The sequence below is a fragment of the Phaseolus vulgaris genome, chromosome 9 (genome assembly GCF_000499845.2).
Source record: "Phaseolus vulgaris cultivar G19833 chromosome 9, P. vulgaris v2.0, whole genome shotgun sequence".
NCBI classification, from domain to species: domain Eukaryota; kingdom Viridiplantae; phylum Streptophyta; class Magnoliopsida; order Fabales; family Fabaceae; genus Phaseolus; species Phaseolus vulgaris.
Genome location: NC_023751.2, coordinates 7,480,345 through 7,614,112, shown reverse-complemented (window position 1 = coordinate 7,614,112; position 133,768 = coordinate 7,480,345). Strand labels below are relative to the sequence as shown.

Here is a 133,768-nt window from a genome sequence, read left to right as displayed (position 1 = left end):
TTACAACAAGACTTTGCAAAAATCCAAGACCAAACATTTACCTGTACCAGTGCGAATACTTCGAGCACATCTACCACACCCCTGTCGAAGGTCACTGTGTTCCTATGTCTCCAAATTCCACTCACAACACCAACCCAAATCGTCCCCCAAACGTCATTAACCACATTAGAAGCCGAACACAACCTGAATTGTTGGAAGTTTACCAAAGGGTCCTTGTGAATAACAAACGACACTCCTAGCCACTCAAAACAAAGACACCACACCCGCCAGGTAAACTCGCAGACTGAAAACAGATGACTGGACGACTCTTCCACCTTCCCACAGAAACCACACACCAGATTCTCTACCACCACCCCTCGCCTTTCCAAATTTACCTTAATAGCAATCTTATTCTCCATCACCCTCCAAGCAGTGACCAGAGCGGAAGACAAAGCTTTGCACCTCCACAACTTACTGTAAATTGGAGAAACCTCCCAAACTCTATCCTTCCTAATCTGAAAATAGGCTGAGTTAACTGTAAAAGTATGAAACCCCCAGCCTTCCAAATCCAGCAATCTGCCTTTCCCGATTCCAACTTCGCCCCTTACAGTAACTGCTCCACCAAAGGTTTCTCTCATTCAAAAAAGGGTCTACGCCATTCAAAGTGCCACACCCAAACACCATTAATCCAATTCCCTAGTTCAACTACCTTTGCACCTTTTGCCACACTAAGAGAGAAAATTCTCGGGAAAACACTCTTCAACGCTCCACAACTCAACCAACTGTCCTCCCAAAAACTGATAGCCCTCCCCTCACCTATTGTGGTTGGAGTTATGGTTGTTCAAGGTATTTGGACATGTCATATTGTTGGAAAAGTAATGGTTAGTTGGATTTAACTAAAAATTACATAACGAAATGCAATAGAAAATGAACTTACATATTTGACATAAATGTTTGCTAAGATGTTATGTATTGGATAGTACATTAGATGTACCATTACATATATATTTTGTAGCGTTATACAAATGGTCATTTCTTTTGAATTGGTTTCCTTGAATAAGGTGATTATCTCAATTATTCTAGATGACGATCCATTTTTCATAATATTGTGGTCAATATCTATAAGTTCTTTTTGTCATTTTGCCTTTATGAAGCTTATCTAAGTTTAACGGGTTTGTAGGAATACATTAGAATTTAGAATTTGATGTTTAGGAGATAACGACTTCCCAACTTGGTCGATGACCAATGTCATACATAATTAAATTAAATGATTAGTGGTGTGATTGTGGAGTATTTCAAGATCTTCGATTACCTGTCATTGTTCCACTTTTCCACTTACAATTGTTAACATATGTTGACCCACTTTATAGTCTACAGACTTACGAAGTTCAATTTTATTCAAAGATTACTGGTTAACTTATACAAGTCTATTCTTCATTCCTAATCATCACATGTATTATAAATAATTAAGAATACCAACAATTAGGTTGAAGTAATAAAAAAAATGTTATTATTATTATCCGAATGAATGTTCCAATAAAAAATATTAGTCACGACAATGATAAATAATTCCTGAGATATTTATTTCTCCTTTCATTTCAATTAATCTTATTTCAAGATAGCATTGCTTTAAATTTTTCAAAATTACATTCAATTAACATTAATTAATTAAATTAACAATATTTAACTATTATTTTAAAAATAATTTAGATATATTTGACTATATTAATATTTTAAATTATCCAAAATACATTCAATTATAATATAAATAATAAATAATGACATTATCTAAATTTATAAAATTAAAAACACAAAAAAATAAACAATAAGGAAATTTAAAAAAAAACATACTAGGAAAGACAATTTCAATAATAATAAAAAAAAGTCGTGCTAACAAGTCCAACTTCAGTAAATAATTGTAAAACATGTTAGCAAGCACAAGTTGAAAAAAAAATTAGAACATAAAATAACAAACGTTCAATTTAAATAAAAAAACACACAAAAAAATTGAAAAAAAAATCCTTAGTAGCAGGACTTTACCAAAAAAATGAAAGAAAAAATTGGTGACTGAATTCCAAATGTTGTATGAGTTATCTTTAAAGTGAATGATTGAAGTTGCTTTAGGTATCTTTTTAGTCACTCAAAATAAAATCATAGTGAAATCTGTTGGGAAAAACGGGTAATTTTCTCACTAAAACAAAACCTTAATAGAGCTACCCGACAAATAATATTGAATAAATAAAGCGGAATAATAAAAGAGATAAAGAGGAAAAAACACACCCGAAAATTGTTAATGGAGTTCGGCCTGTTTAGCCTAATCTCCGAGCACAACAAAAACAACTCACTTTTATTATTATGAGGGAAGATATTACAATTTGGGATATATAACAGTGAAGGAGAAGAGTTTAATTTATAACCCTGAAACCTTCTTCCCAAACAATGAACTCACCGATGTGGGACTTGAGATTAAGCCAAAATCAACAAATTCATAGTGAATAAGTACTTTATGTCGTTGTCTTGTCCAATGTCTGACAAAAGGCTTCATAGTTCTCTTCCTCAGTTCTCACTTTCAGTTCAGTGAAACCAGAGGATGTCTTGTACTTGCTAAAAATAGTAACAAAAATACCGGTTATTAGTGTATGGAGAATATTTGCAACGAAGAGACTCATGCTCTGATAAAGTCAACATCGCACAACGGATCCAACACTCACACTCACTCTCTCTTCCACCGATCATGTTCTGAATCCAAGAAACTATGGCAAATCGCCGCCCCTTCGATCTTTACCCGTCTAGCCATGTTCTCCATCACCGTCGTCACCCAGTCCTTCGCCGGCCACCTTGCCGACCTCGATCTCGCCGCCATTTCCATCGCTTGCACCGTCCTCATCTCCATCACCTTCGGCTTCATGGTACTAGCCACTCCCTTTTCATTTTCACTCTTATCAACCAACATTGTCTTCATTGCGATGTTCCTTTTCTAGTTGGGTATGGCGAGTGCGCTGGAGACGCTATGCGGCCAGGCCTACGGCGCCGGAAACCACCGCATGTTGGGCGTTTATCTGCAACGCTCGTGGGTTGTTCTGTCCCTGTCCTCGATTCTGATGCTGCCGTTGTTCGTGTTCGCGACGCCGCTGCTGAAGTTGGTGGGGCAGCCCGTCGCGGTGGCGGAACAGGCGGGGCTGGTGGCGGTCTGGTTGATCCCGTTTCACCTCAGTTTCCCGTTTCAGTTCACATTGCAGCGGTTCCTGCAGTGCCAGTTAAAGACCGGTATCGTCGCTTGGGTTTCAGGGGTGGCTCTTGCGATTCATGTTTTGGTGAGTTTGGTTCTTGTTTATAGGATGAGAGTTGGGATCGTTGGCACTGCACTTTCCATTGGTTTCTCGTGGTGGCTCTCGGTTTTGGGAATGCTTGGTTATACACTCTTCGGTGGGTGCCCGTATTCGTGGACTGGTTTTTCTGCTGAAGCTTTTGTTGGTCTCTGGGAATTCTTTAAACTCTCTTTGGCTTCTGGGGTCATGCTTGCGTTAGTGTTTCTTAACTTATTTCTCTCTTTAACTTTTGGTATTAAACTCTCTGCTAAAAGTAAATAAGAAAGTGTAGCCTCAGGTCTTGTTGTGCCCAGAGAGGATCCGACTACAGCTACCTGAAAAAGAAGTCCTCTATTAACCGATTTTATGCCTATCAATAGTTTCAAACATTCCCCTGTAGGAGGTAGGAGGAAAAGAGACTTTAAATACTTCTGGAGTCTGTCAATATCTTTGGCTAGAATCGGAAGTAGATTAAATTATGTTATAAATTACAATTAACCCGTGTAAGTGTTTCAAGAACTGAGTTGAACAAGTTTACTTTCACATAAGCAAGAAATTTGATAAATTGTCTTTTATTTTCTTGTGTTAGTGTTCATTAGAAATTTGTGTGAAAAAGGACAATATCTAGGTACATTTCTGTAAATGATATTTGGTTCTGAACGTTGAGGTTGATGTGCGTATTAGTGTTGTTAATGTGACTTTGCAGGTTAGAGAATTTCTATTACCGACTGTTGCTTATAGTCTCTGGATATATGCATAACACTGAGATTGCAATTGATGCTCTTTCAGTTTGGTAATTTGTGCTTTCGTAGTTTTTTCTTTCTAGTTTAGTCCTATATTGGTTTATTGGATTTTTGCTGAATTAAAGTCAAACCTGGCATGGCAGTGTGACGATATTTGGTTGGGAATCCATGGTACCGCTTGCATTTTTGGGTGCAACCGGGTAAGTCACTGGTTGTAAGTCCTCTTTCTTACTCTCCTTAATTGAGGTATATTATTGATTTTTGGTAAGGGGAAATGTTTAACTAAATTGAAAAATTAGTTAGCTAAGGGGTAGGGTGAGGTTGAGTATTTCGTGATGTGTAGTCAAATGTAATTGATGCCCAGAAGCAGAACCCTGCAAATCCATACAAAACGATCTTCGTGTGCTTTTTTGATTGATTCTGACCAGACTATGGTCTGATAACATTTTGAACTTTGATTTGCTTTATCAGAGTGAGTTTTGTAATATGATCATTCTATAGGGTTTATACTTTGTTTTTGCACTGCCGTTGCTCTCCACTTAGTTGCTGACATGTTTCTATCAAAAGATGGAAAGTTGTTAAAAATTATTGTGGTAATTCATAGATCTTGATTTATCATTTAATTTTGGTGTGAATTTTCTAGAGTAGCATTGTTTTCTTTCCCTTAAATTTTATTAAGACCTACCATATTCTGATAATTAATTCTGCCTTCTGTAAACGTGTTATTAGGTCTCCAAATTGTTGTAATCTCCCCAAAACATTCAGTCAGTTTATCAACTCAGTATGTAATTTACTGCAGTCTTGAAACATCACTTGCATTAGTTGAACTGTAGGCGATTATAGTCATATGAACATACACATTTTTTGTTGAAAAACTGAAGCATAAGGAAAATAAGGAACCTGATACTAAAGGACGAGAGAATGACAGATTGACATTCCTGCCTCAAGTTTTGTAATTTAAGCATTAAGAAGACGAATTTAAAAGCTTCCCAAAGCTTACAACGTGTTTCTTATCTTCAACAAACAGTCCACAGGTATCTTTGGAAGTTTTCAAGATTTCCAATATTTGAATCTAAAACATACCCACTTTCCGTTAGTTTAAATGGAACTTGTTAAAAAATCTTCTGATTTTATTGGAGACATTGATCAAGTTCAAGGGAAACTGTAGAAGTATATGCTTTTATTCAGTGCATTGAAACATCAGCTTGTCTTGGACGTCTTGGTAGAGGTTGTAGTACGATGTAACAGCTAACCAGTTTCTAGAAGTCATGTTATAATCTCAAATAAGATTTCTTCAATACTATGTATAGGCAAATAACCATAAAAGAAAAAAAATCATCTGTTTATGTGAAAAAAGAACTCCCCTGGATAAAAAAACCAGCTAATTTTTCACCCCTTTAATCATGTCATTCTTCAACTCAGGGTTCGTGTAGCAAACGAGCTTGGCGCAGGCAATGCAAAAGGTGCAAAATTTGCAACTGTGGTTTCTGTGGTAAATACTGTAGTGGTGGGATTTATATTTTGGCTGGTAATCGTGTTCTTCAACAAGAATCTCGCCTTGATATTTACATCGAGCTCATCCGTTATCCAAATGGTCAATGACCTGGCAATGTTGTTAGCTTTTACTGTTCTTCTTAATTGCATTCAACCAGTTCTTTCGGGTGAGAAAGCATCCAACACACCTTGTAATATAAGCACTCAACTCAAATTTCAATTTGACATTGTCGCTTTTGCTGGTATCTGTTGGTCTTCAGGGGTGGCAGTTGGATGTGGTCGACAAGCAGTGGTGGCATATATAAACATTGGCAGTTACTACTTGGTTGGAATACCTCTGGGGGTTCTCCTTGGGTGGTTGCTTCCTTCTAATGTTGTTGTAAGTGTACCATATCCTACACTTTATCATGGGTCAATTATTGATGTAGATGAAGTAAATTAGGGTGACCTTGCGAGGGAAATATGAAGAGTTGAGAGTGAAGGCAATGTTTGGTTGTGAATATTTATTTTTGGTGTAGGCAATGTGGAGTGGAATGATGAGTGGAACAGTGGTTCAAACATTGATATTGGCTACAATTACGATGAAATATGATTGGGAAAAAGAGGTATAATGAAATGAAACGGTTTTGTTTCATTTTCATCCAACAAAATTAACTCGTCTACTTAAAAAACGAGTCTATAATATGTGCTGTAAATAGAAACTTTGAAGTAATATACACTGTTTTCGTTTCTCTGATGAAAGATTGGTTTCTTTTGTTTGCAGGTTCAGAAAGTTCAAATTCTTATTGAAGAGGAAGCAACATGCAACCAATAACAAAGGTGAAATAGGTATTTAATGACCTTAATGTCCCATTTTTTAAATTAAAAATTAAAATAAAAAATAATTGAAAATATTGTTTTTTTAAATTGTAGTTTAAACTTACAGATTACGTTTTAATTATTAATTATAATAGAATAATTTAATATGTAAATAGAGTATTTATTTTAATTTATTCTATTAGAGACATTAATTAATATACTAAAAGAAAATCATGAAATAAAAAGCATTTTTAGAACCAAAAAATAATTAGTTGCTGACTAAATTAGAAACCATTTTAGATACTAAACACATTTTGGTTTCTGAATTGGTGTCTAATTAACAATAAAGTTTTTCCTACCAATTATTTAAATTCTAAATTTAGTAGCAAAAACCTTTGTGCTAATTAGACACTAATTTAAAAACCATTTAACAATAATAGAAACTAATTTAGAAACAAAATATTTTTTAATCTTTAAAATATCTCTAATTTAGTCCTATAGCAACTAATTATTTTTTGTCTCTAAAAATTGATTTTTATTTCATGATTTTCGTGATAAATAAAAACTTATAAAATATTTATATAACTAAATATGCTTACGTGTATTTTGTTAATTTCCACTATATTTTGTTATAAAGAAACACATTCCTTGTCTCACAATTTTGGAAAATGGATGCAGATTATGAAGATGACATTCCATTCTCTATCCTAACAATGAGGCATATTATGTATTTCTATTAGTTTGTGCCTTATATGGAATTGTTTCTACACATTACCTTCATTTAAGGTGGTGTCTTATATTGGATGAATTTTAATTAGGTTTTGCCTTTTAATGTATGGATTTTTTAGGCTTATTTTGGAATCAAATTAACTACTTCCTTATACAAGTTTTTTCTTCTTCTTCCAATTACCACATTCTTAAAACAAAATAGAGAAATCACGTTTTTACAAAGTAATCATATTTTTAACCAAATAAAATAACTATTAAAAAATTGTTTTAAATTAACATCCAATAAATAAATATTAATTTAATTTCCATAGAGTCGATTAAACCGATGTTAAGTGTAAATAATATTTTAATTGATTGATTATACATTAGAAGAAAAAGTATTCTAAATCATAATTACTTATCAACATATTAGCACATGTAATTTATAATTAATATTATATCAATTTCTCTTTTTGTCACTTGTAGCCTCCCTTCGTATTAACAGACATTGTTCTATTATTGAGCATGTTTTTAGAGTAAACACTTAGAATACAAAATTGAAACTATTTTTCATTATTATAAACTTTTTAAGTTTTGTATAAACTTTTTATCCGACTTAGATATTCTATTTTCTTTGTAGTGAAATTTAGAACATATTCCTATTTAACACACGCTGACAAGTAAAATTTAGAACAATTAATATATTATTCTTTAACATATTTCATGTTATTTTTTTAACTTATTTGTTATTTTATTTCAGGGTAGTGCGATATTGACACCCAAAACCTCATTACAAAAGCAATTTTTTAATTGAAAAAGATTATTGTGAGATATTGTCACCTAATTTTTTTTCCTCCAATTCTATAACTTGTTTTATTATTTTTATATTTAATAATTTAATTTATATTTTATTTAAAACACTTGATTGGTATCAAATCAACTTTTTCCTTTCCCATTGTCATGGAATTTTTAAAAAGTTGTCGCTCACTCTCACTAGTCAAAATATAATAAATATAATGAAAATGATAGTTTTACAAGATTTAGAATTTAGAGTGGTATATAACTCTTAATGTAATGGTTTATAAATAAATATAAATAATAAAAGATAAATTTGTAACTAAATTATATGAAAAATATTAAAATAATAGTATTTAGTGTTGTAATGTGATTGTATAAAAAATGAGAGTTATCAATGTATCATTACCTAAATACAATTTTTCTTCCCTTAAGATATATTGAAATAAATCTTTTCATTTTTATTTACATTTATTATTTGAGTAATATACGTTGACAACTCAATTTTTTATATAATTATATTACAACTTTCACAATAATAAAAATTTAACATACATACAAAATTAATTTTGAATGAGTCGAAATTGAAAAACAAAAATTAACATGTAAAAGAAAAATGATAAATTAATTAAACAACTTTTTTTTCCTAGTTTAAGTCTCTCTTCTTCTTCAAGCTTTTTCTCTTCTTCCATTGACACATTAAGGTTATGATTAACTTGATGATAGATACAAAAGAATAATAGTTTTATCAAATAATATAGTTGTTTTATTGGAGTGAAGAGAGTGATTGAAAGTGACAAAAGAATAATAATTTTATCAAATAAGTTTATTTTATTTTTAAGTTATTCATATGAAATGATAAAACATTTCATTGTAGTAATAAAATGATATGTATTAAATAAGAGTAGAATCAAACACGATTATAATGAATAATTTTCTTTATATATAGGTATAAATAATAGTAGTTTATATCCTATTATATGTCTCTTTATTAAAAAATATTATTATTTAATTTCAAAATATAATTTATTTTAATTTTCATATATTATATATTATTTAAATTGCACAAATTCAGGGGATAGAGCACCCTAAACTCGTTTCGTATATGAAAAGTATTCTAGATGTGGTGTAGATAAACTAAATAATAAAAAATATAGAAAATTACACTATATAAATAATATGCTGATAAGGTGTACTTACACTTTATCACTTATATCATAATATTTTTTATATTATTAATGCTAATTCTTTATTAATGATAATAATAATTATTTTTGCTTAGTTGGTTCGGGTCGAAATGTTAACCTTATAAATATTTAAAATATATCTAATTTTGGATCTCGAGAATAAATTTAATCATATTTGTGAGTTAATAAATTTTATAAATGAAAGAATGTTTCTAACATTTTTTATTAGATCAAAATTTTATTATAGATAATTGTACCGGTCGAGTTCATAGGACACGATGAAAATTATTACACTCAAATAAAGAATTAATGATACTAATTAACAATTAAATATTAAATAATATATTCTTAATAATGATTTAAATTTTTAATCCGATCCAATAATATATGATCTATAATAATTATATAAATAGACATAGATTTCAAAAATCAGATATTAATAATATCTAGTGTCGAATATCGAATTCTTATTTAATTGTGAAAGTGAATTTTATAAATATTATTTCTAAAATTAAAATATATATATATATATATATATATATATATATATAAAGACAAGATGACTATTACTAGAAAAAAAAAATAGACGGAGCAATCGAAAAAGATAATAATTATCTTATTCCAACAAGAAAAATTATAAAATTATGGGATGCATTGAAAAAGTTTTAAGTAACATAATTTTATTAAATAAAAATATTATAATAATTGTCAATGTTCTGAGCATCCTTTAAATACAAAATGTCAGAAAGGAACTGCAGCGTGTCATCCATGGGCCATGGTACTTGGCACTCTGTGGCCTCAGGGAGTTATTATAGGTTCCACTCTTATTAAAGAAAAGACAAACTTCTAACCAAAATTGAAACCTTAAGAGATTTTATTTATTTTTTAATTTTGGAATAAATAAATAAATAATTTAATAATGTGATGTTGTGTTAAAAATTTTGGTGCAATAAATTCGCGTTCCTCACCGACGTCTTATACTTTTATTTTTACGTATATTTATTTCAGAAAAAAATAATATTGTATTTGATATCAACATACGTGGATTCCATGGATCTCTTTTTCTTGATACCATCGTAGAAATGATGCATAAAAAGAAGACGACAATGTTAAAAAGTAAGGCTTTTGTCTCCAAGAAAAATATTTTTTTACATTTCTTTGCTCCAAATTACACCTTTGAGTGATAGGAGTATTTTTATAAAATAATAAACATAAGGTAGATATAATTTGAAGTATTGAATGTTAAATTATACTACTCTTGTCTCCAGTTTGGATTGTTCATTCATGTCTATTTCTTAATTCTTAATGATTAAGAGGAAAAATAAAAGATATAAAGTAGAAGAGAAATACAAGTGTGACACTATAACTGATGACATGAAATAAAGAAAACAAAGATGTTAATTTGACACTGAAAGCAAATCACATGACAATTTATCATAATAATATTTTAAATTAAAAAATAAAATAAATATAATTAAAATATGAATTTATTCGATTCAACCGTCAATGTTTGCAGCTTCAACCTAACATCACCCTTAAGGGAGTTGCAGAGGTACATATAGAAAAGAGGGAAGAAGATGAATGTAGAATAGCGTTATTTACTTTACGTTCTACTCTGTTCCTCTGGAGGGTCATGGAGAGCTTCAAAGGAGACGACGAAAGAGCAAAAACACTTGCGGAAGCTCTTCTACAACCAGAAGATGCGGTTATTCATGCAGAACAACAACACGAACAACCGTACGAGGAACAAAGTTTTGGTAACAAACTCTGGCTCGAAACGAGGAAGCTATGGATAATTGTGGGGCCCTCCATCTTCAGCCGCCTCGCCATGTTCAACATGAACGTTGTCACCCAAGCCTTCGCCGGCCACTTGGGTGATGTCGAACTCGCCGCCATTTCTATAGCAAACACCGTCATCGTTGGCTTCAATTTCGGCCTCCTCGTAAGTCCTCCCTAACCCATTTCATTTTTTGGTAAAATCACATTCCCTTTGTTATCATCATCATCAGAATCATTAGCTTCCAAAAAAATATCAAAAAAAACGTAGATCATATTGAATATGTGAATTTAATGATGATGTTTTAATATTGTTTAAAAGTGATTTGGTAATTATACAGCTGGGGATGGCGAGTGCGTTGGAGACACTGTGCGGGCAAGCGTTTGGGGCGAAGAGATACCACATGTTGGGAATATACATGCAGAGGTCGTGGATTGTTCTGTTCCTGTGCTGTTTCCTGCTGTTGCCGTTTTATGTATTCGCAACGCCCCTTCTGAAATTTCTTGGGCAGCCGGAGGATGTGGCGGAGTGGAGCGGTGTGGTGGCGGTGTGGCTGATTCCTCTGCACTTCAGTTTTGCGTTTCAGTTCCCTCTGCAAAGGTTCCTACAGTGCCAGCTGAAGACGGCGGTTATTGCGTGGGTGTCCCTGGTGGGTTTGGTGGTGAATGTGGTGACTAGTTGGCTCTTGGTGTATGTGTGGGATTTTGGACTTTATGGCGCAGCTATTTCTTTGGACATATCATGGTGGGTTTTGGTTCTTGGCATGTATGCTTATACTGCCTATGGTGGATGCCCTTTAACTTGGACTGGTTTCTCCGTTGAAGCCTTTTCTGGACTCTGGGAATTCCTCAAACTCTCTTCTGCTTCTGGGGTCATGTTATGGTATTCCCTTCTCATCTCTTTCTTCTTCATAACTATAAATTAATACGGGTGTGTTAAATGTATGTTGTTGTTGTTGTTGACGCATGCAGCTTGGAGAATTGGTACTACAGAATACTTGTCCTTATGACTGGCCAGTTGGAGAATGCCACCATCGCCATTGATGCCTTGTCTGTATGGTAACTTCTTCAGCTCTTTCTTTCCCTTCATTTTCTTCTATTCCTTTTCCTATTTCAAATACTAAATGTATTTTGTTTTGCAGTATGACCATTAATGGGTGGGAGATGATGATTCCACTGGCTTTTTTCGCCGGCACAGGGTATCTTCTCCATTCCATTTTCCTTCTTAATTACCACAAATTTAGAATTTACGGTCCATTTTACACCTTTTTTTTAACTAGATAATCATTTTATTTTCTTGATATTCTCATACTTCACACCAACTTTCTGAAAACAAAAACGTTTTTTCCTAATATAGTACCTTAGTCTTACTTATCATTACTTCAATAAAGTAGTCTTATTTTTCCTCCGTTTGGTCCTATCATTACCTTTATCTTTACTTCAGCAAAGTAGTCTTAATTTATCTCTTTTCGGCCCTAAAGTTTGAATTATTGTTGCATGTGTAAGTATAATTACCACTCTTTTGTATCTTGTTCATCATCTTCTTGATGATTCCTTTTATTTACGGTTTAATTTTTTATGATAATAATTGAAGGATACGTATCTTTTGTGTGAACTAAATGGCAGAGTAAGGGTGGCAAACGAGCTAGGTGCAGGGAATGCAAAAGGAGCAAAGTTTGCAACGCAAGTGTCAGTAGCACAGTCAATTGTGATTGGAGTTGTTTTATGCGTGCTGATAATGATATTCCATGAGTATTTGGCATACATATTCACCACCAGCTCTTCTGTAATAGAAGCCGTTCATAACATGTCATTCCTCTTAGCCCTCACAATTCTTCTCAATAGTGTTCAGCCTATTTTGTCAGGTACTTATTTTTCTTATCATTATCTCTCACTTAATAATATACACTATCTCACTCTCCACACATATACATCTAAGTTTCACACAAAAGGTAGGGGGAACCTAAAATTCCAACGCAGCTACAGCTAACTGAAACATATTAAATATCAGAATAAAGATTCTTTGACAAACAGTAACTTACTTGCATTTCACATCCTTTTATAATAACATAATAATATTTGAAGTTAAAAATTAAAATATAAGTTTATTAAATTGTCAAACTAGTGCTTTTACTTTTCAGAGTTTCAGAGAATCACTGATCCAAATATTATATGTGCACAGAACTTACATGTGCCTGTCAACATTGAATATGACATATTTTTTCTAGTTTGAAAGATCTGCAAACATACTTTTAACAATAGTTCTACATCATCCTTCATAAAAAGGAATTTGATTAACGATTACGGTTTTTATACGCTAACGGAACATTGTAATGTTAACTGTTATTATACGTGTGAGATAAGGAGATGGTGTTTGTAATAATAATTAAATTATATGTTATTATTATTTTATTTTACATCACAAGCTCAATTATATGAAGACAGAGGAGAAAACAAGATGGGTGACAATATAGAGAAAAAAACAGGTAGCAGTAGTGACGAAAATTACGTTAAATGGCAACAAAGGCGAGGGAATCAAGTACACTAGGCAACAAGAGCAAATGAAGGAGAAAAACTATAACTTAGGGTTGAGGTCTGCACCCACTTATATATAAAGAAAGGCTCTAATCTCTAGACGATGTGGGATCGTCAAGTGGTCCGATAGTGGTGCGTGGAACTAACACAAACACTCGCTAGGATAGGTTCGAAATGGCTCTGATACCATATTACGAAGTGGACTTTAAGCCTAACTCAACCCCATAAAACCGGCTCGATAAGGTGAGGTTTGCACCCACTTATATACAATGAAAGACTCTAATCTCTAGTCGATGTGGGATCTCCAACAATAACTGAGAACACAAACCGGACATGATGTGATTTATCCTCGTTGTTTCCTATACTTGATAGTGATCACACATCCTCCTCCTCCTCCTCCTCATTTATTACATATCATTGCCACTCTTTTATCATTCTTATTCTTATGTTTTAATTAGTGAAAAGTTGTGAGTGAAGGTAAATTTAAATTGATTAGATAGTTAAATGGAAGTTGTGATGATAATATTGTAGGAGTGGCTGTTGGTTCGGGATGGCAAGCATACGTAGCATACATAAACATAGGAAGCTATTACCTCATCGGACTCCCACTCGGAATTATCATGGGATGGGTCTTCAAAACTGGTGTTGCGGTAACTGCAAAAATAATCTTCAATACTTCTTAATTAACTTCCTTTCAACCCTTAATCTGATGCTGTTCATGGCAGGGTATATGGACTGGTATGATCTTCGGTGGCACAGCACTTCAAACGTTGATACTCATCATAATAACAGCACGATGTGATTGGGAAATGGAGGTATATATATATATTTATATATATATCTCAAGTTGAAAGCTCTGCCTGGTATCATCAATGGCGTATGCATGCATGTTCTAATATTTTATTTTCATTGCATTTTGCAGGCGAACAAAGCTCGGTTTCGTGTAAGTAAGTGGACCAGATCTAACTCCAATGCCGCACTGCAAATCTCCAATTAACAATCCATTTTGTTCATTCACCAATTTCGGGTGTGAGTTTTGCCTTCAATGCACAATTATTCTTTTAACAGACACCAACTTGTTGTATTCTATGAACGTATTATTCTTAGAAAAAATTTAAAATATTATCATTTTAAGTTACTGTTTTTCAATCATATATTTAGAGTTTTATCTCATAATATAATATTGTTGGTAAGTAAGAGTTATGTTGTAGGTATGTACACTGACTTATGCAGTATAATCTATGTTCCTATATATTCAAATTGATAAATTACTGAGTTCGTATTTGATTTTTGGGAAGAATTGTTCATATTCAACTTTTGAAAAGAGTTTGAGATGGAATAAATGGCATATAAGCTGCAATAAATTGTGAAAGAAACGTATACTGAGATGTACAACATGTACAATTTAAGAGGGGAAGAATATTATGACAGGAAGTGACGGGGCTCGTGATCGATTTATCCCCTCATCATATCTTTGATTCACTGTTTCTAATATTCTTTTTGTTTTATTTGAAGGTGAAAAAAGTTCCCTTGTTATTTGGCAGTTCAAATGAAATTAGTTGAGAAAATAACTCTTTTAAATCACTCATTTAACCAAACCTTGAACCAAAAGCCACTCAAAGGTTACAGAAGTCAAATTCATTTAGCTTTTGTTAACTTACTTTTGTCTTTTATGCATGACTTGTTCTACCTATTGTCATTTTACTTCAATTTTTTTATTGTCCTTTTATTTTCTGACTGTATTTATTAGAAGACTGAATTTGGATTTTCATGACTATTTTGCTTTTTTATTTCTTTCATATTTTGTGACAAACATTATGATTTTTTATGAACAATTATCCACAGAATAGCTATATAGGCAATATCACTGTTGACAGAAAAAAGGAATATGGAAAAGTAGGTTAACCATTACCTCCATATGGGTAGGGGTAAGAAAACATTATATATACTAATATTATTTAGTTCATAGATAAAATAAAATATAAATAAATTAAAAAGTATTACATTCAATTATTTATGAATACAAATTTCCAAATCTTTAACACTTCTCCAAAAGTTTTGCTCCTAAATTTTCACTAGTATTTTTATTTTTAAATCTTTATTCCAAAATTCTCAAATCACTTCGTCCTAAATACTAAATCACTAAATCAAACTCCATTTTTTATGACCACAATAGTGTTGAATCAAACTTCAATTGATAGTGTCATTGAGTTAAAGAATGTGAGTTAGAAATTTAAAAGTTGATATTTCTCTTGTTAAATATGACCTTAAGGTGGTTATTGTTGAAACCTCATTGTCAAATATACCGAAATTCTTTCTTACTCACAACTGTTTAACTACTATTACTTTTGATTGGTATCTTAAACAAGATTTTTATTTACATTGGTTATTTATGAAATGATGGTATGAAAAAAAAAACTATTGTTGAATGTTGCCCTTGTATTTTTATAACAATATGGTACTTAGCAAGGATATGTAGAAAAGGATATTTTGCTAGTTGCATCTTGTTTGCTTTTAGAAAAATTAGATGAAAGAGTTTGTGCAAAAGTTAAAATGTTTGAGTTGATTTTAAATATATGAAATAAATTAAGTTTATTTATAAAAATATTTATCAAAATAGTTAATTTAGGAATTGTTCTAGTCATGAATTGTGTTAGGGCCAATGGAAATGATAGTTGAATTACTAAATTGAAATTATACACCATTTTCTTTTAAGTAAGTTAGATTTAGATATTTTGTATATATATAGTTAAAACAATCACAAAGAAAATCATCAAGATAATGAATTTGTATATGTGTAGGTAATATTACCAACCAATGTATCTCTCTTGGTAATTTAGCAAATTCCTTGCATGGATACTTACACATAAATTTTTGGCAATAGATAAATGATAGATACCCACATATGATTTGGTAGGTACATATATGAAGTGATGAGTATTACTCATGGATGCTAGATTGGAGGTAAAAAATAACTATGAATGATATTTTATATGTAATAGCCAATGATGCTAGATGGTATGTAAAAATTACCTGAAAGAAGTATCTCATACGCATATCCATATGTAATAACTACGAATCCTAATTCGTTACGATAAAAATTTACCTACGAAATTTTTTCCATATATAATCAATTTGTAATTTTAATTTATATATGGAACTTTAGTGTGGGTAAATGTGTTTTTTTAGTTAGATATTCATTGCTCTTTTTCATTTAAAATATTTTCAAAAAATAATTACCCAAATAAAATCCAGTACTCACATACATTATTTAATTAGAAATTATGAAGAATGATATTTTGCACTAGTGCTATTGTTTTGTTTTTGTTTATTTGTTTGATACTCGTATAGCTGATAAATGTAGCATCAACTTGGATGTTTGTTATTTCACATTATTTAAATTTAGTTTACTATTTCACTGAGTTTAAATTTTTTGGATGATAGTTGCACTCAACTTTGTATATTTCATGTAATTTCTCGAGGTATGATGTAACTATAATGTGATCTATCACATGAAAATTATTTAAAATTCTATCTTCTAGTTATTCTACATTCAACTAATTATTGTTTATTTTGATAATTATTTTTTAAATAAATATGTTGTCTCATATTTGTGCTTAATTCCCCTCTCTTTCCTACGTTTTTATGAAATGATTTCTTGTCAATTTATTTTTCATATAATTAATATTGATTATACAAGTTACCCCAAACTAATTTATTGAGATTTTGAGTATTTTCAAAGGTTTAGTTAATGAGCGTTGGTTTAAGAAAAATAAATAAAATCTTATAGAACAATTCCAAAAAATTTAGCATATTGTTCAAAAACATAAATCTCAAAGAAAATAATAAAAACAAAAAGGAACTGCATTTAGGAATTTAGAAATTCTACATAGCAATTTTGTATTGAAACATTCTTCCAGGGTGAAATTATGTTCAATTCAGGCTCCCTCAAAAAGTCTGGATGAAAAGGAATAAAACCTGCGCTGTTCTTTTCACCACCCCTTTTTTTTCTCTCTTCGCAACCAGTAACACTAATTTTTTTTATATCCTACCTTTCTGAATTTTATTGTAATTGATTTTTGTAATATAAATATATTCTAATAAATCGTCAAAACTAGATACGTAATATAATTTTTCATAACAATGAAAATTAGCCTAATTATTTTTTATATTATAAAAATCCAAAAAATAAAATTTTTGTGAAAATTAATTTCTATAAATATAAAAAATACGTTATCACTACAAGAAAACCATTAAATAGTAACTAAATTTAGAGATAAAAATAATTATTCACTATATTTACTAAATTAAATACAAATTTAGAGACTAAAAAATTATTCATATCTAAAGTGATTTCTATTATTAATAAAAATTTATAAAATGATTTCTAAATTTATATCTAAATTAGCTACCTAAGTTTTAATGACTAATATTTTAGATTTTAAATTGGTTTCTAAAATACTAATAGAGACTAATTTAGAATATAAAATAATAAGTAGTTAAAATCTTAGTAATTAATGGTTACATACCAATTTAAAAATTATTTTATAATAATTTATTAATAATAAAAATGACTTTAGATATTAATAATTTTTAAAAAATTTATAAAAGAGTCTCTAATTTAATCAAATAGTACCTAATTATTTTGGTCTTTAAAATTGATTTTTATTTAATAATTTTTTTTTTTTGTAGTGTATGAAAAGTATTTTTCGAAATATATATTAGAATATAAATATGTTACGAAAACTAGTTTTTAAATTTTGTATAAATGTTATTCCAATAAAAAAAATATACAAAAGAAATGTAATAAGTAATAAAGCAACACACTAAAGGAAAGAAAATATTTTACCATGATATTAAATTTTTAACTTGAACTTCGCATATATATATATATATGCATGTTAAAATATAATGTATACAAATTGATTAGATGAAAATAGTTGTAACAATATGTTAAATTTTTGCGAGAACTTTAAGATTATATTGGCTTGCATTTTAATTTATTTAATTGAAAAATTGTTTTTATAAAATATAGTAATTAAAATTAAGGAATTTTAAATTACATAGAAAATTTCAAAATAATCAATTTGAATATTGACTGTCTGAAAGAGAGATTTGTGAAAATGAAAGGAAAAAGAAAAGGAATATATATATATATATATATATATTAAAAATATACTTCAGAAATCATTTATTTATATTCTAAGTTAATTAAAAAAATTATGTTTCACCAAGTAGGGAAAAATATAATTAAGATTTTTTTTTCTTCGAAGAAAACTATTACAAATTTGAAATATCATATAAAAGGGATTTCAAGTTTTTTTATGAAATATATTTGATAATCATGTTAAATAAACACAAATCAGGTGTATAATAACTATTGATTTTAATAATTTAATAGCTATACATTTGTTTTACGTAGTGTACAAATTTGTTTTACATAGTGTACAAATGTCCTGTCTCACTCTTATTCTTGTTTGTTTTTTTAAGGAGTAAGATATTTTGGCACTCTTGTATCTTACGCTCATAATATATATTAATATTTATAATAAAAGTTAAAATAAAAATAAAATTTAATGAATAAAAAAAATATAATTTTTTTAAATAATTAAAATATTAATATTTATTGGAGTGTAAAATGAAATATGATATCAAGTAACATTTGTCTTTTGTTTACCTTGCGTTCCTTTCATATAGATTGTCCTTTTATCTTTATCTTTCAATTATTGAGACGAAAACTAAATACATATTTATCGGTGTCATGTTATGTTTCAATATGAACTGAAATTCCATCTTCATACTATTTAATATCATTTATAAAGTTACGCACCATAAACTTAATTTCTGGAGTTAAAAAAGTATTCATAAAGAAAAATAATATAAATTTTGTACAAATTGCTATTTTTAAAGATTGTGAATTATCACATTTATGGTATTGTTTGAATAAAATAATCTAGCAGCCACACCTAATACAGACAGATCATAGCCAGCACAAAAGGGTAGAAAAAATCAAAAGTTAACAGAATCCGTTATTATTTTTTCCACAGAAATCTCTTTTTACATGGCTATACATGAAGATCCTAATAGTTTATTCACTTTAATCATTCTAAAAAATAAGATCTTGCTTCCAAATAAAAGAAAACAAGAAATAAAAAAAGCAGCACAAAAGAATGGAAAAAGTATAGCTTCCAAATGGAAGGGCACGCTGGGTGCGGATTCCCAGAAAATAGAAGGGAAAAAAATGAAAAAAAAAAACAAAGAAGATAAAAGAATTACCCACTGAATGTAACCGTTGCCATATGTCACCTTACCGTTGCAAAATCTACCCGTGGGACCGGAGTGAGTTGAACCGGGTCAAGAAACGGGTTCGTGGAGCGAGTCAATTCGGCGGCGCCGGTGTTGACAACCACCGTGAGCCACTTCCCTTCAATCTCCCTCTTCTTGGCCATTCCCTTGACCTTAGTCTTCTGAACCAAATCCCAGAATCCATTGTTCCTTTTCCTATTCACGAACAAAAGAACCAACTTCTCCTGAGTCTCCTCCAATCTCCCTAAATACCCCACCAACTCGTTCAACTCACCCACATCAAAATCCTCCATTCTCTCCAGAAGTTCTTCCACGCGCAACAAAATCTCAACCTGCACGTTCCTATAATCATCTCCCACCAACCGCACAACCTCGTACACCAACTCGTTCTTCTGCAGGTGCAGCGAATCAGGCACGTGGCTTATTTGTTCGACGAAACCCACCAGCGCCTCCACCTTGTACAACAAATCCGCATTCGACGCGTTCGAAAGGATAATCTTTTTACTTTCTTGGGATTCGCGAGAGGCGTTAAGGTAATACCCCAAGACTCTGGAAACCGTGAGGCTCTGTTCCAGTACGCCCGCGTACCACCGCACCCACGAACTCAGTTCCACCGATTCCACGTCCGAGTCGTTGCGAAAGGTTGAGAGGTTAAGAAAGTTGTGGCCGCCGTAGGAAGGGTAACACGAGAGTTGGTCCTTCAACGTGAAGGGTCCCTTTACGACGACGTTGTGTAGCGTGAAGAGGCACTTGAGCGCCACGGCGGCGCTGCGCGTGTGGTGCAGACGGTCCATGATCGCGTCGATGCAGGCGCGCGGGTTGCGGTCGGAGCCCTGTCCCACCGCGAGTACGGCGGCGATGGTTTCCTCGGAGGGAGGCGCCGTGAGTGCGTGTGTGGTGGCGCGGAGCACGTGTACCCGGACGGAGGATGCGTGGCGCTTGGGGGATAGTACTGCGGCGATGACCGAGGCTTTGTCTTTGAGGTTTTGGGTCAAAGTTTTGAACCGCTTTTGCTGAGCCATTTGGATAATGAATGTTAGGAAACGTAGAGAAATGGGATGATTTATATCTTTGTGTTTTTGTGAGTTTGAGTAATTGAATTTGACAGAGTCAGAGACCACTCTTCACTCGCATCGCATACGGTTCAATAATTCGATTTTTTTTATTTATTTATTGTGGAAAAAGATGGTGCTGTCTTGTCTCTTTTGTAATTAGATATGATATTGTTGAGTAATGTGGGATATGGATTTCAGACCTCTTATGTCATTATTTGTTTCCCCGCTGTTTCCTTCTATTGATTACGCGGGTAAGCAACCAGTTATCTATTTCTTTCAACATCATTGTCACCTCTTCATCATTTTCTCTGTAACAGAGACTTTTATTCATTTTCTTTTTTAATTTCACCATTTGAAGGGCATGGGTTATTCTCTTTTCTGGTTTAACCTGAGGGGTGTATTCACGAACCATTTTACCCAAACAAGTTTATGATGAGCATTTCCATAATTTATTCACATATTTTTGGACAATAAAATGGTTCCAATTGATCGGGATTGAAAGGGGACCATTTTGCTCTGTGATTTCTCCTTATAAATGCACTCCAAACATGGCTGAGAGAGTAAGAAAACCGAATCACCCATTTCTACATTTACAAATTCGATTCTGAATTTAGGTGCATGTGTTAGGTGAACTCTATCTATTGCGGCTACCATGCATATTTCTTATGTTTCTCTTCCAACCAAGAAGAATGAATCTCAATTACATCATTCAAAGTAACCAGCAACAATAAGTTTCAATTTAGTTTTTTTTTTTTTATGTTTTTTTCCCGATCTTGTATATCTTTTCTATGCTTATTTCTGAGCACCTTGATTTTGTATCTAATAATCTTTTAAGTCTATATTCATTGTTAAATTTTAAGATTATTCTTATAAAATTTTATTCTCTTCTTAAATTCCATTCAATACTGATGAAACATTAATGAGATTTATCTATATTAAGGCTGATATTTTGTAAAATAAAATCTTTTAATTGGATCTTTACATGATTGAAACCTATCCTTAATAACACCACAATTTCTCTTACGTTTTTTCTTCTTGTTTTGCATATAATTTTATTTTTCTGCATGTAATATATGTTTTTTCAAATAAAATTTATATCAGTTAGCTTTTTTTTTTTTTTTACCTTTTACATAATATTGATAGTTTTCAATGCCTTATTCATCTTTTGCGCAAGCAATAAACACAAAATAAAAAATAAATAAAAAATCCATCTTCCTCATTTCTTTTCCACATTTTCAATATTCTCATTAGTTTCAAGGAAACTATACGCTAGCTTCAAACTCCTTCAATTCGATATAATTACTAAAATTGTAAGATGAGAATTTATTAACCATAATCAATAAGATAAACTTATTAGAATCCTTCTTATAATATTTCTACCACTATAAAAGAACCTTTACATTATCGTTATTTATTCAATGCCATGAAAGATTAATTGAGGGCTCTCGTTGCCAACAACACTTGCACTTTCACTATCTTTTCCACTCACGTAACTGTAATTAGCTACAAATGTGTTTTCAAAAGAAAGTTCAATGTTGATGGTACCTTTCAATGACACAACAAGACTTGCTGACAAAAAATTCATCAAATAGAGGGTTTTAATTGTTGTAAATCGATATCGCAAAAGCCTCGCAATCCTCCGAAGTCGTTCCAGAGGAAATATAAAAGGATGACATGCAAAAATCTCTATGACCAGTTCTCAACCTCCTACTTCCCTCCGATGTCTCTGGATCTTGATGTCGATCTTGATGGAGCTACCTTCATATGCACTCCTACCTTTCTCTCCGCAACAACTCATCTATGAGATGTGGTTTCACTCAACCAGTTTTGCGGTTTCCCCTCCATCTATAAGTAAGTGTTTCTGCAGTGCTCTTATAACACACATCTCTCGCCGATTTTTCACTCTTTTTCACTGTTTCATTCTTTCTCTTTTTCTAATATTTTTGGTATCTTTGACTCTTTTACTCTTAGGATTTTAAGAATTTTTGCTAGTTCTGAGATCCTTGGTATTATCCAAGAAGTTTTTGTTATGTCTTGGAGAACTTATGCAACACAATGTGGATAAGTCCTTACCAAAAATGACCATTCATGCATCAGGAAATCAACTTTTCGTGTTTTACAACCTTATTTACTACATTAATTATGCAAAAACTTCCAATCATGTTGTTAAACCCATTATCATTTGCATTAATCTTACACTAGCCTTCTCTTCAAAGTGGTCAATTCATCAAATTGCCATCAACAATGTCTTTCTCTATGGTGACTTAAAAGAAACAGTTTATATGCAACAACCACCAAGTTTTGGAACTGTTGATTCTAACATTGTGTGAAGATTACAAAAGGCTTTATACTACCTCAAACAAGCTCCATTTTTTTTGTTTCAAAAGCTAAGTACAACTTTCTCTCTTCTATTCATTTTACATTCACTTCCTTATCCATTAAATTTTGGGGTCACTCTTCTTTATTGGTTCTTTTTTATGTCAATGATATAATCATCACAAGTAGCTCATCTTTTCAGGTTCATTCTCTTATTTCCATGTTAAACAAACATTTCACTCTAAAAGATCTTTGTTACTTACATTATTTCCATGGCATAGAAGTCTTTTGGAACAAGGATGCTAGCCTTCACTTATCTCAAACAAAGTATATCAAAGATCTCTTACAAAAAGCCAGCATGCTTGGATCAAAGGCTTAATTGACTCCATTGATTTTATGCTCTCGTCTTACTTATGATGGAACAAATGTTGTTCAAGATTCTTCTGTGTGTGGTTCCATCGTTGGTTCTTTACAATCTTACTCATTTCTTGTCCCGATATTGCCTACTATGTTAACAAGATTTGCTAATATATTCATCAACCTCAAGAACATCAATAAAATTTTGTTAAAAGAATTCTCAGTTACCTTGTTGACATCATACACCATGGTTTTGACCTATTCAACCACCCTGAACTCATAGTTATTGCCTTCAGTGATGTAGATTGGGGATCTGATCCCTACGATAGAAAATCAACAACTGGTTACTGTGTAATCCTTAAAATAAATCTTTTCTCATGGACTTCGCATAAACAAAAAGTGATTTCTCATAGTAGTACATAAGTCGAGTATCATAGTATTATTGCTATTTTGACTAAAATCAAGTGGGTTACAAATCTTCTTCATGAACTTCGTGTGTCTTTTTCGTTACAAAAAAAATTATTCAGACAATCTTGGAGTTCAACCCTAGCATACACTCGAAAACAAAACACTTTGAACTTGATTTACATTTTTTTTTGTAATTATATTCAATAAAAGTAGCTACAATTCATTCATTTTCCTACCATATTTCAAGAGGTTAACATTCTCACCAAACCTCTCTTTGAAGCTTTATTTCATACTTTTAAGGATAAACTCATGGTTGTGCATAATCCAATTATATGTTTACAGGATGATGTTACATGAAGTTTATGTATTGCATGTACCATGCTTCTCTAATATGCTTTTGTTATGATTTTCCATTTTTTCTTTCTTTCTTCGTATATAATTTTTTTTTTCTCTCTCTCCATATAATATACTTTTTTTATCAAATGAAATTTATATCCCCTCTTTCTCTTTCTCTATGTGTTTTCTTATTCCACTTCTCGTACCTTTTAGAGTGTGATTTGATCAAATTTTTTACCTAAGTTTCTTTATGAAATCCATACAAATTGATAATAAGACATAAAGATTTTAGACATATATAGTGAGATCAACTAGGGTGATGACTTGAGTGGAATTTTTGAGATTCCAATTGGGGTTTTTGGAATAGTGCCTAAGCATAGTCAAAGTTTAACTTAGCCATGTGCTCAAAACTTATAATTGGACTAAGACAGTTTCTTCTTGCACCTCCATGACTTCTTCGGACACCTACATAAACTTTTAAAATACCAAAATTGTCCTTCAGTAAAAAGATAAAAATTAAAGTTGTTTCACATTTTGTCCGCGAGTGAAACGAAGGTGCATGGTGTGGTGGTGGTGCAAAGTGAAAGGGAAGGTGCTTGGTGTGGTGGTTGTGGTGCATGCTCCTTAAGGTGTTGTTTGAGCTGGTGCGGGCGACAATGCTTCTCATTCTACTAAGTCGCTAGATCACCAGATTACATAATCCGGTTCTTTACGCATAAAACAAGAGTGTTTTGGATTAGATAAACCGTAAGTATATCGGATCTGGAACGTAGCAAAATCACACTTCCGGATTGTGTAATCTGGTACTAAATGAACTATGGATTACGCAATCCAAAAGTCAAATTTGAACTTGATATATGCCTTACGTATTACAGAATCCATAACTCATGTTGAAATTTGGCTTACAGATTACACAATCCAGAAGTCATTTTGAAACTTCAAATATGACTTACGAAGTACACAATTCAAAACTCATTTCACTCTCAAAATTTGATTTATGGATTATGCAATCCGAAAGTCATTTTAGAACTTCAAATTTAACTTACGGATTACATAATCCATAATACATTTTGCTGTTAAAATGTACCGGAATACATAGTCTAATGCTTATTTTTGTGAATGAGCACAAACACACAAGCACTTTCTAATATGCACAAAATCAATAAAATTAAACTTACTAACTTGTGAATGAAAATGACATTGGCGAATGATGGAGAAGGAGAAGTTTAGAAAGGATGAGATAATGAGAGAAGAAAGGGAGACGGAGAGAAGGAGAAAGCTTGGAAGGAGGTGGGAGGGGGTGGCTACGGCGTGGAGAGTGAAAGCTGAAGAGTGAGAGAGGAACAGTGAAACACAATTGGAATTGGGTTAAAATAAATTTTTTTTACTGAAGGGTATAATAGTAAATGCGTTTTTAGTATTGGGTGGCAGAAAAAGTCATGGAGGTGCAGGAAGAAGCTATCTTGGACTAAAGAGTTTGCTTTTCGATTGGGCCGGCCTTAGGTGGCTTCACGTGCTGCGACTTTTTTTATTGTGTGTACAAATTAAATTGATTTATTAAACTTAAAATAAAAATTATTAAAAATTAAAATAATTTTAATTTTTTGAAATACGTAAATATACAATACTTAGAAATTAAATTTTAATTACTAATTATAATTAAGTAATTTATGATATAAAATTAGTATTCGAAGAAAAACATGAATTAAGTATTTAAAAATTGAGAAAGTAACGAACTAACAGTGTGCATTGTTTCTTTTTATTCTGAGAATAAGCAAACGTTAATTGAGGAAGTATAGGGAAACTCAATTTGGAAAAAAGGCATCCATATCTACTTCACTCAACCTTTGACTATATTACATTAACAGTACATTATTATTATTATTATTAATAAATATATTTAAATTTAATTCAATCTTATAAAATTAATTTATAAATAAATAAATAAAATTATACATATTTATATATTATAAAATATTTTTATTTTTAATTTATTTATTTTTAACAGATCTTCAACAATATATTTTAACACGTAATTTACTTTTCTTTTACACCTAAAATTTAGAGTATATATGAGATGAATAGATTATCGACTAGTTAATTGATTATAGGAATATTATGATATTTGGTGTATTAGATTTAGATTTTATGTTTAAGTGTGAAACACAGTTCATTTATATTGTTCGTCGTGAAATTAAAATGTATTGCGATTAGTGTTTAGATTTGCATTTAATGTGGTTTCTTATGATTAATTAATGTGATGTTTGAAAAGTTATACTAGTTGAATAATTAGAATGAGTGCTAATGGTGTTCCCAAGTGTCGTGAACGTAGAGTTCCCCAAATACAGTAATAATGACCAAAAAGAGAAAGTCAAAAAGAACATGTAGTTGTATACGTAACTTCCTTTCCTCTTTGCCTAAAAACGCACTTCACATGTTATACAAGATATGCGTGCCAGTTCCTCCAAACCTCAACAAATTCACCATCAAATTCTTTAAATCATCAAACACCAACACAACTTTTCGTTTATAAAAAGGAAATATGTAAGATCAAAATAAAGAATAAATAACTTTATAAAATCAAAATATGACAGAAATTGTTCTAGACAGGCCAATTGGAGACCTAAACCCAGAATATTCAAGATAGTAAAGAACAAGTGTGTTCTTAACCTAATTTGTGATCTGTCTATCTGTGAGGTTTTACCTATGTAGTCAGTCTTAACTTTGTGTCTGCCGTTATGATTCTCTCTTTAATGCTTGATTAATGCTAATTAATCCAAATTTCCGTCCATTTACATCGGTATTCTACCTAAATGACCAAGGGTCGGCTCAAGACCCATAACCCAACAGAAATTAAATTTAATATTTAATTATTTACCAAAATAAATATAAGAACAAGTAAAAATATAATAATTTTTAACAAATATCTTAAAAGTTAGAAAATTCGAGAGATTTCATAAAACATAAAAAAAAAGTGACAAATAATAGAATGAGTTCCACCATTTTTTTTTCTTTATTTGCTTCCTAAATCAAACATCAAATATTATTTCCCCTCTCTCCTTTGTCAAATAAGGGATTAGTAATGAAAATGCATCAACAATTTTTTAGGCTTAATTCTTAGATTCTTACGTAATTACAAATTTTATGTTATTAAATATATATATGTATATTTTCAGTTGTTTTAAATATTAAATATTTTCAAAATTTCTATTTTATATGCATAACATTATTTTTTATATAACATCTTCACTTTTTAAGTAGTTATTTTTAAACGAAATTAAGACTTTTAATGTTTTTTTTTCTTGTTTTGTATAGAAAAATCTTCAATTATTTTTCATACACTTAAGTTATTTTTATATCTCTTTATAGTTCACAATAAAAACACCCTTCTAAATAAACCATCATATATATATATATATGATCACCTAGAACCAACCTTTAAAACAAAGCCGAACAAAAGAAGAATATGAAACCAAAAATTGATGACTAAATTTGTAAATGAAGCTGGTACCAAAACATTGGAGATATAAAGGAAATCCCAATCTAAACCAATTAAGGAGACCTAATTCTCTTCTAACAAATTTAGCACCCAACACTCACCTTTTTCTTTTCTGGAAGTACAAATTCTATGCCAAATAATTGTTACCAAACCTTTTTAAGTAATATATCACTGGTCCATATAAAATTTTAAACCCATCATTCAATAACTTTTAAAACCCTAAGAGATCATTTATAAACCCAATTAAAAGAAGATGCAATAATGCCTCCAACGTCATAGTAAACCAATTGAATATGACTCATCATACTCAACATTTTTACCTTTACATTTTTGGAAGCTCGTTTTATTTTTTCCATAATAGGTCTCAAATGTTTTCTTTAGGAATACCTTTAAAAATTTGAACTCCCAAATAATTGAAAGGTAAAAGTACCTTTTATGAATTAAGACGGAAGAAGTAGGAAGATTAAGTATTAAGAGGAACTTAATAATAGGTGTTATGAGATTATTATTATTTTTAATCATGTGAAATTAAACTAACTTTCATTTTATTTCTTAATTTTTTTAAAATCAAGTTCGTACTTTTTATTTTAGTTTTTTTCTAGTATTATAATTAAAATATAATACTTTAATAAAATATATAAATACAATATTTTTTGGAAAAAAAACTAGAAAATTAAAAAATAAATCTTACATTTTAATTTTTTAATTTTTTATTATTTTGTATAACTTAGGCAACTATAAATTTTTAAAAATAATTTTAAATTTAAATTAGGTTAGTGTCATTACAAAAATATTAGATATTTATTTTTTTATAAACAAGCAACAAAAGCAACTGAAAAACTGAAGTCGTGGAAAGACTTCAATTTGGCAATAGAAAAAGTTAATTCCAATGTGAAAGTCGTATGTTATATAATATCTTCATTTAACTTTATAAACAAATAAAAGAATCATAAATCGTATTTCAATATGTCCAACTTCTTCACGATAAAATTGTTCCTCGATGAACAATTTACTTATTTCAATTTTTTTAAACTTACACATTTTCATGGTTACATAAAGCGAATTGAAACAAATATGTAAATGAAGCCACCACTTGGACCAATTAGATCATGAAATCTCATTAACCAATGTTTGAAAAAAAGAGTATGTGCTAATTTGTAGAGAGAGCAAAGGAGATCCATTTATATTGTCATAATTTAATTTTTATAATTTATATTATCTTTTTATGACATAAATTTGTCCTTAATTTGATCATTAAATTAAATGTTGTTATCGTTAAAAATTTACAAAAAAAAATCGTAATAATTCAATGTTACTTAATAACTCCGAGATATATCCACAACAAGAAAATAATTAAATAGTAATCAAAATTTAGAGATAAGAAATAATTAGTTATTATATTGATTAAACTAAATTAATTGAGATGTCAGCCTAGCTTGGATGTCAAGTTGCATAGTGATGCCATGAAAACTTTTATAAAAAAAAAGTGATTTTTATTATTAATAAAAAAATTAAAATAATTTATAAATTGGTATCTAAATTAGTTAACTAAGTTTTAACTACTAATATTTTCTAATATTTTAGATTCTAAATTATTCTTTAAAATTATTTTAGAATATAAAGTAGTAAGTAGCTAAAATTTTGATAACTAATTATTAAATATCAATTTAAAAACTATTTTATAAATTTTTATTAGTAATAGAAACTACTTTATACATCAATGATTTTTTTTAATTTATAAAATAGTCTCTAATTTAATTAAATAATAACTAATTATTTTAATATTTAAAATTAATTTTATTTAATGATTTTTTTATAGTGACAAATTCAACTTTATTAACAAGGTGAAAATAAACATCATAGTTAAACTCAATTTTAGTTATTTGAGAAAATTAATAACAATGTAATCCAAGCATTATTTTTTTTTACAAAATCAAAAGAAAACAAAAGGCAAAATTTGTGAGACAATTGCTAATTCATTGTTAATTAACATACATTATTCTTGTGTGTAATAACTTATATATGATCATAGAGATACTTTAAATTCAAATTAATGTTTTACTGTATAAATAAGAGGTGTAAGCTATGAGGTTCAGACACTTCTCTTAAATTGACGTATCCGTGTCGGACACACGTATCGGTGTCGACACTCATACGACACTCGTAGTACACTTATCGGTGAAGTTTTTAATTCAAAAAATATTTGTTGGATTTTTGAAAATTCTAGCACGGTTCTAACATAATTTTAAAAATATAAATACAATAATTTCCTAAAAACTCAAATTTATTGTATAAATTTTTATTATGATTATAAAAATAAAGAAGAAATTCGTTTGAACCAGTCATAAAAATATCTTTTTGCTCCCAAAAGAATCTGAAACATACTTTTGGACATAAATATTTATTTTCAATTTATATAATTCAAAATTATATAATATATAGATTCGTGTCCCCGTATCCTACATTTTAGAGATTATACATATCTCCGTATTTATATCCGTGTGTCCGTTTTCGTATCCGTATTTGTGCTAGAGATAAACAAGAAGGAGAATTTTCCTAAGAAAGTGAGAGATTAAAAGGAAAGGAAAAACAAAGTAGGTATTTGTAATGAGAAGATATAAAATCGAGAGTGGAAAGTCAAGTTTATTTCTTGAGTTCTTTATACTTATTTATAAAATATTACAATATTTAAACTTATTGTATAACACATTGTTATCGTCAGGTTTAATGATAGAAGTGATGACTTGATCAATTCAATGATTCTGTTAAAAGAGTGACACGTCTTTATATAATTATTTTTTCATTCTAATATAATAATATGTATATGGCTAGGTTCATTCTCACTTCTGACTTTCCTGTTAATCATTCTATAAAACATTTTTCATTAGATAGGGATGTAATTGTTAAAAATTAAGTAACGTAATTGTTAAAAATTAAGTAACGTAATTGTCGTCTTACTTTTTTAATTTAATAAACTATTGGTTAAATTAATTATAGATGTAATAATCATCCTTATAATTGTTTGCTTTGTAAAATCACCTTCAACTTATTGTTAACAATTATAAAGTGAATTTTAAGTTTAATTTTAATTTTATAAAATTGATATATATATATATATATATATATTTTAAATCTTAATTGCATTGAAGCATACAAAACATTAAAATTGAAGAGTATTTAAAGATTAGCAAAAAAGGAGAGTTATACTTATATATGATAAGTGTGTATAATTTGAAAAAGGAACTTACATGTGAAAAGCAAACAAATAGTTGACCTTTTGAATGCTCTTAATATTTTCCAATTACTGTAAATAAAGTAATTACAACATCTAGAACATAGAAAATTATATTTGTAATTACAATAAAATTTAAAAAGAAAATCATTAAATAAAAATTAATTTTTAAAGACCCGAATAATAAATTGTAATAGTAACTAAATTAGAGAGCATTTTATAAACTAAAAAAAATATTTCTAAATTAGTTTTTATTATTGTTAAATGGTTTTTAAATTGGTATCTAATTACCAACCAATGTTTTAACTACCAATTATTTAGATTCTAAATTTGATAGCAAAGACCTTAGTTTCTAATTACATACAAATTTAGAAATCATTTAACAATAATAGAAACTAATTTAAAAACAAAAAAATTATTTAGTTCCTAAAATGGTCTCTAATTTAGTCACTATAACAATTAATAATTTTTTGGTCTCTAAAATTGGTTTCTATGTCATAATTTTCTAGTAGTGATTGTATAGCTATTCAATCCAAAAATAATTAGGAAAAAACTACCATTTTCACTCACTTTTTCTTTTATTTATTTTTCATCTCACTTTTTTATCTTTAATTTTTATTGCATTAATTATCACATTTATTACTTTATCCCTTGTGTTTTCTTTCTATCTATGTACCTTTTCTTTTTCTATTTGCCTCTTCTAAACTAGAATGGTATACTTTAAAAAATAAAAGTGCACTTATAATTGTTAATCACAAAATAACATTGAATGTATATTTAACATTTTTAAAATTAAATATTATTTCAATGGTTACTTTTCATCTAAGAAGGATTTGAAACAATTGTAAAACTTATATTATTTTAATAATTAATTACCTTTATGATCCATTATAATTAGAATTAGTTTTTTTCTTCCATAAGTTTATCTAAAGATAATTCTAAGATAATTAATTTTGTTTTGATATAAAAGATCAGTTTGTAAATCAAAGAAAATTGTATGAAGCCGGTAAAGAAAAAAAACTATTATAAAATATTCACAAATTATAAATGATCAGATTCGAAAGTAACTCTTTTTAATTACAAATTTAAGTCATTATTCCAAAGCACACAGTAAATATTACACTTAGTCAAAAAAATTAATTCTTTTATAATAAAAAATAAAACGTTTTTGATAAATAAATTTATCATTATGAAAGTTAAACTATAGAAAATAATGAAAATATAAGTTTTTACAGTAAAATAATGAACTGAAAGTCTTAAAACACATAAGCAAAACTCATCAAAAATTTAGAAAAGAATCTTAGGAAAAAAAAAGTATAGAGGAATATTCAACATTAATTCTTCGGAACATTACTCCAGGCATTATATATGCGCAGAAAAGAGATACTTATACTAGAAACGACACACAGCACGAAGAACGATTTGGATCCACTTCAGTTCATATATAAAACTACAGGGCGTGCGAGATCTCATCGATAAAAACATGAGTTGATTGAAACAAATATTACAAATAAAATTTTAAAACTTGTTGGCATTAACTACAACTGCAAAAGTGAAGATGATTATAAACTGCAGAAGATCAGAACACAAAAAAAGTATGAATGTTTCAGAATTCTGTATTTGTTTCCCCACCCAGAACACAAAAAATTCCAAACTCTAAAACCATAAAAATAAAAAACTACTGTTACTTACATGCATACAAGTGTATGTGTAAAAGGAGCAATTCCATTGGCAAGCACCAATGCTGGTTGGTAAATCCGTAAATGGAAAAAGTGAAGAGTAATGATATCAACAACATCATCATCATCATCTTCGACCTTCATCCACCGAACCTTACAAACCAAACATTTAATTATGACTATCCTTTGTGGCCTCCGAGAAAAGGCGATCCGAGGAACGTTCGCCGACATCTTCCTTAATGGAGTCCTTTGAGGGAGGGCTCTGAAAAAACCAACGTCTGTCGTGTCCCCTCACGTGAGGGCTGCTGCCGGTGCTGCCCACGCCTCTGTTCACGTGAGCACTAAGACTGCTACCAACACTTCTGGTCCTGTAACCCCTCCTCCCACTATTCTCGGGCGTGAGACCCAGGTTCAAGCCGCAGCTCGTGGTGCGACTCAGCGTGGTGGAAGTCATGAGCTGGTTCCGCACTTCCTCGGGCAAACGCAGAGTGAAGCGCTCGCAATTCTCTCTCGGTTGAACCAGGGAGTGACCCGTCGAGTGAGATCGCGGAATCAAACTGGCGAGGCTGAAACCCGTTGACCTTGACCACGGTGAACGGTTGTGATTAATCAAATCATTCGGCTTCGGAGAATCCGTGGATTCGGGTTGGACCGGGGAGTTTAAAACGGGTTGAACCGGATCCGGGATTTGGATGGAAACAAAGGATGGGTCGTCGGGTTTGGGGAGAAGGTTGGCGCGACAGACGGGACAGGTGGAGTGATTGGCCAGCCACGCGTCGACGCACTCGGGGTGGAACACATGGCTGCACTTGGGTATCAAACGCAGCGTTTCCTCCTCCTCGAACTCGCTCAGGCACACGGCGCATTCTAGCGTGGCCAGTCCTATCTTCAGGCTCTTCACGGTGGAGTAGACGAAGGTGGGGAAGGTCTCGATGATTTCGCGGTCCAGACCGCGGTTCCGACGCCCGATCGAGATGGAGAGGTCGAACCTCCCTCGCATCCTTCGCTCTGCGCACTGGCGCGTGTACACGGAGAGGAACCCAAGCAAGAAGAACACCGCCACCAGGATCACCAGAACGATGGCCATGGACTTGTCGAACTTCAGCCTCGATAGCCGGTCCGGCGGCGGTGGCGTGAGCGCGTTGGGAAGCTGCGCGGCGGCCGCCGGCGGAAAGTGTGTGAGGAGAAGAAAATAAAAATAGAAAAGAAAAAGGTCATGGTGGAGAGTGGTGTGGGGTTTGAGTGGGAGAGTGGTCATGAGGTTGAATTTCAATGTTTGATTTGAAGGTGGTTTTGGTATTAATTAATAGTAGCCACCGTACATGGCCGCTGATTGCTCCTATGATCTCTTTTCTTTTCTTCTCTTTCGGGTCTCCTAATAATTAATGATTAGGTTGTCGATGTTGCAGAAAGAAGGTGCACATGGACTTTGCGCCTAAGTTTAAGTTTGGAATGAAAGTTTTCAGAACAGGATAAAAGCTTTTATTTTAAGTGGGTATTCAAAAAATGTGTTTTTCAAACATCCTTAATTATTAGTACTACTCTTTTTTTATGATAATACTTTTCTTCTTCTTAAATTAACAATGAAATCTGTTTCTGTCCTTTCCTCACCAATCCTATCCTTCCCACCAAATAAAACATCCATGGATCATTTCAGATTTAACCTTTCGAGACATCACGTTCCAACTGAAGCAAGAGCAGGCGTTTATGATGGCTTGAAAAATAAAATATTATTTACAACTTTTTGGATAAAGAAAATAAAAATAATAAATAGGTACAAGATGAGGTTAAAAAAATACTATTACATCTCACATTATTTTGACAGGTGGCCGAGTGTTTGACAGGAATCATTCTCGTCTCCTTTGACTCTCGGTCTCGAGTAAACATCAATGGATACCTGTGGAAGACACTTCGAAGCTCAAGTAAGTAAAGCGGGTGATAGATACTCAGGTAGTACAGTAATAAATGACGTACTTTTTTCCTTAAAATGTGTGTTATTTATATTATTTTAATGGACTTACCTTACTGGGCCTTATTAGTGGAGTGAATCTCACTTATGGATGTATTACCTAATTCTTAATGACGGATTAGCTTCATTGACCTTGGTTTGGATGTTAATGGATGTATGAGTCGGCCGGTCAAGACGATCGTGGCGATTTCCCTAGTCTCAGCCAAGTTTTCGTGGTCTCGACTAAGTCTCTCAGGTCTCGGTCAGACTTCCCTAATCTCGATCTTCTCGGCCAAGTTTATGTGGTTTCAACCAGATTTCCCTGATCTCGGTCAGATAGATCAGGTGTCGAACTACTTAATGAGTTTCGATTAAGAAGACCGAATACCAGTCCACAAATATTAATTTTTAAAAACTTAATGAACAAAGTTAAAACATTCCAGAGCTGGCAATGAATTTGAAGTACACAAGCAAATATCAATATTAATATTAATAAGACTTATATTATTATTATGTAAATTTTTAACTCAGTATTTCAGTATCATATATCATTAACTTGTTTCAATTCCTACATTAACTTTATATAAGAAATAATGGGTTGAAAATTGTTAGCATTGGTGATTTGGTATTTGTATCACTTAAACATATATATTAAGGTTCAATTTAACTATAAAATAGAGTTACAATTAGAGTTGTCACTCTCATACATAAATAGGTCGGTTGGAGTGAAAGAATTATAAGTTAAATAGGAAATAAAATATTAAATACGTATATATATATATATATATTGATTTTAATCCCATCTTTCTAACCGTTTATGTACTAAAAATACTTTTTATATGAAAAGTTGACTATATATTATATATTATATATACACATATACATATATATTGTGTTATATATTATATGTATGGATGTACATAAATGGAGGAGGAAGAATCTAAATAAAAGAATATAGAAAAAATATGTATGGATTTACTAGACCAATCAAATCACAATTGATAACAGGGAATTTGGACTTTTCTTCAACCATTTTTTAAACCCCTTTAACGGAATTCTCATTTCATTTCCTAACGGAGACAAAGGAAAATTGTGGGTATTTGATGTAGCAGATAATGGAAACAAAATACTCTTTATACAATGATTTACTAAGTTTTTTTAAATTCATAATGATATTAGGAGTTTATACGGTAAGGTGAATAAATTAGTTGTTAGTTTAGAGTTTGACTAATATTTCATAAATATTTCAAAGTAAGTTAATTTAGGAATTTACAATTTAGAAATTAGAATTTACTTCAGCTATTTTATAATTTATAGTTTATTAAAGTATTTTATTATTTTATATTTTAATATATTTATTTATTATTTTTAATTTTATTTTACCTATTATTATTTGTTGTGTTATTTTTTATTTTTTATACGGTTTAAACATTTCATTACTTTACATTAAAACTACATATAATAAAAATTGTAAAAATAATTCAATGTAACATTTTAAACTAAGATAAAAAAAAACTTAAAATGTTAAAAATAAATAAAAATTAATTTTAATTAATACTCATTAGATAAACTAATTTAAATAAAATGACTTTTAAAATAAAAAACATAAATAGGTACAAGATGAGGTTAAAAAAATACTAGTACATCTCACGTTATTTTTACAGTGTCACGAATTGTTCCGGTTAGGGAGATGAGACTTAGAGAATTATTGAAGTTTTCGTCTTCCTCATTCAGTCGGGCAGGTTGTTGAGTGCTTGATAGGGGTCCTCCTCGTTTTCGCGTTTCTCCTTCGACTCTCGATCTCGGGTGAACACCGAATGGGGTACCTGCGGAAGACACTCCGACGCTCAAGTCAGTAAAGCGGGTGATAGATACTCAGGTAGGTGTACAGTAATAAATGACATACCTTTTTCCTTGGGATGTGTGCTATTTATATTATTTTAATGGGCTTACCTTATTGGGTCTGATTAGTGGAGTGAATCTCACTTATGAATGTATTACATAATCCTTAATGACGGATTAACTTCACTGACCTTGGTTTGAGCGTTAATGGATGTATGGGTCGGCCGGTTAGACAAACTGTAACGATTTCCCTCGTTTCGACGAAGTTTTCGTGGTCTCGACCAAATCTTTCAGGACTCGGTCTGATTTCCATGGTCTCGGTCAGATAGACCAGGTCTCGAGCAACTAGGTGAGTCTCAATCAGGAAGATCGAGTACCAGTACACAAATATTAATTTTTAAAAACTTACTTAATGAACAAAATTAAAGCATTCGAGAGCTCCTATGAATTTGACGTACACAAGCAAATATTAATATTAATATTAGTAAGACTTATATTATTATTGTATAAATTTTTAACTCAGTATTTCAGTATCATATATCATTAACTTGTTTCAATTCCTACATTAACTTTATATAAGAAATAAAGGGTTGAAAATTGTTAGCATTGGTGATTTGGTATTTGTATCACTTAAACATATATTAAGGTTCAATTTAACTATAAAATAGAGTTACAATTAGAGTTGTCACTCTCATACATAAATAGGTCGGTTGGAGTGAAAGAATTATAAGTTAAATAGAAAATAAAATATTAAATACGTATATATATATATATATATATTGATTTTAATCCCATCTTTCTAACCGTTTATGTACTAAAAATATTTTTTATATGAAAAGTTGACTATATATTATATATACACATATACATATATATTGTGTTATATATTATATGTATGGATGTACATAAATGGAGGAGGGAAGAATCTAAATAAAAGAATAGAGAAAAAATATGTATGGATTTACTAGACGAATCAAATCACAATTGATAACAGGGAATTTGGACTTTTCTTCAACCATTTCTTAAACCTTTTAACGGAGTTCTCATTTTATTTCCTAACAAGGGAGCCAAATAACTATCAATACAATACAAGAAAATCATCAGAAAATAAAAATTAATATTTTAAAAAAAATAGTTAATTATTATTTAACTATATATAAAAGTTTTAACTACCAATTATTAAGATTCTAAATTTAATAGTCAAAACCTTCGTAGTTAATTAAATATCAATTTAAAAATAATTTAACATTAATAGAAACTAATTTAGAAACCAAAATTTTTTTAATCTATAAAATGGTCACTAATTTAGTTACTATAACAACTAATTATTTTTTTTTAAAAAATAATTTTTATTTTATAACTTTCTTTTTTTAGTAGTATTTGATGTGGTAGAGAATGGACCAAAATACTCTTTATACAATGATTTACTAAGTTTTTTAAATTCATAATGATATTAGGAGTTTATACGACAAGGTGAATAAATTAGTTGTTAGTTTAGAGTTTGACTAATATTTCATAAATATTTCAAAGTAAGTTAATTTAGGAATTTATAATTTAGAAAATAGAATTTACTTAAGCTATTTTATAATTTATAGTTTATTAAAGTATTTTATTATTTTATATTTTAATATATTTATTTATTATTTTTAATTTTATTTTACCTATTATTATTTGTTGTGTTATTTTTTATTTTTTATACGGTTTAAACATTTCATTACTTTACATTAAAACTACATATAATAAAAATTGTAAAAATAATTCAATGTATCATTTTAAACTAAGATAAAAAAAACTTAAAATGTTAAAAATAAATAAAAATTAATTTTAATTAATACGCATTAGATAAACTAATTTAAATAAAAATGACTTTTAAAATAAAAAACATATACTTTTTTAAAAATATATAAAAAGTTTTTAATTAAAATTTAATTATTTAGAAAAAATCTAAAAGTATAATAATAATATATTTTTATTTAAAACACAAAATTTATTTATATAATAAATTAGCTTATCAGTTACTAAGTAACTTATTAACTTTTTAATATATAGACTCTAAGTCATCACATTTATAACAATCTTAGTAACTTACTAAAAAACAGATACACTTAAATTTAGCACACCGTAATAAATAATTACATGCATGCTAATAAAAGACGTGGGAATAAATACTTGAATTCCTTCTAAAAAATCCTCAAAAATGGCGTTAGAGTTTCAAAGATAAATAAAGATGTCTTCTCTAAAAATTGAAATTTTGGATATTGACTGACCATAAAAAAAGAAGAAAAATTCACCTAAAAACTCACACTCAAATCAGTAATTACTAAAAATATATGATATTTATTCATATCAGAGAGTATGAAGAGTTTTGTGAGGATTTTGATGATTAGAAGGTAGATAAAGTGTATAAATAGTTGTTATTCCCTTCCATTCTTAATAGGCCAAAATTAAATAATACTCATTAAACTTGTCAATTTTAAAACTCTATACACTAAATAAATAATAGATCCTTTAAATTTAATTTACTAAAACAAGTCACTGCAAACAAAAAAAAATTATCATGTTAGTTTTTTTTTTTTATTTCCAGTGGTTTTAGCTCCCACTTATATATATGAAAGGCTCTAATCTCTAGTCGATGTGGGATCTCCAACCCAACTCAAACACTCGTTAGGATAGACTCGAAATGACTCTGATACCATATTACGAAGTGGACTTTAAGGCTAACTCAACCCCATAAAACCGGCTCAATGGGGTGAGATTTGCACCCACTTATATATTATGAAAGGCTCTAATCTCTAGTCAATGTGGGATCTCCAACAATTATCATGGTTAACGGACTATTCACTGTTTAGAGCAATACTCATAAATTGAAAATTTACAATTTAGCTGTAGTTTGATAATTTTCTTAAAGTTTCAATTATTTGAAACCCTGAAGTCCTATAGTTTAAAATTTTTGTTGATATTTTCTGTTTTTTAATTATTTTTTATATAAGTATTTTGTTTTCATTTTGTTTTGAACTATCATTGATGCATCTTTATTATTTATTTATGCACATATATCTTTTTGATTAATTATGAAAGTTTTCTTTAGAGAATTGCTTGATCTTTTGATTATTCCTCAATCTTATTGAAATAAGAGATATTATATTTTTTTATTTATTAACGCATTTCACTTTATTTGATGTTTTTTATCTTTACGATTATATATTTTATCTTAAAATATTTTATAAAGATAAAAAATACTATTAAAAAATTGATTAGAAAGTTTTATCAGAACTCATTTTAATATAGCTTGTGAAACAATTAACTTCACTCTAAAATCCTACATTCCCTCAATTCGCTTCTTGTTCACGACCCACATTTACTATGCAAAGCAAGACTAATAAACAATGGAGAAAATAATAAATTTCAGAAAAAAAGTTAGCATTTCTTAACGACCCAACAAACATTATTCAGGATCATCCATTTACTCTAAAACGCACAAAAACATTATGGGAAAAAGCATAATTTTATTTCCACTCAAATTTTTAAATACTCAAACGGAAAGCAATGTGAAAAAGGGATTCTTTTTCTTAAATGGTTTAATTTAATATAATATTTTAAAATAAAATAAAAATCTAAAATTGGACAAATTATATTTTTAAATACAATTTTAATTTTTATATTAAACTGAATATGTATTTAATATATGCCTAATTTTAATTGAGTCTAATTTCGAGTAAGTCAGGTAAGACTACGATGACTCATGCCAGACTGAGTTGGGTTGGAGCCATGTTGGCCAAGTCGAGTCATGTCATTTCCACATCGAGTTGAGTAGAGTCGATCTCACTTCTTGTAGAGTCAAGTCAAACCACATCAGCTTGGGTCGTGTGGAGTAACATTAGTCCTGGTTGAGTAAGGTCCACTTTGATCCAAGTCGATTCGAGCCCATGTCAAACCAAGTTCAAATCAGGTCTTATTAATTTTGGATAAAACATGACCTATCAGACCCACGACACATAATGTCAAGCTGAGTCAAACCCAAATTTGATTGGGTCAACCTAGTCGGGCAAGTTGGGTTGGACCCTGACCTTTCAATTATGTTGTAAATAGTAAAAATTAAGTAAAAACCAATTTATAATTAATATAAATTATTTAGGAATCAATTTTCAATTTATAATATTTTAAGCTCATTCAATCCCGAAAAGTATTTGGGAGTTAATTGAAGTCTTCTAGTGGGTCGACCTTGACCCTAACCCACTTTTTGTCAGGGATTTGATGGTTGAGGATTTTTCAACCCACTAATTTGGTGGGCAATAAAATGGTGTCTATTTTAAAAGTGGGTTGGATTAGCTCATGGGCCATGGGTCAAATTGACAACTCTACTTAAGAGTAATGAGAGTGGTTATCAAATATATAATAAGTACCATTATATTGTGTACTACAAAGGGTCTAAGATTAATAACTATATTTGAGAAACAATTTCAATATGATTAAATGCATCGTAAGTGTTATCATGCTTATAGGCATGCCACGAAAAAATTGATTGACTTTGATTTGAAAAATTAACAAATTGTTGAAAGAAAAAAATGAGGATAAATAACAAACTTAAAACTAAAGATGAGGGTCAAAGAAAAGGTAAACTACCTCCATTTGATCAATAAGGAAGCTAAATCAATGCCAATGAAACTCCTATTTTATGTGATTTCTATCCATTTTATGATGATTTCGTGGGAAGGGGATCTACAAGGTCAACAAGAAAGTGATGCTTGCATTCCCCTATGAGACTTTCCACTGAACAACATTCTAAGAGGACTTGCTCAATCAGGTCATCATCTCGTGATGATTTAAATGAAGTTGTTCTTCACAAAGATGATCCCATCATGATATTAATTAGATTAATTTTATTCAATTAAAATCACTTCAAACCATGAACAATTATGAACTTTCTGTTTTAATATGTTAAAACGAATTTTTAATAGATTAAAATCACTTAAGTTCTATGAATGTTTTAGACTCTTACATTTTAATTTGTTCAAATATTGAGTTAATTGATTAATTTTATGAATTAGTGAAATTAACATTAAAACGCAGTTATAATCCATTAAAACAAATTTTTTGAAATCAATATAATTGTCTCATTTCAAAATCATTTGATAAGAGATAAAAACTAAGTTTCAATAAATCTTTTCTACTATTGATAGAGAGTTCAAACTAAGTTGAAAACTTTTCTTTAAGCTTTCTTTTGTACAAATTTTAAATCAATACCTTATTTTAAGAGAAAAATAGAACTTCACCTAATTTATTCTTTTCTACTATGTTTATGTTGTTCCAAGTTATATGTTTGTCATTTTTTATATTTGTTTTTAAGTTATTAGGCTGTCTCTGGATAGGGTTTTCGGATACATTCTGGTAACATCGTGTTACTAAGTGTGAAATCAATTAAAAAACTTCCAAAAAATATTAAGTCAAAATGTGAAAACATACATAAACGATATGATCATTAAATCTAAATGTTTCTAATATGAAAGAATTGTTTAACTCTTGTTCACTAAAATCTCAAACTAAATCCAAATAAGTGTGCACAACATAGATAAATTTTCAAAATTTACATACTTATCAAATCTAATATGAATTAGCATTGGACAATCATTAATATAGAAGCCTAACAAAACAATTAACTTTATCATATTGTTGCTTTATCAAGATTACTTTTAAAAGTGAAGAAGGGTAAAGATTTTTCTAATCTTTAATGTTTAAAGAAAAAATATTGTTTTACATGAAAAAAAATAGATATTTCTAAAACTTAAAAGAATTTTTAAACTCTCTTCTAATCTTATAAAAATAGATAGGATAAACTCCAATTGTCACTATAACAAATCAAGTAATGATTTGATTTCTTTTATAAGAACTTCATTGAAAAAAAAAGCGTAATGTATTATTTTAGAGTTTAAGCTTTATTCCTATCAAAGAATGGAACAATAATGTTAGTCTCTTAAACTACTTCTACAGTTATCCAATTACCATCAAAATTGATGTTTTGATAAGGCCAATACTCCAAAAATTTAGGAGTTATGGAATCATCTAAGAAGAGTATAAGAGAAAATAGATTGATAATTATTTGAAGCAATTATAAATAGAGCTTTGTATAATATGATTTTAACACGGTTCTGGTATGAGATAAAGTTATAAATGAAAAAGGGGATGGAACATTGAAAGGGGTCATAATCTCTTCTTTTTTTGATGTGGTGAAGGGATAAAATTGAAACCACCAAGTCATAGAATAAACGAATCCAATCCAAAAAAAATTAATGTTTTTGCTTATCTAGTTTTTCTGTCTTTTTCAGTCGCCATCTCCAACCAATTCAACACTCTTATTTTTATTTCTAACCAAAACACTTACATTTTAATATACACACCCATCGCAAAAAGGAACATCCCCACGTCAATTTCCAAATAAATTTCTTACAAAACTTCATGCTTCTTGCTTCTCGAAGCATGCCACCCAAATAAAACTAAATATGAATTCTTAGTAGCTCAAACCTGATTGAGTCCAAAGATAGATGGAAGTGTCAGCATTTGGTTAGGATTGACCACGAATTAACAAGACCAAATAATACACTTTTAATTATAATCTAAAATTATAATTCGACCCAATAATAAAGAGTTCATGATAATTATATAAATAGTTACAGATTTCGAGAAAAATGTACGTCATCGTCACGTATTAATTGTACGAGTACCGAATATCGATATCTAACTTGAGTGTCAAAGTGCCTTTTACAGGTACCATCTAAAACTGAGAACTTGCGAAGGAAAGGAGGAGACAATGAAGAGGAGAGGTACAAAAATTTTCAACCGAAGAGGAAGATAATCATTCTCTTAGTCTCAATCCATTCGAGAACAAAAATGATAAATATAATAATTTGAAGAGTTAGCCTCCTCAATTTAGTCTCTAGTTCATACAATAATTGAACATTTTTATTTTATCTTCAAATCAATTCTGGATCCATGAATTCTTCTTTTAGTTAAATAATGATTGAAAGATCAGCACTAAAGTCAATTTTGTTTCCTTAATAAATGATTTCAATACAGATCCTTCAAAAACTCGTAAAAGACAAAAATCACAGCAAAATTAAGATGAATCAGACTGTGTGATTCATATGCATGACTTCAGGAGATAATAACGAATAAAAAGTGTACTGAATAACGGTTTAAAAAAAGTATTTGTAGGTAGGTGTTAAGTGAATTAGTATTAAGGTATAAATACCGTTTGATGGATCCAATAGTTCGACCCGTTTGCTGAAATAAAACACCAAACCAACGGCTTTTTCTTCCAGCACCTCATGGAATGCTTTTCTGGAAATCTAATTTTTTAAAAAAATTGTTTTTAAAAGATCATTGTGAAAAATATCTCATTTATTATGGAAAATTTATTCCAAAAAAAACTTGTTAAGAAACACTTATCATAATGCATCTCATATGTTTCAAAAATCTTGTTCTAGAAATATTTTTCAGAAAATCTTCTCTGTAAATTACGTTCCAGAAGTTCCATAAAACTTGATCTGAACTGAAACAGGTAATCCAAAAGTTACCATTATGAAGAGTAAAATATCATTTTAAAAATAATACGGGTGCGGTAAGATATTATGGAGATACAGGAAATAAGCCCAAACCAACTTTATTAAAGCCTTACAACCCAACGACTGTTTATTCCCGCACCTCCATATATTCTTTTTCTACCTCCATAAATTTTTGTTTTTCCAAAAATGTCCCTTTGTAATATTTTGCATTATGTAATCTAGAAATCATTTTTCACCTTCGTAATTAGCTTTCAGATTACATAATCTAAAAGTCTTTTTTCTAATGCATGATTAGATTTTGGATTACATTATCCAAAAATCTTTTCTAGCCTTCGGATTATGTAATCCGGAAGTATTTTTTCAAATGTGTGTATGGATTACATAATCCGAAAGTTACTCTCAAATTCAAACTTCTGGATTATATAATCCAGAATACCATTCTGATTATGTAATCCAAAATATGGAAGTGATACAAGAAGAATAAAAAAATATTTTCATGTTTTGTGTGGAGGTGTTAGAAGAACATAACCCAACTTATGTAATGGTTGGAGTAGCTCAAACCCAAAATTAGGTTGGGCTTTTGGTTCTCCACCCCCTTGGTTACTGAGTGAAAAAGATTAAAATACCCAAGACAAATTCTCCTTTGTACCATATCAATTCCAACATGCACTACTTTTGAAAATGACAAAAAGTTCCTCTAAAATGATGAAAATAACATTAAAAAAAAGGAGAGTGTTACTTCAGGAATCTTTTATTTAGAAATATTTTGGATTTAAATTTTCGGAACACATTTTTAAATTATGAAATTTTTTATCCGAAATGCATTTTCAATTTTGTATTCCAAATTTTTTTTTGTCCGGAATGTACTTTTTTTAGTTTTGAATTTCAAATCCAAAACAAGAATAATTTTGGAATTTTCAAAAAATGATGGTGCTCGAAGAAATTGCCTACCCTTAAATTAATGGCAGCACCATATAAATGCACTCAATTCCAGTGAAAAAGACGAAAATGTCTTTAATTTTTTCTTCTTGTATTGTGGGTTTTTTTATCTAGAATGGGTTTTTGATTTTTTTTCTGGATTTTTATTTTTGGAACACAAAAAGCAATTCCGGATCTATTTTTGTGTAATGTATTATTTTAAATTTCGAATTTTAATTTCCAAAATGAAGAGTATTTTCGGAATTTTAAAATTGTGTTGGGTGCAGGTTCAAAATATTGGATGGAGGAAGAATTTGCCTAAGTTAATCTTACCCAAGAGTGCTCATACATAAGGCCCAGTTTACTTAGTCGAACTCAGAGCCCAGTAAAGGCGAAAAAAATAAATAAAACAATTTTATGAGCAAATAAAAAACATAAAACAGAGATAAAAAAATGCGTTCCAGTACACTTAAATATTTTAACTCATAATACTTTCTGAAAAACAATGTTTAAAAGAAACTAAAAAAATGAAACCCTGGGATCCAGAAGTCAGTAATAATCATAACAAATTTTCAAATTGAAGTAATTAACCAGAAATGTCATTTTTTTTCTTCAAGATATACTTTTTAAAAGAAAAAAAAAATAGACCCTTTCAACTTTAATTACCAAGATAGATCTCATTACTGTGTAAGTTCAGAATTTAACTTTCGAAAGTTGAAATTCTAAAATGCACAATTCAAAAAATTGATCGATATTCGGCTTTCTGAACCAAATTCTGACGTTTTTGTTTTGTTTTGTTTACTTTGAATTCTTTTTTAAAAGGGGAAGAAAAATTTATAAAAAAAAGTAACAAAATATAATAGAAAACACAATAAGATTTGAATTTTTGAATAATAAAATATATTAGAATCAATTGGTTTATATTAAATAAATAATGATTTAAGTAGTGTAATAAACATAAATTATTATTAATTTAATTATTTTTGTAATTGTTTGTACGAGATGAGGAGAGAAAAAAAAATTAAATTATTAAAAATGTTGACATTAATTTTAATTTCATTTAGCGAAGAAAAAAAAGTAAAAAACAATTCAAGCGTAAATAATTCATGTACTTTCTCATGTACCTCTAATATTCAATATTTTTTTTGTTAAATAAGAATTATATATGTTTTTTTTAAATATAATATTATTACATGAATTTACTATTATACTTTAGTAAATATATAAAATAATTTTCCTTGGGAAAAGTTATAACTATTTCTTATTATTATACTTTTAAATTTTAAGTTTACCCCTATATTAATTATTAATCTTTTTAAACTTTTATAACTAAATTTAAAAAAAAAAAATCATATAATAATTTTACCTATTCAATATATTACCATAACTATTTAAGAACTCCTTTAAGTTTTGTAAACATTAAAAAAAAAATTATCATCATATAAATAGATTTAAAAAATAATTAAATTTATAAGGACTTATATTTTACATTTACTTACACTACCTAAGAGAAGTATATAACGAATTGTATTTTACATTTACATTTACATTTAAACGTGTTGTTAAGATCTTTGAAACCATAATTTTTTTCATTCTTTTCAGTGAAGAACTAACTAAGGATCACAAACTATATTAATATTTCAACCTAAATGTGTTGAGATGGCATTATTAAAATTAATGACTACAATTTAAAATATTATGAATTTTGAAAGTGAGAATGAATAATAAATCTGATTGAATACATAAAACAAATAAAAACCTCTAAGTGGCCCAAAGGACCTGTCTTATCACTGCTGTGGCAGTGACCCACGCAATTGAAGTTGTGGCTTTTTCTTTCTTTTTCCAAAAGGTTCATTATTATTAACGGTTCGAAAATATTTGAATTTTTTTAATCCAACTTGTAATGAATAAGTTGCTTTCAATGTCTATCACAAAAGAAAGTCCTAAATGGCACAACAAATTGATGAAAGTGTCCAACAAAGTTGAGTTTTTTTCACTAAAATTTTCAATTTTAATTTCTAACTATGAGAATGAAAAAAATGGTTTATTATAAAATTAGGTAAGTTGAGTCCCAATAGCACAATTTTATGTAAAAAACAAATAAATCATAATCAACAAAATAACTTTAATAATAATAAAATTTAATATTAAAATTGTATCGTGATATATAGCGACCTTATTAAAAAATTACAGTATAATCGTACATGGATAACAATGTTAATAAAAAACAATTAAAATAATATACTAGTGACACAGTTTTAATATTAATGAAAATGAAATCGTATTTATATAAGATTAAAATTATGTGATGAGTGCTTAACTTATTCAATCTCACAATAATTTTTTTCTCATTTTTGTAATTATAGTTAAATTCCACCAGTTTTATAAAAAAAACGAAAGTTGGGAGTAGCCGTAGTTGTGTTATAATAGATACAGATTTAATTGAATTGTTTAAAGTGAATTAAAAGTTGAATAGATTTGGTGTGGGAATCTCTTGGAACATCTGCATCCATTTCCCATTTTTAGTTTATCTCTTTCAATGGTTATAAAAAATCATGATTAAAATTTTAATTTATATATTAAATATAAATTGAAATTTTAACTATTTTTTTATTTTCTTTTACAATTTTTATCTCATTTTTCTAATATTTTTATGAAATTTCGAGATATTTTATTATACTGTTTAGAAAAATCTAAATTTATTATATATTTTATTCTGAGTAAGTTATATTTTTCTCAAATATCTAGTTTTGTCCTTTTCTCCAACTGCATGTGTGAAATCAAATAGATTAATTTGTGATAGTTTAAGTTTTCTAGTGATAAGTTTTGTTTGTGAATAAGCAGGAAGCAAGTTAAAATGTTATTAACTTTGTTTAGTCTTTTTTATTCTTTCCCTTTGGAGCATTGAAATAGAGGTAAGTGAAGTTAATAAATTTACTCATTTAAGTTTATTTGAAATTTGATATAATTTAAGAATATGAGAACTTAATATATAAAAATTATTAATTACTGATTGTAAAAGAAAACATATATTGTTAATTATAGAGTTGAATTTGTATATAATTGGATTATTTGGATTTGTGATGTTGATATGTTGATCTTGAGTTTGAGGTAATTATTATGAAATTAGACTAGTGAGATATTGATTTTTGAATTGATATAGATGTTGGAAGTCAATGGACAAATTTATGAACGAATTAATATGTTGGTTTAGTTTTACACTTGAATTCGAGTTAGAAAATATTATTGATGCTATAAAATGTAAAATAGATATATAATATCTTTGATTGATGTTGGAAAGACTAAGCTATGCATCGAGAAAGAGAAAGAGGGTTTAATTTGGTTGCTTCTGAAAACTTTTTCTCATTCTCATTTTGGTTGATATTTCTCATCCATAGTCGGAAGATAGGAGAATGCTTCACGAATCTACTTTTTTAACTTTACACTATTGCATTTGAAAAAGAATAGAAGAACTACCGGTGTTCATTAGATTAACAAAGTGTTTTCATTTATCAAGTCATAGTGTTTTGTTAAAATAAAACAAAGAAAAGGTTAAAAAGTGAGCTTTAAGCCTAACTCAACCCCATAAAACTAACTTAATAAGGTGAGGTTTGCACCCATTTATATACTATTAAAGACTCTAATCTCTAGTAGATGTGGGATCTCCAACAAACAAAAAATTTAATGAAAAAAATTGCCGAAGTAATAAACCAACTATTCTTTGAAAAAAATATTAATTAAAATTGATAAAATAATAAATAAGACATTTGAAACAGTTTCTTATTATTTTAATAAATTTTAACTAGGAATAAAATTTGTATTCAAAAGGGTGTATATGCACCTTTTCTGTTTTAATTAATACAAACAAATAAAACATCAATATGATTATCTAACATATATATATATATAAAATATTTTAATTATTTAAAAAAATATAATAAAAGGTTTTTTGGTCATTTTATTATTAACTTAGACATTTTTGTCATTTTTTTTTTGTTTTCACTCTATTTTTATAATTTTACAATCTCAATATCAAAGGTAACTTTCTAACAATTTTTCACTTCCCTCTCTATCAAAAACACTCCCCACTTCTCTCTCTTAATTGCCCTTAATCATATATAATATTAATGTATTTGAAACCTCACTTTTATTCTTTTATGTAGACACTTACATACTCTCATCCTCATTTTTTTTATATATTTTCTGGTTTTGTTCAAATTGTTTCATCTTTTTTACAGCATTGTATTTTTGTATATAGAATTTTGTATATAATTTTTGTATTGGTTTACAATTGTCATCATCAAGGACATGAAGTTTGATCTCATGGTTGAATTAAGATCTCTTTGTCCAACACACTTTCTTCTCTAGTTCCCCTCACTCACTCTGTTTCCTCCACTCTTAAATGAGTAAGTTTCTCAATTTTTCATAAGACACTACAATTGTAAACCTAACCACGTTTTGTTTTATGCATTTCAGATATCCACAATGTCGGTTGCTTATTTATTCACTATTTTCTTCTTAATTTTTTTTTATTAAAGACTCAAATGTTTCTTTTTTTTTTCTTATCAAGAACACTAAAATGATTGTTCACTTTTTATTTATTCTCATCGACTCTTTTATGCAATCATATATTTGTATTTGTCCATATGTAACATTATTAGTGACACTAAAATTATTAAAATATTTTTTCTCATTTGTATATTTAATTGATGTATTTAGTTCTAATAAATCTTATTAAATATATAATAGATACGTATAACATATTTTATTCAATTTTTAATATTAAACATAACTATATATACATAATAAAATAAAAGATGTGGATACATAGGTACAATAGAGTCTGTGTTTACGCTAACACACATATATATATATATAAACTTAGTATTTCAAATATGTCGAGTTAGAAAGTAAAAGATGAATACCTGTTTCGTAGATTTCAAAGGATTTATTGAATTTTGTTTAATCATATTTTCTATTTCACACACTTTCTTTCAATAAAAGATGAATATTACTACAATAAATTGCAATCAAATTTAGATACAAAAAATAATTAGTCATTATATTAACTCAATTAGATACTAGTTTAGAGACTAAAAAATTATTGGTATCTAAAGTGGTTTTTATTATTAATAAAAATTTATAAAATAGTTTTTAAATTGGTATCTAAATTAGTTACCTAGATTTTAGTTTCCAATATTTTATATTATAAATTAGTATCTAAAAGACTAATAGAGACTAATTTAGAATATAAGCTAGTAAGTAGCTAAAACCTTTGTAACTAATTTAGAAACTATTTTATAAATTTTTTATAATAGAAACTAATTTAGATATCAATAATTTTTTAATTTATAAAATTGTCTTTTTTTTTTATCAGCAAAAGAATGAATAAATTAAAAAGGACACTTTAGAAATATCACAATCACAATCCTTATAAAAAACCTACTCCTACTGCATCTAGCTTTCAGCTACAAAAACAATACAAGCTAATTTATACAATATATGTCAGCACCTCTTGAAAGAAAACTCGTAGCTTTAATAAAATGGTCTTTAGTTACTCAAATATAACTCATCATTTTGGTATCTAAAATTAATTTTCATTTAATAATTTTATTGTAGTGTAAAATTAATTTAGTATCCAAATCAAATATAAAAACAAATTTTTTAATTTAGTTTTGGATTCGGGTCTTTTAATTTTATAGCCATACATTTTTAAAAAAAAATTAAAATAAAAGCATAGTATGTTTTTTTTCTCTATTATTTTCCATATAAAAATGTTTTATTTTTTCTCTTCCACTCATAAAACATAAAACTTTATTATTTTTTATTTTTTGCACATATTTTAATTTTCAGTTCCTAGCAAAAAAATATTGACAATTATGTACAATAAAAATAATAATAATAATAATATTATTATTATTAGCAATATTATATTTAGATACTTTTATATTATATAACTTATTTTAACTTTTATATTATTTATAATATTTATTTTTACTATTTGGATATTATACTTCAATAACTTTGATATATGATAGATTTTTTTTAATAATTTTCCTATTACATATTTTAGCTATTTTTTTGTTATTTTAAATTTGAATATTTTTATAATCATGTAAAAATATTATTTTTATTTTTAATATATTTTACTAATAATTCAATAGTTATTATATTTTTAAATAATATTAATAATTTTTTTTGAGCAAAAAATATTTTTTAAGAGCAAAAGAAAAAATTAATTAATGAAACACATTGTTATGTACAAAATTGTCCAATAATAATAAATGCATAACAAAGAATATACTTATAACCCATGATACTAATTCTCCAAGTGAAAACAAGCACATTAATTGTGTATACAAATAAAAATGTCACAAAATTTAATATAATGTGTGAATCATCACCTTAAACAACTTTGAGATGTTGCTATTTATAACCAAGATTCAAAAAAGAAGTCAATATGGAACTAGTTTGAGAATCTTGAGCAACAACAACAATAGAGAAAAGTGTCACAAAAAGAGCAATAAGGAAGGAATTGATGGAGAATGATTGAGATGTGATGACTATTATTAATAAAAATTTAAAAATAATTTCTAAAGTGATATTTAAATTAGCTACCTATGTTTTAACTACTAATATTTTATATTCTAAATTAATTTTAAAAAATCAATAGAGAGTAATTTAGAATATAAAGTAATAAGTGACTAAAACATTAGTTGGTTAGATACAAATTTAAAATTTATTTTATAAATTTTTATTGATAATAGAAATTATTTTAGATATTAATAATTTTTTAAATTGTAAAATAGTTTATAATTTAGTTAAATAATAATTAATTATTTTAATTTTAAAATTAGTTTTTATTTAATAATTTTTTTTTAGTAAATGGTGGAGCGAATATGTTAGCTTTTTTTTCTATCAAATTGATGACATACTTATTTTGTCCAACTATTCTAACATCTTAACATTTATGTTACGTCTCATGCATTATTGAAAAATGGTGAAGAAAAAAGTAGAAAGCTCTCAAATAATGATTAACAGTATATTTTTTTCTTACGTTCGAAGAAGGTGAATAGAAGAAGAAGAAGTAGTTGTGAAAGATAAGATATTTAGGAAATGAGCCTGATAGGTTGACAGTGAAAGACGTGGAGCACAAGTTTTGATAATGAAATGGTAAAAAGAAGGACGATGAAGTGAGAAAGAAGAGGCAGTAAAAAGAGTGGGTGGAGGTTGGCGATGATGCATTGCATGGCATGGGATAGGGAATAGGTTAGGGTCATAAATAAACCTGATTAAGAGAATCTGTGCAGGAAACAGCAGCATGTAAAACAATTCGCTGGTTCCCAGAATTTTAGGTTGGTTTCTTAAACTAGTCAACACCCTGAAACACAACAGGGGTTTGGTTCATTAATCAAAACCTTTTTCTGCCCGAATCACTCTGCTTAACACATACTATATTATACAAATTGGTTGCTTCTGCCTCTGTGACACCGTGTTTCCTGCTCCAACCACATGCAAATCAACCAACTCAGACCTCTCCTCACTTTTTAATTAAATACCAATCTGGATTATCTCCTTGTTTCTATTTCCCACTCGGACTTTTAGGTGCTGCGTCTGTTCCAAAAATCACAAAACCATACTCCTTCTCATTAAATAACACAACTATCTCTTTTTTTCATCGTTTTACAACTATATATATATATATAAATATGGACAGGAAAATAAATTCTTAGATTTAGAAATGCAGCATACCGAAACCATAGAGCCTAGATTATCTCAGTACATTCATCCAAGAACACTGATTAACGATATTGGTCTCAAACGTGTCACTGAAGATATATTAGAAAATCAGCAATGATAGAATAACTAACTACGACCTCAATCCTAAATCAACTTATTCAGATTGACTGACACGAGGTTTTCGAAGGAAGGTTTTTCTGTAATATGTATTTCGTTTTCTCTAGAAGACTTTTTGTAATTTGCTATGAAGGAATGTTCACTAGGAAATGGGAGTTTTGACAATCATCTTAAGCTGGTGCAGCATTTTTATTGCGCCTTTTACATCAGTTTGGGGTCTCTTAAGCTGTATTTGGCGTTAGAAGCCTTAGTATATTTGATTCAGTATCTTTTATTCTGTTCTAAATATAAGGGGTGTAGCATTGTGATTTTGTATACAGATTAAGTTACTCCTCAAATATTTTGTAATTTAATTTATTCATTGTTAATAAAAAATATATTAAGATTTTTTATTATTTGTTAAGGAATGTTCAGTAGGAGAAGAGAGAGGTTTCCATCCGGTGATTTTTTATAAAGATTGGATAAAAAATGAAGTATTTTTAAAATATATTTTTTAATTTAATTTATTTTTTATTAATAAAAATTCACATAAGATTGTACTTATGTACATACGTTGATTTTGAATAAGTGAATGTTACATTTTGAATAATACTTATTACGTACTCCCAAAAAAATTGACTGGAGTATCTTTAAATAGAGAAATATATCATTGTAACAAAGAAATTCTAAAAGAGATGATAATATATATAAGTAGAATATATATTAGAAGCATGCATAATATATATATATATATATATATATATATATATATATAAGAGACATTTTGGAAATATTAAGATGATTAGTTATATCTATTTTGTAATAAGATACTATTACAAATTTCATTCAGTTTTTCAAATCTATTTTTTAATTTATTTTGTCTAAATCTATGATTCGTGGAGCTACAATATTATTTGAGCATCTCTCACAATATACACTCATAAAATGACCAATAAATATCAACATATATAATTACATTATACCACAATATTATACAATTATATATTTATATAATATACAATCATAAGTAAATAATATCATCACATATCACATATACAACCTGTTGTTTCATAAAAGCTACTTGTTGCATCATCTGAAAAGTTCAGAAAAAGTATCATCACACCATCACCATCATTTAATTATTTAATAGTTGAACAATGTAATAAACATTAACAACTTATATTTTTTATATAATAACATCTCAATATTATTATTTTAATATTTTTTATATTATTTAATTTTAAAGATTATCAAAAATATATTTTTTAGTTAACAATCACTTGCCATAAGTGAGAGTTATAAAGAAAGAGTTATCTTTATTGTTTTTACTCAAACTTCAAGTACTAAGAGCGTGAGAGTTGTAAAGAGTTATCTTTATTGTTTTTACTCAAACTTTAAGTAATAAGTTAAACAATAACATTTGAGTGATATTGATCATTACATAATTATTTAGAATATAAATAATTAGTAGCAAAAACTTTAATCATTAATTAGACACTAATTTAGAAACCATTTAATAATAATAGAAATTAATTTAAAAATCAAAATTTTTTTAGTCTCTAAAATGGTCTCTAATTTAGTTACTATAGTAACTAATTATTTTTTGTCTCTAACAATTGATTTCTATTTCATGATTTTTTTGTAGTGCAATTTTAGAGACAAAAAATAATTAGTTGTTATAATGACTAAATTAGAAACCTTTTAGAGACTAAATAAATTTTTGGTTTCTAAATTAGTTTCTATTATTGTTAAATGGTTTCTAAATTGGTATCTAATTAACAACACTAAATATTTTTTAGTTTCTAAAATGTTCTTTAATTTATTTACTATTGCAAATAATTATTTTGGTCTCTAAAAATTGGTTTCTATTTGATGATTTTCTTGTAGTGTTCACAAAGAAATTCTTTTTTCTGTGTTATTTTTTTTTATATATAGAAATAATCTTATTCAAATCGAACTGAAAAAGATAATTTTGTAAAAGTTCATATTAATGATTAATGTTTTACTTAGAGTTGAGTTTTTAAGAATAAAAATATTAATAATGGTGGTTGTATAAAAAATAATAGGTGAAATTTAGTATTTATTTCTATTCGTATACTTTTTTTTCCTTTCTAATTTTAAAATATAACCATTGAATAAAAATAGAAAATATGAACCTAGAAAAATCCTTTTATATATTGTTATATTTTATATATTGTTATTAATATATGGTTATAGATATTAACGTGTACATTAATTTTAAATTTAATATAATTTTTAATACATATTCATTTGCTGAAAACAGGAAAAACTAAAATAAATAAATAAATAAGGTGAGATAGTTGAATTATGTTAATAACTCTTTAAAACTTTCTTGTAAAAATATGGTTTAATAATAATTACTTAAATTATAGTTTTTAATGGTAAACAATCTCTCCGAAAACAACACTCACTTGCACCTCATCTCTTCACACATGTGGAGGGGCTAACATTCACTCCTCCCTCCATTTTCCATCTTCTATCTTCTCAAATATATGTAAAACTCCTCAACCAAACATGAATAGTAACCTACTTTTCTCACCCCCACAAATCCACACAAATAATACATATACTCTTCCAAACAAAGCATTAATGTAAAAGAGATAGGAAAAATAAATAAATAAGTTATATATATTTATATTAGTTCGTTTGACAAGGCAAACTACGCTTAATTCTCAATCAACAAATTGAGTTCCACCAATAATATTAATGTTGTGAAGTTACAAATGAGTATTATTTTGACTTGTTGTTGGTATTGGCTAACTTGTACAAGTATTGTTTAGGATCATAATCACTCCTTATTTGACCCGTTGAGTATTTCTTGGGAATTTAATCACTTTTGGCTAACTCATTCGAATATTGTTTGGGAATATAATCACACTTGGGTAACTCATTCGAGTATTCTTTGGGAACATAATCATTCTTGGCTAACTCCTTCGAGTATTCTCTGACACTTAGCCACTTATGACTAAAACAGAGTATTATTTCAAAATGATGTCACTCATGACTAACTTGTTTAAGGATATTCTTAGAACAACAACCACTATTGACTAATAACTGAGTATTCTTTTCCAAACAACTACTATTGGCTAAGATAGAGAATTTATTTGAGTAGTGATCGACATATCACATGGTTGCACATTGGAGAGTAATAACGTCTTCTGACATACATAAGATTTATGCACTATTTTCTAGTTTGTTAAATGAACACGGGTAGTGTTCTCTACAAAACTTCTTAGGGACATAAATTTGAACAGTGTGTCAGAACTATGCAATGTTGTTCTCTTTATTTTCCTTAATGAATGACTCTAAATAGGTGTTGAAGAATATAATCATTGCAAATTCTTTCTTTTCTAGTTGTTGGGCAACTTCAGTTCACTTGAATGTCTTTCTTTCGTTTCATGAGCTTGGTCACGAATGATGTTTTAAATGAATTCCATGTAGCATTAAATGTTTCTTCCTTCTTCACACAATATCCTTATTAAGAATAAAGAAAATCGATATAGGATTAATATCTCTTGTGTAAAATACACAAGTAGGATTGTTTATTTTAAAGATGGAAATAATAACAAAATAATATAACAAAATAAAAGAAACTATGAGCTAAGTCTATTACATTCAACAATCTTGATAGTTACTTATCTCTTCTTAAACAATGTGTGTTTACTTAAATTAGTGTAAAGTACAAAATCGTATGAATCATATAGTCTTTCTTGTGTTAATAATGTGTGCATTAGAGAGTTGTTGAAGAAAAAAGTTTTAATTCTTTATCCAAGAGATCATTGGTGTGACTTGAGTTTGAATGGATCTTCTTGACAAAGGAAGATAACCGACATTCACTACAACCTCTAAGAAACATAAAAATATTTGTGAAATACGATGTAAGTTTAATATTATGTGTGTTTCGTAGAAACATGTAAAATGCTTATCATACGTAAAATAGGACTACATAGTATTTTATTGACTAGCCGACGAAACACTTACTTCTTTTATATTTTATTGCTAAACAAATATATTGTCCAAGATAAAGCATGATCATGTTCTATTATTTATTGCTTTCAACACTTAATCAAAATTTATAAATGTTGAACTTTTTCCTAACATCATTATATAATTTACTTTAATTATATATTCTATTTATTTAAATTTGAAATATTATTTAAAATATTTAAATTTAATATTAAAAGAATTTAAGGCCACAAGTCAAAGACGATAAGTTTTTTTTTCGAAAAAATAAATATAAATGATTTTATATGTTTTTTTTAAATATTGTTCAATTATTTATTCTACTAATAAAAATATATTTTACATATTATAATATCCAAGTTATAGACTATTAATTATAGATTAACATATAAAATTTCGGTGTGTTATGTCGTAACAAAATCTTATATAATTATTATCACTAGTACAAAAATAAGAAAAAAACGCTCCTTATTTAACGCGGTTCAGCACTTAAACGCATTCGTAAAAAACACAGTGGCATTTTTGAAATTATTTTGATGTACAAATGCGGTTATTTAAATAACCGTATTTGTAAATCAAGAGCTTCCATTTACAAATGCGGCTAAAACTAATAGCCGCATTTGTAAATCGAAGTGCTTGATTTACAAATGCGGTTTTTTTGTTTAGCCGCATTTGTAAATGGTTTTTATCCTAAAAATTTTACGCGCTCAACAGTTTCGTTCATTCTCTGTTTGCGCTCATATCTGTTCTTCGTTTTCTCTGGTTGCGAAGTTCTGCATTTTTGAAGGTACGTAACTGCATTGCCCCTCATTCTCTTGTTTCCATTGCCCCTAACAACTGCATTGAACTCCAATGGCTTTCACTTTCCATATTGCTTTCGTTTTTAATGGGTTTCGCTCTGCATTTTGAAGGTGTATTGTTCCATTGCTTCCGCCGCTGTCACATTTCGCTCTCGTCGCTCCGCCACTGCTTCCGCCGCTGTCGTGTTTCCTCTTCTCCCCTTCCACTTTTCACCAACAACGTGCCCCTAAAACCCCAGCTCATTCAGAAGAATATACAAATGCGGCTATTTCAAATAACCGCATTCGTAAATCACATTTACAAATGCGACTATAAAGCCGCATTTGTATTTCTCTGATTTACAACTGCGTGCTGATCAAATCAAATGTGACTCTATAGCCGCATTTGTAAATGTAAAATAGCCGCATTTGATTAACATTTCTGCGTAGTGTATAACTTTATTTCATTAAATTGTCTTCTTCTTTTTCATCTATGTTTTATGTTTTTTAATTGATAAATAAAAATAAAATATTTTAATGGTGTTTCAACTTTTATAAAAAAAAAAAAATATGTAAATCAATATTCCTTAAAAAATGGTATAATATCCATGTGTGAGGTTCCTTTTTGTAAAGACCCTAAAATACAGCAAAGAGGGAGAACCCATCCAAAAAAAAACACAAATTCTTTCAACTTAATATTGTGCCCCTTCTTATCTTTTTTTTTTTTTTCACTTTCCATCACTTATGTAACCAATTCCATCCTCTGAGTTTGTAACTTATGTATATTAATTATGTTTATAGTTTTAAATAATTTTCAATTTTAATCTAACTTCAAAAATACATCCATACTCGTAGACGTACACGTATAAGGATGTACACACGCGCAGATTATTGAACTGGATTTGGGCATTTTTCATCGTATGAGATCCACGCACCGAACGGATCATTGCATGTGATGTGATTGGTAATTTCAAACTGAACATGTATTTTCATAACCAGTAGCTAATACGATATTTAAAATCGATTTGCAATACCTAGCATGTCTCCTAAAAATACGTCGTATGTATACGTTTATACATCCAGAAAAAAAAATCTCTTTATGCACTTGTATTTGTTATTAATATTTCTCATCATTCAACACATCCAATTTCACTTAATTTTTTTTATTAAAAAATCAGGATATTCTATGCTCGAAGCCCTAATTTAGCTTCTAATTAAAGCCTTTAAATCTCATAAACATTGTACTCAATTACTACTTATAAACTTTTAAACTTATTGCGCCTCTTAATTCAAGCATAAACCTATTTAGAGGAAAATATTGGTTTGAAGATTTTAAGCAGAAAACATCCACAACCAAACTAAACTTGCTTAACAAAATACACAATAACTTAATTAACTATAATAACGCATTATTAAAACTAAATAGACCAACCAGCCTTTTGTTTTTCTCACGAGCATTCATCAATTGACACGAGACAGAATCGTACAAAATAGTTATTTATGAGGCCATTGTCCTACTATACTATTCTAACATAAGTTAATTATATTTTTATTGAGATTTCACATTAATTAAAAATAATGTTAATGATTTTTTTTTGTTTTATAAAAAAAAAAATTAAAGTTAGTTGCTTCTATTATACATAATTTATGAATATAATTAAAAAGAAAAAATAAAAGTAGGTGGCATAATATGATATTGATTAGGTGAGTAGGGAGAATAATTCCGTGAACAGGTAGTGAAATACGAAATGAATTATAATATATAGTATCTAGTAGTTGTACATGTAGCATCCACATATCTTAATGTGCCAAATTGTTGTATGGTTAATTAAGCAATCATCGAACCACGTAATCCACATTTTTTTCTGATAATTCAAAGGAATGCTTGTTGGGTTTGGATTTTTCTTTATTAGATTAATCATTTTATACTCGAATTCAGATATTGGCAAAGGAACTATAATAAAAAAAAACGATGGAATATTATAATGGTAATAAATAAATACTATTGTGTTACTCACATTCTGCACAATTAGGAGACCCAAGAAAACAAAGCCTACAAATATACGTGGTCAAATGGTTAATTAATAGTTTTTGACCGTGTCAAAGATCTATATGCCAGAAATTAAATAAAATGGGTGTTATATGTAAGATTAAAGTAAGTAGTATTTCAAGAACCAATAATTTATATGAATAAATAATTAGTAATAAAAAATTTATGTCCAACATCTTCAATTCTAAAAAGTAATTTTTTTTTTCTTAGAAAATAACTAAGATAAAGTGATGACAAGTAAGTAATAGAGTTTTCAATCAGAAAAATCCTAGAAAATAACTAATAATAAGTTATGACAAATAGTTACCTTCCATTATATATTAGTTGTTAGTATAGTCTGATAAAAAATTATTATAAAAAGTCCGTAAATAATTAATTATATTATTAGTGTGTTCAAGTATATAATATCATTGTGTTTTAGCAAAAAATACTAAAGTAATTACAGTCCACAATAATTTATAATAAAAAAAATAGGGCAAATTCTCCATGTTCCACTATAACTTCTTTCCACATCTTAATATTTTTTCTTAATTTTAATATTACTCTCTTTTGAGTGTGATAGAGAGATAAATTTTTTGGTGTTTTTATCGGTAGTGTTTAATATGAAAGTTACAAAACCCAAAAAAAATACTAGCGAAGTGTAGAAATGAAGTACAAATTTATAAAAAAAATTATCTTCACTATAGAAGAAACTTTTAGTTATGACTTTCGAGTGTTCACAATTTATTTCAAGATGTAATAACAGTTTATTTAATAAAATCATTGCAAGTGTAACAGTCGTTATTTTCTTGATAAAATTTATGTGATATGGTCGAAGGAAAAACTTCTAACTACAAGAGATCCAAATATTTAGGTAAGTGGAGGTTTACCTTACCGAGTAAATTTAAACATGTCAAATGATGAGATTGTTCTTTCAAATATTATGATTTGAGAAAGATGAAAATGTTTCGGTTGGAAGAGAAATGTGAAAATAATAATGTGAAATTATTAAAAAATATGAAATTATCCTTTATTAAGAGTTATTCATTTTTTTTAAATCCGATGTTTTAGAATTAATATAAAGAATTTGACAAAAAAATAGCATTATAACTTGTATTGTTATGGATTAAGCTTTAACCCAATTTAAAATATGGAACTAATTTAAAATCATATTTGTTGTCTGAGATTAATATACGAGATAAAATCATTATTTCGCAGCTTTCTAAGAATCTGTTGCTGTTGATTTTTTTCATTATTCCATATCTTTGTTAGCTTTTCTCACAGCCATTTACTATTATTTTTTTGCATGTTTCCTTTTTGCTATTCAATTATTCTTCTTATAACTTTTATTTAAGTTTATTTGATTGTTTGAATTTCTTAAGTCTGTAATAGAAATGAATTAGTTAAAGAAAATTCAGAAGAATAAGTAGATTTGTGAATTGGGATTGAAATGAAAAAATAAAAATGTGGTGAGAAGCCTGACATTGAATGATGGTGTTCTGTGTAGACGTCCAAATCCTGGAAATGGAACTTTACATATTTACTGTTTACATGAAATATTAATATATAAAATGGTAAAAAAAGGGTACAGTGTGGTTGGAAAGGGAATGAAGGAGGAGAATGGTGTGTGTTGATGGAAGATGATTACAGAATGGCCCTTTCTGTTGTGTGGTCACATGGATTCCTCTGAACTCTGGACTTTGTCCTATGCCTGTCCTATGCTGTTTGTTTGCTGTTCTTTATTTTCCTTTTCCTTTTCTTCTGTTTATGCATCTTTCTCCCAATCCCTCACTCATCACCACCTTTTCCTCTTCTTTCTCTGTTTCATGTCCCAATACCCGACCACATTATTGCCAAATCAAACTACACACACACACAATTTTATTCTCTATCCATGCACGGATTATAAAAACTATATATTTTTCATTTTTATTTTAAAACTTATCGGACAAAAATCACCATATTTGTTTCTAATTTATTATTCATGGAATTGAGGATAAGATTACTTTATCCACGATAGAGATTGAAGTCTTACATTTTATATCATATTCTAACAATCGTCCATTAACTCCATCGTTCCAAAAAATTATTTCTCTTGGAAGAAATTAGAGGAAGCGAAAAATTTCAAAGCACAAGTTAATAACGAAAAAACATAGCACATATTTTGAATAGAGATCTGACAGAGGGCAACCATTTGAATAAGTTTGTGAGGTTGTTATTGTTATTATAATTATGACGTAGTTATTTTGGGGACATTAACTAATAATACATGGGCATTATGATTGGAAATAAAGGATTAAAGAAAGCGCGAAGAGAATCTGTGTAGCTAATTGAGTTTACGCGATGAAGTAAGTGGCCTAGAACAGCAATGAAACCTCACGTGCAGGGTGCTGTAGCTTTTTGTTTGTTTGAATAATAGTGTTGAAAAGGTAACAAGCTTTCTTGGTAATGCGTTGATAAAAGGGGGAGTTTGTTTGGTCCATTGGTAATGTAGTGCTTCTTCTTCCTCCTCTCAACTTTCTTCCTCTCTCTTTTCCCTCTCCTCTTCTAATAATTAACCTCCCTCTCTCCCCTCTCCCCTCTCCCCTCTCCCCTGTACCTTCCCACAACCTTCTCTCTCTCTGTGTTCGTGACTTCGTCTCTCCTTTGCCAGCTGCAGGGAGAGGCTCTTCTCAGAAACTCACAAATAATGGCACTGGAAGCTGTGGTATTTCCGCCGTACGCTTGCAAGGATTATTTTTACTCCTTGGTAGGAGCAGCACCCAACTTCGGTTTTCAAGCGGCAGAAGAAGAGAAACTCCTCCTAGGAATCATCAACACCAACATAGAACACAATCTATACGCAAACTTGGATTCTTCTTCTACCACGATCTTGCAAAATGTGAAGGAACAACAATGGGATTCTCACTCCTCCCCTGAAGCCTGCACCATTGATGAATCCACGATCCCACCTCCTTCTTCGTCGGCGGAAGCCACCGCGACAACGACGAGTCGGCGCAAACGGCGTCGTACGAAGAGCGAGAAGAACAAAGAGGAAATCGAAAACCAGAGGACGACCCACATTGCAGTTGAACGGAACCGCAGAAAGCAGATGAACGAGTACTTAGCCGTACTCCGATCCTTGATGCCCTCTTCTTACGTTCAGAGGGTAAGTTGATTTGTTTGTGACAATGATATCTAGTTAGTTAGTTAGTTAGTTAGTGATGACTGATTTAAACGAGGTGGTTACTTAAACAGGGTGACCAAGCGTCTATCATTGGAGGGGCAATTAACTTTGTGAAGGAGTTGGAGCAGGTTTTGCAGTCAATGGAGGGTGAAAAAAGAAGGAAGCAGGGTGAAGAGAATGTTGGAGCCTTTGCTGAGTTCTTCACGTTTCCTCAGTACACGACGCGTGGCACGCAGAAGCAGGAACAGAAAGAATGGGCCGTCGCAGACATTGAAGTCACCATGGTGGATAGTCATGCGAATCTAAAGATCCTCTCAAAGAAACAACCCTCCCATCTTATGAAGATCGTTCTCGGCCTTCAAAGTCTCAGACTCACCATTCTCCACCTCAATGTTACCACTCTCCACCACATGGTCCTCTACTCAATTAGCGTTAAGGTTCTTACTGAATCAACACTTTTTTTTTTCTTTCCTTTTCGGTCTTCCATTTCTTATTCTCTCTGTTCGGATTGATTGGAGCAGGTAGAGGAGGGGTGTGAGCTGAACACGGTGGATGAAATTGCGGCTGCAGTGAATCAACTGTTAGGCACAATCCAACAAGTTGCATTCAACTGAACTAAACAGAATTAATTTTGTTTTAATTCATTTTAAAATGTTCTCTATCCTTCTGTTCTTGGTTGAGTAATTTGGGATATATGTCATTGTGTCTGTTACAACGTAGGAGGGGGTTAACAACGTTGTTTTATCCTTTTTCTTTTCTTTTTTAATGTAGTTGAAATGCGAAAGGCTGTATCTACATCCAACTGCCTAACAAGTTTCACTGAAATACAACTTCATTTCAATAGAGACTGCGACCAATCCTTTTTTCTTTTTTTTCTTGTCTTCTTTCTTTCATAAAATTAATTTAGTTTAAAAATGGAATAAGAATATTAGCAAACATTATTTTATTTCCAAACAGTTATCAATATTTTTAATTTTACGTGCTACTAAGAATAGGGTAGAGACAGAAATATCCCCAACGTGTAAAAATAGTAGTTTTTTGCACTTGGTTAACTTTTGTCACTAACTTCACATATTCTCAATCAATGATTCATGATTTGCTTATCCATACTTTTTCAAAGAATTTTTATCCTTTACATTTATTTTAATTTTACTTTTTATTCTATTTTTTCTTTGGTCACAACTTTTTACCATGTCTCTTATTTCCTTCACGCACCTAATAATAGAGCGTGAAACAAACATCTTTGTTTATCAGAATATATATATTTTTATGTGTGGACGGTCCAATGATACAGCAACCAAAGCCCTTGCTTTAGGTGTAGAAAAAAACTAGCTTTGTATTTTGTACGACTCATAATTTTTGTATTTTTTTTTCTTTCACTCAGAATTAATTATTCATCAATTCCAATTAAGTAACTTAATAATTATTTACAACAAAGGTATCTCATTCTAACTATATCAGTTCTCAAATTTAGCTTCATATCTCTTTATCAAATTCTCTAATTACCCAAACTCACTCTATCTGAAGTATATTTGTCTAAATGTCACTCTCCATATTTCATACTTCGTCTGTTTCTATACTATTCAATGTCTTTTCACAGCTCATCAAAGTAAGTGTTGCTTTTATTACAAGAATATGATGTATAAGAAGAAAAATTATTCTTTACAAATGTTCTTATTTTTTTAGTTTTTTTTTTCAAATGCTTTTATTTTTTATTGAATAATATTAATAATTATAGTAAGTGTTGTTTCTATAGAATGAAGTTTTTTTTAAATAAAATTGATTAAATCTTATTCAAGTTGAAAAAAAATGGATTGACTATAATATCATTGTAAAAAGAATTGTTAAACACAATTGAATGTAACATTGGACAAGCCACATCAAATTCTATTATTTATCGAAATGACAAATTTCATGGGTGAGTTTAACATTTCTAGAATTATAAATATGACGTTGCTTTAATAGATTGGTATGAAAACAATACAAGAAAATTTAAATTTACTGATGTGTTATTACATATAAATTATTATCCACGGACATGTATTTATTAGTAGATTTGAAAATGTTTTGGATTTTTTAGGCTTATTGTAGAGTTATCTTATACTAATGCAACTTTTATTTTTATTTTGTTGGTTGGAGTATTCCTTAAATATCTCTATTAATTTTATTTTTTGAAAAAAATTTATCATTAAATTCAACATCACATACAAATTATTATCTATGAATAAATATAGATAAATTTATTATTCTCTACGAATTATTACCCACAAATTATTATTATTAATAATAATAATAATAATAACGTTAATAATAATATTATTAATTTTCTACTCATATTATTAATAACAATAATGAGATTGATAATAATAATTATAATCATAATAAGAATAAAAGTAAATATAATGTGATTATTGAGTTTGTTTATCTAGTGTAAAAGGATTGTAGGATTGTATGTATACTTATGTGTTTTGTATTTGATTTCCTTTTAACATTACCAAGAGATGAGTATTGATGGAAAAAACACGGAATTATATTTCCACGGATAAGAATTTGTGGAAAATTTACCTATATCTTAGTTACTTACAAATAAGGATGAATATTTTAAAAAACTTATTTTTATGATAAATTTAATTAATAACTCATAATTTAACATATTATTTTTAAGAATTTATTTGTTTTAAGGAGTGGATTTGAAGGATTAAAAGTTGAAATTGTTTGGATAAAGCGAGTGGAAAATAAATAAAAAAAATGAAAGAAAATTTGTAAAAGATGGATACATGTAATAAATAAAAAATATTTTAATTGATAAAATTATAATATTACTATTTTACCCTTATATTTAAAATGAAATTAGAATGAGGATTTGATTAACTTGTATGTTAGTATTGAAAATGACAAACATTAGTAACTATTCCACCAAAAAGTTTTATATTAATTTAAAAATAAAGTGATTGTCGAGATTCTAATCAATATATACTTTTAATTTAAATAAAAGTATAAAAAACATGTTTATTTTAACTTAGAAAGAGAAATGTATTGGAATACTTATGTCTATCATGCATCAAAATTTAAATATAGTAATGTTAATCATTATTCTCATACATTCAAAAATTTAATTTAAAAAACTATAAATTACCTGATATTGTCAATTTATCTAAAATATTTTTTTTAATAAAATTAAAAAATAAAATTATTACTTATATTATTATTTTATAAATTTATTATTATTATTGTTATTATTTATTATTATTTATTACTATATAAATTTATTATTATTATTCTTATTACTTTTTATTGAAAATATCTTTATTATTATATTATATTATGAGAGTTATAACATGTTATGATTGGTATAACATAATTATGTTATTAGTGTTGAAGAGGGAAAAGACTTCCTAGCGTTTTAAAATAAATTGTTGCGTAAGTAATCAACAAATTGATTTGAAGGAATAAAAAACATATTTAAGGATTTTGAAAAAGTATTTAAAGCATATATGTTTGATAATGACTTTTTTCTGTTTTTATGCTAACTAAATTATTTTTTACATTTAATTATTTAAACCACAGCCATGATTCGCACATTGGTGTTTTTAATATAAAAACCTCATAGACATATTTGATTATTCCCCCAGTGTAATTTCGAGTTAGAAAAGTCTACGATGGGTGACATAAATTGACATAAAGAAGGTGTGAAGAAAAATCTAGTGATAATTAAAATCTTCTGGATCCCTCTTTTCCTTATCTAATCATCTTTCGTAATATTTTTATTATTTTTCTCTTTTTTTTTATCAATAAATACTGTGTTTGCTTTTATTTGTTCATGATTTAGAAAGAGATTATGTTAAGCAAATTGCACCAACATCCATTACAAGAGAGATTTTCAATTCAATCAATTTAGTTTTGAAAGATATCATGATTTAACAAATTGGGAGTGAATATTAAAAAAAAAATCACTTACTTATATACATGTGAAATTTATATATATATATAAAATAATAAATGGTCTCAATAAAATAGATTTAAATTATTATATTTATATTTATTTATATATTATAAAATATTTTTATTTTAAGTCAATGTTTATATCGAGTCCATGTGAAATCTGCAACTCATATTAAATTTTTATTAACTTTAATTACAAGAAAAATTATATAAGAAGATGATACAAAAATGAAAATTTTATTTTTATTTACATTATGTACAAAAAATATATACAAGTGTATGAACACTTTTTCTCTCCAAATTACAAACTAAGTTGGTAGGTGAAGATCATGAACCCAACTTGTGTAGTAACATGTTCCTGCCAGTGTCTTCGTACAAATATTTGTGAGCTGGTACTAGCTATGCCCCAACTAGTAATTTTTCTTGCACAATGTGGCAGTCTATCTGTGTTTTGTTCGTTCATGAAATATTGAGTTTGTTGCTATATGTAATGTCGCTTGATTGTCACATAAAAATTGAGTTGACAAGTTACATGACCTTTAAGTTCTGCAACAAATATCGCAATCAAACTATCTTCAAACAAGTATTGGCCATCGCGCGGTATTCTACTTCCGCAGATCTTGATACGTTTGTCTATTTTTTTGACTTCCATGAGATAATAGAAGAACCAAGAAAAATGCAATACCCAGATAAAATACAATGTTAGGTCGAGTAACCGTGAGGTATATCAGTCGTCCCACAAGTCGTCTGTATTTGACTGGATCCTTTAATAACTCTCCATCGTCTGGTGTGGGTTTTAGGTATTGCTCAATTGGAAATTTGTCTAGACGAGCACATGTGAGTCCCGTATCTTGCAAAATATCAAACCCATATTTTCTTTGTGACATGTAAATACCAGCTTTGGAACGGGAAAATTCAATCCCCAGAAAACATTTTAAGTCTCCAAGATCTTTAATGCGAATATGTTGTAATATACAGGTTGAATTTCTGTCAAATCATTTTCTTGAAATCCTGCAGATTTAATCACATGAGAAAAAGTTGAAAACCATGTCCAGGATGCCTGTTTGAGACCAAAGGGATTTGTTAAGTCGACATACAATGTTCTCCCCTGTCGATGATGCTGACAAGTCCATGTAAATAATTTCGTGCAATTTGCCATGTAAGAAGGCATTTGGCACATCTAGTTAGTGAATAAACCGATTTCTGGCTGCTGCAATGGTGAGGAGACACCTCAAAGTTGTTAATTTCGTTGTAGGTGAAACAGTTTCACAATAGTCGACACATTCAATCTTAGTGTATCCTTTTGCGACAAGGTGCGCATTATATTTGTCGACGCTGCCATTTGAGTTGTACTTTATTTTATAGACCTATTGACATCCGATGAGTTTCTGCCCGGCTGGTAACGTGTCAAGGTCCACCGTTTGATTTAGCTGTAAGGTGAAAAATCTTTGTTCATTGCTTTTTGCCAATTTGGATCAAGGATAGCTTGAGCATAAGTGTGACGTTCTCTGGTGGTTGTGATGTTAGCAAGATATACACTATTTGTAGAAGAAAATCGTGAATTAGAAACAACATGATCCATTCGACCGGTCTTTGGCAGTGGTCAAATGATTGGCTTGAGATCCCGTTACGTAGTCTTAAAGCCAGGAAGGTGGAATTGATGTGCGGTTGGATCATCGAACAGGAAGGTCGGTTGGAGAAGGTTCGGTAATGGGTGCCAGATTTCCTGGCGTGGGAGAAGAAGGTTGGTCTGTTGGAGGTACAGGTGCATTGTGACGAGTAGGAGAAGAAGGTTAGTTTGTTGGAGGTTCAGGTGCATTGTGACGAGTAGGAGAAGAAGGTTGATCGAGTGAATTTTGGACAAGAGTGGGTAAGTCAATGTCAATAGCGAGCAAAATAGGTAAGGATTGCGGTTGAGACTGTTGCAAAATGGAAAACACTTTCATGAAATGTGACATCCCGACTTGTAAATAAAATGTCTACATCTATATAAAATAATTTGTATCATTTTTTATTGAGAGGATAACAAAGGCAATCAAGTTTTTAGGTGAGAAAGTGAAGGTGGGCGATTATATATCATCTCTAAAGATGATTTATTTTTTAGTAAAGGTGATGAAAAACGATTAATGATATATTTGGCGGTTAAAACACATCTCCAAAATTCTAATGATAAATGAGACTGAAATAAGAGGAGTTTCAGGCTTGTGATTCATAAGAAATAGCCAAGTACATCTAGTATAGTCATCGACTATAGTGAGAAAAAAAACGTAGTAATGAAGATGCAAGTTGTAGACGTGCCGGAGAAGGATATTCGAGGCGCTTGTGCCATAAATCAGGGTCGATCGGAATTTGAGATGCGTGGGTTTATTTTGGAAGAGAGGAAATGTAGTATAAGCTTGCGTGTTGTTTACCCGAGCCAATCATCCTCCCCGTAGCTAATTCTGCAAAACGCAACCATGTAAAAACGACACAAAAAGTTAGTGATCTGGTTATCGGACATGAGATTTAAATTAAAAGAGGGAACGCAAATAACATCTTGGAGACTGATATTGTCATTGAATTTAATTGTGCTCGTAGATGAGATGGACGCAGTTGATGAATGTGATTGGTTGTTTCGCTATCCAAAATCCACGATTTCGTAAAAACATAATTAATAGACGAGTTATGGGTAAACAGATCTACAATGTTTATAAACTTGCCACTTTTATCATTATTCTTGAGCGAGTTCGTTATTGATGCATATTTTGCAAGACATGATCTCTTATTTAATAAAATTAATCTCTTTATTTTCGTGTGTATTTACATAACTCTATGTACAAGAAATATATATACAAATATAGAAATATATATAGAAGTGTATTCTCTCCAAATTATACAAACTAATTATGTAAGGATCCACTAATAATGATATTCTATCATTATTAAATTAATGGTATATAATTGTGTATAATTATTAACTTTATATTAATTTTGAAGAATTTGAGTACATATAAAAGTTCCTCTTTAATCCAAATAATACAAAAAGATTTGGAAGTGAAGTTGATGAGATGCTTTATAAGCTAACCTAGCCAAAGTTCCCTGATGCAATATGTTGGGATAAGTTGGTGGGTTACGCAAGCAGTTCCTCTCGTGCATTTACTTGGAAAAGGACAAGAAGGAAAATGGAAACCAAATAAGATTCAGATCTATATTGGGTCATTATAAATTTCAAAATAATCAAGTACCCTGCAAAACCATCACAACTAGTTGAAAAACCTTCAACTTTAGTGTTTCATTAAATGAAATGGTAATTATAAATGCACCTTCCTATGTGTCTTTCACGTGTGAATATTCTTTAAACATCTTTTCCCATTGTCTGCTTCACAATTGTGCAATGGATCTAATCATGCCATCCTTTGGAATTGTTAAAAACAGAATGGGAAAGTTTTGTTCCGTGCTTCCAACAATAGTACTACAATTTTCTTCTTCTACTTTCCCTTCACATCTGGTGAAAGTAATAGGACATATACATACCCATCAACTCACACAGCTTCTCCCATGGTTCAACGTTCACGATCATTCTCTTGCTTTTTAGTTTAGTACCATCCAACCTAAAGCTTTCCCCATATAAAACCAGTAATACACTAACTACATATGAAGGATTCTTCTGTTATATGATTACCTCTGAATGATTAAGATTGTTTTAGTGAAATCTATTATTAATTATCTATTTTAAATGCATGACAAAATTTACTACTTTCATTCATGCCACTTCATTTGGGTAGACACGCATCAATTGTTCCAAAATATCTTTATGCTTTTAACTTTGTGCTTGGTACCTTCAATTCGTCATCTACTTTCCTCCCACCACACACATACACCGAAATAGATGACTTCATACCTTCACTCTGGCTATGTTATATATCACCAATTAGGACATGTTTTATTCACCAAGCAAAAAACTACATCTCATCACTGCTGCTGTACTTTTGGTTGGGACTTTCTACCACCAATTCATTATCCCTCACCCGCTAAATTAATACAACCATTCTATACATTGTAAATATCCCAGTTAATAAACTATTCAAAATATTGCAGCAATGGGAAATGAAATGCTTTCAATATTTAGCAGAAAAAAACAAAACTTCTTACTTAATAGTTTACCAATGATGACCGTTTCTGAAAGGTGCGTTTGGTGGATTGGTTTTATGCATGATTTGGCTAGTATTGAACGTGAGGGTATACGTCAATTTCCACAAATTAAGATTTTGGATCGTTTTCTTTCATTTTCAGTGTGATATACAATGTGCTCCTACGTGCCCATAGATACATAAAGCTAGAAGTAGAACACTGTAGATTATGTAATGCAACTGTGACATGCAGAGAATGTGCCCTCGATTGCTGCTGCGGACAATTTGTGTAGACAAATCATGGTCAACAGTCAGAAGAGGATGATCTAACAAGTTCATATTTTTATTTGATGATTGTGGTAAATGTTGTTAAGTATATTGTCTTTACGTTCTTCATACATATGCTTGGTGCACCAGAAACCACACGTGTCGAATGATGATGTTTGTAGCCAAATTAAAAATCTTTCACATCCAACTCATGAATGATCCATTATATTTTGTTGTCACTTTAGGGAAAAAAGGAAAGAGCTATAAAGGTAGACCTAGCTTGCCTTAAGAAGCTAACCAAAAGCCATACAAATATTTTGTTGTCTCATTCATTATCCATTCCAATTCAATAATACACCACACTTTTTCCTAATTCTAGCAGTTTGCGCAAGCTTATCAATGATCTACTGTTAATACATTTCTAAATGCTCATTATTATCTCTCCACTTGCCTCTGCATAATTTTTATTTTATTTTGCAACACTATACTTGAAATAGTTGAATATGTTTTTGTTTCGTAGAAATAATAATTTGGAAAATAAATTTGAATATGCTTGTTGGGACTGCAAGATTCTTTAAGTTGAACATGGAGATAAGGTAAGGACAGCTTTGTGACTTAGCATGAAAGAAGTTTCCCAAAAGAAATGATGGAAATTTCAAATGATTGAGATTTTGAAAAGGAGAACATCCTCCAGGGAATTAGTATAGTACATATTCCCAACTTTTATTTTTATCTTCCGACTGAAATGACACAAAGTAATTTCTTTTCATAATAGAAAATTTAGAAAATAATAAACTCTAACATCCAATATACTACAAGATTGTAATCTATTAATACATTTCATAACATTCACTTTATCTCCCCATACTCAAACTTATTATAAAGGTGCAAGGAATCAGAACTTTTTACATTTCTTTGAATAAAGGTGTCTTGTCGAACGGGATTAGAATCAAGAAAATGATTTAGACACTCTTTCGGTCGATCGATTTGTACCTCACTTCTTTCTTAAAGTTGAACTCTCACATTCTCGCTCCATCGTTCCTCTTCCTCGTTAACTCTGAGATCGAATGGTACCTACAAAAGGTATTGCGACGCTCAAATAATAATTAAGTATTCACAATCGGTGCTCTTAGTACTTTATAATGACGTACCTGATTATTGGAATTTGTGTTTATTTATATGATTACCATGAGCCCTTTGTTGTTGGGTGATATTAGGGAGTTGTGTCATGTTTAGGAGTGCAATACCTAGCGCTTGATCGCTGATTAATCTTGTTAATCCTTGTTTAGACGTAATAGTTTTGGTTGTGTCGGTTGGTTTAGATCGAATGCCGAGTCAGAGTGTTGATCGTGTGGAGCCTACTAGTACAACGAGAATTCACACTATTGCAAAAAAATTTAATAACAGTTATACAATGTTGGATGAGAGACAAACGTCGTCCATCAAAATATGGTAATATTTTTGTGATTACTTTAAAAGTATAGACGCTAATTTCCCTTATAACTTGCTCCTATAGTTAAGTGCAAGCTAATAGGCACCAGTTATATAGGGAACCATCGTCTATACGAGGGAATAAGCATCGGTTCCTTCTACAATCGACGCCAATTAGCTTGTACTCGACTATTGATGACTTTTTACGGCAAGTGCACCGCGTTTGTCAGAAGTAATAATTGTCCCTAAGGACAGATATCGATCCCACAAAGAACAGTGAATCATCGAGTACAATATTCGCTAAATATAACAACAGAACAATAAAAAAGAGTGTGAAGTGATTGTGTTGACACTGATCAATAAGAAAACAAACAAAGAATTAGTTGTTTCAATTGGAAAAATTGGGATTAAGTTTCATCTCTCTCACTCTCATGTATTTTGATTAGCATGTTAATATTAAGTTCTTTAATTGAAATTGATGCCCGTATAAAAATCATTTATATCGATTCCTCGCATATAAAATCCTTAAGAATGTTCCCTAACTATCGATCCCTCGCATACTTATAAGAACAACTTAGAACGAAGCTCAGACGTTTAATAGCAATTAACATTTCAAGTCTATTCCTAGCACTCAAATATGTTAAGTATTGTTGTTTAGGTCCGAACCCTAAAAATACCTCCCGGTCAGATTTAAGATTCTCAATTTGTCACGGAGAATTAAAAGTAAAACAACAATATCAATAATCAATCAAGAACTGAATATTAATATATAAAATATCACCTCAATACATAAGAGTTTGAGCAGATTACTCCCAATCCCAAAGGGTAGAATGATAAAACATAAAAAAAAGCCCAATCTTTTTTTGCATCTTTTCCATTATGGGACCTTCTATCTTTATCTTTTTAGCTCAAATCATTCATCTTTAATCCAAATCTCCAATCTTCCTTAGAAATCTGCAATTAACACCAAATTTGGGAATAAAATACTCTTATTCAAATAAATATCATAAAAAATGTAAAAAGGTATAAATTCATAAATTAGGGATTATTTTATATGTAAATTAGCAATAAATCCTCATAAGTGCCTATATTTTAATATGAAATATTACTGAAATTAGACACTTATCAACTATAAATGCCGATTTTAGAGAACAATTGTAGTCTATGGTCATTTTAATAATTCTCTCGGATCCACTTTTTCCTTTATGCTTAGAGTGTTTTTTGTTTTGAAAAGGTTTTTCTTCTCACTTCTCTCTACATTTCCATTTCGTTTTCATTTGATTTTGGCTAATGCATTTTTGTTTCTAGGTATTGGTGATTGTGCTATTGTTCTAACTATGATAAATATAAAGTTTATTGGAGCAGATACACAAATAAACTTAGTACACTTGTATTTCTCAAAGTGAGATGAGTTCATAGAATTTTTAAATTGAAATTACACAAGTTCAAGGTTCTAAAACATGTTTAATAAACATGATGATTTTAAATAACGGATTAACAAGCATCTCCTAATATGCTCAATGAGAATTTCTCGAATTTCATGTTACAATCAATCTCTTAAAAGATATCACAATGATATTTCTAAACAAACATCATTTTAAAAAAATATAAATATCCTTAAATAAATAATAAAATTAAAAAACTATTTATCAATAAGTGCGTGATATTATTCTAGAAAACTAATTGTTTTGACTTAAAACAATCTTTTTCATAAATTTTTTGTTTGATGAATGCTTTTTAGTCAAGTCTAAATCGAGTTTATTTAAAGAAAAAAAAATTTAAATAGGATAAGGATGTGAAATATTAGAACATATGAAGATAAATATCCATTGTCTGATGTGGTGCTTCAATGAAGCGCACGTAATTGCAATGGAGAAATAAAGGTTTCGATAAACCCTAATTATAAATGAAAAAGAGACAATGACTAACGTAAAAGAAAAAACAAAGAAAAGAAAATACAAAAGAAATTCTTATTTACTTGTGTATTAGAGAGTAAAATACATGGTGTATATATATAAGAAAAAGACTAAAATCTAACTGAAACAGAAAAAAAAATTGAACCAAACATACAAAACCCAATAACTTAAAACATAAAAGCTAAATATGTTAACACAAATATAATAACTTTGACCACCAACAATATTATTGACAAACGTTTATTTTTAATGATTATATACCATCTTACACTTTAATGTTATTCTTATTTCTTAGTTATTTTTTTTTAGGAGAACAAAACCAAACTACAATAAATTTAATTTTTAGTATGTTTAGTGCGTTAGTTTATATATATATATATATATATATATATATATATATATATATTAATTTTAAATATTTTAAGTGAGACAAAAAAATATGATGATTTTAATTTTTCATAAATTTTAAAAAAATAGTCAGTATTTTCATAAATTTTAAAAAAATAGTCAGTATTTCTATATGTTATGAGTGATAAGTAAACATTTAGGAAGTAAAAAATATAAGAAAAGCATCTATGAAGTAAAGAGCATAAGAAAATTGGTGAAATGAGAAAATGTAAGGTTTAAATTCGATTATTTCCTAAGCGCATAATGTGAAGTTTGATTTTTTGTTTAATAATTTTTATTTTATTTTCAAAAATATATTAAGTTAAGAATATATATAATAATAAATTTTAAAGTATAAAAAAAGATATAGTGAAATATGTTGGAAAAAAAAATCTTATTTTCTATTTTGATTTGAGAATAAAAAATGAGTTATTATTTAAGAACTCGAAAAAGTAATTACTTAAAAATGTCTTACTAATCAATAATCTAAATTATATTGAACGTGGAAGTTGTAAATGCCGAGTAGACGTATCTCTTTACTAATATTCAAGTTATTTATTTATTTTTTATAATTAGTTTTTTATGATGGTTTAAATTCTTAACTGGTTTTCATTATCTTATCTTGTTATGCTTAACTCGTTATCATTATATGTACTTTAATTGTTGTCAAATTTTAAATCCCAATACCTCTTCTACAATTATTTTTTTTGCATTATTTTTCATTTTATCAACTTGATTTCAAAAGTTTTATTCATAATTATGATTTCTATATTCACATCTACTTTAAAAATTAAATATTTTAGAAAAATAAATATGAAGACAGTTCCATCAAAGTTGAACATTTTCATTATTGTTTATAATCATCTAAGTACTCAAATAATTCTAATAAAGATTTTTATGAGCTTTTTGGGTCACTTTTACAATTGCTTGTAAAACCAAAAAAAAAAAACCTTACAAACATATTTGTTTTTGATGGTTGGTTATCGAAAATAATATACAAAAAAATATTACAACATGTTCCTATAGAATAGTCTCCTTTATATCAGTGGAAACAAACACTAATTAAATGGTATTATATTTTTTCATTTTATGTAAAAAAAATTAACAATTATTGAAAAATAAAATTTCAAACTTTGAATTACAATAGAACCGATAACCTTCAAAAATGTTTTTTTTTTCAAATTATGTTTTGAAATCCATTTGTATATAAATTTTGTATTTCCAAAAATATCTTTATGTAATATTCTGGATTACATAATTTAATTTTTTTTTTTAATTTCACCATTAACTTCCTGATTACATAATTTAAAAACTTTTTTTCTTTTAAGATGATTAGTTTTTGAATTACATAATCCAAAAACATTTTTTCAGATGTATGATTAGTTTTTGTATTACATAATTCAAAAGTTTATTTTAGCTTTCGGATTATGTAATTTGAAAGTTTTTTTTTTAAATACGTGTCTGTATTACATAATCCGAAAACTAATCTATGAGGATAGTACAAGAAAGATAAAAATATATTTTCATATTTTGTATGGGGTGGTAGAAGAATGGAGGTGCAGGAAGAAACAAATCCTTGGAGGCCCGTCGTGTTGTAGGCCTTATTTCATTATCAGTATCTTTTGTAGACTTTTGTTTCCTGCTTCCCTATAATTAACTCCTGCACTCCCCATAATTTTTAAATTGAACACTATATTTTTTATGATATATTTAAAAAGTGACTTCTAGATTAGAAATCTTCTAGAACAGATTTTCTAAAATAAGATTTTCATAACAATATCTTTTGGAATGTTGATGAACAAGATTTGTAATAATGTTTTTAGAACATATGAGATAATTTTAGAACATTTTTTTTAATAAATTTCTTAAACAAATTTGTCAGAAGACTACATAAACATTTATTTTCCCTTTTTGGATTATATAACCAAGAAACATTACTATTTCTTTTTGAGATGGAATAATTCAAAGGAAAAAAACTAAAAAATTATATAATCTCAACCAAATCAAATATTTTACTTTTTTTTCCCTCTATTAAGTCAAAACTAAAAATCTAAAAAGCTAATATTTAGATTGAAGTTAAAATTTTGAAACTAAAAACTAATTTAAATAAAATCATTTAATATATTCACAACAAAATAATAATTTGAGATGCAATTATTTTTCAATAAGATAACGTAAAACAGTTATATGTTTATATATAATAAACTATTTAAAATATATTTTAAGTATAAAGTAGCCTTGAATTATTTTATCATATCATAATACATTAAATATGGTTTTCTTATATCATAATAAATTAAATATAGTTTTCTTATGAAATGAATTACATGTATCTTTTACAAAGGCAGTCTTTCCAGTATAAACTATAATTGTTATTTAAAACTATCTATAAAAATTAAATATTGCCGCATTTTTAGTGCACAGTTATATAAAGATAAAGTAACTTTTTATATATATTGTTTCTTATATCCTTAAATCTACACTAATTGATAAAGTGATACAGTTTGTTAACTATATTTTTTTTAACAAAATTAACTTTTTTTTTACAAATAATTATGGAAATTAAATTCTTATTTATTTAGCATTATATATGTATATATTTGGAAGAAAATTTCAAGTAAGATAAATAAGAAATATACATACATTTTCACGTAGTTTAATAAATAATTTTTTTAATAACAAACAAGGAAAAAATATTTTTTTATTTTTCATTTTTTATATCTTCTTTATTGCATTAATAGTTATAAAAAAAATAATTGTGTTTATCACCATTAAAAATATTGACATACAAACTTTTGTACTTCCACTAATTTATATAAATAAATGATGATTTTGTATAATTAAAATTAATTTCCATTTAATAGGTCAGACTTTACTTTTAAATTGTATAGAATCAATATTAGGCTTAAAATCAGTTTAGATAATTTATAGATAAATATTATGTTCATTGATATTTAATTTATTAAAATAAATTTAAATATGATTCGTTAATATATTTACTGAGAGGATATTTTAACTCTATTTAACAAGTTGGTACAAAATTGTTGGTTGGTAGTGTTAAAATTTTACATAAATATATTGAAAATATTTTTTAAATTTTTTATTAAAAAATATTTATAAACTGAATTTTAAAAAATGTCATAAATCAAATATTTTCTTGCGAAATGTATATCTTTCACAATACAGTTTCTCACTTGTCCAGTAAAATTACCAAGTGTAACAAAAATCCATCCAATAATTAACTGTACTCAAATGCACTAGTCTGTTGTTATTTGACATCATGGGGAGAATAATATAATAACAATAATTAACATCCAAAAACATAATATTTTATTAATATATTTTTATTCAAATAAATGTTGTGTAGTGACTTCATGCATTGCATAAACCTATTTTTGCAATGGTTGTAGAATTGATGATAATTAAAGATGAAAATTAAGAAGTGATAATTTATATTTTATTCATATTAAAACTCAATTTATCTTAAATTCCATGGAATGAAACTAATAAATTATAAAACTATATCTAGTAGACAAGCACACACGTGTGATTTTTTCTTTAATGCTATATAGTTAACTATAATAAATAAATAAGATAACTACATAGAACAATACAACATTCTAAATTCATAAGGTGTTGAAAATCTATAAGTGATTGTAGAATTAATTTCTCCAAAGTAATGTAAGCATATAATTACTTATATTAATACTATTTTTTTCACTTCAATTTTTTTCATATAATTACTTATATTAATACTATTTTTTTCACTTCAATTTTTTTCATTAATACTATTTAATGTTTGACATTGAAACTATTTATTTTTTTAATTATATATGGAATAGTCCTGCAAATCATAAAAATACGTTATTTTAAAAAATATACTAACAAATCACTTTAGTTGTATACAAAAATGTTTAAAAAAAAAAGAATGAATACAAAAAAGGAAGTGTGCGTAGGAAAACAGGGGTGCAAATAACCAGAGCAATAAAAAGAATAAAATAATAAGTTGTAGAACATGGACCACCAAAAAAGGTGCATAAGGGGAACACAATTCTAACGGCTAGCCCATTCAAATTAAATGGCGGATACACAAAGAATCAATTTTGGTATGATTTTCCAACCAAAATCAGGGTTAAGCTTCACCTTGTCCCTGCTTCACACCATTTACTCATTCACCCTATAAAGGGTAAAACATAGTTCTTTTTCTCTAATCTTCTCAATTCAAACACTCGTACTGAATTCTTGCTTTGGTTGGGTTCGATCAATTGCGCCAATGGATCTCCCTCCAGCGGTGGACGGTTGCATTAAAGCAACCATCGACGATTCCTTAGGGATTCCCATGCCGCCTCAAACCCTAGAGGCCAAGCTTCGAGCCTCTCAAGACTCCCAGTGGCGTCTCCGTGAATGTCTACTTTCCCTTCAACTTCAATTGAAGCGCAAAGACCACCTCATCGGCTGCTTCAAGGTTTCGCGGCTTTTCTTGATTTTCTTTTGAATCTTTCCCTTGTCATTTCTTTTGGAAATTTGATGATGGGAGCTCTGGGGTTTTTTGGAGCAGTTTGAAGCGAATATGAACGCGCGAGCTCTGAAGAAATTCGTGGAGGAGAATCAGAGACTGGCGGTGGAGTGTGATAAATTGGTAGCTCAACGTTGTCGGTTGGAGAATGAGTGCGCCCTCTATGATAAGGACAGGGAAGCTTTAATGGATTTTGGGAATGATGCTGATGAACGGGCACGGGAGGCGCAATCCCAAGTTCTCGATTTGCAACGGGATTTGCTCTTTATGCAGAATGAAGTGAAGAAATATAAGCATCATCATGAATTGGTTTACCATCTTTTTCCCACCCTTTTCTAATATGCCTTTGCTTCGAAGTTCTAACATAATTTGTGGGTTGTAAATTTGATGTGAAAAATATTGGAATGTTAGTTATGGGGGTTTGAAGGGGTTTTAGTGTAATTGCAAAGGCTTCCTTTTTATTCAGTTTAACGGGTTGAGAGAGTAAAGATGTTGGGGATTTAATCATGAAATGGTAGGTAGATTTAGTAAGTTTTAGTTCCTGAAGTTTCCAGTGTTGATCCCAGCTATTTGCTTTTTCCATGAAGGTTCACTCTTCTGTGTGTCCGTCTGGGGAAAATAATTTACTTGGTTCTGTTTTGGCATCACTTATTACTAAAGATGATGATTCTACATATGCATTCTTGCAAGCAAACAGTGAGAATGAGTCCTGTAAGCAGTTGCTGAGGGTTTGGAAGGGGTGAGTCTGCAACTGCTCCTCATTCTTTTCTTTTGTTTACTTCATTTTCCTTTTACTCTCCATAGGCACTGTTTTCATTTGGCCAATTTTAACTGTCATATTATTCCCTATACTTAAAAGTAATGCAGTTCGTAAAACCAAAAAGTCAATTTCTATTCACATTGCCTTCTTAGTTTTTGTCAATTCATTTTTTCAAGTCTAATTTATTTATTTATTTTGGATTTGGTAGCTTAAGCCCATCTTCTCTGAGTGTTTTGTCACTTGTTGCCAAAGTCAGATCACTTGAGAAGGATAAGGAGCATCTGAGAACTAACCTTGACAAAGCCGAGGAGGAGGTAATTTTGAACCCAATTTTTTGTACCATTTAATTTTGTTTTGGATGATTTGATTTGATTATTGATGAATGTCTAACTTTGAATTATTTGCCTAGGTCAAAGTATTGTTTGATGAAAATAATGTATTGGAAAAAGAGAACAAAAGGTTATTGAGTCTATACAAGGAAGGGAACCATCCTGATTCTGATGGGAAACATACGCACAGTCCATCAGCCAAGGTGAGTTATTTTTATAATTAAAAGAAAAATCTAGTCCTGAAATACTTCTCTAGGTTGCCTAATAGTTATATTTATTTGGCTTTTACAGTCTAACAAGAGAAAGTGTAATAGCCCAATGAGGAAGTTTGATTTGGACGATCAAGATTTAGCAAGACAACCTTTGTCTCCCTTACGACATAACTCCCCAAGACTGTAGGGTGCGTAAGAAAATTAACGTGTGATAGAGTATTAGAGTTTGGTTTGTTCAAGACTGCAGAAACTGTCAAACACTCATCTCTTAAGTTCAATGATGATTTGGATTTGCGTGTTTTGGAATGTTTAATGCACAACAAGTTTAGGTCATGTATAAAGTGACAACATTGTTGCTGATTTAGCAATGGGTTGACTAATCACAGTAGTGGGGGAACAACTCTTATTTTAGTTTACATCTGATTACAATCACCATTAATGGAGGATTGGATAGTGTGCATAGAGATTGTGTTCAAATTTCATTCGCACTGTTATATTGAAAAAAATATTTAGAACATCTGAATTTGAATTGAATGTGTTTTCATTAATATGTTAATAATTGCAAAAATCCAATGAAAGTCCAGTCAAAGTCAATAATTTTCTTTAGATTTTGTTTTTGAGTGCTACAATTTCCTATTTTGTAATTAATTTTATTTATTAATCAAATAGACTAAAAATATGTAAGGTATCTCATATTTTATAATTTGTTTCATTGAGTTTTTTATGTTGTTTTTAATTAAAGGGCGATCAAGAAAACAGCGGTGTGCAAAAAAAAAAAATAAAATTCAATCGGACTTGTTTAAAATTGAATCAAACCATCTTGAGAAGAAAAAGACTTAATTAAAGATGAAAATATTTGGTTTGAATTTGAAGAATAATAATCCAATATTTTAATTAAATTTGACTAAAACTAATTAAAATCCAGTATTTTAAAGGTTAACTTATAATTGTTCGAGTATTTAAATTAATTGAATTAATTAGGTTACTCAATGACAATTAATTCCATGAAATAAAAAATGTTTTAAATTTTTTTTTAGAAAAATGTCAATTGGTACGATTATATTTGATACCGTATTCTTAGCTTATAATTTGTGCAATTGACAATTTTCAATTTTTTAATTCCCTTGGTAATCAAATAAAAGACATTTATTTTGAATATCATAAAACAAAACTGTTATGAAGAATTCAAAAAAATATGGAAATTTAATATACGCTTTTTTCTTCTTGCAGTCCCACAAATTTTGTGTGCAAACCCATAATTTTTAAAACAAATATTTTACTCACATTTAAAATGACTTTTGTATTACCCTTCTCGAGATTTTCAAAACACGTCTTATGGGATTTCCAAAATTTTCAAATAAAATTTATAGTACATAATTTAGGAAATAGAATGTGTGAAATGCATGAAATATATTTCGTAACAAGGTTTATAGAACGTATATAATATCTTATGAAATACATTTTTCAAAATGAACATTTTAAGAACAAGTTTCGCGGAACACGTAAAATGTGTTCTAGAAAAAACTTTTCAGAACAAGTTTCTTTTTCGCAATGTATTCTCTCTTCTTATTCCTTCACAACATTCTTACTCTCTTCTTCTTCAGCAGTGGTGGTATGAAGTTAGTAATGATGGGGGTGGAGAAATCAAAAGCAATTAACATATGATAAACTGACATGAACCCATGACAAGCCCAGTAGCCCATTATTTCAACGGTTCACCAGGTGAGGCAAGTGCCAGAAACATAACCATACATTAGATCTCGTTTCAAAATAATCAATAACTTTTCTGCCGTTGCAGTTTAATATATGTCATTAAAATAGTAACAAATTATACAAAAGTAAAAGAAAACATAAAAAAATATTCAAACACTGAAGTGTAAAGTACATAAAACTAAAAGAACAGAATTTAGATCTTTTAAATTTTAATTGAGTTTAACTGTTTCGAAAACGGTAAATAAAAAAAATGAACAGAGTGAAGTAATTGAGTTTAAATTTAGATTAATGGCAGGAAAACTTTTTAAAAATGATTAAATTAGTTTAAATAAGTTTGAACTTGTAATATAATGGAACAACTTTTTTATTATTTTGTTTTTGTTTTTATTTTCATTGATGCACCCGAAAAATGAGGCAAAAAGAGAAAGAAGGCAAGGATAACGGTGTCGTTTCATAGCGAAGATGGTCTTATCCATTTCCCTGACACTTGCCACAAACCTGTGTGGTGGTGATATTGAAAATGAGGAGAATAGGTTTGTGAATGGCATTGTAGAGTAATGGCGCTTCTACGTGTTGTGTGCTTAACTTCTGCAAATCATTTATCCCCTCAAACCTCTTCCCATTCCATCTCTTTCTCTTCCATTTCCCAATCCATCAACTTCCCCAATCACTCTTCCTTTCGCCTTCCACGCTTATCCCTTTCCACAACCAAACAAACCTCAAATTTCACTCTCACATGCGTTTCCACTTCCGAACAACAAGCCCAGCCAGTTACAGAAGAAGAATTTTCTCGCACAAGGTTGCTCGCTCAGAACGTGCCCTGGACAAGCACCCCAGAGGATATTCGTTCTTTGTTTGAAAAACATGGAAAAGTCCTTGACGTCGAGGTTTGCTTTTTTCTTTCCTTCTCTTTTTTACCATTCTGTTTATTTAAGCTTTTTGTTTCCTGAAATTCTGTCCCTTGTCGCGGTTAAGCTTTCTATGTATAAGAAAGACAGAAACCGGGGTTTGGCCTTTGTCGAAATGGGGTCCCCAGAAGAGGCTCTCGAAGCTCTCAATAAACTCGAATCGTATGTAAGGCTTAAACACTCTACACTACTTCTGTTGTTTACACACACATTTTGGTCAGAAGTAATGTTTGATTTTTCTTTTTCTTTCTATGAATGGTGGGTGCTTAGGAGTTTGAGGGTCGTGTAATGAGAGTCAATTATGCTCGCCCGAAAAAGAAGAAAACGCCGCCTCCGGTGAAACCAAGTTCTGGGGTGACCTTTAACTTGTTTGTTGCTAACTTGTCCTACGAAGCCAAGTCCACGGATCTCAAGGAGTTTTTTGATTCCGGAACTGGTAAAGTTGTTAGAGCTGAGGTTGTATTTCATGAAAGTCCTAGAAAGCCGTCAGGTTATGGATTTGTGTCGTTCAAGTCCAAGAAAGAAGCTGAGGCTGCTCTTTCTGAGTTCCAAGGAAAGGTAACTCCGGGTTTCTTATTTGTTTGGATTTGGATTATTGATCATGGGGAATGTCAATCTCACAACTTTTATCAGCAACGTCTTGGACCTTGTTTGTTTACTTTTTTTCTATAATTTCTTTGTCCCCTAACCTAAGCACATTTGAAAATGTTTGTCTCCCCAGTACATTTTTGTTTTCTCAAAGTTTGTTCCACGAACACTAGAAGAGAACAGGACATGATGACAAAACATCTATTAGTTATTTCTGTTTTTTTTTTTGTAACACTTGATTTGGTAACAGTTTTCAGAACTTAATACATTTTGGACCAGAAATAAATTTTTGACTAGTATGGAATTGTTTTAGAGAACAGTTTTTAAAACATTGAAGTGAGAAGGAATCAAACAAGCTTTTAGTGTTTGGGATACTGTTTTTTATCAGAGTGACACAGGGAAAATTGTTCCTCTACAGGATTTTATGGGAAGGTCAATCAGGGTGGATCGGGGTCGGCGATTTGTTCAAAAACCAGGGGATAGGAATCCAAAGTCTGTAGATACTCCTTCTGAGTTGAGTGTGAATGGGGCAGAAGCTCAACAGCCGGCAGAGGAGACTCCAAACTCTGAAGATACTCCTGAGTTGAGTGTGAATGGAACAGAAGCTGACAAGGCTGATTGATAGCAAATTTTCCCTGATGCATACTAATATTGTTGATGTTGTATGTGCTTGCTTCGTACATTCTGATGTTTGCTCATTCTTCCTGACAATCCAAAGTCTGAGTGGTTTACATTAACCTCTTTTACAGGTTTGAAGCTTTTTAAACCAGAGGCTCGAGATACAAGGAATGAATAGAAGCAAGTGCAATCATTTCTGTGATTCAAGAATGATTAGTTACTGTGAGTGAATGATAACATCTCCATGGAGTCAACAAATCCTTATTGTGTAATTTAACAATTGTTGGCATGCTACTATATCTTAAGAAAGCAAGAAACATATGTATATTAGTGACGTTGTTTGTATCTTCACTGGTTTGGAGTTGCTTCACAGTGATGTGGATGTTATCCAACGCATTCTTTCTTTATCTTCAATATATTCAATAGCATAAGAATATTGGTTTGAAATTTAACGGAAGGACGCAAAATTAAACCATTCAAACTGGAACTGAAGCTTGACCATGAAATATGTCTGATAGAACAATACTAACCGTTTGTATCAATAACATTTGTGGCGTGTTTTGTGAATTTTTTTAGAGTAGCTCCAAGACAGTTATTTGGTTTTACTTTGATAGTATTGCTACAAGACATAAGACCTGTCTTATAATCCTTGAATGATGCTTGAAGGTTGGCTTGAATCACAGCCCAAAGTCAGATTATTGCTACTGAGTTTTCTATATATGTTATCAAGAAAAGGGGGATTGTTTACAATGCACTTAAATCCCTCGTGTAGTATTTTCTAAATACTGCAATGTCATCAGAAACCATACATGAATCACTTTACGATTTGGGTGGTTTGATTCTGACATGCAGTGATTCAAAATGCCTCCTTAATAATTTTTTACGCTGAATTGCACCTTGAATAATCTGAATTGCTAGAAATACACCTTGAATTGTCCTTGTGGTACTTTGAATTGTTTCAGTATTCGCTGTCATTTTTTGTGTACTTTTTGGGACTCTGCATTGAAATTGTGCTGTCATGCTTTTTTTTTTTTTAATTATCAGTGCCATTACTTGAATCTTGGTCTTCTTTGAAGTTTATGCTTCACTTTGTAATGTTAGCTATATAGTAAGTTGCTTGGCTTTAAAATGCTAATGTTTGTCTTTAATGTTTCATCTTAAGATAGATACCGTTCGAAACACAGTTTAGAAAATAAGTCTTCAATTCATGACACGAATCCTGATTTTATAATCATGGTAAGTAGTGACATACGTATTTAGGATTTTACTGGGCTAAATAGCATCATGATATTGCATCTCTTTGAATCTCTAGGAGATATCCTTTACTGATAATTTTATGTAGAGTGAAGTAACTGCATATTTTACATTTCTCATTCGTAGAGTGTTGTGTAAAAAAATTAAAACATAAAATGCTAATATTATACATACATACTTGTATATATATATACACAGAGAGGGATGTATGTGTGTGTTATACATTTGCGCCTTGGTGTTTCATACAGAATAGCACTTATGTCCACATTGGACAATAGTTAACATGAGGCGCTTCCAGCCTGGTCAACGTGGTAGATGCTGTAAGAGACACTTAATTTCCTTCATCACTCAAATCAAATGTAAACCGAACCTTAATTCTTTTGTATCCTTATTTGATACTTTTATGGTCAAGAGGATGTCTCTCAAACAGATCATGTAGTTAAGGTCAGTTAAATTATGAGATGGTCATCGGATTGTATCCTTACAAGCTTCATGAATTGGTTCCAAGGAAATAAAGGGTTCCACCTATAGGAGATACTCCGACGTTCAAGTAAGTAAGAGCATTAAAGATATTGAGTATGTTGATTTTGGCTTAATCCCAAGTTCCACATCGGTGGATTCATTGTTTGGGAATGAGGTTTGAGGGTTATAAATTAAACGCTCCTCCTTCACTGTTATATATCCCAATTTGTAATATCTTCTCTCATAATAATAAAAGGGAGTTATTTTTGCTGTGCTTGGAATTAGGCTAAACAGGTCGAACTCCGTTAACAATTTTCGGGTGTGTTTTTTTCTCTTTATCTCTTTTATTATTCCGCTTTATTTTATTCAATATTATTTGTCGGGTAGCTCTGTTAGGGTTTTGTTTTAGTGGGAAAATTACCCGTTTTTTCCAACAAGTGGTATCAAGAGCCGAAGGTTCGCCTTGGGTGAAGAAGAAGCGAAGAATGTATCCAGAGTGTCGGGCTCCTCGTCATCATGGTCGAGGTTCCCGGTGTCCACTTTGAAATTGGCGGTGGAAATATTTGATGGCACTAGACATTTTGGCATGTGGCAAGGAGAGGTCTTGGACTCTCTTTTTCAGCAGGGTCTTGATATTGCTATTGAAGGAGAGAAACCAAAAGAGGTAGAGGAGAAAGACTGGAGTATCATTAACCGGTTAGCATGCGGAACTATTCGATCCTGCCTGTCCAGAGAGCAGAAGTACGCTGTAAAAAATGAGACTTCTGCACACAAACTGTGGAAGGCATTGGAGGACAAGTTTCTGAAGAAGAGTGGTCAGAACAAGCTCCTGATGAAGAAAAGGTTGTTCCGATTTGACTACCAACAAGGTACTACTATGAATGCACACATCACTATGTTTAATCAATTAGTAGCAGACCTGTTGAATTTAGATGTGAAGTTTGAGGATGAGGATTTGACTTTGATGTTGTTATCATCTCTTCCTGATGAATTTGAACATTTGGAGACTACCCTCCTTCACGGGAAGGAGAATGTGTCGTTAGATGCTGTTTGTTCTGCTTTATATAGTCATGAATTGAGAAAGCAGGATAAGATGAAAACCAAATCAACGACATAAGAAGAAGCATTGGTGGCAAGAGGTCGTCAGCAAAGCCAAACAAAGGAGAGAAGAGGGATGTCTAAGTCTAAAGGTCGAGCCGTTGCCAAAGATGAGTGTGCTTTCTGTCATGAGAAAGGACACTGGAAGAAAGACTGTCCAAAACTGCAGAAGAAAGAGAAGGTTCCGCAAGATGAAAATGTTGCAGAATGCAAAAGTGATGTGGAATCAGATATCTCTTTAATTGTCTCGCTTTCAACATCATCGTATCCAGATGAGTGGATATTGGATTCAGGTTGTACCTATCATATATGTCCCATTCGGGAATGGTTCTTTGATTTTCAAGAACTCGATGGCGGGGTTGTTTACATGGGTAATGATAATCAATGTAAGACAGTCGGGATAGGTTCAATCAAGCTGCGGAATCATGATGGATCCACCAGAATTTTGCGGGATGTACGGTACGTGCCAAAGTTGAAGAAGAATCTCATCTCATTGGGGGCTTTAGAATCTAAAGGCCTAGTTGTGACGATGCGAGATGGAATTCTTAAAGCAACTTCAGGAGCACTGGTGATGATGAAAGGTGTGAGGAAGAACAATCTGTATTACTACCAAGGTAGTACAGTGGTGGGGACAGTAGCGACAACAACTTCTAGCACTAAGAAGGATGCTGAGGCAACGAAGCTGTGGCATATGAGGTTGGGACATGTTGGAGAGAAATCCTTGCAAATTCTTGCCAAGCAGGGACTGTTGAAAGGTACGAAGACTTGCAAACTTGAAGATTTGTGAGCATTGTGTTTTGGGAAAACAACGAAGAGTGAAGTTTGGCACTGCAATTCACAATACCAAGGGTATTTTGGATTATGTGCATTCAGATGTGTGGGGACCTGCCAAGACTCCGTCAATTGGAGGTAGGCATTATTTTGTCACTTTTGTTGATGATTTTTCCAGGAGAGTTTGGGTGTTTACCATGGAGAAGAAAGATGAGGTGCTTGGAATTTTTCTTAAGTGGAAAACTCAAGTTGAAAACCAGACAGGAAGGAAGATCAAGGTTCTCATAACAGACAATGGTGGAGAATACAAGAGTGATCCGTTCCTGAAGGTATGCCAAGATTGTGGCATAGTTCGGCACTTCACTGTCAGGAAAACACCACAGCAGAATGGGGGTGTCAGAGCGTATGAACAAGACACTTGTAGAGAAAGTTCGTTGTATGCTATCTAATGCTGAGTTAGGCAGAAAGTTTTGGGCTGAGGCTGTGACATACGCTCAACATCTCGTTAATCGTTTGCCATCATCTGCTATAGATGGCAAAACCCCGTTAGAGGTATGGTTTGGAAAACCTGCAACTGATTCTTTGCATGTTTTTGGTTCTATTGCATATTATCATGTGATTGAATCAAAGTTGGATCCACGGGCAAAGAAGGCTCTTTTCATGGGCTTTAGTCCTGGAGTGAAGGGATACCGTTTGTGGTGTCTAGAGGCAAAGAAGACGATTATCAGCAGGGATGTTACCTTTGATGAATCTTCCATGTTAAAGAAGGTAAATCCAGAAGGAGCTGATAATACTCTGCAACAGGTGGAGTGTGTTCGGAAGCAGGTGGAGTTTGAGCAAACAGTGGTGATCCCAACACGAGATACTACAAGTGACTCTCCTATGGCAGAAGAAGAGTCAGATGAGGAAGAGGTTCCTACCCAAGAATCTCAACAACAATCAGCGCCAATTGTAGTTAGAAGACAGAAACGGGATATTCAGAAGCCTGCTCGTTTCATGGATATGGTTGCCTATGCACTTCCAGTTGTTGATGACATTCCATCCACTTACCTAGAAGCCATTCTGAGTTCAGAGAGTGGTAATTGGGCAGGTGCGATGGAAGAGGAGATGCAGTCTTTGAAGAAGAACAAGACGTGGAAGTTGGCACAATTACCAAAAGGTAAGAAGGCAATTGGGTGCAAATGGGTATTTGCAAAGAAAGAAGGATTTCCTAATAAAGAAGATGTTCGCTACAAGGCAAGGTTGGTTGCTAAAGACTTTGCTCAGAGGGAGGGAATTGATTATAATGAGGTATTTTCTCCAGTTGTTAAACATTCCTCCATTCGAATTTTGTTGGCCTTGGTAGCACAGTTGAATTTGGAGTTTGCTCAACTTGATGTAAAGACCGCGTTCCTACACGGTGATTTGAATGAGAAAATCTATATGACTCAACCAGAAGGATACAAGGTTGATGGTAAAGAAGATTGAGTTTGTAAACTTAGCAAATCGTTGTACGGACTGAAATAATCTCCGAGACAGTGGTACAAACGATTTGATAAGTTCATGAAGGATCAGAAGTACAAGAGAAGCAAATATGATTAATGTGTGTATTTGCGCAGACTTGAAGATGGTTCCTACATTTACTTACTCTTATATGTTGATGATATGCTGATTGCAGCAAAGAGCCAAGTTGAGATTGATAGGATAAAGGCTCAGTTGAGTAAAGAGTTCGAGATGAAGGATTTGGGGGAAGCCAAGAAGATTCTCGGCATGGAGATAAACAGGGAGAGGGAGAGGGGAAAACTTTGGTTGTCACAGAAGCAGTATTTGCAGAAGGTACTACAACGTTTTGGTATACACGAAGATACAAAACCTGTGAGTACCCCACTTGCTCCTCATTTGAAATTGAGTAGCCGTTTATCTCCGACGACTGATGAAGAACGAGAATACATGGCGAAAGTCCCATATGCAAATGCAGTTGGAAGCTTGATGTATGCAATGGTGTGTACGAGACCAGATATTTCACAGGCTATGAGTGTTGTTAGCAGGTACATGCATGATCCGGGTAAGGGTCATTGGCAAGCTGTGAGATGGATTCTACGGTACCTCCAAAATACCTTAGATGTTGGATTGACATTTGAGCAAGATGAATCACTTGGTCAATGCATAGTTGGATATTGTGATTCTGATTATGCAGGTGAGTTGGATAAGCGACGGTCTACAACTGGCTATTTGTTCACTTTAGCAAAAGTGCTAGTTAGTTGGAAGTTTACCTTGCAGTCTACGGTGGCTTTGTCTACAACAGAGGCAGAGTATATGGCGATTACAGAGGCTGTGAAGGAAACAATTTGGCTTCATGGGTTGCTTAAAGACTTGGGAGTTGGTCAAAAACAACTTGAGTTATATTCTGACAGTCAGAGTGCTATTCATTTAGCAAAGAATCAAGTCTTTCATGCACGGACGAAGCACATTGATGTTCGTTATCACTTTGTGCGTGAGATTCTCGAAGAAGAGGAGATTGTTCTCCAAAAGATTCACACTACGGAGAATCCTGCAGATATGCTCACCAAGGTGGTTACAAGGACCAAGTTTGAACACTGTTTAGACTTGGTTAATATCTTGCACATTTGAAGTTGGCGCCCGGAGGCGCAAATTTGAAGCACTGTAAAGTTTGTTTTTGTTATGTTTTGAGAAGATTTGTTTTAGGTGGGACTTGAAATTAAGCCAAGGTGGAGATTTGTTGATTTTGGCTTAATCCCAAGTCCCACATCGGTGGGTTCATTGTTTGGGAAGGAGGTTTGAGGGTTATAAATTAAACGCTCTTCCTTCACTGTTATATATCCCAATTTGTAATATCTTCTCTCATAATAATAAAAGGGAGTTGTTTTTGTTGTGCTCGGAGATTAGGCTAAACAAGCCGAATTCCGTTAACAATTTTCGGGTGTGTTTTTTCCTCTTTATCTCTTTTATTATTCCGCTTTATTTTATTCAATATTATTTGTCGGGTAGCTCTGTTAGGGTTTTGTTTTAGTGAGAAAATTACCCGTTTTTCTCAACAGAGTATAGTGTAAAATATGAGTTGAAATTAGTCTATGTGAGTTGTTGCTGGTTATTGTTTCCCTTGTCTTAGTTCTAGTCGTCTCTTGTTTGTTGTCCTTTATCAGGTCATTTTTTTCCCCTTATATAGGATAGTGTTCTCGCCCTTGTATTGTTTTGAGTTATATTCTCAAATTAATTTCAATCCCACGTATACCAAAACTAATTTTATTCTTATTTTTTACTACTATTATATTGTTATCCAATTATTATTAAAGCTATTAGATTTAATATTAAAGATTTGTTGCAGGAAGGAGTTGAACCAAAATCCACTCAGTACAAGAGCTTGTACTGATTACACCAAAATTAGCCTCATTGGCTTACATCTAAGGCTAGTCTGAGGCTAGGGGGCTGTGAGGTCATGGGTCGGGCCTAATGATAGGGTGAAAGCGAATCTGATGTTGATTTCTGAATTTAATGGTTATGAACTTATTAGCCTCATTGGATTACGCCTGAGGGTAGGAGATTGTGAGGTTATGGACCGAGCCCGATCATGTGGTGAAATGGTTTTAGTGTCAATCTCTGGAGTTAATGAAAAAGATCCCATTTATTGGATTTTGGGAGGACGTTAATTATGGAGCATGTGTTGAGTCCACTTAAACTCCGAGATGGTCATTAGATTGTATCCTTACAAGCTTCATGAATTGGTTCCAAGGGAATGAGGGGTCTCCACTTGCAAAAGATATTCCGACGCTCAAGTTAGTAAGAGAATAAAATATAGTGAATATAGTGTAAAATATGAGTTAGAATTACTTCCTGTGGGTTGTTGTTCCTCTTATCTCAATTATAGTCGTCTCTTGTTTGTTGTCCTTTATCAAGTCATCTTCTTTCTCTTATATAGGGTAGTGATCTCCCTCCTTCTCTTTGTATCCAGTCTTGTTTTGAGCTATATTTCCAAAGTAATTACAATATCGCATATACAATTAATCTCCATAATTAACATCCTTCCTTTTCTATCTAATTAAGTTCTTATTTTAATAATCTTTTCTTCATAAATAATTGATTTAGTTTAAGAACGAAGTGAGATGGATGAAAATTCGATGATCATCCCTTAAGACAATATGACGAGAGGCCGAGAATTTGTATTATGTCAACATTTCTCGGTTTGAAGATCCTAAGATGTCGTATAGTACAGGGACATAATTACGTTTCATTTTTCTTTTAAATCTTGCCTAGCTTGGTTACCATCAATACTATAATCTTCCTACCAAGTAATATCTTTACCAGTTGCATGGTCAAATCCATTGTGAATTTTTTATAAGAAAACACTTCAACATCTCAAATCCCTGAACTAAATTCTAGAATTCAAAATACATTACATTTTCAATTGTAAAATTTGAAATATACTATAATATAATCGGTAAAATTTAAAATATAGTATATTACGAAATATATAATTTAAAATATAAATCAAAATTTGTATTCTGAAATATAAAATCTATAATATAAATTTATACTTTAAAATATATAATTTAAAATTTTTTGTACTTCAAAATTCTAGAAAAATCTGAATCTAAGATATAAATTTTTTAGTCAGAATACAAACAATTACTCGATAATTTTAATATTTTAAAAATATTGGGGTCTCGGAATAAACTAGAAAAATAAGAATTTCGCCCTAACCCGTAGAACCTTTGCACCTTTATTCTACGTAATGGCGTCGTCACCAAGAGGTCAGGTAAGGGCCACCCTAACAAAGGACCCCATACGACCAGGCTTCAGACTTGCTTTTAGATTTAAAAACTAATAAGTGATAATAATTTTCAATAATTACAAAAAAAAACCCTAACAATGATGTAGTAATTTGAAGATTAAATTAAGCTGTTATGATGATTCCAGAAACTAATTTAACGTGCTATAAACTTTATTCAGTCATAGTGTTTGGTAAGCTGTTGGGATCAAGATTTCACATCTCACATTCTTTCCCAAACCCCACCAACAAATTCTTCTTTCCGTTGCCACCTTCACCCTATCTTTTAAATTTCATGTACGGTTACGTGCTAAGAAAGAAACCATTTTATATATCTTAGAATGTTTTCAAATATGCTACTATGGGACACAATCTAACTATTCCTTCTATGACTTCTTCATCAAAACTAAGGTATTTGATATATATGCATGATTCTGGCTTCTTCGTTTATTTCCTTTAATTTTTTCTCCAAGTTCCTTGCATCAACATACTTGTAAGTTTAATGTAAAAGGAAAGTGGATGTACAACTATCATGACTCAAAAATAAAATAATTTTTAAAAACAAAAGTATTGAGACATATAATTTCATTATTGCTATGTTCGTTTCTAGATGGAGAATGACGAAGAAAATTAAAGTGCAGGGAAAGTTGGAAAAACAAAAAAATAGATGTATAAAAACACGAAAAACAAGACAATTTTTTTCTTTGAAACTTTCTCTTCCTTTGTGAAGAGATTTGCAGGGAAAGTTGGATTTATATTAATTTTGTTTTAAAAAATTAATAAACTACATACTGATTATATATATATATATTATATATATATGTAAATTATATTTTAATATATATATATTACATTTATAATTTTTATATTAATTATTAAAATTAATTTGTATATTATAATAAAATAAATAATAAATAAAAGATTAATTTTAATTATTAATACGTATTTTTTAATTTATTTTAATTTTAATATATATTTCTAAATTCTTTTATATTAAATTATTTTATAATTTTTTAAAAATTTATTATTTATCAAATTTGTAAACTTATATTTTATACATTTAAAAATCTTTCACAATATCACATCAATTACAAACTTCAATAAACTTTTCTCACAAATTTACTCTAACATATTCCAATCCAAACAACTTCACTTTTCTCTCAAATCATTTCAAATCCACTTCCTCAAATCCCCTCCCCAATCCAAACACACCCTATAACTATAGAATATAAAAGTTGTCCAACCATTTCAATTTCAATGTAGAGATACCATTTTGAAGTTTTGTTTCTTAAATACTGTTCATTTATAATTTTTAAAAATCTGTTCATTTTAATAAATTAAAAAAAATAGTTAACCAATTTAGTGAAAAAGCGTTTGGTTTTCTTTAATTTTGTAAGAATTTAGATTTGAAACACGTCATCCTATTATTAATTATACTTAAATCCCGTGAAAAGTCTAAGCTTTACACTCTTGTCTAATAACATGTATTGTCTTCATTCCTTTCCTTTAAGAGTGGCTATAAGGAGCAACGCAATGATATCTTCCATACAAATGTTGATGTGTAAGACTTTATAATTATTAATGGTCCTTTTTAGCATGCCAATGTATCATTATTATTATGTGTTGGCAATTTATTGACTCATGGCATGGCTAAAAGTTTCACAGATTAAAAAAATAATTTATCAAATAAAGATTAGTTAAGACCTAATAATTTATTAACATAACGCGTTAGTAGTTCCGTGTTGTGTAGGTTCTAAGCAAGTATTCGTTTTCTGTAATTATGCAGAGTAGTAAGGAACCTCATCAGATATATTGACAGGAGTTCCTTCAAAGCACAAACACGTAACTTCCCAACCGTGTTGGTCGGAACATGTTGCTACAAAATTGGAACTAGAAATTTCCTTAAAAAAACAGATAACAGTTTAAGAGAGTTTAAAACTGGGGAAGCAGAGGAGATACATAGATGCATGCTTTTTCTTTTTTCTTCATCACAACCGATCCTACTAAAGGTTTAGTCAAAGGGCATTATGATTGCAGCATAATAATTCCACTCAACAACTATTTGGTATCTCATAATAATGAGAGTTGGAAAGAACCCATAACACCATCTTTTGTGGCTGTTAGGTATGAAGTGCAACTAAAGTCATTTCCTCATGCAGAATCTGACAGCTGGCCCTAACTCTAACTACTCCCATCACCTTCCCTCAACAATATAAACCAAACCCATTTTCCAATTGCATCTTCAGAGCCTCCCCATTGTCTCACCAAATCATGGCATCCTCCACTGCTCTGGTTTTGGGCTCACTCATAGCAGTCACCATGGTCCTTCCAACCCTGGCAACCCTCCACACCGTGGGAGATTCTTCAGGTTGGGCAATTGGTGCTGATTATAGTTCATGGACTAGTGGCAAGACCTTCGCAGTGGGTGATACTCTCGGTAAGAACTAGCAAACAATTCACTTTTTGTTACATAATTATATATCAAAAAAACAATATTTAACTTGATGTGAGATTCATTTGTGTGACAGTGTTCAACTATGGAGCTGGGCACACAGTGGATGAAGTTAAAGAGAGTGACTACAAATCATGCACCGCAGGGAATTCAATTAGTTCAGACAGTAGTGGTGCAAGCACAATTGCCCTCAAGACTGCAGGCACTCATTACTTCATATGTTCTGTTCCTGGACATTGTTCTGGTGGCATGAAACTCGCCGTCACTGTCAAAGCAGGAAAAGACACTACTCCTTCAACTGGGACGGCTTCACCTTCTGATGGCACAGCCACCACAGCCACACCGACAAGCACCACCACAACCACTGCTGCTAAATCAAACTCGGCTTCAACAAGTAGTGTGTCATCAATTGTTGCCATGTTGATTGTTTCATGGATCTCTTTCTGTGTCTTGCGCCTGGTGTAAGAAATTTGGTCGCTGAGCCAGGACAGAGGCAGTGCTTTCAGCGTTTCTTCCATCTTATTTTATTACTATAATTATTGTCACTCTGTTTTCTGGTTTTACTTATTCAGATTTATCTCTGAGCACTAATTCAGGTCTTTTGTAGTGTTAGCTATCTAGGAAATTTCCCATGTTGGTTTTTCATTATTATTTTTGTTATTTATTATAGGGTACTGTTTCAGTAGGATGCTTTATATATGCTGCTTTTTTAATGCATATGGGTGAAGAGAAACATCTCTTATTTTAAAAACAGAGTAAATCATCAGCCTAATTGATTCGATTAAAGAATAAAGAAAATATATTTAGGACTAGATTAGGAAAGAATGTGTCAACTTTGAAAGAGTTGTTTAAAAAAAAACGAATTTAAAATTGAAAGTAATATTCAACGAAAAAGTAAAATAGATTAAATTATTTGATTATTATGAGTTATAACTGGAACAAATTTTTGTAGTTTAAAAAAAATATATAATAAAATATACAGTTTTTACTTAGCTCTTTGAGATTCAACTGAAAATTCAAAATAGGGCGTTACTAATTATAAAAGTTATGTTAAAAACTTTTGAACTATAGAGAATTATTTAAAAATTGTTTCAATATAGAGCAAATTTAACCACAAAAACACTTAAAGTTGGAATTAAAAAAAATGTGATGTACTCCAAATTCCCACAAATTTTGATTAGCTACAGAAAGTTGGAATGGCCCAACTAAGGCAAACACTTTTCTTCACTTCAATGATTATTTATTTTTTAACCTCCTTCAACAATTATAGCTTAAGGCTTAGATAAGGTAAAATCTAAAATAAACTAAAGATGAACTTAATGGAACAAATGGATCATGATAAATTTTGCTTCATATCAATTTTCTTCACCTCAAATTTAGAATGTATTTAATAGAACAAAGTTTTAAAATATATGTTAAGGCAAAGATTGAACTTCTCAAGTTTTAATTAGTGTTTCAAAACTGTAACAGTTTGTTTGTAAGATCACAATATTATATAATTTAATACGTAAATGTTTTGTTTGATAAACAATATAATATATTATGCAAAAAAAAATTCAAAGTGTGATAAGATGTATACAAAAACGGATGAAACGCGTACCAAACATAAGATGATACACATAAATTAAGCAAATCTTGTACCTAAAATAAATATTTATGTGATTACTGTATGTTTGTAGGGAATTTTTCTCTACCAAAGAGATTCATTCAAAATCATATATGAAAGATCTTTCGAGACGTGAGTTAAAATTGTTTCCTTCATCAATTTCTTGACACGAAGAGATTTTTAAGTCTTACCCAATTATTGACTTACATGAAATGCATGTCAATCATGAATTTGTGCAAAATGTTATACTATCGAGGAAAATAAACGTTTTCAGTTGTCAATGACACTATGAAGAGAAAGGAATAAAGATCGATATTGTGTTATATGTAATAATCATGTTAAAGATTGCCAGACACATAATGGACATGCATAGAAGCTAAATATGCTTAACAATTATAAGTGATTGTTTGACGATTACCTTCTTCAAGAGTTTATAAAAAGGATTTCATCTAGAGGTTAATTGCACTATACAAAAATGTTGATAAGATGATAAAGCATACGTCATAGCTTCATAAAAGTGTCATCAAGCTTAATGAAGATTAAAGTACTAGAATTCAGATAAATTTTATGAAAAATACTTAGAGTGCTTATCCCACTACCTAGAACAGTGAATCCAACCATTATATACGTTCAAAGACACTACCCTTCCTAAAGAGCAAGATTATTTGAACTAAGAGAGAAAGCCTAAACATTGTATTCATCGATAGACACAATTCTCCATAGTCATCAGACCTAATGATCAATAGAAAATTGAATTAACAAACCTCCAGTTCTTAGTCAAGAGTGATTGTTTGGCAAAAAATACTCAGGTTCAACCAGGAATGATTTTAGTAAAGAATATTCCTTGACGAGGTCAGCTAGGAGTGCTTGCAATCTGAAAGAATACCCGGTTAGCCAGGAATGGTTAGATGTAAATAATATTCAAGGTTTTTTGGGAGTGTCTTGAGTAAAAAATACTCGGTGTCGGTCAGGAGTGACTTGAGGAAAGAATACTCAACGGGTTAGTCAGGAATGACTATGAGCCTAAAGAATGCCCAGTTAAGTCAAGAGTGACTTATGTCAAGAATACTCAAGGAGTTAGCCAGGAGTGGGCTCAAAGAATACTCACCAGGAGTGACTTGTGTCAATAATACTCAATGAGTTAGCCAAAAGTGGCTATGAGTCCAAAGAGTACTCGATGGGTAGTTCACATCATTAGTCTAGGTAGTTAAACTTGACTAGTTAGTCAAGAATTGGATGTATTGATGAACCAATATAAATTATTGTGTGTATTGTTTTCTCTCTTCCTTACCTTATTTATATTGCATATTATCATTATTTTTTACTAGCCTAAGAAGGAAACCTAATTTGTGGATGCATGATAAAAGTGTTTTTACGAAGTGTTTATCAAAACCGATTATTTATCTTCTATCTGTTTGGTAGGTCAAACGTTAAAACTACGATCTAATAACTTGTTAAAATAAACATGAATAAATGTTATTCAAGTGATTCAGTTGAGTTACAAATATGTATATGACACGATCACCTGAACAATAAGAAATAAGGATAATACAATTAGTTAAATGTGTGTGTCTGATCATTTTTATTATAAAGTCTCGTCAAGAGGACCATCTTATGATTTATCATATGAAACTTGCTTGAGAAGCACTTGTTAAAAGACATTTTTTTTAAGTTTTCATTTCTTTAATGAATCATCCTAGGTCAAATCAACATTTGGAGTATCCTATCACATACAAAAATTATAGTATAACTTGCTATTAAAATATGAGAAAATAACATAGATAAATAGTTTACTTAGCCGATTTCTCTTATGCCCAATGGTGCATGAAGACTAAGAATGCTTGAAATCCATCAGAAAGAAAACATAAGGTTGGGAAGGGGATGAAGTAAATAGGTTCTCAAACAGGTTTGCTAGTACGCTACATAAGGAAGAAATCCATATTTCATCTTAGATTGGAGGCTTAGGTTATGGTAGGAATATCAAGATAGTTTTTTTCACCTACTATTGCATGTGTTCTGTATGGGTTGGTGTATATGTTTGTTTCGGTATAGTGGGGCTGGTGATACTAACATTACATTCATGTCAATATGGAGTCTTATGCAGGGCTTAAGAAGGCTTAGGGAAAAGCTGATATCTATGGTGAATAAAGACATTTTAACATGTTATGGAGTGCTCCTTCTTGTATTCTAATAAGTCTTTGTTATACCTTGTGTGTTATTGAGTAGATTAAATACAAATATCTAATTTTGAGACATGTTGCCGGAAACTTTGTATATTTTATGTAACGTGTGATAAGGTTTGTGGTTGACAAAGATTATTCATGGCATTAGATTGTTGGAAAGTGCATTTCTTTACATTTTGGAATTGTATTATAATCGTCTATGTTATATGATTGATTTATCCCTTTTGTATAGGGTATAGATTGATCTTGCTCTATTTTACCTTTTAAATAACTATTATTTCAAATTCAATTAGTTACCCATAATAAAAAAAATCACTTATTTAATAAAATAACTACTTAGAATAAAATTATAAAAATTATTTATTTTTTTTGAAATGCAATAATATTTTTTAATTTAATAATTATTATAATTAATTTTATTATTTTTTATTATCATAAAAAATGGACACATGCATAAATAGGTATGTTTCCACTAGTTATTAATAAAAAAAATTTAAAATTTGAAAAGTTATAACGCTTTTATTTTATCGATTTTTTTTAAAAAATTTATGTTTCCTTTTATCATAAAATATCCCAACAATAGTATTTTTATTGTATTATATTTAAGACATCTCCTTTCATTATATTTCGATTATTTCTTTCTTTATGACTAATCTAGACATGGTCGAAATCTTTATGCACTTAAAATGGAGAAAAAGAAGAGATGTCGTGTAAAATCCTTCTCCTTTTAGAAAGTCTTAAATGTTGCTTAATCAAGTAAGAATAGTATTTAGGTAGGTCAAATATGAGGAATGTTATACCAACACCATTTTATCTATTTTCTTCTAACAGTTTTTTTGTAGATCATATCAAATAAAATAAAAAATTCGTTAAATAAAAGGTATAAACCCACGTCACTTCGTAGTTAGACTAATTTCAACCATCAATGTTGTATTATACCGTCGTTCTTCCTTTTCAAATTATCTATCATTTTGAAACATTGATTTCAACTTTTACTTCAAAAAAATAAAGATTTTTTTTAATACCTCGTTTTTAAGTATCTTACTTAAAATATATTTACAATTACACGATTTACATTCTCTAATGTGTTAGTTGTTGGTACGAAATAATGCGAGGTAATTTATATTTAGTATTGTTGCTACTTCTGAAATTTAAGCCCATCACCATCTGTATGAATTTTAAGTCCAATTTGGTCTTTCTTCATGTTCATTGTAGCCTTCCCACCACTAAACAACACGCTTAAGGTCAGGTTATTTATAACCATATAATAATGATAAGCCTTATATAAACTCCATAATTATTATTAGAAAAATCAATTATGTATACATACAGACATATATTATTATATACTTTTTCTTCTCTAAACTCCAGGAAAAAAATAACGATAAGTTTTGAAGTACAGTTAAATCTTAAAGAAAAATAAAAGCAAAAGATAAGAAAATTCCTTATGGATGTCTTATCCTTATTTAGTTTAGATGTGATACTTAATAAGTAAAAGATTCTGTTCATTACCGACAATTTTTTTATTTAAAAGATGATGACTATTCTTTAGGTTAAACTTAGTTCCAGACGAAACTTAATTAAAAATTTAGGAGAAATAAAAACTTGAAATAATTTTTTAGGAGTGGAAATTTTGAAATATAATTTTAGAAAGTCAATATATATTAAAAAAAATAGAGAGAAATTTTTTTGAGAAAGACATAACCCTTTGATCCTTAAAAAAATATCCACCTACGCTATTAGATACATTGCGAATAAATTTAAACAATTTTTTGGAATTTGTACAAATTTCACTGAGAAAATGGTGTTTCTCAAAATAAAATAAGGAAAAAGTGCTGGCAACTTCACAAGAATGAATTTTATATGTAATTAAATTGTATAAAAAGGTTGAAATAGATAGCACTCTAAAGAAGAAGGCTTCTATTTATCCTTCGATCATATATGATCTTCTCCTTTTGTTTCTTCCTCTGGTTTTATTTTGTATATATTATTGTTTTCTGTAATAACTTGTTTTTTTTCTTTAAGTATCATAATGATAGATTAACATCTTAATGACATCCACACTCACTTAAATCAAATATATTATTAACTTATTTTAAAGTTTTTATATTAATTTTTATTAAAAAATATTATATTTTATTATTAAAAGAGACTGTAAAGTCGAACAAAAAATACTAGTATCAAATAAAGTTTTTTTATCACATTTTTAAAATACACACATATGTATAAAACCAGATGTATAACCGGTTTTAAAAATAAATATAAATTTATTTTATTTGCAACTTTTTTATAAATTAATATAAATCCTAAAAATCAAATCTATTTTTTTAGATCCAAATTAAGTATTAATTTTGAAATATATAATCAATTATATATCCAGTTAAAGAACCGTGTTTTTAATTTGATTATAAAAATGACTTGTTATGCTTCAATAATTTTTAAAACTGTTTTTAATTATCGCATGAACAGAGACATTGCAAAAGATAAAAAACACCGACTCGCCCGTATTACATTATATATATTGACCAAGAAATTTAAAATAATAAAAAATTCCATTTGCTAATACATGCTATTGCTGCATTCATGCTCATTAAAACAAGTGCTGAACTGATAAAGGAAAAAATTTCTTTAATATTTAAAAAAGTAAAAACACATACACTTGTGAAACCATTATAATAATATAATAATATTTTAAATTAAGAAATAAATTAAATATAATTACAATATTATTTTATTGACCTTTTTGTCCAACTTTTCTATATTATTTCACTTTCACACCACCCAAAAACAAACCATCAGAAACGCTTCAATTAAAAACAAGAACGAAAAAGAAGAAGAACCCTCCCACTAAACGAACCACAATTTATAAAATAATTAATTAGCAGTTATAAGACAGTTATTATTCTGAAAAGCTAAATTGAAGAAACCAGAAGAAATATATAGAAGGACACCCAATTTCCAAGTGGGGTAAATCCATTATTAAAGGGAAGAAAAGATGGATAAATTGACAAGTAAGAGATATAAAAAAGCATGAAAAATTGATAATAAATAATATATGATGGTAGTATTAGTTTTAGAGTAAAGGAACCCTAATGAAGATCTCCCAAAACTCATTATCAACATCACGTTCCCCACTAATCACAATCAGAATAATAAAAACAAATGTCGGTGTTTTTCTAACTTCAACCCAACACAACCTCGTACCCAAATACTACTAATAACAACGATAAAAGTAAACCCTAACCAACCATACACAACTACCGGATCTACATCATCAACCCGGCCACGGCGGCGAATAAGACGACGAAGACAGGTCCGGCGGTGGAGACTCTGCGGTGGGGGGCGAGGCTGCTGGGAGCGAGAGCGGAGGGGCCGTCGGCGGGTCCATCGCTGACTGAGGCGGGACTGGAGGCTGAATCGGAGGCGTCGGGAGAGGGGGGAGAGTCGGTGGGAGATTCGGAGCTGGTGGGGGAGGAAGAAGAGGGAGTGGAGGACGAGGGAGAAGAGGCTGGAGATTTGGAGGAAGTGGGTGAGGTGGCGGGAGAGGCTTTGGTGGCGGTGGGAGGAGAGGCCTTGGAGGGCGTTGGAGAAGAGGCGTTGGAGGTCGTTGGAGCAGAGGCGGTTGGAGAAGAGGCGTTGGAGGCGGTGGGAGCAGAGGCGTTGGTGGCGGTGGGAGCAGAGGCGTTGGTGGCGGTGGGAGGAGAAGCGTTGGCGGGTGCAGAGGCGTTGGTAGCGGCGGGTGGAGAGGCATTGGGAGCTGAGGCTTTGGGAGTGGCGGCGGGGGCGGAACCGGATGGAGCTTGAGCGAGAGCGGAGGTAAGTAGTAAGGCGAAGAGGAAGAGGAAGGTTGTTTTTGCCATGGTTAGTGGTTTGATGGAAAAGAAAGAAAAGAAGATTAAGAATGCATGCATATTAGGAAAACCCAAGGGTGTGGTGTTTATATATGTTTGTTGGTAATGAATTTGTGTTTATTTGAGGTGAGGAGAGGAGAGCTTTTCGTTTCTTTTCTCCATAGGTCCTGCAGAGTCAACCGCGCTAAACCAACCATTCTTATTACATCTTTTCATCAACCTTTTTATACATTTCACGCTCCAATCTCACAATATTCTTACTACCACCACCTACATCAATCATTTTTCTCTTTCATTCACATCAAAAATAACTCCTAGATTCTAGCCTCTTTATAAATTTCATAAAACTTTATATTACTTTTCCTCCAACGATATTAAGCAAGTATCGTTTTTTTTGCATACACCAAATAATTTATCTATGTTTCTCAATAACACATTAACTACCTCAGCTTTGAGTATTAAACAATGATGATTAAGACTTAATGCCTTTTAAACTATCTATGTCATCATTACATGAGAAAGGAGTATTGAAACCTATCATGTAGACTATCTATGTCATCATTGATTAAGAAAGTATTAAAACTTAAATATGATTTTTCTTAATCACTTCATCATGTAATTGTTAATCATAGCTGCTAATACAACCCAACCTTGAAAGTATGAAATATCATTCAAATTCTCCATATAAAAGTTTTCGTAATAGGCATAAAAAAAAACAGTTTGTTTGAAGCAATATTAGTTATCATATCATATTGTTTTTTGTTCCCGAATCATGGTAGAGATAGTTGTTTTGCCAACAAAATCTTATCATAATTCAACTCAGAAAAAAAAAATCAATCTCCTCCTCAACAATCAAAGTAAAATCTAGTAAAAGTATTGTGGGGAAACAAAAACTTCTATTATTACTTTGAAATAATATCTTATTATATTAACTAAACAAAAAAGTTGTTTTTGATTTCCTGTTAGCATTAAGTCTTCCACTGTAGCAATAACTTTTTTCATCTCGGTTCTTTTGGTTTTTATGGCAGTTTAATATAGATCCAAACAACATAAAATATGTGAAATTTTTTTATGTCTATTTAAAAAACTTAATATAGCTATAGATAGTATAAAAAATCTAAATTTTTTAGATAATTTAAAAAATTCACATAATAATAAGTCAAAACTTTTTTTAAAGATTACACGTCAATTAAAAAATAAAAAACATTTTAAAATAAAAACATTTTAGAATATATAAAGTAAATGTAAAATTCACTTTATTAACTAATTTTATAAAGTTGAATTAGAACAAAATCAATTTTTTAATTATTTTTTATTTTTGTTTATTTAACCCTCATAAAATAATATAAACATGAAAAAATACTTTATAAAACTACATTTTATATTGGTTATATCACTTATTAACATATAATTGATTGTAACCACAATCAATATAAAAAGTTATATTTAAAAAATATATTTTGTAGACTTTGTTCATTTTCCACTTTGCGGTTAGGTCAAAAATCTTGTATATAGTGGTATACAATTCCTAAAGAGACTTACTATGCAAAACATTAAAATATGTATTATACACCAGTGTAAAATAGGAAAAAAAAAGCTATTTATTTAGTGCGGTTTGGCGCTCAAACGCATTCGTAAAAGAACCGGTGACATTTTTGAAATTATGTTGATTTACAAATGCGGCTATCAGGGAAAACTACATTTGTAAATGTTTTTTTACCCTAACATTTGAAACATGTCACAGTTTACACACTTTCTTTCTCTTCACTGCCTTTCCTTTTCACTGTTGTTGTTCCGTTCCAGGTCGTGTTTGCATTGTTCTGCTACGTTCCCTCTGTTCTTCTCATCTTCATTCACATTTGGTAAGTTCTTCGACCTCGTTTTGTGCTGCACCGAATGTATTAATTTTTTTCGTTTTTCTTCGCTTTGGTTTCTTACATAGTACTGTTACATTGACTTCGTGTGGGTTCTTGTTGGTTTTTTCTCTCCTTCGTAGCTTCATTGAGCGCCACCGCTTCTGCCGCCGCCACCGCTTCCGCTCCTTCTTTACTCTTCACCAACGAAGGCTTCCCACACAAGGTTGGTGGTTTTTTATTTATTTTTTGATTTTTTTTAATGTTATGAATTTGTTTTTTTTATGTATTATAATTTGTATTTTTTAATTTATATTATTCAGTATTTATTATAATTTGCACTTCTGTTATATGTTATGTTAGTTGTTAGTTTTGAATAGAATTATCATTGTTGTATTGAGTCCGAGGGTGTTCGACCCTCGACAATAATACGTGCTGGTATTGAGTTCGGGGTGTTCGACCCTCGGCAAAAATGTTAGATAGAACCTTGATTCTGAATGACTATTGCAGAATATAATGGATCGAAATTGGATAAATTTTGTTAGTATAAGTGATGAGTACGAAAGAGGAGTAGAATAATTTATACAATTTGCACAACATAACGCAATTAATAGTGGTCATGATGGAGCAAAGATCAGGTGTCCGTGCGTTAACTGTTTGAATGGAAGGATATTGGATATTAATTTAATGAGGGAGCATCTGTTATGTGATGGGTTTCTTCGATCGTATACAACTTGGACATGGCATGGTGAATTATTAAATTTACCACGTGCTTCCGTAACTGAAGAATATGTGGGGTCCACCATGGATGAAGCAATACACGATGATGTAGAAGATGATCGATTGGAGGACATGATTTGTGATGCAGGAGCTGAGTCTTTTGCAAAAGTGCATGGATATGGAAGTATGTCAAGCGATGCAGAGACTCTATTGTATCCTGGATCAACTAACTTCACACGGTTGTCGGCGGTGTTAAGATTGATGAATTTGAAGGCAATAAATGGATGGACCGATAAAAGCTTCACAGAATTGCTTCAGTTGTTGAAGGATATGCTTCCAGAGGGAAATACTCTACCTAATTGTAATTATGAGGCCAAAAAGATTCTTTGTCCAATTGGTATGGAGTATAAAAAGATACATGCATGTCCTAATGATTGTATATTATACCGCAAAGAATTTGAATTCAGACATTCGTTGCCTGGCCTAGAGACCTCATTCGATTTATGCCCGAACCTCATGTAATAATTTCATTTCATTATATTATTTTTTATTTATATTTATATATTACATATAATTTAATACAAATGTTCTTTATCTTGTAGAAACCTTTTCGGCCACCAAGTCCGGAGAAGAAGCGTGAGGTTCCAATTGACAATCCTATAGCTTCATTAGGTCTCATTGCTAGTCAGATTGGTAATGAACCTTTTCCAGTTCTGTGGGATGATACATTTTTTCAAATAAACACTGAACTGTCACTGATGATGTACAACACAGATTTATTAGAATTTATATCTGGGAATCAGGAGCTCAATATAACTATAATTCAATTTTTTATGATGTAAATATCTTTACCTATTATTCAATTTACTTTATGTTAAATTATTATTGATTATGCTTTAACTAAAAACTTGTAGGTTTTTGCATAGAGTCTATATCACTGAGGGGAAAGAAAATATGTATGGATTCTTAGATCCTGCATATACTAATCCCGTTGGACCAAGGTCATCTGAGACTCAAGCATACATCACTAACACCCTGGAAAAAGAGGGAAAACAAATTTATTTATGCCCTTATATTAATGAGTAAGTTTAATTATATGTCATCAATTATTACTATTTCATGTTTTAAATATTTACTAACTCTTTTCATGGATGATATAAGCATCATTGGCAGTTACTTGTCTTATCAATGGTTGATAAGACTGTTGTGTGGTTCTGTTCCCTACACAAGAAGATTCCCACAAAATTTAAGGATATCATTGATACGTAAGTACATTATAAACTTAACTTTGTATATGTTACTAATTAACCATCTACTAACGAGGTTTTTTGTATTAACCAGTTCATGGCATGAATATAACATCCTAAAAGGTTGATCCAGTTCAAATAATTTGAACTACATAAGAATAAATGTTTGTAATTTTTTTTTCTTTCTCTATTATCATTGTTTATCAATATACTAACATATTACTTTTTATTGAATTATAGTGTAATAAGCAACCAGAAAGCTATGAGTGTGGCTATTACATTATGCAATGGATGATTACCGTTATAAGATTAGGTGTTAAAACTGGTTGGAAAGAGGTAATAACATGATATGTTAAATCATTTTTATAATTCTTGAACATTTATATATCTAAAAATTAATTTATGTCAACTATATTTTGCAATGCAATTATTCACGGATGAAACACCAATGAATTCGGAAGGCATTTCATATGTCAGAGATTCTTGATCCATATATTTCATAAATTTTAATAACTCTAGCATAGTTAATCAATAGTGTAGGTTTTATTATGTAATTTGATTACTTGTAAATGTACATTTTGATTCTCTCAATTTATCTCTATATTTTTGTATTTGTCTGGCTGGGTTTGATCATTATGCAGGTTAATTTATATGGTTTAGGGACAATACAAATTGCACTTTAAAAAAAAAAATTATTTACAAATGCGGTTATTTACCAAACCCGCATTTGTAAATCAAAAAACAAGATTTACAAATGCGACTTTGATAAAAGCCGCATGCCGCATTCGTAAATCTTAAACCCCTAAAACCCTCAGCTCATTCAAAAGAATATACAAATGCGGCTATTTGAAATAATCGCATTCGTAAATCGCATTTACAAATGCGACTCTATAGTCGCATTTGTATCTTTCTGATTTACGAATGCGTGCTGATCAAATGCGGCTCTATAACCACATTGGTAAATGTAAAATAGCCGCATTTGATTAACATTTATGTGCTAGTATATAATATGTATCAAAACCTACAAGCTATTATAAATATTTAAAAAACTATAAAAACGTATAAATTATTTTATTTACAACATGTTGAACTATAATATGCCTTTTTAATTAAGAGAATATAAAAAAATATTTTTGTATTCAAATGTCCGATTGAATGATGATAAATTTCTAAAAAATATATAGAAAAAATCTTCTAACACTAGAATAAAAATATTAAATATAAATTAATTTAAAAACAACAAATAATTAATCTTTTATATTAACTAAATTAAATATAATTTTATAAATTAAAAAAATATTAATATCTAAAGTAATTTTATTATTAATAAAAAATTATAAAATAATTTCTAAATTGATATCTAACTATCAAAATTTTAATTATTAATGTTAGATATCAATTTAAAAACTACTTTATAAATTTTTATTAATAATAAAAGTGATTTTAAATATTAATATTTTTTAATTTACAAAATATCATATAACTTAATTAATATAATGATTAATTATTTTTATTTCTAAATTAGTTAAAATTTAATAATTTTTTTTATAATAATTACATTAAACATCAACGAAAATAAATTTTGAGATTTAATTTGTATACTAGAAAAGCAATAGTACATGTATTTCACCAGTGAAATTTTCACTAGGATTTCCTCTGGTTAATATATATCTCCACTATCAAAATCCAATGAACTGTTGCACTATGTTCTTTTTTTTAATTAAAGACTTATGTTTACTGAACAAAATATGCTCATTTAATCTTTTGTTTACATTGTTATCCAATCACAAGTCATAATATATCACCAACCCCAATTATCCATGTTAACTGTTTCACTATTCCAGTAAGAGTAACACTCAAAGTCAATGACTTGTTAGAGCAACATGTCAACCATGTTAGTGCAATCTTAGGTCTAGTTTGTATTGAGCCGAAGAAAAGCGAAGAAAAATAAAATTCTACTGTTTACATAGAAAACACACTAATCGAAACAATAAAATATAATAGAATGCAGAAATCGAAAAATTTTAGGGATTCTAAACTTTTTTTGCATTGTTGCGAACAAAGTTGGTTGTAATAGGTATATATTTATTTAATTAATTAATTTTAATTTACTTTTTTATCCTTTTCATTTTAAATTCAAATTTTTATTTAAAGTATAATTACAATTTAAATATAAAAATATAATTAAAATTATAAAAAATAATTATAATAAAATAAAATAATTAATGATATTATATATATAATAAATTATAAATATAAATAATAATAATAAATGTATTTTTTAATAATAAAGAAATAAATTTATATAATAATTATTAATTAAAAAAGTAAAGATAAAAATAATAATATTATTTAATATAAAAATAAGTTATTATCAAATATTTATAATTATAAATAATTAAGTAAATTTTAATTAAAAATAATTATAATTTATAAATAAATAAATAAAATTATTTTTTTAACAATTTGTAAATATAAGAAAATTTGTAAATTTACATTTTTATCAATTAAAAAAAATACAACTTCAATCACATTCATCATATCACTCACAAACTTTTATAAACTTTCCCTACACTTTCCACTCTATTTACCTTAATCTAAACATCCAAACTTTCTTTACATTTCTCTTCAAATCATCTCAAATTCACTCCCTCATTTTCACTCTTTAATCCAAACAAAGCATTAATGTGGAGCATGGTGAGACCATCACAAACGATAACATGAAGCATTGTATGACTATTATTATTGTCTCAGAGATAAGTTGTTCTCAGTATATTTTTATTTATAAAATAAAAGTTTTTATCTTAGCATTACTATGTAACTTAAGATCTCAGCTAGGCTGACACCTCAAGTAACAATAATAATTTGTCATCACATGAAAAAAGTATTATTAAAAAAAATACAAAAATACGGAAGAACTGGACCAAAATTCATATATTAACAAAAACGATACATAGATAGACTATACTTATTCATAAAGAATTCTAAGAACAAACAAGATGAAAACCTATTATACCAATCAAAAGATTCTCTATAAATAAATATTAAATTAACCAACTTATCAGCATATGTATTTCCTTCACGAAAAATATGACTAACCATAAACCTAATTTTTCCACATTAATTAAGATAAGTATTCCATCGATTACGAAACATCCAAGAAACAACATTTATCTTAGCAGTAAACGCAGCACAAACCAAAACAGAATCAAATTCCAGCTAGTAGGCCCATTGTGGAGGATATATTTTCTCTGCTCAGTGGTTGCAATTTTCCTCCTTTTTTTGTCTGATAAAAATTACCTTTATATTAAAAAGTTGTCAATATATGAAACTTGTTTTATTGTGGTGGATCTTGAACTATTAATGATTGTGATGAAATGCTAATTGATATTACTTCATGCTGTTGGTCACACTTCCTGCTCAATTTTCATTTCTTTAAATCAGAATTACCTTAATGTAATTACATCAAACTGATTCATGGTAGAACAGTTTATGAAAAAGTTTGGTTACATATGCTTATATTATATGGTTAGATATTGAAGTTCTCTGGCATAAACAAATGTTCATCAACTACCACAAATTCAACATCAGGAAGTTATTTTTTTAAAGACAACCACTGTTCTTCTCCGGAGTTTTGCCTGGGGCTCAACTTCACAAATTATTTCTTTATTTAGTATCTTTTTTTTTTCACTCTTTTCAATCTTTTTTTTATCTCGGCAAGAGCAAGAGTAAGGGTGGGGAGAAGTTATCTTCTTTATTATCTCTATTATTTTTCCATTCACCTTAAATCAAACAACTCAGAATTTACCTTGTTTTTTTCCTTTCTTTCTCTCAAACAGAGTTTTATCAGAACTATTTTCAAATAAGCTACTCAAATAGCAGGTTCTTCAAAGCAATGGCTCTGTATGGAGCATCGATTTGACAGCATCTTTGTGCTACTTGATCCAAACAAATTCAATGATATCTTTATCAATCAGCTAACACTGAAAGAAAAAAATAACAGCCTAGGCTAAATACTTGAGGTTACGCTAACCTAAATCTTTCCAAATCCATTTCTAAATCGAAACACACACATATCTGTAACAGTAATAGCACATTCTGCAGCTTGCGATGATTGGCTAACATAAAAATCTCAAATTCATTTGTATAATTTGCTGTGAATCAAAAACAGCATTTGCATCACATTTCACCTTCCATCCCTAGCAATCATGCTCAAATTGAAAGTAAACTATAACTTTATTCCACAAGTTGAATATGGTATTCCCAAATTACACAATTAAAAGCAGAACAGTACATTCTGCACCTGCCCCCTTGCAATAATGGTAATGATAATTGACACACACCAAAAATCTTAACCAAGACCAAAACCATAAATGTGTACTAGTCCCAATTCCTAACCGCACAAAATGACCCTTGTGAGAGCAAGAGAGAAGCAAGCCATGGAGAAAAAGAAAAAGGAAACAATGTCCCTTGATGACCATTTCCTAACATCTTTGGTCTCCACCCTCAAACTCTTGGCTCTCCTCAAAGCATCCACCTCCTTCAACAAATCAAACTCCAACCCTTTCTTCTTCAACTCCTCCACGCACTTCCCCAGCAACCCTTTGTCCTCTTTCTCCCGCAGCAGCATCTTCTCCATGTGAGCCTCCACATCGCTCTTGTACCGGAAGGCCCATATGATGCCAAGCGAAAATAGCAGAGAGCACAGTGAAGGGACCCATGATCTGCTACAGGAAGGAGATGGTGATGATTGTGAAGAGTTGAAGAGGAGCATGAGGGTAGTGGAGTGGAAGAGGAAGAAGAAGATGTAGAGTGTGGTGATCTCTTTGCGCGTCGAATCTATTTGAGTCTCCTTCAGGGCTATGCGGGTATTGATGAGTTCCTCTTCTTTCAGCCACTGCTTCAGGAGGAGCTTGTGGGTGGGTGTTTCGGCGATTTGCTGAAGTGGGTGCATGTGCTTCCACTCCATGATCGATGATCTCGTTGTGCTCTGTTGTTGTTCTTCGTTGTCGTTGGCCATTGGAGCGTTGCAGAGAGAGAGAGAGTGAGAGAGAAAGTTTGGATTCAGATTCTGAAACGAATAGTTGTATATAAAAAGGGTGTCTTGATGACGTTTTTTGAATTTTTCCAACGGTCGAATTTCTGTGAATTTCCAGAATACTCCTCACTACGGTTTTGTAAATCTACGTTTCCATTTTTTTTTTCTAACGCTAAAACGGGACAAGTGACTTCGAAGTTGGGTTGCCGAATCTTTTTCTCATATTATATTTATTTTATTGTAAAATAAAGTTTTATCTTTAATTAAATTAATTGCTGTTTTTCTGTAATAAATCTATTACTACTGTTATTGTTATTTGCTACTTTCACTAACTAACTCCATTACTTAAAATAAAGAGAGAGAGAGAGGGAGAGGATTTAAAGAAAAAATATTAGTAATACAACAATACAATATTTATAAGAAACTAATTTTTTATATTAACATTTTAATTGATTTGCTTCCCAACTTCTAGTCCGATACTAACAACGTAACGCACACTCATTTTATATTATTATAATTATAAAAAAAGTTATAGAATTAAACTTTGGAAAAAAAAATTTATTGAGTACGGCAAGACAACTAATGAAAATAAAATATAGTTAATTATAAATTACAATACCCAACTTTTAAACTTTTACTCTTTAAAGAAAATGTTACCATTATTTTCCAAGATTATTTTTACCCATCTAAACTTTAATAATCAATTGAATACATAAAGACAACCAAAGAGAAAAAAATATAATTATATTATCAATTAGAACACCCCACTTTTAAAATGTTAAGATCAATTTTTAAGAAGAAAATTTATCCATCTAACGTTAATAAACTTTTAGAGAAAAGAAGCATTAAATTTATATTTTTAATGTAATAAATGCCTATTTTTTAGAAAATGATAAGTTTTAGACTATTAAAATCTACTGACCAATATTTAGCAAAACTAATTTTCATGTACAACTATTATTTACTATTTAACAGATAATATGATTCCCAAAATTTCAGGCTCATTTTTATTAATATAAAAAACTAATATAATAATATGATTGGCAAAATTCATTTTTCTCATATTCTTGAAGGGCTAATTCTGTAATCCATCATACCTATAATTGATAAAATTAAAAGAATATAATAGTATTCCTTCTATCCTTCTTAAAAAATAGATTAACTAATTTATAGGATTAAGAAGATTGAATAATTCAGTTAGTAATATCAAATTTATCCTAAATTATATACATTTTTTTAAAATATTCTTATTAGTTTTATTTCTTTAATTTCTTGATAAGATTTTTCTTTTTCATAAATATAATTTAACGATGGAAAGAGTTATTAAGTTAGACGATTGTCATTGATTCCAACTCTAAAAAAAAGGACATTTATTTTATTCAAACGAAATTTACAACAAAAACAATATAGACGATGACATTATTACGTTGAAATCAAATTTAAAGTATAAGTGTCACATAAAAGCAGTGATGATTATCCAAATTCGTAAGACCGAGCTCATGTAACTCGTAACCTAACTCCATGCCTTTCTCCATTCTGGAAATGATAAGATTTAAAATGTTACCATTATGCCTACACGTCTTTTAGTGCTGAAAAAAAAAAAGCAATCATTACTTCTAGTGCTTTTCCCCTATTCCTTTTAATGCATACGTCAATACTTCGCCTCAAGAAGAATGGAGGAGTATGGAGCTATATTATACGTGTTTCCTATGCTATGAACACCATCTAGAACAAAGTCCTCCGGTGATTTGAGATTAGTGTCCCCCTGCACATGCGTCCATAATTCAAATTAAATACAAAAAATTATAAGGAACATTTCATATCGAATAACATTTAAAAGTGGACCGATGCAACAAATAAACTTATTGCTCTTCAGAAGAAATACAAAATAGCAACCATAGAATCCAATCACACCATGCTGTGAGAGAGAAAAAAAAACCATTTGACAGATGTATTCTTTCGATCAAGTCAAAACCATAGACGGAGTGGGTGTGTTTTTTTGGGGGAGGGTGATGCTTGCCTTTTTAGAATAATTAATCTTGTAATTTGTTTCTTTCTTTGTTTGATATCCAAGGTATACCTTTGGAGTTTGGATGTGACGCTACTCTTTGGCTAGGCTAGACCCTTACTCACAAATGGTGCCCACACCTTTGTCTTCTTCCCTGGGAGCCAAGGTTGCTCCTCAACTATTAATGGGTATAATCTTGTTGAATTCTTATTGATCATATCCAGAAGTGACTAAGCGTCACAGATTTTCGGCACTTGCCATTCTGATTTCTTATAAATGGATATTAAATCAAAACCTATAAAATTACACTTCAAATCGGCAATAATGAGAAACCACAATTTCATTAAATACCATGAAGCTAAAGCCTCTTCCAAAGCTGACGCATTCAAAATTTTGAACATTCTAAAAGTACGATAGGATTTTCTTATACTCTTACTTTGGATAAATATTTTCCTGAAGAAATCCTTAGGTTTGGACTTTTGTTTGGTTGTCTTGGTCCAGGGTCTATTCCTCTGTTGTTAAGACTTCAGTATAAAAGAAGAGTTCAATCCAAAATATTAGTTTAGGTGGAAGAACCTCTAGATCTAACTTCAACATCTCTTCCATGATGTGAGACTCCTAACATTTTCATCCCTTTAAAAATTGTTTAAGACAACTTTCTCTTTATCGACACTGACAAGGTAATAACTCTTTCTTCTTTGATGACTTCACTTACCTATCAATATTTAGTCTATACCTTAATAAGCCTATAAGTAACTCTTCTCAACAAAAGCACCCTCATCAAGCAAATAGGGAGAAAATGAGGACTGTCGTGTGATTTGTTTTCTTACCTTGCCAAGTGCGGACATCATTTTAACCCATTCTAAGATTTTAACTGCCCTACAAAATGACATTCCCCAACAGAATTATTTCCATCCTTTGACAAATGTTCATCACGAAATTATCTAATCATGAATATACCAAACCCAATCCTTGGGTATGTTCCTGTCCCTTTTTAGCCTAGACCTTGGACCCTCATGTTCTGCATCCAGTATTTGATTGGGCATGTTTTCGTCACAATACAACTTCTAACATTTGTCCACCCAACCCAAAATTGAACAGCTGTCTCTAATACCATAGATCTGAGAAATGATGTTTTGACAATTCCTTTCCATATACATCCAATTGATAACTCTTATATTAATATAATAATAGTAACATCTTAGTCAATTAATGATGTTTTCACACATACTTAAGTAACTGGTCGTCAACTAGTTGTATAACTACTATTGGTTGTCAACTAGTTCAAAATTATGCTGCAGGTTGGTGCGTAGCTTGGTGTGAAGGAGAAGTCTTTTGTGGGTATGGACATGACATCATGTGGTGGTGACTTAGTCTTTGAGTTAATGTATTTTGAATCTTAAAATTGTTCTCCAACAATGTCCATGTTCTACTTGTTGGAACATTGTTCTCTTCTCTTTTCATTTTAAGAATCTTAGTTTTTCTAAATTATAAAAATTCATAGTTCACAATTTTGAGAATCTTTTGTGAGTTTTTTATTACTAAAAACTGAATAATCACAATTTTGAGAATAGAGGATAAAAAGTCAACCTCTTTAAAATGAAGGACTAAAATCGGACTATTCCATCTTTATAGGGATAAAAAATATGTTTAACCCATTTGTAACTTTTAATAATAAAAAAGTCATCATGCTAGCAATCAGTAAGCCGTCATTATAGTCTCTGCACATTCTGATGGGGGAAGGGTAATTTACTTCTTTCTCTAGTAAAAGGTACCGACAATTTGGGCAAGAGATAAGCTTGCTATAAATATTCCTCTACGCATTGTAATTATGTAAGCAGGCGAAAATAATGTATTTCCGGATATGCCCCAAGAATGGAAAATCTTACCACACGGAACCACTTCCTCATTTCTGGAGGTGTGGGCAGCAGAACTTTGACAAAGTATTCGTGAGCATTAAATGCCAAATAGATATCTGCCCCACTCCTGTCATGAAGCCTGCATGCACATGCACAAACAAAAGGGAAAGCACGCGCTGTTAAGTCAGTCTCAGTTAACTCTGATAGCGAACAATGGACTTTCACTGATTAAAATGTTACAAAGAAGCACTAGGACTTTTCTATCTCATTTAATTGAAGAATGTATATATTCTTACGTGAATGCAAGAAATTTGCTGTCATGGTTATCCCAATTGTCTTCATGCCATGTTATGTCATTCTGCAAAAATAGTTGTTGCATCAGCATAATGAAAGTGCATGTCTTTTTAATAGAACTGCCTGCATCAATGTTTACTGTATTAAAAATAAAGCATGTGCAGCAGCATAATGAAGCAAAAGATATTTTACCTTGCCGAGAAAACTTTCATGACTGAATACTTCATGTGCATGCCTGTACTTTATCACCTTCGAGAAAAACCTGAAGTGATCACTCTTCTGGGCATCCAACTATTGAGCAGAAAGATATTGCGTTAAGAAACAGTTTCTTAATTGGTCTAGAGAGATGTTATAAACTTGCCTGATCCCACAAAAAATTATTTATGGTGGTATCATGTCCATAACTATTGTTATTTCCATTGCGAGTATGACCATATTCATCTCCCATTAGCATCATTGGTGTACCCTGGCCGTTCATTACAAAATTTTAAATCATCATTCTCGTTCAGTGATAACATAATGCAAAATAAATGAAAATCATATATTTGTGTCTTCAAGTTTTCTTTAAAAAAAAGGAAAATTATTCAAGAAGATATACGTAACTATCTAAACTGCATGTATATATATAAAAAAAATAGGTTAAAATGCAAAATTTGCCCTTCAAATATGTACCTGAGATATCATTAGTGCCAAGTGAAAGTTTTTCATTTGCCTTGATCGCAAAGCTCTTATACTAGCATCATCAGTTTCCCCTGTCAAACAAATACAATTAACTAAAAGTTCAGCAAAAGGAAAATATTACAATCTCGGCCCAACAAAGAAACATTTGTACCAACATTTCCAACTAAAATATTATAGTTTTTAGTAGACAAGGAAGTGCAATTTGAAAACTACCTTCAAAACCACAATTCCAACTAAAATTATCATTGGTACCATCATTTCCACCTTCCCCATTCGCTTCATTGTGCTACAAAACCAAGAATCAAGGAATATACAAGGTTTTGATGAATCATGACAAATTGAAGAAAAGAATAAAGAGGTACCTTCAAATTGTATGAAACAAGATCACGCAAGGTGAATCCATCATGTGCAATAACGAAGTTAATACTATGATATGGCCTTCGCTTGTTCATCTGTAAGAAAAACAAACGAAGGAAGGAAGCTTGTCATAGAATTATTTATAGCAGAGTATAGCACATTTCATGAAATTAAGGTAAAAATCAGCTACAACATATCTTAGACCATTGTTTCAATACACTAACTGAGTAGGACAGATATAGAAAAAAAAAAGGCATGCATACGCATTTTGGTCAATTCATATTTTTCATTGATGATTGATAAGAGGAATATACTTATATAACCTAAGCGAAACTAGCAACTAATAGTGTGTTTGGAAGATGAATTTTTAGAGGCTAATTAATTTTTATGGAAAATTTGAAATATTTTATAACAAAATATGTTATTTGAATAAAGAATTATTAAAGAAATTGAAATTCTGAAGATTTATTAGAGTATTTTGATTACTTAAAATAATGAAATTTCAAATTCCACCTAAAAAGTAAGAATTTGAAATTCCTTATAAACTCTTATTTCTCACATTTATTTCTCTTCCCCTCATATTTTTTCATTAGCTTGACCTCGGCCAGGATGTCATTGGTTTGACCTTCACCAAGATGTTGTCGGCTGCTAGCAACAAGATTGCTTTTTCAGCCGATGTAACTTGTAGCTTTTCTTATCTTCGAGACTATGTTAAATAAGAGTTTTTTCATCAACATTGACATGAGTTTTTCTTTTTACATTGTTGGGATTATTTTTCTGCTGATTTTGACCAAACTTATTTCTCGATCAATGTTAATAAGAATTTTCTTAGTCAAAATCGACCAATGTCATCTAGGTGTTTTTCACTTTATGTCTATCATCAAAGTTATTTTTTGGTCGATATTTTCAGAATTTTTTTTTTAGTTGACACAACCAATGTTATATTTTCTCCAAACATAGCTTCGACCAACATTGGTTGAAAAATATCACCAAGTGATATTTTTGAATTGTTAGATAATGTTTATATAAAAATAAATTTTTGTATTTGGTGGTAATTAGAATACTATATCCAATCAAGTAGAATTCAATAGATTTGAATTGAGGCAATTCAAATTCAATGTAGTTTAATTTGTTTGAAGTTGAGAATTCCCTTTGTAGACAGATGATAAATGATGACCCTACAAGTCTCATCATCTAACTTTAGGGAATTAAAATATATACCAAATATTATAAAATACTATTCTAACAATTCTAACTATATCCTATAAAAAAAATTACCGATAATCTTCTTTATTTTGGGTCTTTGGCCCATCCCATAGAATAATTTATGGTAATTTAACCTAAGATTCTACCCCGAGAAAGTTAAATTTCATGGTTGTTAGAGCTTAAAGCCATTCCTAGGTTTCTCTACTTAACAACTTAAGGAGTTGGTCTTTCACATGATACAAACCCACAAAGTTGACAAACATAAATATCTATAAGTAGCTTACTTTGTAAAGATCAGAAGACCCAGAAACACGAGTAGCAAAGCTCCCCTTCACACCATAATCACCCTAGGACATGTTTTTTTTAAGGAAACAACAAAGAAGGAACAGATCAAATAAGCCATAAATGAAGATAAGTCAGACAATCTGGATCTATTTAAATTAAGTATCTTCTTACTATTAGCATTACCTTAATAAATTTCCGTACATCATCACGATATTTCCCATTCCATTCAGCCCACCTGCATCAAACATAAACTATAATGAAGGGAACATGTTTTCTTTTTTAACAATAGATTAAATTATCCACAAAAGAAATAATTTACAGTACTTATGCAGAGATAATGTCCTGGAAATAATCTTATCGGCACCAAAATTAATATATTGATGCAACTCGGATGTATAATATTGGCACAAACATATAGATCACGTGAAGATAGAGTGACCATTTCATGCTAATAAGCTACAAACAATATCATGTTCAACTACCTCAAGGAATTCAATGGCAGAATTAGAATCACCAAAGTAACTTTAGTGATGATTTTATGTTATACAACTTGTGGTGCACTCTCATACATGATCACTGCCAAAGTTGCCGATGATGAAGGTTGCAAGCAGAAAAAACAAATGAATGACTCATGATAGCAAAACACTGAAATCAAGAATTAAACTTTTTTTTTTATCAGCAATATAAATCAAGAATTAAACTAGTAACCTATACACTGTCAAAATCTCTACGATCCTCAACTTTCAGGAAGTATAGGACTATAGCAAAGACTATTCATAAAACAATAATATTTACTTACAATTGGATGATTTAATTACAAAAAAATTACCGATCCCAATTTGGAAAACTCCCAACAAGATAAAGACCTCCACAATCCCAAGGCTCTGCAATAATTTTACATCTTGATAAGACTGCATCTTTAGCAATTGCCTGTAAAAGTAAACAAAAATTAGTTGACCATTAAAATTTATAAATTCTCAATTTTCTTGTTGAGGAACAAAACTACTACTCAATTATAGTCTTCAAATCTATAAATTGTACGTATGGTTAAAACTAATAAAGTTAGGCAAAATCAACCAAAACTAATCAAAAACCAAATGAAGTCCAATTCAAGCTTTCATTGGCTCTAAATTTTTTATTGAGTTTGTCAGTTCTATTTCGCTTGTAATATCTAATTAGCTTAGCCTTAAATTTCATGGATTTGTGCTCTTTTAGCCAATTTATTTTCCCTTTATTCAGCAAAAAGCCACAATTGTATTCTTTTTAAATCATTTTATTGATTTCAGGCTTTCAGCTCATGTGTTTTTCAAATCAATTCCTTTCTCTGTTCTGAAATAGGGACAAATTTGCCCTTCTGTGTGCCAATTTGGCCAAACAATTCATTTCACAACTTTATATAGTTTTACTTAATACTCCTCTTTAGTCTACCTTAACCCCTTTGTCTATCTTTATGTCACCACTACTTATCAATCTATATGACTAATGGTATGCAAGCCTCCAGCCAATCCCAGGACAAGATAGTGAATAGGTAAAGCAAATTTTCATATATTACATTAAGTTGCTCACACATCCCCATAATGAGTTAATTGGAATGTTATTAACATCCTGTGATAAAATTTGGACACTCATTTATTTATTTAGACGACTGAAAGTTGTATGAACTCTGTATGTCAAAAACAAGCTGATTGTTTTTAGTTTGGATGCGTTATTTTGACACAATATATATAGGTCTGGTTCTATTGGCCCCAAAAGCATGGCCTAATTCCCTCAGTCCAGACTACCAGCTAAAAGTCATGGACACTAATAGAAACAGTGCAACAAAAATCTAAATGGTCTAGAATTTTTGAAGTGTTGTTATGTATGACATGAATGTCCAACTCATGTCTGGCAAAATTTTCAGATAATTTGTGATCCCAAATGGCTAAACTAACTGATAAGCACCATACCAAATGACAGCTGAATTCATTAAATATATCTTATGCATATTAATAATTTACCCTAATAATTGGGGGGGCATTAAGGGGGGAGCCATCAATTCCACGACACAGGACACTTGCAAGATCAAATCGAAATCCATCCACGTGATATTCAGTGACCCTACAATAAAGTAAATTATTATTAAAAAACACAACAGTGCTTATTAGAAACTAAAAAGAAAATTATGACTTAAGTTAGTTTGGAAATGTTAGCATTTGCAATGCTAAAAGATGATTCCTTTCATTTATAAAATAATAATAACAATGGTCATGCATTACCAGACCCTCATGCAAACAAGCCAGTTTTATTGATGGCCAAGTAAGAAAGAATCACCAGAAGGGGGAGAACGGATACAGAAAACTTGACAATATGAAGAAGCTTCATGAACATCAGTTTAAGAAACCAAAAAGCTAAAATTCTGATGTATTAACTCAATGTGATACAAATAAACATGGAGAAGCTGGAATTCAACAAATTCCAATTTTCTTGAAAGAAATCAAGTCATCAAGACATACAATTCAGAATTAAAAATATAACACTGTATAAGGTGTCCATACCAGTGTCTTAGGCTGTCAAGAATTAGCTCCGTAACCACAGCATGGTTACAGTTTAATGTATTTCCTGAGGATAAACATTCAATTGAAGTGAGAAGACTTTAATATTGACATCAATATACTAAAATTATGTTAGTGATAATAGAAATAAAAAAAAAGATTATTCAATTTTCAAAGTAGTCACAGAAAGTAAGTATTGCATATTAAATGTCCTCAGATAAAAAGGTACAGCTCCACATAATATATCTGTTACTGAATGATGTGAAAAATAAGAAATAGTTTGGAAGTTTTCATAAAATTTAAGAGTACCCTGGTGTTGCACAATTAAGGTTCCACTGAAAGTTAATAAAGGAATAATACTACATAGCTTCAGGTATCTTGATTTTCAAAAAGGTCATGTGTAGGTAAAAGTGAAGGTACGTCCCTCACACTGCGCATTAACAAAAGTAGTCCAATTTGGTTAAAATTGTGGTTCCTTTCCAGTAGATTTCTTGTCATGATAACTGTGGATTCTGGAGTTCGACAACCTGCATGCTTAGTGGGCTTAGCCCAACATGCCTAGCTTTGAAATTAACAGACTCCAGTCCCAGCCCAAACATTGGGCCTAGACCACTTTACAGATAAGCCTAGGCTTAACCCGAAGGCACAATCTATCACTATTACATATCTACACAACTTTGTAAGAGTATTTATGATCTGTCCTCTTCATTTTATTTTTCTTAGCATTTGTTCCTCAGGTTAGTTTGCTCTCAAAATATATTATTTTTGTAAGATTAAGTGCTGAAGATTTCAAATCAACTAGAAATTTAGTCAAATTAAAGTACAAATTTATCCTAGGGAGGTTTGTTAGGCTTATCATACTGTCTACTTTCGGACTACCTATAAATATCTAGTCACTTGACATGTCCAATAATCAGCATGAGGGCATGAATTTAAGATCCTACATCAACTAAAAATATGACCAAATTATAGTATATAAATAGGTACAAACCTCTTACAAATCAATTTTGTAGGATTATGCTAAGCCTAAATCCACTTTCTAAAGTAAGCATAATAAAAATGTGAGTATTAGGATTAGCAAAGAAAATACTCTTGTTTTAAAAAAATATTTACTTTGAAATGCATTAGTTCTTTTGCCTTTCTTTTTTTTTCCCCCTTTGAGAAGTCTTCAACGGCAATTTGCACCAAATTGCTTCAAATTTTCCCTGGTATAAAATGTGCAATTTGTATGGTTTTATGCCTGAATTATTCAAAGCCATGGGTCCAAACCTGAACCTTAGCAAGTGGCCATAGGAAATTTGGGGACAGCTTGACAGTCCATGGATAGCATTCATTGCATGCTATCTATTACAGCCATTTGTCTATAATGTGGTATTTTTTGTTTCCTGCTTGTCTATGTTATACTACCGTATCAATGGCCATTGTACTTTTTTGTTACACCATATCATATGAATGTAGCCCATTCTGTTCACAAAAACAGTTCTTCAAACTCATTGTTGGCTGATTTTCTACCCATTAAGGGAGAGCAAGTGCCAACACATGCATATACAATATCAAATTTAGACATGTCAATTGAGTCCAGTCAACCGGGGTTGGCCCTAATCCATGTGGATCAGGGCCAAAACAGCCCATAGGATCAAAATGGCCACAAGCCCTTTGGGCAAGAGCCAACCCGTGGTGGACCACTAAATAATATTCTTTAAAAATAAGAGTTCCAAAAAATATTTACTTAAAAATTGAGAAATCCAAATGAAAATCACTACTCATGCTCCAAGCATAAGTAGTGGCTTTCCCAAATTTTGACTGGATTTTGTCCAATTTCCAGTGTACATTCAAAGTTGAAATGTCTCAAAGACACAGTTAGAGTCAACAATTGAAAATTAATATTATGTTGTCTACTATTTCCCTTGTTGTAACCTCTCTAGTGGACTAAACCCACTTTAACCCTGAACCTAACACTTTATATGAAGGTTGGGGCTTTTTTCCACTCACTTATTGGGTGGGTCAGTAAAAAGGAGGTTATTTTAAGAGTGGGTTGGAGTTGATTGGAGGGTCATGAGTCAAATTGACAAGTCTGATCAAATTAAAATAGAAAAAATAACAAAATATATTCAATAGTATAACTTAAAAATAGGCGTATGCGGTTGTCAATTTGTATGAATAAAGCTAAAAGGATAGAATCTTAATGGTTAGAACAAAATATAAAATTACCACAGCCAGAGAAGTTCAGCAATTGCCCATTATTGTCCAGCATGTAATAAACCTGTAGAAATGAAGAAAGTTTTCATAAAGAAAAAGCAAATCATTTTTTAACATTCTATAACTAACATCACAGAACAATTTTGTTGGTGAATAGATGACCTCAAAGCTAAAAAAGTACTTGAGAGAGAAAGTACTTGAGAGAGAAACTCCCCAGGAATAGAATTATATAATGAGAGAAAATTGGCATTATACCTGAAAATTTTCTTAGGAAACTGAATAATCTATCTCCTTTTAAATTACTTCTTTTCTTCTTTTTTTGCTGATTAAAAACAAAACTTCTTGTCTTTTTATACCTCTTTTTATGTTTAACCTATATACATAACTTATGTTATTGTGGATTATTACCAATTATTGTTAACTTAAAAATAATATCTTTGAAGTAGACTGTGTATAGGACTAACTAATGCATAAGATAGTTAAAATCGGACTGTAAGAGTTAATTTTACTTCAAGTATTCCAACATGCAAGTAACGCAATCTGTCAAAACAATACTTGCAAATTGAAATTACCTTATTATCTATGCCACGAAACGAGGTAGTGTAAGGATTGGCATCATCAGCCTCATTAGTATGATTATAGACCACATCCAAAATAACCTGTGTATGGATAATATTTAGTGAGTGAAAGAGTCAAGAGGTATATATAAGACTTGAGATAATATAAAATAAGACAAAACCAGGAAATAAAAATATCAAGCAGAGTTCTACTCGAAAGTTGTGATAGTGTAATATTAACATTACTACCTCTATACCAGAAGAATGTAAGGCTTTAACCATTTCTTTGAACTCTCGAGAAGCATTAACTGATCCTCCACCAGCACTAGCATAGCGACTCATAGGAGAAAAGAAATTTATTGTAGAATAACCCCATGTATTAATCTTGGAAAGCAAAAATACAACCATTAGAGTCATATATGATATAATAACAGCCACTTAGTAAAGAAATATACATATCCCAAACATAGTTGGTCTTTAAAGATTTGCACATTAACTCTGAATATCAAAATAAATTTGTGCTTCCAATATGTATCAGTTATCATGCACTGAGTTTCTTCAGAGATCATGTATAAAAACAGAAGAACAGAAGTCCCTTACTTTATTTATTTATTGGGAATACACTGTACATAAGGAAGAGCTTCAAATATTAACATTGATACAAAAAAACTAAACAAAATACTTTTATCGATTACCATGTGATCTCTGGGATTTGGACGCCTCTGGAATTCCAACTCATCAAACTCGAAGACAGGCAGCAATTCTACTGCATTGATACCAAGCTCTAGAAGGTGTGGAATCTACTAGACAAGCAATAAAATAAGTTTAAATAAAGAAAAAGAATAAATTTACTGTGAATAAAGAGTTGTTGTGCCATGTATTCTTATGACATATCAAAGAAATATTCGATAAGCCTAATATAGTTTAGCCCTCCTTGGAAAGTCTATCCTATCCTTTGGATTTGAGTTGAGTTATATATCCCTGACAAAGTAAGATTAAAAGGATTGGAACTTTCCTACATCAATCTAGAGATGGGAGAAGGAGATACCTTTTATTACCTTTAGCAAAAAGTTAATGCTATTTCATCAAGGGTTTAAAAGTACTACAGAACTTCAACATTACATTACGAAAGTAACATAATCCCAATATTCAAATCCCCGCTTTAGTCAGTAAAACATTTTTTTCTCAGTTGTTTATACTTAACGCTGAATTTCTGTTGGAGGCAAAGGAAAACTTGCTTGCTCCAATTCATGACACAAGGATTTCATTAGGTTCAAAACCTGCTACTCTTTGATACATTTCGGACAAACACTTCACAAGGAAATACAACTTTAAAAAATTTATATTCATGCATAAAAGTGATGCTTCTTCATATTATTCTTAATTATAACACAAATATTACCTTTTCAATCACACCGAGATAGCTCCCACGAATGTTGCTATCCAAACCACTAGATTCATCAAACGTAAATGCACGGACATTCATCTCATATATAACAAGATCTTTCTGCATTAGCAGCAACAAAAATAATGAAAATGGAAGTAAACATTAGACTTCATTCAACCAGAAATATATTCTCACTCAAATGAAGAGTTGTACATCAGGTCTAATAGCACGCAAAGCAGAGGTAGAATGCGAGCTGTAGGCATAGTTATGCATAAATCAGCTTGTACAAAGCCTTGATCTAGCAAAAATTTTGTAATAAATATCACTTACAAACAATGACAGGCATTTGTGCAGGGAAAATACCTCAGAAATATTTGGAAGCTTGTAATTTTCTCCCCAATCGAAAGGCAAGCTGTCAAAATCATATGTGCCAAGAAACCTAGACAACTTTGTGCTAATATCCCCAAAATATCTTCGACCTTCAACTAGTTTTGCATAAGGATCAACAAGCACAATGCTGTTGTCAAATCGATGCCCCTTGCCCCAGTCTTGAGGTCCATCTATGCGATATCCGTATAGAACATTGCTTCGAGGAAGATCCTGCCATTAAAAGTTGAAAATATACTTGAATGCTTATTTTAGTCAACTTTTGATTGAACTAGGTCACATCAGAAGAAAATATAGAAACTAGATGGAGTTATAGAAAAGTTTATTATTCTCCAGTACAAGTGTGCAACTCTTATGTAATATAGCTAGATACATCTGTATTATTCTCATACAGTAGTACTCAGGGCTAACCTCTCCCAACTCTTTTAAGAGTTCAATCCTTTCCAAATGACAAGACAAATCTCTCTCAACTTCTCTGATTATATAAAGGCAACATGTCTTATATCTTCTAATATCTTATAGCCCAACCAAATCTCTCATTAGCAATTAATAGCAAATATCTAACACTAATAGACCTAATAATTTATGGGAGTTTCTGGGAAAAAAATTATTTACCACCTAGAAACATTTATTATTCTCCAGTACAAGTGTGCAACTCTTATGTAATATAGCTAGATACAACTGTATTATTCTCTTACAGTAGTACTCAGGAGGGCTAACCTCTCCCAATTCTTTTAAGACTCCAATCCTTTCCAAATGACAAGATAAATATCTCTAAACTTCTCTGATATTTAAAAGTAATATGTATCTTATAGCCCAACCAAATCTCTCATTAACAATTAATAGCAAATATCTAACACTAACAGACCTAATAATGTCTGAGAGTTTCTGGGAACAAAATTATGTGCCACCTACCAACTCTGCAATTGGAGCAATTGAACTTAGACAATTCAAGAAATAAAAATTTAAAGCCAATGGGTTTGTATCTCAGTTGGTTCTTAGCTTTGGAAAAGATGATGCCATTATCTAAAATTTGTACTAGGTTAAATAAGAAAAGTTTGATGTAGATTTATTTATTTATGCCAGAGAACTACATTATTTAAACCCTTCTGAGTACATGAAACCATGAAAAAAATTCAAAAACTGATCTACCATGAATCAGTTTGATGTTATTATAGCAAGGTTAATTTACAATAAAAAATCAAAAACTCAATAATCACCACACAAGCTCAAGATCAACCAAGTTAAGTGACACAAAAAAAAAATCAATAAATCAAGTTTCCTATGAGTGTGTTGACATGTCTTTTAATAGGAACAGAATCTTTATTAGACATGACAGTGGAAAATTATAACAAGGTGGCAGTGAAGAGATCCTTAACGAAAGACATTGCTGACAGATGTTTTCCTCTTTCAACAGGTTATTTCCTCCTTAAACAAATTTATTCTACATATACATATTTCAATATAAAAACTACGAGGGAGTAAGTAAAAAGCTTATAAGAATTTTTGAATAGATGTTTTCATCCATACAGTCATCATGGTATAACAGCCACGAATGTAATACATACAGTCCAATTACATTTAAAACTTCAAACAATCTACATAACCACTTGACACTAAAGTAAATCATGTGGGAATCTGAGGTGATTATCTAAACAAACATGCGCCATACAATTCCCACCTCACTGACAATATATTTTAGAAAAAGGCAGGTAGAAACAATAAAGTTGATTTTTTTTTCTGCTAACCGCAACATTTCTGACAAAAATTAACAATGTAAGGTATTGCATAGAAATATACTAATTTTATGATCAAATATGCAGCAGTATTATTTATTTAAACAATTTGGAAAGGTACTCAGTAATTGTGCAGGAGTTGTATTTTTGAAGTTGTTAGAATCTATAACAACAATTTCAACAGAAGACCAAGGCAAGGCAAAAGTCCAGGTAGTCTATAGAATATACCTCAATACATATGTGCCAAATGTCCCCAGTTTTGTTCAAATCAGGATCCAAAACCACTTCTATCATGTCACCATTCATGGTGTCTATACTTCCCCTACAACAAAATAAGTGTACAAAACAAAAGGAAGCCAATAAATTTTGTGGCTATATTAACCTTTTTATTTAAATTGGTCAAAGCATAAAGTTCAATGGCTGGATAATTCAAGCAATATTGCAGTCAAGAAAATATATCTTACCAATACAAAGAACATTTATGTTGCAATTACTTTGCACCTCATCCAATCCCCACCCCAAAAAAAAACATATAATCATGCCCAGAAGAGAAATTCAAATAATGGAAGCGATATTGCATGCTAGAGATATGTTGGTCTTCAAAATTGATCAAAAGGTATGAAGTATGAACTACAAAGTATGAAAAAAATATTAGAAAGATTTAGCAGTCTGCATCCTCTTCCAAATTTTATCAGGTCAGGACCTTAATGAAAAAGAAAATCCTCAAAAATTGGACTTATACAAGATGGAGCTAAATCCTTAATTGACCGAGAGCAAGAAAGCTTTAACTGTAGACCATTTTGTCAATAAAGACTACCTAAAAGACTAAGTTAATAAATTAGGGTCAATGAATGGTTATTGTAGATATACAACCTTAACACCCATAAACCAAAGCTATACAATAAAAACACTGATAGCATGTAGTATGAACAATATACAAAGTTTTAGTATTTATTTAAGTTGCTTCAGTGTTATGAGGCCCTGACAAAAGAAACCCAATCAATATAACCATGTGAAACTGTTTGTGACACACATCAAAATCTTGAGCCTAAATGCTTTAAGCTTTCAAAATTGATCTCAAAATGAATGAGAAATTGAATCTTTATTGATAAAGCTCTAGCTCCATGTATTACAAATTTGAGGAAGTATACAAAAACATGAAAAATAGTCAATGCTAGAAACTAAATAATCATGACAAGAATGTCTGCACGTAGCTAAAATCAAATTAAACAAAAATACATCTTTCAAATATATACTCAAGTCTATCAAATATTTTAAAGTTTGTAACAATTTCATCTTACATAAAGAATATCTAAATTTACCTCTCAGGAAGGACTAAACAAAGTGTGACAGCAGTTGCATGTTGTGAAAATATAGAAAAATTGATGCCACTGTCAACTTCTGATACACCCAATGGAAATGCCTGGCCTGGGAAAATTTTCCCTGATGGTCTGCTCTCCATCACTTTGGAGGATTCTTCCTGTAATTGATACATATATTGGTGCCCTTCAAAAGTAGATATGCAAGGTGGCACTTATCATAGTTGAAGTGCTCTATTTGATACTCAGGAAAAACTTTTTGGTATGAGGTATATAATCTTTCAAGTTGTGCTATTTAGACAGGCTACTAAACCTATGAAAATACAATATTGCTTTAATTACATCAATTTCATCCCCACCTTAATTGCTTCTACAATTAAAATTTGAACTTTCAATGTCAACCAAATTTAAAAAGACTTCCTATCTCTTTTATATCACATGGACAGACTGTATACATAAATTTTGTTTGGGTAAACTTTTTCATAGTCATTATTCATTGGAGAAAAAAATAATAAGGAAACATAAAATAGCTTACGTATAATTTTAAAATCAACTTTTAGAGAAGCTAATATAACAGAACTTCTATAAATTATGTATCAGATCCAATTTTAGCTTTGGGAGAAAATCTTTTTATTTATCCCTAGAAAGCTTACAAAGAAATCTATCTAAACAAACCCATACATTAAATACCAAATTGCATTACCAATTCCAGTTGTGCTACAATCACGCTCTCTGACATTTATTGTACGAAATAAAAGTTTTCATCGCATATTAATGACATAAATACCTGAAGAACCCCTTCTTGAGCACGACGGCCATAAGCATCGGGTGTCTTAAGCTTGTGACGATCCATTATCTAACCTATGCCAAAATTTTCAATCAAAATCTACAATAACTATGAGAAACCAGTCCAAGAAACTTCAAGAATGCATTATAACGTACCTCACTAAAAACTCCACGTTCATTGTTCGTTATGCTTCCCGATGCTTGCTTCATAAGCCTCACCGGCCTAACAATAAAACCAAATGACAATTCTCGAAAACACTTGCGCTTAGTAATAACCTAACATTCTTGCTAGTTACAACCAGTGGATGCAAAATTGAAAGCGGAGTACCTCACGTCACGGACGGACGAATTTCCGGTAAACGAACAGCGGCCGGCGTTGTTTTCGGCTGAAAACACCGAAGCGAAAAGTGTGGATTGAGATGCGACTTTTGAACCGCAAAGTAATGGCTGGAGGAGCATTGTGAGAACTGAGATTGTGCTATTATGATGACGATGAAAATTGAGAAGTTGAAAGTGGAGTGTTGCGGTTGCGGTGGCGGTGAATGAGATTGAGTGGTGGTGTTCTTGCTATATGCGGAGAGGCATGGAAGCAAGCAATGCGAATTTCACGCCTGACACGTGAACGGTAGTTCGGGAATAGAGACGAGAACGTGACGGTGGAGTTCTGTCCGGTGTTGTATTATTGGGACCTGCGTCTTTTTCCCGTGTGAAATATCTCACTCATCACCCCTCTCACTGCTAAATGCAGATCATCTACGTTTTGAGTATGAACCGCCCAAAATGCAGTCGTATCCAATGGCTCATAAGCTTTAAATTCGCGTTTACAAAACGATCTGAACATTTTAGCGGTGAGATTAGGAACTGCTCACGTGGCAGTCCTAAAATGAATTGCAGGCGATCTGGTTCCGCCGAATACATACAATTTTCGTTGATGTAAGAGAATTCATAATTTTTAAACCATTTTTTTAGCATTTTTTGCTTTATATATTTTCTCCATCGTCAATTTTAATAGTTTCTCTTATTAACTACTAACTAAAAAACAATAGTTATGTTGACAAATTAGCTATCACATGTTAAAGAATATGATAGAGCAGTCACATGCATTTTTAATTTCTCATTAGTTCATCCGATAAATTGTAATCAGTATAAACCTAATCGAGAGTTAAAAAAAAATAAGGATCAATCAAATGTTAAACCCTACTATAAAACCTCAATTTTTATAGGGAGTTGAAGTTGATAAAAGTATACACTGTTATAAATTATAGATATTAAATAATCATTTTGTGCTAATTAATATCTGAAATAATTTGTAATTTTTTAAGTGAATATTTTTTTATTTTACATTTAATTATATTTTACAATCATAACAATTAGATACCCAATTTTTAATTATATATTTCATCATCTCAATTATTCATACAAATCACTACAACTGTATATGTGATAACTAACCTTAATATTCCACTAAAACACAAAATTTAGGGGTAATCATAAATATAAAAAATTAAATAAATCAAAATAAAAAAGTTGTACCAAGTAAATTAAAATCAAACAATTATATGTCCTTTCATTAAAAAAATATAAATATAATATAAATAATAAAAAAATTAAATATATATATATATATATATATTAAACATATTTTTTAATGATTGAATTGATTATACAAGTCACTTTCTTTAACTCGTATTTTTCTTATAAACAATTTACCGGCTAATTTTGTAACATTATTAATAAGAACTGTATTAAAAAAATATGTGTTTTTCATCAATTATATTTGAATTTTATTTCAAATATAAGTTTGACTTTTATGTATTACTAATATAAAAAACTTTACACTATAGAATTTATTATTCATATAACTTTTAAATTGGTCATGGTATAAAATTCAATAATTTTTTATACATAAAATATTTACTCTAAAAGAAATTAAAAGATTAAAACTAATAATCAAAGATCAAATATAAATGTTCATGCTCCAAATATGCAAATATAAATGTTTATGCTAAATCATACAAACTCAAAAATAGCATATCAAAATAAAAAAACTAAATATACTCATTAATTACAGGCTGACCTGGATGTTAAGACTCTGCTTGGAGAAAAATACTGGGATCTGTTCGTGGAGCTTAGTCTGCTATAGACGGTTGATGGGAGGGTTGGAGCTGTTATGGAGAGGCTTGCTGGCCAGTTTTCTCTGTGATAGGTTTTGGTGTTGCTATGTTACACACCCCTACAGATTGTGAATGAGGTGTCTGCGGGGCTGGTGTCCATCAAGCATTCAGTTGTTTGGTGCTTCTAAAGTGGTGGTTTGAGTCGCTAAGGGGAGCAAAGAGGACATGCTTTGCTTAATCTAGTTCTATAGTAAAACTAGAACCCCCTAGGTGCATCCAGTAGGAGTAGTCGGTAGGTTTATAGGTGGAACTCTACCAGGCTTAATGCATTCTCAAGGCAGCTAGCGTTAAGCTTTGGTTGGTAGTTGCTGGTTTTGTGTTAGTGGTTTGGGTGGTTGTTGGGTTATACACATTCAGTTATACGTGCTGTTACAACTTTGTTTTTTGGTTGCATTCCTGTTAGGAAAGGTTGAACCAGCATATTGTAAGTTGAATGCTCTAATGAGCTAGGTTGGTTTAGTCTTTACTGCTAGGAATGTAGGAACGATCTGTAAGCATTTACCTACTGAAGATCTTGGATTTGTATACGGGTTGGGACATCCTAAAGTGGCCCTTTTTAATTTAATTAATTCTTTGCTGATAAAAAAAAATACTCATTAATTACAGAGTTTAAGTTTAATTCATTATTACAAAAATGATTTTTAGGTGAAGATTTCACTTATATATTGTAAGATTGGTCTAATTAATGTGAACTCTAATATACACCACTCGCGTGGAGGCATGGACATCTCACTTATGATACTTGTAGGGTGATGGGCCTGAACTCGATCATATAATAAGTGGATCATTATCTGATCTTTAATATCATAAGATGTTACTTGGCGTACGTTAACAATCCCGTATTAACTAGTCTTAATGGCTCAATGAAGGCAGAATCAGAAAGGATATGTCGGAGTTTACCAATATATACTAAGAGGAGCACCAACAAGAAGATCATCTAATACATACTGGTAAAGGGTACACTTATCCTTGACCACTTTGAATGTTCTAGGTCAAATGTCGTCTATACTCTTTTTTGGAACATTTTGACGCCCACCATGGGGTAGGTAAATTCACTTTGCACCACAATATCAGGACATAGATCGAAATGAAAGGGACAAGGCGAGCAACAGCGGAAGAAGAAGCAAATGGGGCCCCAAATGGAGGATCCCCACGGGATACAACGCGTATGTTAATGGAGATTATGAAGGCAATGAGGAGACAGAATGATGAATGTGCTGAGGAGTTTAGAAGAGCACACGAGGAAATGAGGCTAAGGATGGAGGAAACGTTAAGAGGATAGGAGCAACTCCAAAGGCGAAATGAGGAGCTTCAGAGGCAGGTGGATGGTCGGGTTTTAGGAAGCAGAGTAGGTGGAACCCGATTTCCAACCATTCTCAAAAGAAATTTTGAATGAACCAATTCCAACGAACTATGTGTTTCCTAAAATTGGTTCATTCACAGGGAAACAAGACCCGAATGCCCACATAAAAACATTTAGGACACAAATAGCATATTTGTTCAAGGTGAAGCAATCTAAAGGGCAACTGGTGAAGCAAACTTGCATCGTTTTAATGAGGTAGTGGTGTAGATTCTTCAGCCTAATGAGGGGATGTGTGTGGAAGCCTTTATTAGAGGGTTAAGGTTCAGGGCCTTTGGAGAGTCATTAATGAAAAGGAGGTCAGAGGATATGACGGCTATTAACCTTAAAGCCACGTCGTATATTAAAGTAGAGGAGTTTAGTAGGAAAAGGAAAAAGGAAGAAAGAAGGGGAGAGGAAGGAACACGGTCAAGGGGAGAAAAGGTGGTAATCGATTAACGGTCGATTAATAATAGAGGAGGATGACCTATAAGATCGAGAAGGGAGGATCAATCGAGAGGAGGTCCATAAGAGGGAGGAAAATTTTTTGTGAAAGGAGGGAAGAAAGATCTTATTAGTTCCCACCAAAGTTGGTGGTATCTCAGAAAGATATTGTTAAGGATGTTAACACAACACGACTCTTACGCTTTCCTAAGAAAACCACTAAAGACATGGGAAGAAACACGAAGGCTTGGTGTTGTTTCCATAAAACATATGGTCATGACACAAAAGAATGTTACACTTTGGCAAGATAGATAGCATACTTGGTAAAAAGAGGCCTTATACAAATTTTCAAAGGGAGAAAGGAGGAATAGAGTAAGGCATGATCAGAGGATATAAAGAAGAACTCGTACAGAGGAGAAAGAGACAGCCAAGAGGGGAAAGGTCACGAAAGATCTGTGATGGGAGACTTAAATACGATTGCGGGTGGATTTTTGGGAGGAGGAGTTTCCAGTGCGGTTCGAAAACGTTATGTTGGATCGGTAATGCATTTGGCAACATAAGTAGCCTCTACACCGACTATAAGCTTTACAAAAGAAAATTTGGGAGATGTTTTTCCCTATGACAATGATCTTGTCGTCATATCAATTGTCA

At 30.5% G+C, this 133,768-nt stretch overlaps 10 protein-coding genes and 1 pseudogene across 17 annotated transcripts; 6 read left to right on the top strand and 5 right to left on the bottom strand.

The window, feature by feature from the left end:
- Positions 1-2,505: 2,505 nt before the first annotated feature.
- LOC137822004 (protein DETOXIFICATION 27-like) lies at positions 2,506-7,208 on the top strand. 6 transcript variants are annotated; one of them, XM_068626875.1, is made up of 9 exons: positions 2,506-2,888; positions 2,961-3,502; positions 3,994-4,080; positions 4,174-4,230; positions 5,453-5,691; positions 5,785-5,903; positions 6,043-6,129; positions 6,288-6,343; positions 7,001-7,208. In XM_068626875.1, exons 1-8 carry the CDS (start codon positions 2,619-2,621, stop codon positions 6,336-6,338), a joined length of 1,452 nt encoding a protein of 483 aa, XP_068482976.1. In that variant the 5' UTR covers positions 2,506-2,618; the 3' UTR covers positions 6,339-6,343; positions 7,001-7,208. The 6 variants fall into 6 exon arrangements, with proteins under 6 accessions (XP_068482976.1, XP_068482975.1, XP_068482978.1 ...); XM_068626874.1 differs by having other exon boundaries at positions 6,288-6,352; XM_068626877.1 differs by lacking the exon at positions 6,043-6,129.
- Positions 7,209-10,416: 3,208 nt separating this feature from the next.
- On the top strand, positions 10,417-14,591 carry LOC137820335 (protein DETOXIFICATION 27-like). The gene is made up of 8 exons (XM_068624365.1): positions 10,417-10,954; positions 11,130-11,671; positions 11,761-11,847; positions 11,931-11,987; positions 12,415-12,653; positions 13,855-13,973; positions 14,049-14,138; positions 14,246-14,591. The coding sequence occupies exons 1-8, from the start codon at positions 10,646-10,648 to the stop codon at positions 14,318-14,320; spliced, it is 1,518 nt and encodes a 505-aa protein (XP_068480466.1). The 5' UTR covers positions 10,417-10,645; the 3' UTR covers positions 14,321-14,591.
- Positions 14,592-19,339: 4,748 nt separating this feature from the next.
- LOC137820333 (putative clathrin assembly protein At4g40080) lies at positions 19,340-20,963 on the bottom strand. The gene has a single exon (XM_068624364.1). The coding sequence runs from the start codon at positions 20,649-20,651 to the stop codon at positions 19,626-19,628; it is 1,026 nt and encodes a 341-aa protein (XP_068480465.1). The 5' UTR covers positions 20,652-20,963; the 3' UTR covers positions 19,340-19,625.
- Positions 20,964-32,336: 11,373 nt separating this feature from the next.
- Positions 32,337-34,132, bottom strand: LOC137821887 (RING-H2 finger protein ATL38-like). Its single transcript, XM_068626681.1, has one exon. The coding sequence runs from the start codon at positions 33,767-33,769 to the stop codon at positions 32,681-32,683; it is 1,089 nt and encodes a 362-aa protein (XP_068482782.1). The 5' UTR covers positions 33,770-34,132; the 3' UTR covers positions 32,337-32,680.
- A 27,756-nt stretch (positions 34,133-61,888) lies between these two features.
- On the top strand, positions 61,889-63,415 carry LOC137822677 (transcription factor bHLH94-like). Of its 2 annotated transcripts, none has more exons than XM_068627622.1 (3): positions 61,889-62,554; positions 62,644-63,003; positions 63,094-63,415. In XM_068627622.1, the coding sequence occupies exons 1-3, from the start codon at positions 62,096-62,098 to the stop codon at positions 63,184-63,186; spliced, it is 912 nt and encodes a 303-aa protein (XP_068483723.1). In that variant the 5' UTR covers positions 61,889-62,095; the 3' UTR covers positions 63,187-63,415. The 2 variants fall into 2 exon arrangements, with proteins under 2 accessions (XP_068483723.1, XP_068483722.1); XM_068627621.1 differs by having other exon boundaries at positions 62,644-63,009.
- Positions 63,416-78,704: 15,289 nt separating this feature from the next.
- On the top strand, positions 78,705-80,901 carry LOC137822775 (uncharacterized; annotated as a pseudogene).
- Positions 80,902-82,512: 1,611 nt separating this feature from the next.
- Positions 82,513-84,720, top strand: LOC137820326 (28 kDa ribonucleoprotein, chloroplastic-like). The gene is made up of 5 exons (XM_068624357.1): positions 82,513-83,041; positions 83,130-83,228; positions 83,333-83,620; positions 84,069-84,312; positions 84,400-84,720. Exons 1-4 carry the CDS (start codon positions 82,712-82,714, stop codon positions 84,270-84,272), a joined length of 921 nt encoding a protein of 306 aa, XP_068480458.1. The 5' UTR covers positions 82,513-82,711; the 3' UTR covers positions 84,273-84,312; positions 84,400-84,720.
- Positions 84,721-94,579: 9,859 nt separating this feature from the next.
- Positions 94,580-95,787, top strand: LOC137821904 (blue copper protein-like). The gene is made up of 2 exons (XM_068626699.1): positions 94,580-95,055; positions 95,147-95,787. Exons 1-2 carry the CDS (start codon positions 94,890-94,892, stop codon positions 95,533-95,535), a joined length of 555 nt encoding a protein of 184 aa, XP_068482800.1. The 5' UTR covers positions 94,580-94,889; the 3' UTR covers positions 95,536-95,787.
- A 6,338-nt stretch (positions 95,788-102,125) lies between these two features.
- On the bottom strand, positions 102,126-102,719 carry LOC137822181 (classical arabinogalactan protein 6-like). The gene has a single exon (XM_068627083.1). It carries the CDS (start codon positions 102,717-102,719, stop codon positions 102,126-102,128), a length of 594 nt encoding a protein of 197 aa, XP_068483184.1.
- A 7,930-nt stretch (positions 102,720-110,649) lies between these two features.
- LOC137822661 (uncharacterized) lies at positions 110,650-111,609 on the bottom strand. The gene has a single exon (XM_068627604.1). The coding sequence runs from the start codon at positions 111,548-111,550 to the stop codon at positions 110,924-110,926; it is 627 nt and encodes a 208-aa protein (XP_068483705.1). The 5' UTR covers positions 111,551-111,609; the 3' UTR covers positions 110,650-110,923.
- A 1,348-nt stretch (positions 111,610-112,957) lies between these two features.
- Positions 112,958-129,977, bottom strand: LOC137820039 (isoamylase 3, chloroplastic). 2 transcript variants are annotated; one of them, XM_068623817.1, is made up of 24 exons: positions 129,489-129,977; positions 129,317-129,383; positions 129,162-129,230; positions 128,378-128,535; positions 127,284-127,377; positions 125,296-125,532; positions 124,948-125,052; positions 124,241-124,345; positions 123,795-123,929; positions 123,561-123,647; positions 123,001-123,052; positions 120,793-120,856; positions 120,256-120,355; positions 119,088-119,188; positions 118,442-118,493; positions 118,258-118,320; positions 116,773-116,862; positions 116,624-116,696; positions 116,402-116,481; positions 116,091-116,195; positions 115,922-116,020; positions 115,732-115,793; positions 115,466-115,574; positions 112,958-113,333 (listed from the first exon to the last, which is right to left on the bottom strand). In XM_068623817.1, exons 1-24 carry the CDS (start codon positions 129,617-129,619, stop codon positions 113,220-113,222), a joined length of 2,352 nt encoding a protein of 783 aa, XP_068479918.1. In that variant the 5' UTR covers positions 129,620-129,977; the 3' UTR covers positions 112,958-113,219. The 2 variants fall into 2 exon arrangements, with proteins under 2 accessions (XP_068479918.1, XP_068479919.1); XM_068623818.1 differs by having other exon boundaries at positions 129,162-129,235; positions 129,489-129,944.
- Positions 129,978-133,768: the final 3,791 nt, after the last annotated feature.

Excerpts from the sequence above, each read along its gene's own strand:
- LOC137822004 (XM_068626873.1), top strand. The coding sequence starts at position 2,619 with ATGGAGAATATTTGCAACGAAGAGACTCATGCTCTGATAAAGTCAACA. Across the intron at positions 2,889-2,960 it reads CCATCACCTTCGGCTTCATG|TTGGGTATGGCGAGTGCGCT; the intron begins GTACTAGCCACT and ends TTCCTTTTCTAG. Across the intron at positions 4,231-5,452 it reads GCATTTTTGGGTGCAACCGG|GGTTCGTGTAGCAAACGAGC; the intron begins GTAAGTCACTGG and ends TCTTCAACTCAG.
- LOC137820335 (XM_068624365.1), top strand. The coding sequence starts at position 10,646 with ATGGAGAGCTTCAAAGGAGACGACGAAAGAGCAAAAACACTTGCGGAA. Across the intron at positions 11,672-11,760 it reads GCTTCTGGGGTCATGTTATG|CTTGGAGAATTGGTACTACA; the intron begins GTATTCCCTTCT and ends TGACGCATGCAG. Across the intron at positions 11,848-11,930 it reads ATTGATGCCTTGTCTGTATG|TATGACCATTAATGGGTGGG; the intron begins GTAACTTCTTCA and ends TTTGTTTTGCAG.
- LOC137820333 (XM_068624364.1), bottom strand. The coding sequence starts at position 20,651 with ATGGCTCAGCAAAAGCGGTTCAAAACTTTGACCCAAAACCTCAAAGAC.
- LOC137821887 (XM_068626681.1), bottom strand. The coding sequence starts at position 33,769 with ATGACCACTCTCCCACTCAAACCCCACACCACTCTCCACCATGACCTT.
- LOC137822677 (XM_068627621.1), top strand. The coding sequence starts at position 62,096 with ATGGCACTGGAAGCTGTGGTATTTCCGCCGTACGCTTGCAAGGATTAT. Across the intron at positions 62,555-62,643 it reads CCTCTTCTTACGTTCAGAGG|GGTGACCAAGCGTCTATCAT; the intron begins GTAAGTTGATTT and ends TTACTTAAACAG. Across the intron at positions 63,010-63,093 it reads TCTACTCAATTAGCGTTAAG|GTAGAGGAGGGGTGTGAGCT; the intron begins GTTCTTACTGAA and ends TGATTGGAGCAG.
- LOC137820326 (XM_068624357.1), top strand. The coding sequence starts at position 82,712 with ATGGCGCTTCTACGTGTTGTGTGCTTAACTTCTGCAAATCATTTATCC. Across the intron at positions 83,229-83,332 it reads TCAATAAACTCGAATCGTAT|GAGTTTGAGGGTCGTGTAAT; the intron begins GTAAGGCTTAAA and ends GTGGGTGCTTAG. Across the intron at positions 83,621-84,068 it reads TTTCTGAGTTCCAAGGAAAG|GATTTTATGGGAAGGTCAAT; the intron begins GTAACTCCGGGT and ends GTTCCTCTACAG.
- LOC137821904 (XM_068626699.1), top strand. The coding sequence starts at position 94,890 with ATGGCATCCTCCACTGCTCTGGTTTTGGGCTCACTCATAGCAGTCACC. Across the intron at positions 95,056-95,146 it reads CGCAGTGGGTGATACTCTCG|TGTTCAACTATGGAGCTGGG; the intron begins GTAAGAACTAGC and ends TTTGTGTGACAG.
- LOC137822181 (XM_068627083.1), bottom strand. The coding sequence starts at position 102,719 with ATGGCAAAAACAACCTTCCTCTTCCTCTTCGCCTTACTACTTACCTCC.
- LOC137822661 (XM_068627604.1), bottom strand. The coding sequence starts at position 111,550 with ATGGCCAACGACAACGAAGAACAACAACAGAGCACAACGAGATCATCG.
- LOC137820039 (XM_068623817.1), bottom strand. The coding sequence starts at position 129,619 with ATGCTCCTCCAGCCATTACTTTGCGGTTCAAAAGTCGCATCTCAATCC. Across the intron at positions 119,189-120,255 it reads ATGCCCCCCCAATTATTAGG|GCAATTGCTAAAGATGCAGT; the intron begins GTAAATTATTAA and ends TTACTTTTACAG. Across the intron at positions 115,575-115,731 it reads AGCAAATTTCTTGCATTCAC|GCTTCATGACAGGAGTGGGG; the intron begins GTAAGAATATAT and ends ATGTGCATGCAG.